Source organism: Limanda limanda, chromosome 3, assembly GCF_963576545.1.
Source record: "Limanda limanda chromosome 3, fLimLim1.1, whole genome shotgun sequence".
NCBI lineage: Eukaryota > Metazoa > Chordata > Actinopteri > Pleuronectiformes > Pleuronectidae > Limanda > Limanda limanda.
Genome location: NC_083638.1, coordinates 6341328 through 6485506, shown reverse-complemented (window position 1 = coordinate 6485506; position 144179 = coordinate 6341328). Strand labels below are relative to the sequence as shown.

Sequence of the window (144179 nt, the reverse complement as noted above, 5' to 3'; positions counted from 1 at the left end):
AATAATTTCAATGTTCGTTTGTGTCTTAACAGATTCAGTCGGACTGGTTCTGACAATCTGGTCATTCTGTAGCTTTAGAGTGTTCACGCCCCCTGACAGTGATTCACACACTGTCCTCGCTGCAGGAAGATGAAGGGGTCATTTCTGTGATTCACTGGTTTGTATCAACTCTCCAAGCAGACTGCTGGTTGAATCATCTCTCAGTTAAATCATCTCTTAACCTCCTTGTCTCTGTGATATTCTTCATTTCATTTAACACGTCCGCCCCACGCGATGTTTCACACTGATGACTGTGAGTGTATGGATCCTCTTCTCTGTTTGTCATCTCCCTCTTTCTGCTGTCAGCACATTCAGCTTTAGTTTTCTCAATATAATTAATTGGTGTCATAAGCGCTGCACAGACCAAACCTCCGCCTGTCCTCGCTCGGCCATTGTTCTCAAACAATGACTGAACCCCACCGTGCGGTTCTCTGCATATCTGAACGTTTTTATAAAATGTGGAACAGGCAATTCCCCATGTTCCCCTCAGCTGCTCCTGCTGACCCCCCCACTCGCTGCAGCACAGGACCCGGTGTAAAGCTCCTACTTGGTTCTCATTGCTTCACTTATTTTAAGAGTTTTTAGTTTCTCTGCTCAGTCAGTGAATAATCTCAGGGTGAATCAAGAGGATTTTTACTTTTATCTATATGCTCGAATGGTATTTTGCACTCGTAAATGTGTATATTTTTTTAAGCACTTTCTGGCCTTTTGCCTTTATTTTCAAAAGACGGAGTTGAGGAGAGACGGGGAAAACACAGAGGAAACAGTTCAAGCCAGCTGGGAGACAATCTGCTGACCTGCCGCCCGAAACGTATGCGCCCGTGCGGTGTGCCCCCCCCCCCTGACTGTGAACTGTTAATGTAAATGAAGTGTGAGAATATATCGATACAGCAGCAGAATGACCTTTCATAACAATATCGTGAACCTCGTGCTCCATCCTCTGACTCTCTTATATGAACAGTGCTGCCTTCATACACCCACGTGCACATGGGAGAATCTACAACACATACAGTTATAATTTGAATAAATGAAATATTCATTTACTTATTATTGGGTTTTGACACAGGGGGCCTCTCCTCATAAAGTATTTTTTCAATTCAGTGGTATTGGAAATCATGATATTGATTTGAAGTCATATGGCACAGCTCTAGTTTTTGCGTAATACTTCAGACAAACCAAGTAAAATATAAAATATTCAAGATTCAATATTCAAGATTTGTATTATCAAATGCACAACAATAACATTAAGCAGTCGCTGGCAATGAAATGCTTGAGTCACAGGCTCTCTTCTAGCAGTTCTCAATAATTACAACCAAAAAAATAAGATAGAAATAGTATAAAATAGAATATCAAACATTTTAAATAGAAAATAAAATGTATATATTTAAAAAATATCAAAAACATAAATCTTCTCTGGTAAAAACTACAGCAGACTATAAACCTGCTGTCCTGTCCGCGGCTGCAGAGGGAATTATTATGTTGAATGCATCTCTGTTCCCACACAGAGATGCAGTCTTGCATGATCTGTCTCCTCAGCTCACCCCCCCCGCCTGACACCAGGAGCTCATTCAGAAATGTAAAGATCTTGGATAATAATTTAATAAATGAAAGATTCAATGATGTAATGTGTCTGTGATCCAGATGTTTGCGTCGTCATCAGTATAGAACCAGGACCTTGACGATGTGTCATTTAATTTGACTATAGCTCTAAGTGTGTCTTCTTATTGTCTAATGGCTTCTGTCAGTTTGAAGGAAACCAGACGGATGAAGCGGTTAAATGTGCCAGATTTTTTTTTTTTTTTTTTTTTACATCCAGTTCCAGAAGTGATTCACCGGGAAAACAAACTACCTCACAATGTTGGGAAAGTGATTAGAAGAACATTCCTGGATCTGTCCCCTGATTCGGATCAACAGACAGGGGCACAAACATAACCTCATTGGTGGAGGTAATCGTTAGAACCAATCAGGTTGTTGTTCTTTCACTTACGTTTGATTGGCTTAGCTGTAGCTAGGAGACAATTTCTGCAGGTGAGTCCGAGGACGACAACATCATGTGGCACACTGAGAACTCGTTTAACAGATTATCTACAGGACTTTGTTTGAAAATACATTCAGAATCGACAGAATTCTTTGCACATTGACCTCGACTATTAATTGAAATGCACGTTTAATATGTTTGAAATATCTGAACTGTATGAATGTGTCCTTAAACTGGACTTCATTATCTTAATCAACAGTCAAGCCAGGATCTGCTGCAGGTTAAAGTTTAAACCACAACAGTAATTAGGTTTTAAGTGATCATGTGATAACACAGGCTTAAACCTGTTTGAACCTTAAACTGCAGCTGAGGTGATGACAGAGCAACAGACCCAGTGAACAGCACTTTGGTGTCACCTCAACAAACTGACCCCTGGGAAAAAAGGCTCATCGTCTTCCATCGTGTTCTCCAGTGCAGGAGGTGAAGCTGTTAGTGACTAAGTTTTACGGTTAAACAAACAGAACTAAACGAAAACTCAAAGCTACAGAATGATCCCCAAATGTCTCATGATCAAGATGTTGAAAGCCTCCAAATCTGAGAGTCTGCACAATTTCTACATGGTGATTAATTAAAATCCTTCAACGTTTAACCCGTCGTAACAGGCGTAGGAATCAAGCCATGTGGCGGCAAAACACTCGTGACAGTTTAGACACAGAAACCTCAGCGTTAACCGCTTGCAATGACTTTCTGTTTTTGCAAAAAGCTTCGACTCTTGCCAATCCTGCAGGAGGACGTGAAACCACAATCAGAGAATTTGGCTCCGGAGACTCGCTGGTAAATGTTTTCATCAGAGCTGCATCATCAAATTGAGTTGTGCGGATTGCGCTGGCTGCCGTACTTGTTTATTTTGTCCCAAATTTCCTGTGCTTTGAGCAAAGCAGTGCATTATTTATGCCTCCCGAGTCGGAATCCCACAAAGTCCCCGAAGTCATTATCTTCTGAATGAGACGCACCGAATGACGCCACCCCCGAATGCATATGCAAGACATTATGTTTTTATGATTACAGTTCTCCTGACATTACTGTGTCATCTGTGTTCTGTGAGGAAAAGTTGTTGTCTGTAACACTAATGGTATATTTTACTCCCTTCAGAGCAAATATTCATTGTAGCTTTTCATTTTAATCTATTTGTCTATTTTATATCCCAGTTATGTTTGCAGAAGAATCCCAGTTCAGGATTTCTCCAGTGACTTTTCTTCATTAGATGAACGGAGGATATTATTCTATTAAAGTTACACAATTTATCCCTTTAGTGACCGGGGGGATTCATCTCAAAGCTGCGGCCAATTTAACTTCAAAAGTTCCTTCCCCACAAGGTCCCAGTAAAGGTCCCTTCAGTCATGGCTGTGTCTCCTGTTCCAGTAATTGTGTAGTTAAACGCAGCCGTCACCACTGGACAGAGCACAAGTTACATTATGTGAGTGATTCCTCAGAGGACAAGTGACGCAGGACCGAACTTCCACTGCAGCTGAGTTTCCTAATCCCCCAATAAAACGAGGTTTGTGTGGATTTTTGCTGCTAAATGCCTGAATACTTCTTCCACTGCGAGAGTTAATTGAGCAGATTTGTCTTTCAAAATTGCTGTTGTCGGGTTGCATTTGTGTTTCAATGCGCAGAGAAGTAGCCGAGCATTCGGTTTGCATTCACTTTGCTCCCCAGTTAATTTGGGCTTGATTTCTTTTCACCGTTACTAACGCAAGATGAAAAACGACCCGGTGCCGTGAAACTGCTTCTCTGCTGAAGTGAGGATTGAGATGCAATGAAAATGCAAATGCAATTAATTTATTTTCTTATAGTTGGAAGTAATTTAAGTGGAGATAAGGTATAAAGCCTGGTAATTTGTTTTAAATTGGTTTTGTTTAATATGATAATATAATAAAAAGTACAACAAATAAATCATATCAAGCGGAAACAAGTTGATAACTTAGATAAAGACGTCGTGGTTGTTAAAGCGCAGCGTGATTTATCACCAGCTGCAGAGATCTCGTCAAACTCATGTCGGAGTAATTCCTTCTGTTTTTAGGGGAATCAAATAAATCCAAGACAACAATATGAATCTGAAACTGCCTTCAAGTGGAATAATATTAAAAATATACACACGGGGGGAATGTTTTCAGATGATGTCAGAGGAAGAGCTGCAGGTTTGGTGAACATTGGGGAGAGTGATGCAACACTTGTTCTCTGTTTGACTAGTTGCACGATTAATTTCTACTGTATTTGTCTGTTTATTACCAACATATAATGTTTATCATCTACAATATTTATTTGAGTGGAAGAAGTCAGATGCTGCAACTGAGGCCAGGGGACATGAGGCAACATGTTAGAAATACAACCAATTTAAAAGTGTTGTTTCAATAAGCATAGTAATCTGAAGCAATATTGAATTACAATAATATACTGTAGTATAGTATAGTTTAGTATTCATCAGATACCATTTACTGAGTTTTAGATTTGTACCTTGAGTCATGTGCAGATGCAACAGTTTCGATATTTCAGTGTGAGACGGGAACAATGAAACGATACACAGTGCAACAAGCTTTTATTAAACCGATTTAATTTACACAACTGCAGCTTTGACAACTGATTTAAAAGCTAATTTCACTCTACATATTATTGTAATTTGTTTTTGTGTGGCAACACTCAACCTCTTCAGCCGTTACAAAACATGGCCTCTGTCCCAAATCCATCACTAATCACTTCAAAGTGCACTTCATAGTGAGTTCGCCGATCTGTATGTTAAGTGAAGTTATACCCTACATATTGCATATTGCACTCGTTTCCCACAATTCACTGATGGTCACTAACCTTTTAGTGTATCCCATCATGCATTGCACTTGCGGTGGAGAGACTAGAGGAGCGAGGTCAGCAGGAACAGTCCGACCCGTCTCATAAATTTAAATACAGAGCAAAACAGATCATCACAAACTTCGGAAGATGATCATTCAATATGTTTTTTATCTTAAAGTATTAATAGAGAGAGAAAATGTCCAAAAGCGTTTTATTCTTTTCCCGATGACCTCACTATGTAGTCGTCTATATCCTGTGTATTTAGTGAAGTAGGGAATAGTCAGTGGATGATTTCAGACACAACCAAGCTGCCTAGACAGAGTGAAATTGACACAAGCTAACAATGTCAGTTAGAAGTCAACACGATATTAATAAAATTAATCAAGTTTTGAATAATTCATGGGAAGGTCAGGACCGAAAGACAGAAAAATGAAGCTGATAATTACTGTTGTAATTGTTGAAAGTGTTTCGCTGTCTCATCTCCAGTTTATTCCTCATGTGTGTGTGCGAGGAAGCGAATGAAACATTTGCTTCTTGTGGCGAGGTGCGGCTTCAAGTGGAGATCAACTTTGGTCAATTTCGACCTCTGATATTCGCTTCACATTTCTATATGAGCGACCGGGTCGTCTCTCTAGCATGTTTCTGATCGGAGGGAAAAGACTTCAGTCCCCTGTCTCTGCTTCACATAATTACTTTCTGGCGGAGAGATGAAAAGATCGATATCGCTGTCGTATAGATTGATCATTTCACAGAGTCGGTTAGCTTAGCTTGGCCCAAACGACTGAAAACAGCTAATCTGGCTCCGTCCAACTATAACAACCCCTGTCAACCGGCACCTCTGCTCATTAATTAACATGTCGTAAAAACAACAACTCACCAAATGGTTACTGGCAACGGCTCAGACACAAGAGAAGGTCGGTGAAACCTTGTTTTTACTCCGCATCAATTTAACTAATTAGACCAATTACTCTAACGTGATAATTAACCAGCTTTACAGGAGTTGGCAGGAAGACTATTTGTTACCTTTGGTTTGAGCCAAAAACCTGGAGGCTGCTTCCTGTTTCCAGTCTTTGTGCTAAGCTAATCTGAGATAATGAGCCACTGGCTGCTGCTTGATTACTGTACAGGCATGAGAGCAGCATCAGGATCAAAGCAAATTAATTTAGAAATAGGTTGAAAAGGGAAAAGTTATGTAGAACAATAAGATAAAAGTAGAAGAAAACACAATCATCAGGGGGCAGATCCAGGAATTTGTTCTCTTTCTTCAACAGTTTTTCAATATTTCCCCATTTCCCAGGGATGAATTCATGGATCTTGATGAGTTTGTGACATGTGTTGCTGCTCGATTCAATTTAATGGTACTGTATTAACCTTAAAGAGATTTTGAGCTTTTGAGAAACAGGCCCTGACTTTTCTACAACTGCTGTAATGAAAAGTTACACCTGTTTTAGTCTGGTCCACTTTTCTCTTTGTTGTAGCAAACTGCGGAATGGAAAGTTGAGATAGTGAAGACTGGGGGCTGGGGGTGGTTTTAATCATGGGTGTAGTTGGTTCTTTGCTCGTCTATCTGTAAAAGTTACTACCGCTGATATAAATGAAGTCCAGTCTCTGTGTGTCTGACTGCACTATTTTATGGGATGAATCATTTTTGGCATCTGAGGATTTTCCAGTGACTGTTCTGCAGCACTTGGAATCAAACATCCACCAAACAGCCACATTGATTTCCTCTGAAAACGGATGAAATCAAAATGCCTTTGGTTCCTTATTGGTCTCGACAGAAATAATGACCAGACACCCCACTGGGCTGAGTCCAGCTCTGTTCTGGCACGAAGACAAGTTCACATGAGGTTCAGCCCTGGTGGATTATTACCTGTTTCTCGAAGCTCCACCAAGCTGCACACAGACACGGAGCAAATAGAAGTCCGTGCTTTGCTATTAGTCAGAATCGTCTTTTTATATCTTACGCAGTGAGTCAAAGGATGTGAGCTAGCATGAGAAGCAAGAGTCTGACAGTGGCCCGGAGGAAGAGCACTGAGATTAAAAACAGACCAGAAGTTGGTTCAGGCAAAAAACTTCCAGCAGCACTCACACACTGTCATGTTGGTTTTGAGAGGTTGAATAAAATATCCAAATATCTGACGTCAAGAGAAACTGTCTGTTAGGGCAAAACTAAATATTATTTTCCACAGTTTCATTCATGGGATGTCTCAGAGGTTTAAGCCTTGAGGAAAGTGGTGAACGAATGTCGGTTGAAACCTCCGGTGGTTAAAACAGCAGCGATAAATTCACAACATTCAACATAATTGTCTTTCTCCAGTGTTCTTAGTCCTGAGCAAAACAGCACAGAAGGTGGTTTGTAAGTCAAATAAAGTCTTATCTGAAATTATTTCAGAAACAAACCTCCAGAAAATATCCGTGTTTTTCACTTCGTTCGAATAAATGACACTAGCGTCACGTCACTTCCTTCACAGCTGTCATCTTGACATCCAATTAGCAGCTACAAATCATGTTAATTAACGATGTTGTGTTCAAGTTACCTAACGACACAAAACGACAAACCAGGAAATGTCTTAATGTTTTAATCCTGCACGTCCCTGGGGGAAGGTGATTAATGTTTTGAAAACCAGACTTGCAGAAAGCCTTGAAATGAATGTTGCAATAAACAATCCTCCCGTGTGGAAAAGGCTTGGAGTTAAAAATCGGAGTTTAAAAGTGGATCCACATCAGCACTTTGAGACATGAGGCTCAAACGCAGTGAGAAAAGAAAAAAAACTTTAAATATATTACAATTTTCACCAAGTAAAACTGAATTACCAGCAGTTCTGAAATGTCTTTTGTAATGACACGGACATTGAGCGTGCATTAAAATAGATTTGATCTCGGGCCATTATCTCAGGCTAAAGAGAGAAATAACTTCATTAGAGGTAAAGGGGGGGGGACTGTGAGACTGAGCAGCTGCCGCAGGAGGAGACAGACAGAAGGAGAGAAAACTAAGAATGGAATAGACGAGGTGTAAGTAAAGTTAAAGCACACAGCAGCTACCGCAGCTAAATATATTAGATATTATATTATTCTGTCAAAATCTAAACTAAAAGAACATAAAAAAAAAACACAAACAAAAATATAATTTAAACTACACAGCATGAGAGATATAATACGACATTTGCTCTGTTTCAAAAAGTTCACACTGACATCATTCCAAGAATATTCCTAATGTGCGAATATAAAAATAAAGGCATTAAGAAATCTGCAAAATATACACCAATTAAAAAAGCATAAATACAGGTGCATTGTCGTCAGTATTTGTATATTCATTCTAAGTCAGAGGCGTTTGAATACAAAATTGTGTGTAAGAAAAATAGCACAACAATCTTTTTTGCAGGGAACTGTATTCTATGGTATATTGATTCAAAGCTGTGTTAGATCAGCTCGACTGTAGAATCCAGCAGCTCTGAGAGACCCTGCAATGCAGTGGTAGAGTCGTATGGTCACATGTTGATGTTCAGCAGTTTCAGGGAGGAGGAAGACAAACATTTGCCAATAGGCGTTGAACACAAAGTAGACTACAGCTATAAGGCGAATGTCATTATCTCTGCAGTCATTTGTTCCTTAATGAAGGGGCTACGTAAAAAAGCTAGAGGGGTTAGCTAATTGATTATGTTTCATCCTTAGGGGGAAATTCATTTCCAGTAATCACTACAACTAAAGTCAGGGGATCAAATAAGTTCAGGAGGACACAATGAAAGTCTGTGGAACCTTTGGACCAATCCATCTTATATATTGAGATATTACCCCACACAAGTGCCATTTTGACCTGCTGGTGGTGCTATAGGAAAAAGTGGTAATCAATAAAGTGAGTGGGTTTAAGCCTCGAGTCAAGTTGTGTAACTGCACAAACTTTTGTGACATTCCATCCAGTAGTTGTTGGGATATTTCAGTCTGACTCCTCCGAGCAGTTCAGCTTCCGAGGTTTATAAGAAGTGCAGTTTTGCTGCGGAGCACAAACTCTACAAAGACGGATTTCAAGTGAGCTGATCTCGTCCGTCCACACGCTGCTGCATGTGGACATCAGCTGCCAGTCTGAACAACTTCAGATCAAATACCACGAACCCCCCCCCCCCTCACATGGGAACTAAGATTGTGATTTTACATTTACAAAAGCCTGCTGTGCACTTTGGAGCGGGTGCAGAGATTCTGTTAGTTTTGCAAACAATAAAACAACCGGGTGGATCGAAAGTTTTGCAGCTTTAAGAAGAGACACTTCGACATCAGCAGCTTTGTCTTGTGAGATTCGAAGCAGTAAAACAACAGAAAAACAGAGACACAGTTTCATACACACACACACAAACACACAAAATGAGAGCATTGTCAACTCTACGGATACAAAGGGCTTCTGGCTTTACAGATTCTTCGTTTGAGGATCCGCTGACAAGGCGATGCATCTTCTGTATCGGCTGCACTGTCTTAATCCTCCTTGACCCAGAATCTGTCAGGAAACACAATAGATTCCCCGACTGGGAGAAACAACGGATAATGAAAAACGATAAGAGGGAATATTGGAGTTTCTCTTTGTGTTACATTCTAAAAAAGGGTCGGAGCTGCTGCACAAGCAAACTCTCGAAAGTCTGTGTGATGTATGATGTCACTGCCACTGTGCTGCGGCCGCTGGGAACGCTGGGTCATGGTCCCACTGCCAGAGGGTTGTGGGAGAGCGTTACAGAAAGTGGCGCCTTGATATAATTGGAAGTAAACTGTGACATAAGGACCCAAAGTGAGCTGAGGAGCAGCCAACAACATTTTCATGGGAGATTTTCTCTCGTGTCTAATTGTGTGAGTCTGAGTGAGTGTGGCAGAAGTTCGCTGCAGCGCTGGACACAGACTTTTCCAAATACACACCCTCCTCCGTGTCTGAGTAGAAGTCAGATGATACGACCCATTTGAGCTCAATGACACGAGAGAATACGTGTCAAACTTTATTGTTTATGTTTGAGATTTCAACACAACGTCTTGAGACCAATTGGCATCGATTGTGTAGATTAATACCAAGAATCTGAATTAGACTTGAGCTGCTTTCCCCCAGTGACTCCAGCAATTTTATGAACAGACTAGAATGGCACTCAGTAGAGCATATACAAAATTTAATTTAATCGAGCTGCACCAAATTGCTCAGACTCAAAGAAATCCCTCGTCTAAATATGCCAGATTTTTTTTAAATAAATCAAAATCCATGAATTATTCCCCGGGGAAAACGTCCTATCTCGCAAAACGTTGAAGAAAAGAATCTTGCATCCATCTCTTTGTTTGGATAAAAAACAAAAATGTAATGAGTTCTTTCTTGGCTCCTTCCACCATGTTTCAATAAAGTCAGTTCATTTTGTACCAAATCCACTCAACATGAAAACAGAAAATACAACCTCCTCGATGGAGAGGAACATATTTGTACTATTAACTTGAACAAAAACTTAATTCAGTTGTTTTTAAGTTGCTAATATGTTTGGAAACACATGTTGTTTTCTCAGTGCAGGTGCTCGATGATATGAAACCCAGTTAAGTGAGTTAATCTTATAATGTCAAAGTGTAGTTAATTCTATTTCAGGCCTCTAGCTGCGCACCTCTAGTTTAACTGTGTGGTGTAAATACGAGGAACAACTCAGAACACGGATTTCATTTCCACAGATTTGAGTCACAGAGTCACAGAGTCACCACAAGCTTAACAATTCCAAAATAAACACTTATTACCAGACCATTGAACTGCACTGCAATACACTGGCTTTGATTTCCTGCCTTTGTTTTCTTGCCTTGTTCTTTGAACTAACATGTTCTTTTCAGACCCTGTCATTTTCTGACTTCAGCGGTTCAGAGCACCCCCCCGTTACGTCATCACCACCTGCACAACTGCCTCTTATTCCCCATGGAAACACATAGTATACACTATCTATACAGTACACTCTATTATTCTATATATTCACCCTCAAAAGCTCTTGTTTGGAGGAGTTGAACCCTGGCGTGACCGACCTGCCGGCTCCCTTCTGGATACACTTCCCCCCCGACAGCCAACATCTGTTCTGAACATGGAACAAACTCTGATTCCACCTCCTCTGCCTTCGTACTCCGCTCTCACACACACAACACCTTCCAGAAATGAGGTAATAAGTGAGCCCAATATACCGTGCTCTTAAATATATGAACTAACTAACAAGGTTTCCAATAACACAACAACAGTCTCAGCTGGTTCCAGCTATTTAAGACCAAGAGAAGCTTTTCAGCAATCACAGGGAGAACTATTTGAGTCTAATCGCTGAATCATTTCCAATCAACCTCGGATCGTCTGCCGAGCCGGGCCTTAATCCAGACTTGGTCAATTTAGCTCAAAGTTGGAGGCACTTTGTTGCAAATAAGGATGTTTCATGTTGTTATGTAGTAGATTTCAAATTCCATCCAATATCTGGAGAGAGAGGATCAGATAAACGTCACCAGCTCACACAACAGAGACTTCGTAAGAGGAAGAAAATCTCTGGATTGTGTTCCGTGTTCCAGCTTCATTGCAAAATTAGGGAGGTCACAGAACCAGTTTTCTTTTATTATACGCCTCCTCCTGTGTAAGTAGGACACTTCTTCACAATGATTGAATGTTAAAGTGCCAGAAGGACTTTAAACCGCGACAGAGTGACACACCCTGCACTCAGAACATGACTTCATTTTCCATTTTCCTTTTTTTTTTTATACATCTGACACCATATTGAAATTCCTTCTGCAGAGTGGTGACACAGGGCAGCCACCATTAAGCCTCTCTCGGCTGCCACTCTATTCCCTGTCTACAGGAGTTAGCGCTGCAGGTTTCTAATAAAAGTGGAGCTGCACACATGTCAATGCATAAGATTAATGTTAGCATAAGGAACACCTTTGTGTGTAAGTGTGAAATCTCCGAGGCTTGAGTTTGAGAAGAGGACGTTTTTGTTTCCCTGCTGTTAAAGTTAGACATTATAAAAGAAAAATGCAATATAAAATACAAAGCGGGATCATTAAATTCCTCCATGGACGATAGTTAAAGCAGACTTTTCATAGAAGATATGTACTGTATGTTACATAAATGGTTTTTCCTCCTAATGGTGCCAGTAATCTCTTTGCACAAATGAGAAAACCAGGGACTTTCCTCCCTCCTGGAAAAATACAATGTGGGGTAAAGCTTCCACGTGCGTGTGTCCTTTATGTTGCCTCATCCCGAGTGTAAACTGTGGGCTCAAAGTCTGGTCAGACCATGTGTGCTTAAACCACACTACTGTACAGTTGGCACTTTTTCACGGAGTACAGTGTTGGATGCTCTGGATTATTTAAATTTCCTCCTTTTCCAAATTTTAAAACTGTTTCCACAAGCTTATTTTTCCTACAAAATAATGTTCTTTTCCGCTGACAGGAAAAAACAAGCTGTTTGGTATGGCGCACTCAAAATACCATCAACACAACATCCTTACATCTCTGTTGCTCATAAATACCAACGAGCAGCGTCTTCCTTCAGAGAACTCCTAATTAAGGGGCCACGGCCTGTGTGTAATTCACAGAAGAAAGATGCTTGTAAAGCAAACATGGAGGGGAGCTTTGTAATCGTGAAGCACGTGGCAGTACAGCACGCAAGTCCCTGTGGTTATGTGTCTACCAAATAACACAAAGTCTGTGGACTGCCTGGGTGCAGCTCCGCGGGGATCCTTGGCTTCACATGAGGAAAGATTTAATGGCTCCATTTGTAAGTTTGTGCTAGAAAACATGAGGATTTGGTTGTGTTTACCAATCTAAAAAAAAAAAGTCAAACTACAGCTTTCGGCACAACATTTTCTTGGCCTTTTATATATCTTCTTTGGTATAACTGAAGTTAGCACCCTATGTGGAATGTGTTTATGTATATATAAAGTTGGAAGATGTCTTTCCACTTCCTCCCAAAACTTACAGGGAAACTGAGCATTTGAGCATTGATCGATGTGATAAAAACATTTATTTGACGTGTATGTTGACTTCTTACTTTCGCCCATGTCACCTTTTGTTAACATGGAGAAAGAGGGATTTATAATATATACTGCAGCCAGCCATCAGGGGGCAGTCAAGACGCTTTGGTCTCACAGCTTTGGCTTCACTTTATTTACAGTCTATCGTTCTACTGGAGTCAGCAAGCTCACATTTGGAATTATAATATCTCGTCTATAAAATACTGTATATATGATGTATTGCAACTTTAATCTCAATTACATGTATTTAAAACGGTTCAGCAGCGAAACAGAAAGGCAACAATCTGAGTAAATTTCAAATCTATTTTGCAAATTTTTTTATTCATAAAGTTTCTATGAATGTTTGATATGTGCTGTGTTTAATTATTGTGTTTAACTTCATATTTCCGTCTGTTGAACTGATAATATTTCTCTCATTTGAATTCCCGTTTTTTCCTGTATGTTCAGCATATCAACAATGTACCATGCTGACAAAATGTACAAATTAATTCCAATATATCAACAAAAGTGAAAAAGTTAAATGAATTTTGCTTCAACACTGAACTTGAAACACGAACCTCTTTATTTGAGAAGACACGACACAATCTGCTCCGACTGCCGTCACACAGATTCGTGTTTAACACCGACGTGCACGAGTGCTGCCTGCAGTCTCACCCATCACACACATCTTATGTCAACAAGAATAGATACTATACGCTGCTCTATTTCATATCTTTATATAAACAATGAATACATATCAAGGTGTTCTGTAGTAAAGATATTGGCACTCACAGTATTTACTTACTTCTAATAACACACTGTACATTTGACAAGATTACACAGCCTGTGCAGCACAGGAAAGTAAAGGCCTTGCATTTTGAATCCCATCTCAACCTTTTAGCACCTTAATAGCAAAAAATACTAAAATACAGATAGGTGTCCACTTGTAAACAGTCTTTTATCACTTCTGAAACATTCACGTGGAGGATCAGCGATTAATAGTTGCTCATGTAGAGGAGCTGTTACTCAGCTTCTGTATAAGAGGAGTTTTCCAAAGATAGTTTATTAAAGGATCAGAATTAAAACATAAACACATATTATTCAGTATAGAATATAGACACTGACACATATATCGTCTCAAGTGTCCAAAACTTGACGTCGTCCTCCGGTGAATCAAATAAATCTCTGCAAACATCACCCTGTTTTTTAACTCATAATGCCGTTGTTTTTTGCACTCACACACACACAGACACACACACAGACACACAAACCTGTGACAGATGAATTCAATGCACAAAAATGTCCATTGTTATATCAGTTGAAACAAGGATGACATTTAACAAACATGACAGCTTTTTTTTGCATTCTGGGGAAATGTGAATCTCATTTGTTTCCAGTCATGTTCAGTGTGGTGATGTCACTACCACTGTGTGTGTTTATGGTTTGTAGGGTGTGTTATTATTACTGACACTGGCCACAAGTCACAATGGTCTCTATACACTGTCACATGATATATTTGTTTTTACTGTGATGTTGAAAGAAAGTGACATTTTGATGTTAAATACTGTTCAGACTCTTTTAAAGGGTCAGTTTCAATAAACTGTTTTCTGACAGAGTTTGAATTTACTAGATTCTGAGATATCCCTCTGAGATTTCTCACTCAAATCATAAAAATAATATAATAATATAATATAAAATATGAACTTGACAGATCACTTCTCGACGACACCCAAAAAACTTCAGAAATGTTTCGTTAGGGTTGAGCTGGGAGGTTTTCTCTAAATGCTGTTTAGTTTTATTTATTCAATATTTTGCAATGTTTGTTGATGGGCAGAGAGGATTCATTTTTCCATGTAATCATTTAATGCTGAGGGCACAACAAACAAAATGTGATTCACCTTCATTGTTCTGGCTCAGCACAGAAATGTTAAACTCTCAAGAGGGCCCTAGGCTAGAATTAGCTCATGCACTCAGCATGTATACACTGGGGCCCCTATGTTCCAATCAGGCTTTAAAGAAGACTATACATGGAGCTTCATTATATGACCAGAAAGCAATACTCCTCTTACGGTGGAAAAAATCTGTTGTGGGAAGTTGATTGAACCCGGCTGCCCGGTTGCTAATCCAGCTCTGGAAGCGGATCCCTCACGAAATCTGGTTAAATACATAGTTTGTTGATTTTTGAAGTAAAAAAAAGTGAAGACAGCCTCTTCTCCAAACGGACGTTAAATATCAGCCTTTCTTCAAATGCTAGATTTCATGAACTCATGTTGTGGGATATGCGTGTAAGTCAGAAGATAATCAAACTCTTTTCTTTGGCAGATATCACAGAAAAGCCTTTTTAATCAGATAAGAGTCTTTCAAGTTTTGATTAAGGAATTTTCCTTCATTGCAGATAACTTCAAATTCTGAGATAAGTTTCTGCTGTGTTGCACACACAGCAAGTTTAATATCAAGTCATTCATGATGTATTTCAGTTTCCTAAATGACTCATTTACGTTCGGAATTTGCTGACATTTACTGGAATCTATTCTTCCCGCAATGTTTCGTGTGTCAGTTGCTGCCGCACAACCCCCAAGTATAGTATTTCCATCCCTATGTTAAACATCTGGCAAAGTGTGAGTTACTAATGGTGCGTTCCATTTGAATTGGGAAGTCAATCTTTCAGAGTTCCCAGAAGGACATTTTAACTGGAATGACCCCTGAAGTCGGATTTCCAACTCGGAAAGTCCAAACAACCTAAGCCATCGACCTGCTACTCAGGTGAACTCACATTTTAAGCTTTGCTTTTAAATCCCTGATATGAATTTTCACCCTTACCTCCACCGTAGAGTCTCAGTCAACCATAAAACTTAGAAAAGAAGAAATGAAATAGAGTGAGGTTTCATTTTACAGGCGTAAATCCCAGTTTATTTCCAAATGATCTCCTAAGAACTTTCCTGGAAAGAGCCTTGCCATTTAATAAATCATTATATTACTTTTGCATGGAAATTCATCTGGAAGTCAATAATAAGCTCAGCACAATAGAACAGACGAAAATAAAGCTTCTGTAACTCTCTCATTTTCCTGGAACCGTTACAAAACTGCACAATTCTTTCCAGAAAACTTTCAATACATTTGTAAAGTATTAAAGGAAATTAGGCCACTTTAGGCAATAATACGGCACTTCTGTTCGTCTTGAAGCCTGAACAAAATGAAACTGAGCCTAAAGTGCAACCTTGTAAAACGACGAATGTGGCCAAAATCGACCAAAAACTAATGTGGGCTTTGTCTCGCTAACACCCGGTGATCTAGGCAAGATGTGTTCTGACTATAAGAAGTGAATACGGCCCAAATAGGACACAACTAATGTGGGTCAGCCTTGGTTGACGCGATGGCTCAGTTGTGGCCAAGATCTGGCAAACAGGAGCAGACCCCCCAAGCACCATCATTCCATGCGTGTGTGGGCCAGATGACAGCGTGGGCCAAATCTGGGCCAAAACAAATTTACACTACGGGAACTGATGTGTAAAATAAACTACGATAAAGTATGTTAGGAAACTTATTCATAACCTCATGATCTTGTTCTATGGGCTGCTCAGTCTCATGCTGTGGCAGAGGATGATGAGGGACAGTGTTAGCCACATCCGGGCCCAAACTATTTTACTCAAAGGGTATTAATGTGTAATATAAACTACGATAAAGTTTGTTAGGAAACTTTTTTTAGAAGTTCAAGTTGTCCTTCTCATGCTTTGGCTGCTGATGATTTGGGACAACATGGGCCAAATCCGGGCCAACACAATTTGGCTATTTGAGAAAGAACCTGGATTATAAACTACGATAAAGTTTGTTAGGGGACTTCAGAACTTTGTGTTCTCGTTCTTCAGTCGTATTGGTCTCGTGCCATGGCTGCTGATGATCGGCCACAACTGGGCCAAAACTGATGTGTAAAATAAACTCGGTAAACTATGTAAGGAAACTTTTTTCGGAACTTCATGTTCTCGTTCTATGGGCTACTTATTCCCGGGCCAAATCCGGGCCAACACAATTTAGCTATTTGAGAAAGAACCTACGCTACAGTTTGTTAGGAGACTTCAGAACTTCGTGTACTTGTTCTTCAATCGGATCGGTCTCGTGCCCTGGCTGCTGATGATCGGTGATAGCGTAGGCCAAATCTCGGCCAAAACTGATGTGTAAAATAAACTACGATAAACTACGTTAGTGATCGTTTTTCAGAACTTGATGTTCTCCTTCTATGGGCTACTTAGTCTCGTCCCATGGCTGAGGATGGTCAGGGACAGGTTAGGCCAAATCCTGGCCACAACAATTTAGCTATTCGAAAAAGAACCTTTAAAATAACCTACGATAAAGTACATTGTTGCAGACTTTTCTCAGAACTTCATGTACTCGTTCTTCAGTCTGCTCAGCCTGGTCCCGTGGCTGCGGATGATGAGGGACAGCAGCTCGTGCTTGTCCCTCAGCCCCAGGGACACGTCCATCGTGTCCTTCAGCACGTCACGCGTGTGCACCATCATGCTGAGGAAGTCGTCGTTCAGCCGGTGCTCCTCTCGCAGCTCGCTCTCCTGGCTCTGCTTGAACTTCACCTCCAGCTCCAGCAGGGACTTCTCGGAGCTGGTGAAGGCCTCTCCGATCTGCGCCGTCTCCCTGCGCAGGTACCTCCCGTAGCTGTCCTCCCCATCCAGGTCGAAGGAGATGCTCCTGCCGATGCCCTCCAGCACCCGAGCCGCGTCCTCGATCTGCCTCTTCACGATGGTGAAGTCCTCCCGGATCATCTCCTCCTGGTCCTGGTGGACCCCGCACTTGCGCTCGTCCGTCATCTTGAAGAGCATCTGGCAGTGCTCCGGGTCGTCGTTGTCCTCGTAGTCCCCGTCCGGCACGAAGTAGTGATGGAAGGTCCCGTTGGACATCTCCGGCTGCAGCGGTCCCAGGTACGAGGCTCCGGACATTGTCCCCAGCAGCCCGGCGCTCAGGAGCCAGAGGAGAGGAGACATGTCCGCGGGTTGTCCAACACACACACACCGGTGTTAAATAAATGTGAATAAAAAAATTTAAAAAAAAAGTTTCAACGTCAGACCTCGAGCCTCACACGGACTATTTCACTCCAGCCCAAAACATCTCACCCGGGTTTAAACCTCCACAAGTGCGCAGTTAGTTTCCTCCTCCAAGTGTCCTCGTCCTCCTCCCGGGTTAAAAAACAACCTCTCTCCTCTTCTTCTTCCTCTTCCTCTTCGTCTTCTTCACTCCAGGCTGCCAGCTCCCATCGCTGCCTCTCCTCCGTCTCTGTGTGTGTGGAAGTTTCGTCTCCTCCTGACTTGTCTCGGTGCCTCGAACGCAACATCTGGATGTCTCAAGTGCCTCTCTGGGCTTTTTGTCTAATAATAATACCCCAGTGCAGCTCTCAGGTTACAGCCCCTCCGCCAGTGACAGGGCTGCATTCAGTCTGCAGACTCTGCACCGGGGGCCAGCAGCTGCTAAAGTCTGCACCCACACCAGGGACAGTCACTTTGGGTCAGTGCACAAGTTCAAAAAAGTTTTATTAGACCATTTAGACACAAGTATAACCGCTTATCTACAGCCTGCAATACAATACAAAACACAAAAGTCCTGTAATTATCCTGTATTTATAGAACTTGAGGACTTGTAGAATATTGCATAAGGTTATTAGAGTACTTAAGCATAACAAGTTCAAAAAGATTTATTAGACAATTGAGGAATAAGTATAACCCCTTGTTATTTGCCTGAAATACAATCCAACTCAAAAGTCCTGTAATTATCCTACATTTATAGAAGTTGAGGACTTGTGGCAGAAACGTGGATTCAATTGGACAAAGTATCTCTTGTAGTAGTATCTTTTTAGATTACAAGTTCAAAAGGTTATATTAGACGATTAAGGAAAAAGTATAACCGCTTATCTACAGCCTGCAATACAATACAAAATACAAAAGTCCTGTAATTATCCTACATTTATAGAACTTAAGGACTTGTAGAATATTGCATAAGGTTATTAGAGTACTTCAGCATAACAAGTTCAAAAAACTCCTGTAATTATCCACATTTATAGAACTTAAGGACTTGTAGAATATTGCATAAGGTTATTAGAGTACTTAAGCATAACAAGTTCAAAAATATTTATTAGACAATTGAGGAATAAGTATAACCCCTTGTTATTTACCTGAAATACAATCCAACTCAAAAGTCCTGTAATTATCCTACATTTATAGAATATGAGGACTTGTCGAATATTGCATAAGGTTATTAGAGTACTTAAGCATAACAAGTTCAAAAAGATTTATTAGACAATTGAGGAATAAGTATAACCCCTTGTTATTTACCTGAAATACAATCCAACTCAAAAGTCCCATGATTAGTAGCCTCCATTTATTAAACTTAAATGTCCTACTGTGGTACTGTAGGTTATTAGATAATTCTTACACTATTTAATTGAAAGATACTTGCCTGAGGTGACGTTAACCTGCTACAAATTAAAATGCTGCTTAGGAATTGTTGATATAGGAGTCTAATTTATAGAGATATTATTCTTGTACCCTTCTTACCGCATTTTTGTATAAAAAGACATTCCACAAGAGAGATAGGAGATTCTGGTCCATGTTGACATAACTGCATCGTATCATTTCTGATTTGTGTGCTGCACAAAGCTTCTATTGGATTCAGCTCTATAGACACTGAAGGTAACATATATAATTTCATTCTTTTAAATCGTTTTGTTCTTGCAGTTGATCAGCATTTTACTTTAAGGGATAACAAAGTCAAACATATTATTATCCAATAATAGGCTCAACCATAATGCCTGTCTGGCCTTTGTTGCTGGTAGCGTATATAATTCCGGACGTGTAAACACATGTTCCCGGAGCTTTCAGACTGACCACCTGTTTTCAGTCACCTCCTGGCATCAAATGACAGGGCGAGTTTATTTCAGGGAGAAGGAAAGAATCCACGTGATCGTCACCCTGTTGAGTTAAAAGCAGCCGAGCAGCTTGGCTAGACCTTCAAATCATAGGTGAGGAGTTTTGAATTGAAATGTTATATTTCACAAACTAACACACACTGGGAGGGATCTAATTTACTGAACCCATAGTTCCCCTCAGAGCGAGCGTATCTTTCCAGTGGAAACAGCAGACGTGACACCAGCACCTTCCTCCGAGGAGACCTGCTCTCATTTTTCCATCTTCAGGGTTCTGACCTACATAAATAAATCTTAAGCAGAATATATATATATTTTTTTTTAAGTGGTCAACACACAGAGTTAAAAACTGATTTATCATCAGATTTATCCACCAAGAAAAATATCATATTATATTGCAAGAATGTGGAAGTGAATGTGTTACATAAGCCTTACGTAAACCGAGGTCTGCGATGTGCATCAGTCTGATTCCCGATGAATAAAAATGTCTCACTGCTCATCGAGTCTGTCTCTGGGGTTTGGACGATGTCTTCTGAGCTGGCATGTGAGGGTGTGCACAGTGAAAGCTTGTTATGGCATCGAGGAGTTGGTGGTTACTAAGCTTTCAGATACTGATAATCATTGTGTAGTGTTATTTGTACTTCCTCAGGTTAACCACTTCCAGGGGATTCTTCCTTGAGCACCTCCCAGCACCTCCCAGCAACTCCCAGTACCACCCACTGGCTTTACAATCCAGTATTCCTCAAAAGAACAAGAGAGAGTCTGGTTTAACCAGACAGCATTTTTTCTCGTTGGAGATCGCCAGACTGGGTATAGGAAGTGGTTTGTTTAATGATTTGCCGTCATCCATTGTTCTTCACCTTGTTCAATACTGGTTAGCATTGCTGTTGTGGATCTTAATTTTGCACCATTACAATAAAAGGCTACTTTGCCAGTTAATATCGCTGCTGTGTTGCTTCCCTTACTCCTACAGGCTCACTGGGTTGTTACATTGCCAGTTTAGTCAATGGATTTATGCCACTGATGCCAAATTCTGACCTGAGACCAGGCTACGTATTTCCAGTTTTTCCCAGTTTCGGTGACCACGTGTCCACTGCAGCCTCAGATTTCTGTCCTTGGACGATACGAGTGGAACATGGTGTGGTCTTCTGCTGTCGGAGCCCTGAGGGTTCAACATGTCATGCAGTCTGACATTGTCTGAAATCCTGGTTAGTAATGGAAATTCACAATTATACATTTTATTAAATTTTTTGTGATTTTGAGTAGCGTCACCTCCAGTGAAGTCGGGTCAACCGTTGCTGTACTTCAACACATAACAGTGGATTTATGATGAAAATAAACATGAACTCACCCAGAGTTGAGGCTTACTGTAGATTTGTATGTATGTCTGTATATGGACAATGAAACTTGACATACATAGATCTGAAAGTTTATTGCCTTGACACAGCCATTGTTGGGGAATAATAAAACCGAAAAAAGTATTGAGAATATTGTAACTGGAGTTACGATTACAATTTAAGTAGGCCGCAGTTAGAAAACAGTTATATCAGTTATTATCGAACAACAAATCAAAGAGGGGAGAACAGACAAACTAAAAACATGCATGATATGTAATCTAAGACAATCTTCAACAATTATTCTGTCCAACATACATACAACAAATTTGTTCCATGCACATTATTGTTAAATATATATTTTTTCACATGTTTAATGAAACTAGAAACTTTTTTTTTTTTTAAATCAAGACAAAATTTATTTATAAGATTAAATATTTTCATCACTACTGGCTTGAGTCTCCTTTAGGTAGCAGCATTGTACTAATACCACATTTATTTATAACTTTCCATGCAATAATAAAGTAAGAACCAAAGGTGTTACCGAGTACATTTCATTTTCTAGTCTGGCTACAGCTTCATGTTGATGTTGTTAATTGACACGTGTGCACTGAGGTCATGCTGCAAAGGTGACGTCTAATCACCAGTGACATTGTGAGACTCCGGTCGGTTATCTCATAGATGGTCCGGCCCTTTGTGTTCCTGGTTAATAATTTATCAAAATGAAGGTTTTTAAATAAGAACTTCCGACTGAAGACTGTTCTGCACATCCACTGGAACTTGATCAACGCTCCTGAACCCGAGAAAGACACAAGTGCTCAACTGAAAGAGGTACGAGTGAAGCTTTTACTTATGACAGGTTGGGTTAGTTCCTTCAGATCTGTAGCAACCTGTCACTTATCTGACAACATACTTCAACATCTGCATGACAGATTGGTATTTAACTTGGAAATGTTTGAGGTTAACCTTTCAACCAAACCTGGGGGATAAACTGAATATTCATATTTTGTTATTGTATAGTTATTTTGCAAATACACATTTTCTTCAAACCTATATATTTATTTTATTACAATTATTATTATTATTATCTAATTTCTTTGTTTTTGCTCATATGGGAGTTTCCCTGCAAACCTTTTGAAGATGTGTTTACCTGTTTAACCAGTGTGCACACACTGTGAACATCTTGAACCTTGGAAGCAACTCAAAACTGCTAATCCTCTTTAGCAGGTTGGTTGGATTCAAGCAAGTGCAAGTTTAACACACATGTAGAAAGAAACAATTATTCTCTGATGTCACTTAAATGATGAAATTAGATTATGTGGAGGGATGGGGCATGACCCCAAGGTCAGAGCAGGTCATCCTATAATCAGAAGGTCACAGGGTCATGGCCCTGCTCCTCAAGTCCACACGGCCGAGTGTATTTGTTCAACAAACTGAAACTTCAATTGCTTATTTTTCTTCCTCTAATGAGGTCTATTGGATTTACGCAGTGAAAACCTGGGGCAGACGTCCATGTCTAAATGTCTAAATCCAGGCAGAGTGGAATAATAATAATAATATAACTTTATTTTTATAGGGCTTTTATAGAAAGATAACACAAAAGAAAAACACCCAAAACAAGTTAAAAATCTTACATTAAAAGTAGGGCTGGGCAAGTTAACTCGTTTTAATCGAGTTAACTCAAGTGATGAGTTAACTCGATTGTTTATCCGCCAATTATTTTCTTTTTTCCTGTTCTGCAGCAGTCAGCAACAGACTTTCACAAAATAAAAGCCTGACTTTCACAATAAAACAATAAATAATCAAACCTGAGTTAATGCGAGATAAAATAATTAATCGAGTTAACTCATCACTTGAGTTAACTCGATTGAAACGAGTTAACTTGCCCAGCCCTAATTAAAAGGCTTTCCTATAAAAAAATAACTAAATTGCAAGTCTTATCTCCTCAGACTGTTTTTAAATCACCTGATCCTGTCGCTAGATGTCTGAATTGTAAAATTTAAAAAAATTGGCTGCAGGCTGTTGTTTGGTTCCGCTTGGAAAATCGAATTCTTAATCTCCTGGTTAAACAAATAATGAAATTAAATAAATGCCCCAGAGCCTCAGTTTTTACTTTTACTAGACATTGCAAAGACTGAAAATGTTTGACATTAACCCTGTTTAATACTGTTGTGTTGTCAAAGTATAAATATTCATAAAACCTCTTCCTCCTCTGTGGCTGACTCAGAATCACACTGATCCGATCTGAGCCGAGCCGAGCCGAGCTGAACTGTGTGAGAAGTGGGACATCGTTCACTTCCTGCTCGACCTCTCACCTACTTTCTCTGCCCTCATAAGAACCGTGACAGGCGGCGGCGGTGTGGATAGACTCTCGGTGTGTGTGTCTGTGTGTGTGTAGGACCCGCAGCGTGTGAACCACACAGGTAACAACACAACACAAACTTTAACTCTCTCTCTAATAACAAACCTGTGTGTAGTCGAGCTAGTTAGCCCACAAACGAGTTAGCTGCTTCCTCCGAGCTAAAGGCTAACAAGCGCAATGTTTTTAGCATCCGAGCTATTTTTAAAGTCACAAACACTTCTTGTAAATCAGTGTTCAGATCCTGTACTTCGGTAAAAGTACTTAAATACTCAATACAAGTCCTGTATTTAAACCTCAAGTATTATCATCAAGTGGATAGAAGATGAGATGGAAAGTAAAATGATTTAATATTCTATCTAGATTATTATACAGCTGCATTCATGAATATATATGTTGCATTTTACCAGTTGGTGTTTTTGCTGTTATATAACCACACCATTATTATTATTATACAGTTATGCACTGTTTGGTATTTTAATCTGTAAAGTTAGAGCTGTCAGACAAGTGTAGTGCAGTAAATGTACTTAAATACTCATTACAAGTACAAAGTCCTGCATTTAAACCTCAAGTATTATCAGTGGATAGAGGATGAGAAGGAAAGTAAAATGGTTTCATATTCTATCCATTAAATTCTATCTAGATTATTATATACAGCTGCATTCATGTATGTATATATATGTGTGTGGTTTGTATTATTATATACAGTTATGCACTGTTTGGTATTTTAATCTGAAAAGTTAAAGCTGTCAGACAAATGTAGTGCAGTAAAAAGTACAATGTTTCTTCCTGGGATGTCGTGGAGTACATTTAAATGTAAAGTACATGGTGTAGTAGTGTGTACTTAACTTTATATTAAGATTGCGTACACGTGTATGTTGCATTTTACTGCGGAAGATGTTAAAGGTTGAGCTCATTGGAACTAGTTCATAGACAGTCGGGAAGTTTAATCTGCAGCAATTCATATTCTGTAAGTTTATCATGTGCATGTGCATAAATACCTGGAGTAATATAAAGTACAAGTACCTAAGATGTGTACTTTAGTGAAAGTAAATGTCCCCCACTGCGTTTAGCTTGTCAACAAACATCAGGTTGTATTCAGAGTCTTCTAATCCAACTCCACATCCTCCCACTGATAGTGATATCTGCTCAATTAGTGTTGACCTTGAGTGTTGGCATCTCTTTGCAGGTTTGTTATCAGTATAAGCAAATACACAGTTTGCACCTATTTCATGTTTGAACTTTCACTGGCTACTGTTCAAGTGAATCCAGCAGATAGACCAGTTCACTGTGGGAGAGGTGACTGGGAACCCAAAGGTCAGTCTGACTTATCGTCACTGGAGCAGTGCTCCGAGGAAAGACCCATGAAATCTCCTAAGATACTCAGATTGTGAATCTGGACAACATGGCTACAGAATTATATCAAGATAACACTTTTCATTTCATTTTTTTATTGATAATTATCACAATAAATATCACATTATCCCTTTTTTTAAAAGTTTAAAACAGATTTATGCTCCTAAGTCAAGGTCATGGTTTGAATCTCTTCTTTATGAGTAGAGGAAGAAAAACATTTGATAAACAACAAATACTCTCTACTATTATATTGTTTTTTTTACAGCTTTGCTCGGATCGTACCAAACACACAGTCAGCAGACCAAGCTTGGAAAATACCTCTGGTTGGCACGGTTACCAGGCAATTCCTGATGACTGGAGACTTTTCAAAGCCCATTGTAAAGCTGCCTGAACTGTGTCCAATGAGCTTGGCATCGATCTAAAACAAGCACAACACAGTGCTTTGCTTCTGAAAAGAGTCATTAAGTTGTTATAAAAAAAATTGGTTCTTGTTATTTGAACTTCATCCCATTAGCTCATTATATCCTCAGTTTAATTATATGGCATTTAGACATTGTATTTGTTGAAATTTCGTTTTTTAAGCTCAATAGGAGAGTCATAATATTGTTGTATTACTCACTCCTGGTTTGGAAACACATCATCCAAAAGGTAAAAGTTCAGGTTTCTCTATTCAACCATTTTCTTTCTCATATTCCTGCCTCCTGTTCTCATTATCTACAGATTCTGTGGCACGTTCTGCTCTTGAGACACAGGTACCTGGTGGGAACCCTTCAGAAATGTGGATGAGTACTTTTGCCCGTTTGGCCCGGCCGGCCTTGCGGAGCCGCTCCCCCGCCGCGGCCTGCCAGGCTCTCCGGGCTCGTGGTGGACCGGGTCCGGCTGCAGGTCCTCCGGCCTCTCTTCTGACTTCAGTGCAGCTTCGTGGGCAGCAGACCATGGCCTCGGCCTCGGTCCCGGTGGCGAGCCAGTCCGTGAGGCACGCCCGGGCGCTGGACGAGCCGCGGATGGTGGAGGTGGAGTGGGACGATGGAGACACCAGTCTGTACCCGTTCACCTGGCTCAGAGACAACTGCCAGTGTCCACTGTGCACCCTGCAGTCAGCTCAGGCCAGGCAGCTGGTGATGTGCGATCTGGACATCCACACAGGGATCGACTCTGTGGAGGTCATCAATGACAACAAGGTACTGTTTCATATAAACTGTACAATTGTTCTGTGTTAAGAGAGAAGCATTAATGTTTAAATTCTTATCCAAGCTAGCTGTGTATATGTCCAAAGACCTCTGGCATACAAGTAAGGTTTTTTACATTCATAGTGCATCAAGTTTATGGTGCATTAAATACAAAATTAAACATGTCAAACAAAAGGCTGCATCCTGAGATCCAAGCTCTTAACCAGGTGAATAAAATTGTCATTTTAAATAATTTGAAATATCTAAATAAGGTTTTACTTTTGGAAAAGAATAGAACAATTATTTAGGAGCTGCATGAGGAGCCTCCTGTATCTAAGCATGTAGATGAGGTACTTCATATCCACATAGAAACTGAAGCAAAGTAGCGCACAGAATATATCTCAACTAGGGCTGCAACTAACGACCATTCTGATAGTCGATTAGTCACCGATTATTGAAACGATTAATCGACTAATCGGATTATGAATGACACAAATTCTCAATTGCTCTTATTTAGCAAACAGCTTTTAAATTTAGCTTGAGGTTGTTCGAGGCATGTGATGACTGAAAATAAAGACAATAAAGATTGATACTTCATTAAAAAAAATGTCTTTTAATAAACTTTGTTGCATTTAAGGGTACAGTTGACACAAAACCAAAGACAAATCAAGTTTTTGTCCATTTAAAACCAAGGACTGGCAAAGTGCTAATAAAAAAAAATAATTTAAATTTAAGTTTCCCTTTTTACAGTGAACCAAGAACAGGCCAAGTGCTGGTACTAAAAATAAATTAAAAATCAAGTATCCATTTTTCGTGTTAACAAAAAAGGACAGGGAAAATAACATTAATAAAAACATCAACAAACGAAACTACAGTCTTCTTCAGACTAAATCATTTTGACTAAAACAAGACGTTTGTCAGGCAATAGGATAATATTTCGCTTTTAAACTCCTTAATAAAAAGTTAAACCGTATTGTTGTAATGGATTCTAGAATCCTGCGCACAGGTATAAACGTGTTTATATAACATCTGACAGAGGCGAGTCCGCATCGTCTCCGTTACGAAGTCACACTTGACTCCTCCTCACATGCGCGTGTCCTGCTTCCATGGAGAGCAGGTCCGCTGTACAGATATTGCAGGTAGTTTTTTTCGGGCTGTTACGGGTGAAGTTCTCCCGAACTTTTTACTTCCTGGTGCGCGACTGCGCGCAGCAGCGGACGCCGACATCGGTCCATGTTTTATCGCTATTGCACATGCGCGACTTTCAGAGATAGGAAGGGAGCGAGATGGCTCACTCCTCAGCTGCTTTCATCAGCACCTCCGGTAAAACGACGTTTAGTACCGGTGCGCGGCACGAGAAACACGTGCTATGACGTCACCAACGAATCATCGACGAGTAAATTCGTCGGCGACTATTTTGGTCATCGATTTTTGTCGACGACGTCGACTAATCGCTGCACCCCTTATCTCAACTAATCTATATCTATCTGCTCTACATGTTTGTAGTGTTCAGTTGTAGTAGTACAGTTTGTAAGAGTTTCTAGTTGTGGATAAAGAGACAAAGACGTTAAGATACTATTTATAAAACAGTTTGTATAATGTTTTTACATCAGATCTCTGGGAAAGACTCAATTTCACATTGTGTTCCACTTCACTGGAAGTTTTTACAAGATATGAATTATGTGAATCCTCCATTCAGCACTGAAGCACCCACGTGTTGTTGATGTTGGATATTACACTAAACTTTAAAACCTTTTTTGGCGGATTGTGTGACCAATCTGCGTTTTGTGTCTCAGGTGTCGGTTGTGTGGCCGGACCATCACACCAGTGTGTTTGACTCCGAGTGGCTGAGGAGACGCTGCTTCTCCACCGCTGCCAGACAGTCACTGCAGGAAGAGCTTTTCCTCAATGGTGAGTCCAGTTTTTTTTAATTTTTTAATTTCGAAGTTAATGTACTTTAACTCTGGATTTTAGAATTTCATGTGGTGAATTGGTGCTGTGAACTTTCACCTCTATTCTCTGGGCCCAGCTCCGTCTGCTTCAGCCTCGCTGTACAGATAAGAGAAGAGAGGACTTTACTTTCTGTTAACTAGGAATTCTCTCACCACTGCCACGTCTACAACTTGGACACGTTGACATTACAACATAAACACATAAACTAAAGGCACGCTGCTGGCAGAGAGATACGAGGGTAGTTGCACAATCCATGTGTAAGTCTGTTGTTATGAAAGGATTTAAAGTAGAGTTTACTGGGGACAGTCAATAAATAATTGATTTGTTTAGTTTTGGTTTCACATTGTAATTTAAAAAGCACACTTAAGAGATTTTGGATTATAGATGAACGTCTGGTCATCATCCCCCACATGGGCTTTGTCTAACTATACATGTTATTGATTGGTGTATGTGTGCGTCTGACACTTTGGCATATTGTCAATTTGACTATTGGTTTTTCCGTTTGAATGGAGAAAATAATGAACTGGTTGACTTCGTTGTTGTAATATAATGAACATCATTATATTGTCATTGGTCCGGCATCTTTCAAACCCGTTATTTTGGTTTGGACTAAACTTAAAAAGTCCAGAGTTTACGGACCAAACAACCTCAGAGTCTGGTGAAGGAACTTCTTTGTACTTGTATCTGAAGCCCAAAGCAAACTTGTGTAAATCAGATGCATAAACACACAATATTTATCGGAGCAAGCGTTCGATCCTGCAGCTCAGCAGCATCATCGTGTGACACTGTGATGTCAGAAACCAAGCGGTGATAACATGAGCTGTCACTCCAGCCTCTGGGTTCAGCCTCACTGACCTGCGGTGCTGTGGTTTTGCTCGGTAGCGAGTTCGACCACATCCAACCTCCTCCATTCACCGGCTCCTCCCCTCAGCTCAGCTGGGACTTAAGGGACTGAACTGGTTTTTCTGAGCCAGAGATCAGAGAAAAATCTGTGTTTTTACAAATCTTCAGCTTCATTAGCTTCTGTCTGGCTCTCTGTTGGTTGGTAGATTGTTTTCACTCCAGTGTTCCTGTTTGCACTTTCACATATCAGACCTAATTCACTGGGAATTGATAGTTTTAAGCTGTAGACCTGTGTTCAGTTAATTCTAATGCGAATCGTACCTGCTGTTTCACATGGGAAACTCTCCAGTGGCAAAGCAGCAGGAGGCTTTTATTGTAAAGAAGTTTTGGGAAATGCAATGTGTTTGTCACCAACTTAGTTGTACATCATTAGCGGGGCTATTCTTCAATCAAAAACAGTTATATGGATAAATTCTGTGCTATTTGTCAGCTCAGATCAGTTTAAATTTGCAGAAAGGAAGAGTAGAAGAAGCACAGGAAGTCACAGTGAGTTGAAAAGAGTTGTAGGTGTACTTTGCAAAAGCCACATGATTATTGAGTAGATTGTAAAAGAGGGTTAATGGTGTTTGGGTCACGCTCAAACGTCTCTACGACAGAAGTGTCTCCTCGTTGTAATGTGGACTCTCGGTTTTGTCTTGGTTGGTCTGAGTCCTGCTGTGTCATGTTCTCTCCCCTTGTGTGGCCGTCATGCTCATGTCCTGGCCTGCGTCTCTATTGTGTTGGAAGAACACACAGAACTGTCCAAAAGACAAAGAAGTTCCACAAAGGGGTAATTTGCAATAGATGTTTTTCATTTGTCACACAAAATGTTGTAATATCCCAAAGCCCTAAGAAAGGATAGACTACTTCTGTAATTGATTGATCTGACGTTGACGTCCTGGTCCTTTGCTGCTTGTTAATGAAAGAGTTTGTCAAAGTTACTCAGCTAAAATTTATTTCACCCAGACATTACTGCAAAAATTAACAAAACATCCAGTGTGTGATTTTTCATTCTGGATTGTGTTTCTTCTTTTTATGCTTTCAAGAAGTTATTGGCTTCATCTCCATCTTCACTTCTCTTTACGTTTGAAGCTTTTACAAAAGTATTGATCAAATACATTTTGCTGGCAACAGTTGTCCTTTCTTTTGATGCACAACATCAAAATAATATAAATTGGGTATGTTTACAACAAGAACAACAATTAGATTTAAAATTTAAATTCAAGAGGTAAACATGCGGTAACAGCAGGAACAAGATGCTTGTTCACATCCATTATGTGATCAAGCATCAGTTCTCTCGTTTTTTGGCTGTGAAATGAAAATGTCTGTATTTTCCCTGCTGACTTTTTTCTGGGGGAAAACGATGCACCTGATTTAAACTCTTCTTTCCAAACCCTTTCTCCTCAGTAACACAACAGGGTAGTAAAGGAAGGACGTTCTTTCTAAACCTGGAGGGAGAAGTCTTTTTACAGTACATTTACAATGGGCCCAATACACTTTACAGTCCTGCCAGACAGCAGACGAGTCAAACGTGGAACAAGGTAGCGGCTCTTCAGTGGAGAGGGGGGGATGGACTGAAGTCAGTTTGTGTACACACACGTGGTCCTGAAGGACCCACAGGGCTGAGTGGCTCCTGCTCCCTTCCAGACTTATTAAGGGTGTGTGTGTGTGTGTGTGTGTGTGTGTGTGTGTGTGTGTGTGTGTCTCAGAATTCCTCCTTTCGTGTTGAAGTGTAAACAGATCTCCCTCATAGCAGATAAGTGATTCTGTCGAGTGGATTCTTCTCCGCTCAGAGTCCAGCGGCGAACCTTGAAGACGCTGCTAAACCCATTCTCCTAAAACACAATACGAGATGACGCACAGGTATTTTTATTTGGGTTAAATTATTTCCCCCCTGAAATTCCTTTACACAGAAAAACAAGACCACATTCTCCGAAAGATGTGTAATGCACAGCTTTCACCTCCGAGGATTTCCGTGCTACTCCCACCGCTGAGCTTTCGATGACGTTAACCCAGCGAAGCGTATAGTCCACACTTTGAGTTTCTGTTTCCTTTTCCATGCAGAGCACCGAGACTTTACAGGCCCGTCCCTGCCTGTTAAAGAGTTCTCAGCAGCGAAAGTGAAGTGTGCTCAGGATACCAGGAGGTCAATATGATAATTGGAGCTGTGGGGATATTATTCAGCCTGCACCGTGCTCCCCTTTTTTACGTCTGGGCTAATGCTTTTTTCTTCTGCTTTTACAGTTTATATGGAGTTGTGCAAAGTTGAACTGCAGTATTTAGTATCTGGTTGTTATACAGTCCCAAATGTAGTTGATTGACATTGAAATGTACTTATCACACATTGAAGAATAGTTTTCAATGCAGTAGTGACATGATTAGGTCGACTCTGGGATCCTGTTGATACGTTTCCATCATTACCAGACACTAAATTGTGTATTTCCAGGGTTTTTGGAAGCACATGAGATTTGTCAGCATTTCTGGTTTATTGGCTTTGGACATTTACTTTACACAAAACCAAATAGCGGTACAGTATGTCTGCACGTAAGGTGGTGTTAGTGGACCCCTCTGAAAAGCTGACATCTGTTTAAATGTGAACGTCTCATTCAGAACCCCTGTCTGCCTCCGCCAGATGGAAAACCTATTTCGACTTGAGGGTCAAGAAAAGATCTGCATGTTCTTACCAAACACAAGCTCACCAGTATTTCCTTCCCTGGGAACAAGCAATTCCCTGAGCCTGTAGGTATGTGTAACCAGGAATTTAAACCCAAACTGCCCGGTGTCTACGACTGAGGGGATCTCACAGAAATTTTCCTACTGAATCTCTAAATATCCACATATACAGTTGTCATTGACTGGATGCTAATTCTGGGTTTTGACTCACTTTCATGGTCAGGTTTTTGAATTTTACCACATTGGTTGCACGGTTGTTGGCTTTTTTGCGAGAGAACAAAGATTGTTTGCAGCTGTGCGTCATCTATGGGTCTGTCTTCAGTGGGACGTCTTGATTTGAATATATTTTTTAAAAGACAAAAGACTACAAACGGCCACCACAGTCCAGTGCTCTGGGTTTTTCTCTGAGCCAGAGCTGAGGCCTGGCTCCCCGGTTGGAAAGGCCTGTTTGTTGGTGGATCACCAGGTCCACTGCTTTAGTCTAGACTGGAATATGTCAAAAACTATTCGATGGATTACCCTGAAATGTTATACTTATATTTATGTTGCCCAGAGGATAAATCCAAGTGATGACATTCCTGGTTCCGATACCACGGATCCTAATTTCTTTGGTGTTCCCCCAACTTTCCTCTGTGGTTTTGAGTGAACTGTCTAACAGATATTGGCAGGATTGTTATGATATTTGATTCAAACCTTCATGTTCCCCATGGGAATAAAAGTTTGGAGCACCACCGGTAAATCAATATTGGTCTGGATATCAAGTGAAATACCTCAAGATCAAATTGTACAAACTCTGTAAAATGTCTTGGCCAATTGATTTTTCCTCAAGTGCAACCACAGGTTTGCATTTTTTGGTCACAACTATTACACTTTTATAGAATGTATATAAACTTTAACATATCTTGTGTATACTACTTTGGTTTATCTACTAGTTTAGTAGAGATTCACGTCCTTAATGAGCCTCTAGTTCTGCTCCAGACTCTGCACTCTCATTTAATTCAGTTCTTGGCGTCTTTAGTCAGGAAATTTAATTTGCTAACTGCTATTTATATGCATGCTCTCAGATTTATATTTGCATCCAACACTTTCATCTTTTCCTGCATCAATACAAGTATTTACACCTGATTCGTTTTCAGCTTCTGTGAAATCCACACATGCCATTTTTGTGCCGGTTTGTCCACTTCAAACCCGTCGCATCACTCGACAGAGACTAATGTCGTCTCCGAACTCCAAAAGCTTGTTTATCACTCACATGCTTATCTGTAATGACTCTCCCTTTCACCGACAATCTGTCAGTGATTTGCTGAAACGGCTGCCAAATGCTTTTAATATTTGGAGCATGTCATCGTCTCACGCCTCAAATTTGGAGCTTGTCATGTTTATTTAGTGGCTTTGTGAATCATGACTAATTTCATGTCACTGATATTTAACAGGCTGATGGGAAATAGGTTAAATGGATTTTCTCAAAAAGTAAAAATATGACAAAAATAGAGGGATCGTGGATTTCTCTCTCATATCTACAACCTCACAGTTGTATATTGTCAAATGGCGTCAGTCCTCTCTCCAAGATCCCTGTGCGACCTTTCATTCATCCAGTGAATCATTTGAAGTGCTCACCCTCGACATAATGGCCATGACATTGCTGTTATAACTCGAGTGATTTGTTTGGATTACCCAAATTTCATCCAGTACTAAAAGGAGCAAAGGGAAAAGGCTCTGAGATCATCCGAAATACTTTTGCACTGCACGTCAAGATTCAAATCCATTGGATAGACGAGAGAAAATTTAGAGAACTGATTTCTGGTTAGAAATCTAAAGTTTTAAGAGTTATTCTAAATAAAATTGGTTTTATTTGGTATTTGTAGGTTATTTATTAAGTTAATTGTAAGGACAGCATAATTGTACAGTGGTTAGCACTCACTGTGGCCCACGCCTTGACTGACTTGACTCTAAATTGACCATAGCTGTGACTCTGTATCTCACCCATATCTGATGACCTGTCCAGGGTTGTGCTCATCGCTGACCCAATGGGATTCCCTCCAGCCCCCTCACGACCCTGGAAAAGGTATGGGTCATGGTTGGGTCCCGTGTGGGTCTCTCAAGTCCATACCTGCAGGTGTTTGCTCCAGGTCTACATACTTGAGCTAATTAAGGTGGCAAATAAAGACTTAGCCATGAATTAGACAAGGAGTAAAACAATAGAAATTAAGGGAGTGGAGTTTATGAGACCCTGAGGACTTTGGGTCTTTCCAACGTCTCTTCAATGTGTCCTGACTCACCGGAGAACAATATAGGATTGATTCAGCCAGCTGTTTTCAGCACTTGGCCGTCGTCACAATCTTTCACAGAATGAGTAATACCACAAACCTACCACAGAAAGGCTGAGTCGTAACCAAGTATCCTGTGAGGACTGGACACATCTGCTGTGTCCTCATTCAGGAGCTGAATCAGTCGTTATTTCTAGACTCAATATGTCAGAATTGGCTCGTCCCATTTGAAATTTCTCTTCCAGCGAATGAAGCGTCCTCATTTTCACAATTGGAAGAAACACAATACTCAGAAATCCGTAATCCACTGTTGTCAATTGTGATTTTGAAGTGAAGCATCGTAGCTCAGAAATTGAGGGAAATCGACAATTTCCAGTTTACACCAGCTCCTGATTTTGGAAAGACGTGGAAGTCTGGAGTCGATTATCTGGAGCAGAGCGATAACTGACCACTATTAATGTTCCACACACACAGACATTTGTAAAGGTAACCTCATGAAATATAGCTATTTGAATAATACACATGTTAATTGCACATTTTGTGAAATGCATTGTTGAAAAATTCCTAAAGTTGGTTATGCCAAAGACTGGCAATGAGATTTCTGTCACTCTAACAGCTGTACCTTTTTTATGTCTTCCTCTGGCCTTCCAGAAAATAATCCCAGTTACTAGTCGCGGCCAAACTATCTGTTCTTAATCGGTCTCAGCTGAAGGAAGATCTCTGTGAAGCATGAAGTTTTGACAAAAGCCATACACGCCCCTAAATACAAGGTGGAAGATATTCTCTGGCAGTGTGCACTTAATAATTGACTTTGATACTTTACTCATGGTGCTTGGGGGAAACACGTTGATGCTAATATAGGACAACTTCTCCGCCTGCTTGACAAATCGAATGCATCTGTCTTGTTGACCCAAAAACATCACAGAGGACTTCATGTTGCTCCAGATCTCTGCTGATCATTAACTGAAGGAGAGGAAACATCACACCTTTGATAAAGCATCACTCTTGTTATCTTTAATTTACTGCCTGGTGACGTCTGTTACGAGATGGAGATTCAAGACCACAAGAAGTTTGCACATCTGCTGTTGGAGCTAATCCAACAGAGACTGGCTGTGGACCAAAAGGGAAGCTGGAAATGCTAGTGTCCTAAATGTACATTATTATTAATTATTATTCACTTTTAAACTTGATTATTAGTTACGAAAATAGTGACTTTAGCATTCAACTTCAAACTAAACTGTTTCCAGACATTGTTGAGTTTTTCCTGTTACATGTGTAGAACACAGCAGGAGACTGTCCGGGTCCTGAGATGTTTATATATTCTTCCAGTTTCATGTCTGCTCTGTGTCAGAAACATTATAAACACGCCAGTTGTATTATGACGTGGTCTCAGGTGGGACATTTTCTGGACATTTTACCAGGTTCTGAAAAGAAAAGTTCCAGAAAATGTCCAGAGCAACAGAATCAGACATTTGTCTTCTCACATTCAAATCCTCCGACAAGTTTCATGTCCGAAAGCAGCTGCAGTAATCTCTCAATACTCTACTACCTTATACAGTCAGTCAAATTCACAACAGTTATCTGCTCTTACCTGCAACAAATATCAAATTTAAAGAATAAGTTTCTTGGTTAGTCTCTCACTTCCTGTTTTGAGCTCCTACAGAACACGTCAGTCCATTTGAAAGTTATCGTAAACTTCCTGACGGATCGGTCACTTAAACGGACTCTTGAGTTTGGACGTTTCTTCATTAAGTCTGCTGACGGATTCTCTACTCCGCCAAGTAGCAGCTGATTTGTCAATTCTCTTCCTGGCTGCTGTTCCCCCCCCCCCAGCTTCTTGCCATCTGGTCTGGATTTAGTCTTGTATGTCATCACTCGTCAGTTGACAGGATGACTCCTGGAAACAAAGCTGAGGAGGTCTCCTTCGATTGGAAAAACGCTCATGTTCTTCCAGACCTGAGCATCACTCCACACGCCACGGCTCAACCAGCCTCTCTCACACACGCTCTCACACATGTGCAGACGCTGTGTTACCAACCGGAGAGGAATGTTAGGAATTTGACGTTTTAAACTTTCCACTTTGATCGTTTTCATTCGTCAAAATTAGCAGTCATGTTCGGCTGAGGGTTGGAGTGCCTCGGACGTGTCAGACCTTAAGTTGGTAGCCAAACACTTCACTCATCACGTCCAAGAAATGTCTAAATTGTCCCATTTTCAGAAAGTATTACCATTTTTCACCCTCAGTGTTCTCCCAGTATTCCTGTAATCCCTCTTCCTTTGTCATCGCTTTACATCGGACTGCATGGAAAGCTCGGTCGATTATAATGATTGGACGTTTCATTGCTTTGGCAAAGCGGAGCGCCCGCTTGGCTCGTCACACCACACTGAGAGACGTTTGAGTGCAAGTTGGCAAAAAGGACACAACTTGACAAACTACTGCAAAGGCTCGATGGATGGGATTCTGGAAAAGCTAAAGTTGCTGATGGAGAGAGTTGTGTCTGGATTAGTCTGTGGGGGGGGGGTGGGGGGGGGCTGCGGCTCTCTGGTGAGCAAACACTGCTCGGTCTGTCTGCAGAGGGGGGGGGGCGCTGAGGTCGGCCGCCCTGTCACCAGAGACTGAGGCGTAAATAAAGGTGCGTTTGTGGAATCGGTCGAGGGTGGAGCGGGTTTCCTGCTGCTCCATTGACACTCACACACAAACAAAACACAAACACACACACACTCACACACACACACACACTAATGGGTGATGACGGAGAACAGCTTCGTTCTTTTATTTTTCAAATGTCTGCACTCACGGGTCTGGTGAGAACGAGTTTCCTTTTTCAAAGCACAACACAATTTCAAGTCTTAATGAAGTTATTCAATTACAGCTGATTTATAATTGTAGTTTCTCACCAGTTTATGAAACATTGAACACACTATCACATGGAAAACATTAATAATGATTTATTACTTACTGTGAAAAATACGTCAGTTAAAGTTTGTTTGTTTAGTGGTAGAGGAAGTACTAAAACCTCAAAGTAAAGTAATGTAGAAATAGAAATATCACGTTTTTTAAAAGAACATGAGCAAAATGTTTGTTGTGACCTCAGTTGATATCAATAATCATCTTGATAAATGTCCCATTATTATTTCTTCTAAGTTTAAAGAGCACTCAGACCTGCAGTCCAGTGAGAACGAGTTTCTTTTTCAAAGCACAACACAATTTCAAGTCTTAATGAAGTTATTCAATTACAGCGGATTTTATAATTGCAGTTTCTCACCAGTTGATGAAATATTGAACACACGTTAACACATGGAAAACATTCATAATGATTTATTACGTACTGTGAAAAACATGTCAGTTAAATTGTGTTTATTTAGTGGTTGAGGAAGTGCTAAAACCTCAAAGTAAAGTAATATAGAAATAGAAATATCACGTTTTTTAAAAGAACATGAGCAAAATGTTTGTTCTGACTCAGTCGATATCAATAATCATCTTGATAAATGTTCCCATTATTATTTAAGTTTAAAGAGCACCCAGACCTGCAGTGTACACATGGCAACCTCACTTTCTACAATATGGAACATTTATTTTATAAAGTAACAAGTCACTGTGGCTGTCACATAAATGTACAGGAGTAAACACTACAACATCTCTCTCTTCATTTTAGCGAGAAGAACTTTAAAGTGTTATAAAATAGAAACACTTCAAAGATGTTCTCCAGGACAGTTTGTGATTTTGTTGGGGGAATAAATGTTCTTGGCTTCATTCCACCACATTTTTATTGCTGCTGGAAAAATTCAAGCGAGGGATATTTGGGGATTACCTCGGCACAGAACAAAAACTCGGTGATCTCATTTTATTTCCGCAGAATCTCTAAAACTGAGCTTCTTCAATAAACAACAGCTTCAGTCCGTTTTTACAAGGGCCCAGTTTCCTGTGTGTGTGTGTATGTACGTGTGTGTGTGTACGTGTGTGTGTGTGTGTTCCACAGATAATTTTAGCTCTGTGATCAAACTTTACGGAGTCCACACAACAGCTCTGTGGATCCCAGCGGCGACTCGAGGGCTGAAGGGTCTCACAGCCCACCGAGCTCCAGGAGCCGGGGCTTCGGGTTTCCTCATCTGGAAAAGCCACTGTTACAGGCCGAGGCGGGGGGGAACTTTGGGGAGGGGGGATTATGCAGATCTACTATCTCGTCAGGCTGTCAGATGTGTCCCGACATGCACGTGCCAGCAGCTGTCCTGTGAAAACCACAGTGGTTTCTACACAAACCAGCACATGACAGAAACTCTGGGCTGTGGCAGTGTGACGCTCCCTCTCTCACTCTGTGTGTTTCTCTCTCGCCCCCAAATACTTACAAACACATGCTACTTCTGGTGACAAGATTGAGTTTATTGTTCGATGGACCCACAAGGCCGGCCCTTTCCAAAAAAATGATTCGCTTTGATTCCAATTTTCTCTTCCAGTCATTCTCTCTGCAATTTTTTCCAGTTAATTTCCTTTTGTGTCTGACTTTAATGCTTCAGCACGAGCACAGACGTCTTCCAGCATTAATCACCGTCTCCGGCTTCGTCTGTGATGATTAGTCAGATTCTCTTTGTCTCGAGTACAGCCGGCTCCTCAGGAAGCAGTGAAGTTCGAAGCTGTTCTCATCTCATTTTCATATTTAACTGATTAATCTGGTGAGTGGTGCTGATTTGAAGTTTGTTGGCTGCGTCATACTAATATGATTTGGCTTTAACCCCTTATTGCCTGAATTAATTTCCAATTATATATACAAAAAATATTATTTGTGTTTTTGGCTGTCATACAGATGCTAAATTAGGGGGAGATTGTTAATTTCAATATAGCATATACAATAGATATAAATTTAGGTATGAGACAAATAAGCGTCGTTAGGCATAATGGGGCATAACCTTCATTTAACAAATTTTCCAGTCTCTGATATGTAGATTATCATATTGATGCTGCTTTTTCTTGGAATTGAATGACAACATATGTTTCTGTACAATCATTGCTGTCCCATCATCACAGTATTTGAAATTCAGCTTAATACCTCAAAATACCTTTGCTGCACAGTACAGTACCAAGGGGCTAGTATGTATTTTCCACTCCGACCACTAGATGGCGGCAGAGGGCATTAAGACCGGAATGGGGTTTGAGGTGAATTCGCAACATTCGTCTACAAGGGGTTAAAACCAGAATGATGTCCGTCTACTCAAGTGTTTTATCTCTGTATCTTCACCAAACTAACAAATCTAAAGACGACTGTCACATGACCCTTCACATACACTGAGCGTGTGTTGGTTTTAACAGGAAGCAGATTTATTTTCGTGAAAAGCAAGAATCGGGAGCTGATATGAGTTGAAACGAGTTTATTTAGCAAATAAAACGCCTCCGTCTTGTATTTGCAAAGAGTCGAAAGTTAAATATTTCCCTCTGAAGTCAAACAGAGTAGATTTACAGTAAACACGCCTCTGTACTGTCCTCGAATAAATGTTATTTTTCCACTGGAGCTCCTTTTTTCATCTGTTCTAAATCTGCCCAGATTTGTATCCGACAAGGATCTTATTTGTTTTTTTAATCTGCAGCTGACAAGAGCCGTTAAAAAAACGAGCTTCTTCATTATCCTTCACATCTAAGACTCGTTATCAGCGTCTCCAGTTTAGAACAATGAGCACCAGTGAGGAGATGGTCACAGGATAAGGAGGCAGACGCTCAGTTCTTCTGTTCGACCTCCGGGTGAACTCGCTCTGCGGCAGCAACACAAAAAAAACGTGAGTGGTTTTTCAAAACGAGAAGCGGAGCCGAGCTGCAGCCGGGGGGCCGGGGAGGGCCGGGGGGGGTCCGCTCAGCTGAGGGATGGTCACCTCGGCCGACACCGTGAAGCCGTGGAGCTGAAACACCGAGCAGCAGCTGAGCCTCACGTCCAGGTCCAGTTTCACGAGAGCAATTTGTTACATTCTGCTTTTGACCTTCGCCCCAGTTCCTCATTCTCGGCGTTTGTTTCCGTCTGACCGCTCCACAGACTTTAACAAGCAGGACGGGTGGGGGGGGTTCCTGACCCTTTGAACTGTTTGGCCAGAAACTCATTGTTTGTGACAACAGCCTGGAGGGAGGTCAGCGACTCCTGAGGAATCGCCTGGAGTCTGAGTCTGTTGCATCTGGAGCGCTCGGGGGAAAATGTTCAAAACCAAAATGTTTGATTTAAAGATTGTTGCCGCGGAAACTTCTCATTACGACTTAAACTCAGCTTGTTGCATCTTTGAATCTTTGTAGCCTTCAGCGGCAACACTCGACTTTCTTTAAAAGCTGCAGACGCCTAGGAGGACGATCAATTATGCATGACGTTTTCCAGCGAGCTTGTCGTGTGTGTGTGTGTGTGTTTGTGTTTATGTGTGTTTGTATACGTGTGTGTGTGTGTGTGTGTCCTGGCCTCAGCCTTGTCATCTATTTGCGATGCAGCCGTTTGGAGAGTAGTTGTTGTTGTGTGTCGGAGGGGACGGGAAAGAGACACAAAGAGGAGCCGTAAACATCAGACAGGTTCACAATCCCCTCAGTGAAACCCCCCCCCCCAGCACCAGCACCACCTCACCCACCCACCCACCCCCCCTCCTCCAAATGTACTTAGCAGCTGTTTTCTGTGGAAGTCACTGGAGAGAGACTCAGTGGAAAGAGCGGGCGAGCCAGCTGGGTGGAGAGAGAGAGAGAGACTCAGTGGGAGGATTCTTTCCACTTGTGTCCGTCTGATGGAGACATGCTGATGTTTCTCAGCCAGCGATTTGTCTTGAAGTGTTCAGACGCTCGCGTGCAGCGTCGAGTTTCAGCGTTTATAAACCAAATCAGCTCTTATGAGAAGGAGGCCAATAATAGACTTGGATTATATTGATTGATTCCATTTTGCAAAACAAACTAAAGTCTGTCGAACTGTTGACGGATCTGATTGCAATTTCAATTTAGACTGAAAAATCCACAAATTGATGATGTGTCTTATTCAATAGAAAGTTTTCATTCGTACTTGAGTCGATTTGTTTTGACAGTTTTAGCGGAATTTTTGTTTTGAAATATCAGTGATTTATTTTAATGTTCTAAACACAGTGAAACCAAAATTTTGTAAAAACATACACATTTGAACAAACAGAGTAAATAACAACTATCTTAAATCACACGAAAACATCTTTGAGAAGTGTTTTGACTTTTTAGTTTGAGCCATGTCTCATCGACTTACATGGAGGAAACAGGGTTTAAGACCAATTCTGTAACAAACCACCAGGTGGCGATACTACGAGATACTTTGGCTTTTAGGGACCTGTAATGTGTATATATATATAAATACATGTTTATATTTCTCCCATAGTTCACTTTCCACACATTGTTGGACTTTTCTTTATCACGCGTTCTTGAGGGTTAATGTAAATATAAGTTAGTAAATATAAGGTCCGCTTTTGTCAGTTAAACCATCAAAGTGAAGATGTTGATCCTGTTACCTCTAAAATGTTATATTCTTTATTCAGTCAAACTTAAATGAGTAGTTATCATTTATGATTCAGAAAGAAAACCCTGCCTGAGAGCTCGTGGTGGTTATGAGTCTTTGGATCGATGCTCAGTGAAGTAAATCGATTCTAACAGGAGAAGCTGAGATGGAGGAGAAACACTGAAGCTCTGATGAAGTGATGAAACAGTTCAGCTTCATGTCAGGACTCAGATGCTCTGGTGGGAGGAGCTTCAAGTCGGCTCCGTGCAGGCGCATTTTATTTCCTGGCAGACGCACAACAACCAAAAACATGTGAAACTCTTAAACTCTAAACTATTAAAAGTATTATTTCCTCCTTGTCCTTCTTCTCATTTCAGATCGTTATTATTTTGATTCCAATCTGAACATTCCCACCGGCGACTACGAGGAAGTTCTCCATGACGACAAGGCGGCGCTGGCCTGGCTCCTGGCGCTGCGGCGCGTTGGCATCGTCCGCCTGCAGGGGGCGCCGAGGGGGCGCGGCCAAGTGGCCCGACTCGCCGAGAGGATCGGTTATCTCCGGCTCACGTTCTACGGGTGAGTCTGCGTGACGTGCGTCCACTTCTGGCCTCAGCCAAGCCACTGTTTAATAATCTGACTCGCCACTAAATCTTGCTGCTGAATGTTCCAGTTTTCATATTTGAGCTGGAGCGACGCCCGGGGAAAGCTGTTGGAGAAAATCAAACACAAAAGATTTATATTTACATCCTTTATCCCGAGAATCGAACCAGACGGGAAGGTTATTTTTGATAAAAATCTCGATTTACAACGTTAGATGTTGAGGAAGATAAGATAACTTCTCTGCAGCATCGATCCACTGAGCGTCTGCTTCTCCCTTCATCCTCCAGAGTTCATCTCTGTGACTTATTGCCGAGCTGATTACTCGAGGACAGAGACGGAGAAAACAACCTAAAAGCATTCCAGCGTTTTCTCTTTTTTTTTCTTTTTCTAAGCCAGAGGAATTACCTGGTGCACTCAGTCAGAACCGGAGTTCAGAGCGTGAAGCTTCTCCTCTGCCAGCGGATGAGCTCATGCTGCTGGAAGTCAAGCGGCTGCAGAGTGAAGCCGAAGTCCTGAAACTCGTTTACGAGCCGGGCGTCCGAACGAGGCAAACAGAACAGGGACGATAACTCTACCTCATTAGCGCTCGACTCCTGCTGCATCTCAATGAAGTTATCTACTTCAGAGGCGCCGGTCCCCCCCCCCCCCCCCCCCCGGGATCCCTACAGAGTTCATCTCATCTTTTTTTTTGCTCCAAACAGCCGAATTGTCGCCGCTGATCTGCTAAAACCAAAGTTAAATAGTGAACGTGGAGTTTATTTAATGAATATTGTCTTTGTCCTCAGGCACACGTGGCAGGTGCAGGACAAGAACATGGCAAACAACTTGGCCTACACGTCCAAGCGGCTCAGTCTCCACACGGACTACCCTGCACTGCACTTCTCACCAGGAGTCAGTCAACCTTCACTTATATGGAATCACTCATGAATTCATGCTCTTGTTTTGACTGCAATTTGGCTTTTATGGCCACAAGAGTTGCTTAATGAGCATTTGTGTGTGTGTGTTGGATGTCCTAGGTGCAGTTTGTGCACTGCATCAGCCAGGCCGTGGAGGGGGGGGAGAGCGAGGTGGTGGACGGCTTCCACATGGTGGAGCTGCTGCAGAGAGAAGACCCCGAGGCCTTCAGGACCCTCACCTCCACCCAGGTGGACTTCACCGACATGGGGAGGGACTACTGCGACTTCCTGCTGCAGTCCAAGAAACACATCATCGAGTGAGTCACAGCACATGTTGTGGTTTCACTCTCACACATGTACACACACGTGTAGCATATGTGTTTGAGGCAAAGATTCAGACCCAACACAACACATTGAATCACAAGGAAAGATGTGTATCTCACCAGCGAGGGCGGTTGTGTGGTTTGAAATGCAACACTGCCATCTGCTGGTTGGGTGATGTTCTCAACATGGCCTCACACTCTCAGAGCAGCTGTGTGTTTCAGCAGCTTTGTGATTAGTCATTGAGATGTTGAATAATCACACACGTGCATCAAATAACTGTGAATAATACAAAATGTCAGTAAATACTCAATGTTTAATTTTCCTGTGACCAAGGTTATATAGTATGATCTGTTCTGCAGCCGGCCACCAGGTGGCGATCCGCTTCACCTACGTCTTCCATCTTTATATATAGTATTATAATTAGGGCTGGGCAAGTTAACTCGTTTTAATCGAGTTAACTCATCACTTATTTAACTCAGACATTTATTTTATCTCGCATTAACTCAGGTTTGATTATTTATTGTTTTATTGTGAAAGTCAGGCTTTTATTTTGTGAAAGTCTGTTGCTGACTGCTGCGGAACCGGAAAAAAGAAAATAAATGGCGGATAAACAACCATGGATAAGGGTACGGAGCTTTTACATGGCCATTTTCATTTTAAAGTTCTTCCAGACGGCGGAGTCGACAGAACCAAAGTTATTTGTAGCAACTGCCAAGGTGAATTTTCTTATCACCGGAGCACTTCCAGTCTAAAATATCACCTGAATGCAAAACACACAGTTGATATCAGCAAATCATTCAACGAAACAGCGAGTGGAGCAAGGCTTCGGCACAATACGTTAGACGCAGGGAGGAGTATACATATTTCATAATGAAGAGGATAACATTAATGCCCTGGCAGTGGCATTGAGCTTTAACTTTGTATTTGCTTTGATAACATTGTTAAGTTGAGATTTACACTGAATATTTTATTAAACTGCTACTGTATTAAATGCTGATATTATGGCACTTTCGTTCATATGGCAGAACATTGAAAATAAAATTGCGCTATACACTCCTTTTTAATTCATTATTGGATTTTGCGTATACAAATGCGATTAATCATGATTAATCAGGGAAATCATGCGATTAATCGCGATTAAAACTTTTAATCGTTGCCCAGCCCTAATTATAATGTAATATTAATGTGCGTTACTTCTGTAGTATGAATATTTTCACTTTTTCATTGTATTTTATTATACTAAACAAAATATCTGCATTTTTCTACCATAATTAACTGTATTTTTATGGCACTTTTCTTAACAAACCTTCAAAATTCTCATTAGTTTTAGAGTTTTTCTTCTGAAACTTAAAATTGACCTCTTTAGATTATATCAGATTAATCCATCATTAAAAGTAATCAGTTGTTACTAGTGTGTTTGATGTGTTTGCTCTGATCAGCAGTCAAACCGTTTTTTTTAGTTAAGCATTGAATGAATTGATCCATCGACTGTAAAACTCTCGTGTTTGAATTGATTTCTCTTGTTCTTCCTGAGCAGCGTCGATAACAAAGGCCGAGTTGAGAGGATCAACTTTAACAACGCCACCAGGGACTCGGTGCTGGACCTGCCCGTCCACCAGGTCCAACCCTTCTACCGGGCGCTGAAGGCCTTCACCGACCTCATGAACCGTCCAGAGAACGTGGTCTGCTACACCATGGAGCCAGGTCAGTGGAGGACACCTTTCAAACCGATGTGTAGAAGTGTGAGAAGGGTAGAAGGAGTGAACATGTGAGCTCATCAGAGAAAAGTCATAGAACAGGAACCGAAAAATCTCCAAATGGTCATAAAATTATAATATTTCTATTCTAGCTAGTATTTTTTGCCCTTCCTGGGATTTAATGTTCCACTTAGTTCTCATCCTGAAATCATTTGTAGGATGTTTGGAAACCAGAACAGTGGAAACAGCTGAACCAGTGAGAACAGTCACACTATTCCTCGTCCAGGCTCCACAATGCAACACAACAACAGGAGGTGTGGGTCCGTCTGTCGTTGTGTAATCACGGAAAATTAGAAAAACAAACCAACTGTCACAGAAAGATTGAAGCTCGGCTGAAGTGGAGACGTTTGTCTATTGAAACAAAAACCAGAGAAGAAACAGCTGCAGATAAAAACCTGAATTCTGTGTCGACTCTGTAACGTCAAAGTGAAAAACATGAAACAAACAGAACATTGAAATCACGTTGTAGTTTTGTCGTTTATTTTATGTTTTCATTCCTGTTGCACGTGTTTCTTCTGCAGTTTAATGACACCAGAGAATAAATTAACAACAACTGTTAAATAGGACAAATAAATTCCTAATATTTACTGAAAAGCAGTGGATGGAAACGTTCTCAACATTTGGTGAAGATTTAAAATAAATTTGGATTAAAAATTCAACTCATGTTTTTACTTATTTCCTTGTGAGGCTGATGTTTGCAGCTTTAACCTGTTTTTCAGCCTGATGTGTAAACACAAGTATTTTAATAATAATACCGATTATATTATATGATAAAACATAACAGAATATTAATATGAAGCCATCAAGTGGTTGAGATCTTTTTTTACAAGTCAGGTGGAAACATGGAGCTGATGCAAACTGAATAAGCTGAATGAAGTGGAATAAAAATGACAGAATTAAATATCTTATCTTATATTAAAACAATCTGAGAGTCGAATGAAACATTTCTTCACATCTGAACTCTGCGTGTTTGTTGTATTTCAGGCGAGGTGGTGACGTTTGATAACTGGCGTCTGCTCCACGGCCGGAGGAGCTACGTCACCCGGCCCGACAGCTCCAGACACCTGGAGGGCGCCTACCTGGACTGGGACGAGGTCATGTCCCGCCTCCGGTTGCTACGCAACATCGTCCACAAGCACACATGAGCTCTGCAACTAAACAGTGACATTACATTTTTTTAAGAGAACCTTAGCTACAGAATAGGAGCTAAACTACATATTGGTCTTAAAGTGCTTAGGTGATGGGGCAAGGTGCAACGGTTCATGTTGTTAACAGTCGAGAGCCGAAAGTCGTACACCAGGGATTTATAAAGCAAACTAACGGCAACACTACAATGCAAAGACAAAAGTTTTTTTAAGGATTCATTTCACTGCCTTGTCTTGTCCAGCAGGGGCTGCTGTAGACGAAACATTGTATAAGATAATATTTTATACGTGTATAGTTTTCTACATTGATCCGGCTTCTTCAAATTATCATTATAATGATGATTTTGAGTAAATTGTCCTGGTTCTTGTTAAAAATCAATTTAATTTGCACCTGAGTTAAGTTACAATCGGCCATTTTCTCTGATATCAAATATCGATAACGCTACATATAAATGTTCAGGTGTTGAAACTAACTGAGTCTCTTCTGAAATGATCTCTGGGTGAATTATTTTTCTCTTGCTGCTTGTTTGAGAATCTTTGTTCCGCTGGTTTTTAATCCTCTTTACATTCAAATCCCTTAAAGCTCTGAATTCTCCGTCAGTCTGAATCTGAAAATGCCTTAGTCCTGCAATCAGAGAGCAGGAAACCAGTCGTCCCAGTCGTCCCAGTCGAGGTTTCCCCTGTTGAAAGTTGAGGTTGTGGTCGTGTGGTGTGAACTCTCAGAGTCCGGATCAGGAGACAGGAAGTCGTGTAGTGTGACGCTTCTGGTTCCGAACTGTCGCTGTTCAACATTTGTAAATTAGTTTGAAGTTAAGAACTTCTCTAAATAACCTGGTGGCATCTGACCAGGTTCGGAGGTTTCAAGAATCTGAGTCCAACCACATCATACTTCATTATTATTAGTATAAGTTTCCTGTTTCTGCTTTAATGTGAGATTTCAGATTCTCAGGATGAAACTTGTTTAAAACTCTTGTGCCTTAATGTGATGGAGGTGAAGTTTCTGTTAAATATAAAAAACATGGCCAGTTTGTGATCAATTCCTTCTCTAACAGTTAAAGAGATTGAATTTTAGTTTACTTTTTAAAAAAAGCAACGTTTTGATTTTTTAAGTCTTTAATTTTTCCTCGAGTCACTGACATTGAGAATGTTGTGTCCATGGCAACAGGCATCGGTTTGGTTAGATTGACAGCTCATCGTCTGCAGCTTCTTGTTTGTTTTACAAGTTTTTGTTTCTTTTTCTCTTTTATGTTGTGTTAGGATCAAAGTGTTGTACAAACTGTTGTTAAACTAAACATCACTCGCTTGAATAAACGTCATCGAGTTGAAAGGATTTTCTCCACGTCTGATTCTTAACCTCATCACAGCGTTCATGTTCTCATCTGTCCGTCTCCAGGATGAAGGAACGGGTTTCCACCTCCAGGTCGTGTGAAGAAATTCCCTCGGTGCGATATCGTGTTCACAAGATTCAAACATTCCTTTGAACTCTGAGATGAAGAGATTTTTGTGGATCAAAGGTCACTGTGACCTCAAAACATGAGGGAGTTCTCTTACATTTGGCAAAAATAATCTTTGATTTTGGTGCCTGGAGGTCAAGGTCACTGTGACCTCATGTTCTGTGAATGTGATTTATCAGGACAGCCTGTAGGGACTTAATGGATCTTAATGTAAAACAATAATTATTTAAATTACCGATATTTACCGGTGAGATATGATTGACTGAAAGAAAACTGTTGGGTCCTGGCTGAAGTTCTACTGAGTTCTACAAAAAACCACAATGAATCCACAGAGCCTCATTTGGGACAACTTTTATTTATATTGCCAAAGCTGTATATATTCTATAAATACTTTTTCAGATACTGGAATACTTCCACCTTGCATCTCAGTAGTTGTGACTTCTCTTTACAGCAGCTGGCCAAGTACAATGACAAGAGATGAGCTGGAATAATCCAGTTTAAAACAAAAGAAAAAACTCTTTAACTTAAGCAGAAAGAGCCGAGTCTTGATCCCGAACCAGTTTCACACACAGCTTCAGATCCGGTTTGGTCGCGTTCACACCGACATGCGGTGTCACTTCACGAGAGGAACAACATTTCATCCAGTTTCCTTTTACACAGTTAAGTTACTAAAAATACCAGCATGTCAGAATCAAAATAAAAGCTCTTTCCAGTGACATGGCTGTACCGATACATGTATATTGCTGATCAGGAGAAAACTGTTCACCACAGGAATGCACACGTCCACACACAAATACACACAAACACACACAATTACACAAACACACACTCACTCTTGTTGCGATGGGACCAGATTTAACACAAAACAGAGACATTTAGAGACGGTGTGTTTTCCTCAGGGAGCCGGAGAACAAACTGTCGGCTTCAACACGTCGGCCAAGTTTGTTTCTAACTTTTTGGATGCAGTGATGTCAAAGCAGCTGGTTTCTCTCGGTTGTTCAGTCCGGTTACAGTTTGTTTTTCTTTACTAACATATTGATCATCATGTCTGATTTCTATGGAATTTTGTTGAGCGTTGGGACTTGACCCCAGAACGTTTTAGGTCACATCTGGATAAATGAGCAGATCCAGGAACTTGTTGAACTGCTTTCTTTGACATGGTGAGACAAGGTGTTTGTCCTCTGAGCTGTTTTACATCATTAGTTGAACTTTTCTGACTTAAGGATTCGCTAATGGAAAATAATCATTACTTCGGAATGTGATGACAGATTCTTGGTCCTTCTTGGATGGATGTAGAGAAAGTGGCTTGAAATAAATACCTGGATATCATTTTCTTTATTAACAAGTGAAACTAGGTCCAGTTAAGTTATTCTAAACTCTGATTTTCATTTGGATAAAATCTACATTGGTCTCTGACGAATCTAAAGATAATAAAGTTTTAACTCTGCCGCTCATTTTAAAAAACGCCTGCTGTGACATCACTGTTTGGGGGTGTGGCCTGAGTGCAAAGCGCCCTGTGGTTTGTGCAGTTTTTTCCTGTTTGTGATCCGAAGTAGATTCACTTTTAAAAAGACAAACACTAAACAGTCATGTCACATTGAATCGTCATATTCACATCAATCGAAACGTAAAAAAAAAACAGGAACAAAAGAAATCTTACATCTTACATTCTCCACCCGTGAAAAGCCAGTGAACTCCACTAGCTCTGGCAAAGGCTAACTACTAATTAAGTATTGCACATCTAGCAAATGAACAATTGGTAACATTACTCTTTTTTTCCAGGGAAATGTACAGTCAATAAATGTATATATATTAAATAAATACTATATATAGAAATATATATATAATATTTATTTGTCACGGGAACATGCAGCTGACAACAGACCACGGACGAGAAGTTTTACAGCAGAACTAGAACAGTTGACTCCGCCTGGTGGCCGAGCCGGAGAACACACGTCTGAGAACACGTCACATCACCGAAGGGTTCAAACACCTTGTAAGAAGCGTGTGCATGCGGAGCTCCGGTGTTGGTTACACAAGTTTTTTCAGCGCAGGACCCGCCCCCCCCCCTTCACCAGTCTAAACTTGGAACAGACTGGAACTTTACAGTAACCACGGGAATCACAGAACAAGTCGTACGGAGACGAGACGAGAGGGGGTCAAGAAGTCAAGGCTGTGCACGGGACCTGCATGCACTGTGTGCCTCAGGATGGGGGGGTGAGGTGGGGGGGGTGGGTCTCAGTTGAGTCTTGGCAGCAGGAACGACAGGAGACGTTTCACAGAGGAGAGTCTCTGGAGTTTAAGGAGCAGGCAAAACATTTAGGTCATCAGAACGACAGCGAGGACGAGGAGGAGCTGGAGGTATTTACATGACATCACGGACCAAACACGGCATCACAAGAAGATCTAAAAGGGGAACGGGGGTCTCGTATATACACGGGAGAGGGGGTGGGAGGGGAGAGAGGGAGGGAGGGAGGGCAGGGATCGTGTGCTTAGAGTAAAACTATGGATTGTCAGAAGTCTGTGGTTTAAGAGCCGAGATGCCGTTTCAAGTAGAGAGGCACACAGAGGACGGTACGGGGGTGGGAGGGCGCGGGGGGGCGAGGGAGGTGTGGACTAGCTGTGAAGGGGTCTCGGCGAAATGATCTTGGGTTTCCCTTCCGCCTCCTTCCCCTTCACGGCCGCCACGTAGGAGAAAAGGCAGAGGACGGAGTAACAGATCTGATGTGCCTGCAGAGGAGAAACCAGGAAGTGAGGTCACGTCTGTGGTGAAAGATCACAAGCTGCTAAGTATCTAAACTCGAGATGTAAAAAACATGTCCTGTGGAGACGCTGACCACTAAAAGACACTGGGGGGGGTTCCCTCAGTGGTGTTTGGTTGAACATCTCCAGCTCTAAAGGTTCAGTTCAGACCTGGAACCAACATCCGTCCTCAGAGATGAGATCACATGTCCACGAGTTCATCTGTTCACATCTTCAAAAATGTTTTTCCTGAACGTGTCTCATGTTGTGATCAGATCTCACTTCTCTGAATGAGGTTTAAGGGTTTAGAGCTCAGGACACGTTCAGGAGTGAGTTCAGACCTGAAGTGATCAGATCTCTCAGGACAGATGTTGATATCAAGTCTGAACTGAGGTGGAGCAAAATCAACCATCAGGCAAACCAGGATGTAGAGATTACTCAATAAATTCAAATTAGAGTCTCTCCAGTTCTCCTAATGAACATGAAATAAATTAAACACTTAAATTCAACGTCAAAGATACAGGAAAATCTCCACAGGGCATCTTTTAACATCTTTCAATATCTGTCCTTAATCTGAATTTCACATTTGCTTGAATTCAACTCAGAAAACGTTCCGATTCCCCAGTGGAATTCATGTTAACACTTTATTTACAAGTAGAGAATCAACAGTTTATTCCCAGATTATCTCCTGGGAAGTTTCCTGGAAACAAACACTAGAGGACTCACCATGGGCGTCTTGTACTTGTGGATCACCACTTCTTTAGTTTCAGGAACTACGCCGATGCAAGAGACAAAACACAGAGTTCAAAGGCAGCAGGAACCTCAGTGAGTTCATGTCTGAGACATCTGGGGTTTTTTACAGAGATGGATCAACAAGGTGGTGAAGAACTGAAGAGGAGAACGTCGGGTGTTTGACAAATGGCTGCTCTACTTTTAAAGAAGCAGTAAAATCCTGGTCGTGTTAAAAACAGATCAACAATCTGCCAAACTAAACCCTGGAGGTGAAACGTTCACGACCCACGAGATGGACGAAGGGAAAACACAGATGTGTTATAACAGTGAAGTGTCGAATAGGAAAAAGAAACCAAAAGAAACCAGAGCCCGATCAGTGGAGTTTGGTAAATCAAAGATATTCTGATAGAAAAACGCTTTTCCAGGTTATAGTAAATAAATATATATCGGAGGTAAAAAGAGAAAGAAAACGTTATTGTACCAAATTGAACTTTAAGCTAATTTATACTAAACTAATACATCTATGTACTTGTATGTGTTAGAATATCCACTGGTGTGATATTATTTTGAGATATAACAATATTTCTCTCCCTGAAATAAACTCCAGAGTTGGTCGGGCTCTAAAATGACAGACAGACAAATGAGAAGAGGAAACAGGAAGTGAACTGAAAGTCAAACAACATGAACAGAGAAGCAGCTTCGAGGCCAAAGACCCTTTGACCTTTTGACCCGGGACCATGTCCCCGTCCACAGGACTTTTCATTAGTAACTGTGAATCCAGAGCAGAGATGAGGAGGCGGAGATCTGGAGCGATGAAGGGGGGCCGGGAAAACATCCTCCCCCCTCCCCCTTATTTATATATCGATATATTTATATCTTTATATATAAATATTTAAACTCCAGTCCCATCACAGATCTCCACTTGAGGCAGAGACGTCAGAGAGAGAGAGAGGGAGAGAGAGAGAGAGAGCGTGAGGACCAACGTGAGGGAGGAGGGAATCTGGGGTTTCGCTCCGAAAGAAAACGAGAAACAAAAAGAGAAGCGGAGGGAAAGTGAGAGAAAGGATGGAAACTAAACGACGGATGAGGAAATATATTCAGCACAGAAGTGGTTTGAGTAAGAAAGGAGAAAAGGTGACGACACTTTACCTGCTGGAGAATGAAGGTTTTCATAGTGGCAAAGATGAGGGCAACATTACAAAAGCAGCACAGAGACACGACAGTAACCCAGCCTGGCTCTCACTCTATTGATCAGATATCTGTTACCCTCTTCTCTTCAAGTCTTTTAAAATACACGTTGAAACTACTGTTGGCTTCTTATTATTGTTATATTTGATTTTATATATTTCTCAGGCCTTTTAACACTGAAGTATCCTGAAAACGTTTCTTCAATGTAGATGAAACTAGTGATTTTCTTAGTTTAAGAACTAAAACCTTTTACATTTTCTTTGCTCACGATCAAATGGTGATTTTTATTAAAACTCGTTGAAATCCATTATGAACACTCTTTTAAACTTGATTGCATTTATTGATTTACTCATTTAGGTGAAAACTTTAACTTATGATGAAGGAAAATGTTCAAAAAGTTTATTATCCAATTCTCTTAAGGTGCTGATCTCCTATATTTCCATTTCTATTCAAAGTCCCACATTTTACAAGTTTTTCTGTTTTATTTAAAGAAACATTTGTGGTTTAAGAACCTAAAAACATTTGAATTATTTTGTGTTGGTCTTGGAGAAACTTTTCTGATTCCTGCCTTTTTTGGTGAAGTAAAACTAACATATTTAAATAGTTGCCAGGCTGTTGTGTCCTCCCACTTGTCTCCAGGTGGTAGAGACGTGTTTCTTTAACGCCTCCACAAACAGCCACTGGCTCTAACCCTAAAGAAAACCACATCCCGGACAGAATTCATCCATCGCTTTAACACCTGCAGACCTCGGAGCCTCAGCTTTTCCTCCAGGAGAACGAGTATCCAATTTATCGAACCCTTATTCGTCGATACGTTTGCCATGAAGCTGAGTTACTGCCGTGCCGAGTACAGGCCTAGAATCAATAGATGGTGTAATTACCAAATTCCTCCAGGACAAAGACTCCCTTCACTGTATTGCACTTTTTAATGTGACTCAGCTCTATGAAAACCTAAAAACAAACAAAAAAACAAACAAAAACAAGACAGAACATTATTAACTCAACAACACTGGATGAGAAGTAAACACTTTGTATTTAAGAAACGTTAAAACTGGTTTTTATTCAGGATGAAAGGTCAAAATAAAATAAAAAACGACTACACATGGAGGCAAGCGTTTAACGGCTAATGAAAGAAAAGAAAGTCACACTATGAGAAGTTTCCATGTTCGAACGCATACATGGGCGACGGTTAAATGAGGAGAAATGCACCAAAGCTCGGGGGTGGGGGGGCTAATGACTCGTTTCATCAATGAAGTGTGTCACAACTTTAAAGATTACACTTATATGGTTAAACTGTCTTTTAAAAACAACACACACATTTTTTTTTTACGCTCAGTGATGCAATAATGGGCCCATATGATGCAGACATGGAATTTCCATACAAAAATGTAGACAAGGACACAAACTTAGATTTTTTTTTTTTTTTGCCAAAAAACAGCTACGACAGTCAAAAGAAAAAGAAAAGAGGAAAAACAAAAAAGGAACCGAATAAAGATGTAACTGCTAATAAGCAAACACAGCAGAGGTTGTGTACCTTCCGCTCCTTGCAGGGGGAGAGAGCATGGGAGAGAAATGGTTTGGATTATTATCGGACAGAAGAGCACAGACACTCGACGACACTCCGACAGGGGGCGCTACCCGCTGGAGCCTCGTGCGGATTCAGATCCACAGAGATCTGGCTGAGAGGTTTCCAGAGCCAATGTGAGGAAAATACAAAACAAAAAGGTCACAAGACGAAATCGGCCCTGTACAGCTAGAAAATGGAAAAATAAAAAAAGAGGACTAGGGGTTTGACTAGTGGGGGGGGGGGGAGCTGGATTCACCCTCTGGACTTTAAACATCTCAGACCCCCAGAGCCCTCCATGCCTCCTCCTCCAGCAACAAGGGCTGGCACCAACACCACCCGCTCACACAGCAGCAGCGACACACTGAGGGCAGCTGATGGAGAGGAAACGCCCGCCACGTGAAGGACGTCACCACGGAAACGACCACGATCGGCGCTCATTCACTATCATGAAGAATTTAGTTTTGGGTTTTACTCCTAATGAAGATGTTCCTGCTGAGGAATCGCAAACCTGAGCTTCTTTAGGAATAAGAACAACTCGACCCGTTGAAATGTGAAGCACAAAACTGGAAACGTGAAAAGTAGAAGCAGGAATCCTACCAGTGTCTCAAGTAAAGGGTCAGTTCACCCAAATTATAAAACAACATTAATATAAATCTGTATCTGATTTTATCTGCCATTGTTGTAATATATTCCCTCTTCCTTCAGCTTTTTATCTATCAACCAAGTCCTGATTGAAATATCTGTCACCACAACTTTCACCAGCTAGTTGCTGTGTTTATCTTCCTGCTGTTCGATGTGCGACAGGTGGAGGACACCGGGTTCTTAGAGCTCGTCTCCTGGAACAAGCTACGACCGACAACAAACACCAGGAGAGAGGGAACTACAGGAGTCGAGCTGGAAAGTCTAAAGAATGAGCTGAGAGATGCTGAACTGCTTTTGTGCAAAGTGAAACTATTTCCTCTGCAGAGAAGCGTTAATTCTTAATACCGGGCAAATCCACCTTTAGAATAAACAAACCCCCAAGATGCAGTTAGTCAGGGCCCAGCTCTCTGATTGGTTAATTGCATGTTATGTCCAAAACACCCCCCTGATTGATTATGAGACTGAATACAACCCTTTGAACCACACGTCAAAACTTTCTAATAAAGACGGAGGACATGACGGCTCCTCCAAAGTGAAGCCAAATCATCTGGATTATAAACCCAGATTCCTCTATGCTAAAATGGTTTCTGACATCTCTTTTCCCACTGTTGAATATTCTTGTTCCTGTTTCTGATCAAATTGGTCTTAATCCGTGAATTGATTGATTAGCTTGATTGACAGCCGAGACCAAATCAAGATTTGTGACTGGGACTTCGAGACTGCAGCTCCACCTAAAGATCACAAAAGGATATTTCAGCTTGTCTTTTGTAAAGCGGGAGGAAGTAGACATGTCGTCCGTCTTCATATAAAGTCCATACTCCTCCTGCAGACACCTTTTTGTGCCATTGAACATGTGGATTTGTTCACAGCCTTTATGCACTTCAGACTTAGATCATTAAAATAGAAGCCAACCATCGCAAACGAGTACAAATTTAACCCAAACTGATGTGCATAGACACCACGAGCGCTGAAGAACCCAACGTTTGTCTAATCTGAGTGAACTGACCCTGGAAATTACGTTTATTGTTGAGAAATCAGTTTAAAGACGCAGGACGTGCGATGAGGAACGCTGCTGTTGAAGCTATCGGACTCTATTGTGTTATGTTAAAGATGCCGAACACTTCTGAAGTGTGTTAACAGCACGAGAGGCTGATCCTCCAGCGTGGTCGCTCCTCGAGACTATTCACCTCCCACACAATGTACAATCACAGCTTCACACACCTGAGAGAACAACGTACCGTCTATCGCTACCTGCACAGACGTGAAGACAACACACGACGAGGCTCAAGGGTCCCGACTAAAACGTGGAAGTTGCTATTAAAGAGCCAATTATTAATGAAAAGTCGTTGCTGGAGATCGTCCATCGTACCACTGACGCACAACACACACACACACATTAACACTTCATCTCCTCCCACACAGTAAATGAAGATGAGGTTTGAGCACCACAGATGTCGAAAAGAAACTCGTGTGGAAGGATGTGTTAATTCATGTTTGGGGGAAACGCATGCACACAAAGACACACACACACACAAACAAACACAATCTGAAAACTTAAAAAAGCTAAATCAATAAAAGCAAAAAAAAGCACAAACGGAACGTCTTCCTCTAAAGGAAAAAAACATCAGACGGGAGTAAAAGCCAATCAAGTATCAGTCGTCTCTGCTGTTTTGAATGAGATTGAGTGTTTTAATGACAATAGAGGAAGATCTGAGGAGATGACGGGAAATGAAACAAACACGTGAGACGAGCAGAAGGACGGGATGAGCTCTGAACCATCGGGAGTGATTTCTTTCTTTTCATGCCCGGGTGTGAGATGAAAAGCAGTTTGTCTCTGCGCTGGTTCCGCCCTCTTACCTGGCTGTGCATGAACTTAAGGTTGATTCCTTCCAGGGTGACCTGCAGCAGTCCACCTTCGCCCGTCTTCATGTCCTGGACGGGGAACTCTCCGCCCAGCTCCGGCCCTGAAGGAAACCACAGAAGAGTTCATAGATGCTGTGGATGAATGGTTCTTAAAAAGCCTCAAATAAACCCACACGCTGCTGGGATTAGAAAAAAAAAACTATGCAAATTATACAGGGAGCAAAAAAAACATCATTCAAAACTATTTTAAAGATGTTTTTCATGTTTTTAAAGACTTTTTTCTCATCTTATTCTACAGAACAATGCCACGTGCACTCTCTCATGTGTGGAGACATTTCACCCATCCAATGTATGACACAAAGATGCAGAAGCATATAGTCAAGTGCCCAAAGTTTCCTCAGGGCTCAAATCAGCCTATGACAAAACAAAATGTTTATATGTATGTCTGTATATGACAAGGTCAATACAGTTAGTATAAATTACCCACAACATTTCCAGTTAATTCCTGTATATTCCCGTTAATTCCCATGGAAAGTTTCCAACTTTGAATATTCCCGGAATTTTGCAACCCTAGCTGGGATGCAGAAATAGTTTAGCCTTTTTCTAGTTGTGGATTTTGAACATCGAGGTGATTCAAGTTGAGATGCTGATGAGAAGAACTAATTCAAAATGTAGAAAATACAAAACTTAAAAGAAACAGATTTTTAAGTACTCGAGTACACGACCAATCAGACATCTTCAGCACTACAAGCCCCACCCCCTAAAGGTAAAGTACTACTGCCGAGCAAGGACGAGTGCTTTTATTTTGATATAAAATGAAACAGAAGGTTTAAAGGAATTCACAGGACTGCAGAGAGCACAGAGCTGTCATGGAGCTTGAAGTTTCCCCAAACTGTCTGTTAAGATTTGCTCTGGTCGATATGAAACTTCTTTTTGTTGCTGCAGCTCATCCAGAGAAACATTGAGCGAGAAGAGAAGGTTGTAAGGACAGTTTTTGTAAGAGTCCAAGAGAAATAAAGAATAAGCAAAAAACAATTCAGCGCAGAGAGCTCTCCCTGTCCTTACCTGGTTTAATGCTTTGCTGTCTGGCTGCAGCTCTTTCCATACTGTCTTTAACACAGTAGTAGAGTTCACGACACTGCAAAGCAAAAAGCAAGAAGTTATTAGAATGAATCGGCAACGTTCATCCTCCAGTGGATTCAAAATACAGGTTGTAGGAATCCTGACCTTTTTGGTATAGAACTTGTTGAGCTGCGTCTCTTGGCCGTTGCGTCTCCACAGACACAGAACCTTGGTCTTGGGGCAGTACGTCATGTTGATGAGTTTCTCGTACCACCAGCGTTCGTAAACTGTGCCGATGTTGCTGCGCAGCACGATGCAGTCGTCACAGACCTGAGAACAATCACAAGTACAGAGTTAGATAAGTTCATATCCACAGAACTGATTCAACAAAGTTTTTTATTTCAACAGAAATGTTATAATGCTGTAATTTATTCCAGCTCATTTATTTTTACTGATCAATGTTAAGACAGCTTCAAAGAAACAAATAAATAATTATCTTGATGTTTATATTTTTGAGTGAAGAGTTTAATAAGTTCATTTCCACAGAACTGATTCATTAGTACCAGAGTCAATCTACCTGCTCGGCAGCTCTGAGTTTTTAATTTCAACAGAAATTATGTTTTAATGCTGCAATTTATTCCAGCTCATTCATTTTTTAATTAATCTAAAAAAAAACTATACAAATAATTATCTTGGTGGCTGGTTCTTATTTATTTTTCAAATTAAAAGCCTACTTATGAGGTTCAGCAGAAAAACATTTGATATTAAAATCCTAAAAGACAATACAAATTCATTCCTTATCCTCTCTTGACGTAAGCAAAAGATATTTTGCAGAAGTCTCTCATGTCACAAATAAAGCTCCATTCATAGTTGGTCAAACTTCCTCTACCTCCATGAAGAAGATGTCTCCTGTGGTGTCGGTGCCGGCGTGAACAACAAACGTTTGCTTCTTGATGTGACGGCTTCCACTCGGCCTGATGGACCACTCACGGCCATTCTGAAAATAAAGCACAGTCCAATTACAAACCACACAAGAGGAACATTAAAGGCTTTCTGGAACTAACCATGTAATTAGGTTTCTAATTATCAGGAAGAATAAGTTGTTATGAAGTTACGAAAGTTGATTTTATAATTAATGCCGATAATCTGTGGCGTGTCCGTGAAAGAAAAGGTCAATTTAAACCACAGTTATTATACATTTGTCTTTATTTTAATGACAGGTCTTTTATATTGAATGTTTTTTTCCCCACACCCCACACCCACAACGACTGGAAGTCAAAGCAACTCCCTCTTTTCATCTTTAATAAGAATCAGACTACACAATTCTTTTGAGAGAACTTCCCAGGAAACAATCATGAGGGTCCGCAGAAAAACATTTAATGGGAAAATCCTAAAAGACAATACAAATTAATTCCTTATCCACTCTTGACGTAGGTAAAAATTAATTTGCTGCAAGTCTCTTATGTCACAAATAAAGCTCCATTCATAGTTGGTAAACTTCCTCTACCTCCATGAAAGTCTAATTATCAGGAAGACAAAGTTGTGATAAAGTTATGAAAGTTGATTTTATAATTAATGCTGATTATCTGAGGCGTGTCCATGAAAGAAAATGTAAATTTAAACAACAGTAATTATACATTTGTCTTTAATTTAATAACAGGTCTTTCATATTGAATGTTTGTTTGGAGACAGATGTTCACCACCCTGGAAGATAAAGCAACTCCCTGTTTTCATCTTTAATAAGAACCAGATTACACAATTCTTTTTCAGAGAACTTCCCAGGAAACAATCATGGACGCACGGAGCAATAAACCGAAGCAGCAGCAGCAGCCGAATCATCTGAACAAACAAGGAACCGGTCCTCACCATGTTTGCCAGTTTGTCCAGCATCTCGTTGATCTCCTGGCTGTACGTGAGGCCGATGTGGGACTTTCCCATCAAACGTCTCACTTTCTTCCTGATGTCGTTTGTTGTCAACTACACAAATATTAAAAAAGGGGAAACAAACAGCAGTAAAAAAAACAGTCAAACAGGAAATCGAGTGGGGGAATTAACGGTTTGTGTGATATGAATAACAAACAGGGCTCCGTACTTTCATCATGAGCATGTAGGCTATCATGTTGTGCAGCAGAGTGGCCAGAAGTCTGTCCTCGTCGTCCTCCAGGCGCTTTCGGTCGTGATCCCCCAGCGACATGTATCTGTGGTGACACACAAACACACAGGAGGGAGAATTAAGAATAGGTGATGCTAAAATGATCCAAATATGAGGCAGGAAAGTAAACGTCAGCCGTGTGGAACCTTTCGATCATCTCCTGAGGCCCCTGGTCCATCCCCATGCCCTCGCGCTCCAGCATCACAGCGTCTAGGAAGGCGTCCTCCCAGAACTGCAGCTGGTCCCACAGGGTGGAGCGCTCTTTACCTGAACACACCAGGACAGAGCATGTTCAGCTCCACATCATCACAGATGATCCATTTAAATCAACCTGGACCACAAAGTGCAGCCACAAGAGAACCTTCGCAAAGATTTGTCCCGATTGAATCACGTTAATCAAATCGACTTTAAAAAGATTCAAAAGTACTGAAAACAGTTAGTATCACAAAACAGGCACATGAATATGCAACTGATATAAATATAATAATAATCTAATACATAATCGAATGAAAATATACAATTGTATAAGACTATTTCTTAATTTTTCATGTGTTTTTGCACAGTTTGTTGTGAGTTACTAAAGGTTTTACTGCAGATAATCAAGTAATGATGTTTTAAGATTTGACTGGAAAACTAAATTTGAATTTTGTCTGCTTTCAATCACGGAAAGGAAATGGATTAGACATGCAAGAAAATCACATTATAATCCATTAGACCTGTTACAGTTACACATTATAATGCTTATTAAGAGGATTTGTGGTGAAGCTCGTAACAGATCTTACAAAACATTTGCTCTAATTTACCTTCATCATTTGGCAGATTTTTATGAAAGGAGCAATGTTGTATTCATAAGAGGAATCTTATGCTGCCTTTAAGTGCTGCTCAGTCAATAATAACTGAGGAAATAATATTTTTATTTTGTTAGCAATCTTTAGAAATATTCTGTAAAATATTCAAAATTATAAAAACCTTACAACAAAGTGTACGTCTCAACTTTAAGGCTCAAACAAACTGTTTCCACAGGAGGTTAAAAAAGTGTTTAATATTTCACTTCCATCCTCACCTATACCCCCCCCCCCCACTCATATATCATCAAAAGAAACTAATTAGTATTCTTGACATTTTCCAGTCTTATCCAACAGGCACTCGAGTCTAATGACATTTCCGACAGCACTTGAAGGCAACGTGCACTCATCCGATGTGCAAAGCCACGAAGAAGCTTTTAATCCAAGTCGGTCGTTCGACTGTGAAGCTGCAGGTGAGCAGCGGTGAGAAGTGAAGTGAGAGGAAACTGCCCACGTCTCCATCTGGGGAAACTGGGACCCGATTGTGCAGCTGAGCTCATATTTCCACCTTTATCACAGACGTGCAGCTCACCGACAACACAGGAAATACCACACATCACATCAAAGGTGACACACAGAGCCCGGCAGATCAGTGGATACACACCCACCCCCCCCTCACACACACACACACACATAGGGAAAAAAGGGCAAAGGCAAAAGATTAGCCCTACTTAGAGAAAAGGTTTCCATGGCAGCATCCTCTAGTTGATCCCAGACCGAGCTCTTATCGCGTCCTGGAAATATTTCCCAGGAGGAGCAGCAGGAGGGAAGAGAAGCAGCGAGAGCAAGGGGGGGGGTGGAGGGGGGGGTTAGTCGAGGAGGTTTAACGAGAGCAGAGCGAGAGCAGAGAACCAGAAGAGGAACAACAACGAGGACAAACAAGGACAGACCACGTTTAATTACTCTTATCTTCAGACTTTGACCTCAGAATATTAAACTGGAAATATATATATATAAGCACAGTGAATTCTAAGTGTTTATCAATGAAAGAATTGTGCTTCCTTAAACATTCAATCACAGTTATTATGTTTTATTCCTTTTATAATCTGTTTTCACGCTTCACCGACGTGTTATTTAATTCATTTGGTATTTTTAAATTGATCAAACCTGTCACACTATGAAATGTATTCTCTGAAAACAACTTATCCTACTGAGTTCCTATTCCTCACTATATAAAGCTGGACAGTTACATCAGGCTCTAACCTCTCACTGTTACACAGCTCATTATCATTACACCACTTCTCTGTCCGACTCTTTTCCTCTTAAATACAATTATCAAAAGTTCAATGTGTTCAAGTTCTAAGGGAAACATTTACCTTCGTGGAAAGCATCTTTTAATATTGTTAGAAAAGGTGAAAAAAATTAGAGCCAACTACCGTGACAGAAAAAGTGAAGGAGTAAGTAAATGGAGGAATAAATATTCAATCACACATTGACTCTGAGACAAGGTCTCTGCAGCAGACGGGTGAACGTACCCAGCAGGCCTTCACACAGGTAGATCCTCATGCTCAGGTCCTCCAGGGGCTGAGGGGGGGGCCCCTTGGACACAGCTGGGACGGGATCTTTGACGGCTTTTTTCAGAGTGTGAGTCCTCCCCTGAAAAAACAATACAAAGTCATTTTAGGGAAGTAAAACGTACAAATGAATGTTTGATTTAAAGGATTCAAGCCTCTGAAACTGGAATCCTGAGCTACAAGGTGAGTTTTTAAAAGAGAAATCCAGATCTTTTAATTCACGCAGAAACGCTCCAGTGATTAATCTCCAGGCTCCTTCTGTGACTTCATATTAAGCTAACAATTCAATTAACTAACAACCAAATTAGATTTACCATCTCAACTAACAGGGGGTATAACCTGCACATTCCCATTATACCTGAGTCTTTGACTTACAAACACTGAGCTGGTGGCTGGGTTGGTTTCTATCTCGCTGTCGGAGAGCGTCCCTCTGGACTGAGTCAGATGAGCCGTCCTCCTCCCACCGAGGCCGTCGCCCGCTGTGCTGCTCAGGTCGCTGTCGGCTCCCAGCGTCTCCCCCGAGCTGTTGCTTATCTAAACGTAAAGATCCAGGTGTACGGATGAAACACAAGTGCGGAGGATTGTGTAGAAAAGGAGCTTCAGGGATTCAGATGGATACCTAATCCCTCCGTGTGGAATAAAGCATCTGAAACCTTCATGTGTGGTGTTCTGTCGATGAGCGTGAGTTTCCAGCTCTTCTTTGAAATGGATTTTTATAGAATATTGATTTAAGATTCTGTTTTCAGAGGTTGAAATATTCCACTGGGTTGTCCATCATTTTTGCTCAGTTCCTTTTGTTTGCATGAACTTTGTCTAATGACGGTTTGATGCATGAGCGATGTTAAATATAAATATATATACACAGACATATACAGGAATTTGCAGCCCTCAAACTGAGTGTTATCAATTATTTGTCCGACTAGTAAGTTTCATGCTGCTAACAATAAGCTAAACGTGGCAACATGTTTTTTATAATTATAGATTTTTCGAGAGGAAAGACACAGATGGCGACAGAGAATCTAGAGTATCATAGTTTAACAGACATGAATTAGTATTGTGACGTATGTAAGTAGAATACAAAGGGACAGGGTATCTGAGTTTTACATATATGTTTAAGTATTGTGATGTATGTAGAATACAAAGGGACAGGGTATCTGAGTTTTACAGATATATATTAGTATTGTGACATACGTCTCTAGAATATATAGGGACAGGGTATCTGAGTTTTACAGATATATATATTAGTATTGTGACAAACGTCTGTAGAATACAAAGGGACAGAGTATCTGAGTTTTATATATATATATATATATATTAGTATTGTGACGTATGTAGAATACAAAGGGACAGGGTATCTGAGTTTTATAGATATATATATATATATATATTAGTATTGTGACGTATGTAGAATACAAAGGGACAGGGTATCCGAGTTGGCCGTGCCCTACCACTGTGCTGGCCTCTGAGTCCTGGCTGGTTGTTCTCGTCAGGATCGGTGGCTCCGAGCTCGTTACCGACTCAGTGTCGCTCTTCTATAATTACAAAACATAAAGACAGAAGAAAATAATATGTTTGTTATATCTCTATTCAAGAGAGAACATGCAGCGTTTCTTTTTTCCTCCCATTTGCTAACCTGAGATCCAGACGTGACACTGAGGCCACTGTCGGCACTGATCTGAGATTTCTTCTCCTCGGCATCGGCCACCTGGGGGCGCTGCTGCTTTGCTCCTTCCGTCCCTGCAGGGCACACATGATTATCAGCAGGTCGCGGTGAACAGAACCTACACGACCTTCTTACCTCGAGGAGTCGCCTCACTCAAAGCCACCACCCACAGCACAGCAACACTACAACCATCTAAAAGTGCCAAAGCCTCCATTTCAACACGGCATCACACCGGAGACACAGCGAAGCAAACAGTAGAACACTACCTCACTCGGGGCATGAAATGATATCGGAGACTTTAACTTCCTCCAGGTAAAAAAATACAGACAGTTATACACTTTATATTTCCACATTTTCTGTATCCGAGTTGTGAGTTTGTTTTTTTCTAAAAGGACCAGACAGAGAAGTGACACAGGGGCAAGCAGAGAGTGCAGTCAAATTGGGGGAAAAGTTACAAATGAAATAAATAAAACAATAAAACTGCAAGAGCGTGACATTAATTCTCAGTCAATGCTGCAGATGTGGCCCAAGTTTCACCAAAACCAACAGACACAGGCAGTTAGGCATGCAGACGAACTGGTGGACGGTAAAGGAGACATTTTCTGTTTCAAGTGTGATTTGAACTTCGATCCTGATACTTCCTTGTTTGTCTGTGTGTTTTGTTTTTCTGTGACACTTGAATTTGGAAGATATTTAATAAAAATGTTGGCTGTAAATAGGTAATTCCCAGTAAGCCACTTGAAACTGGAAGAAAATACAGTTAAAAGAGGGGGACAGGGCGGCAAGTTTTCATTTCTGTTCATCAGGATGCAGGGAAATAAAAAAAATAAAAGAAACACACTGGAAAATAAACTTACACTTTGCTCTAGCTGAAAAAGTGACTAAAAATAGTGATTCTAAATGCTGATAAAAATATATAAAGTTCTTGTCTGACTATGATGCATATAACCATCACATATTAAAGGGACTCTTACCTTTGTTGCATTTGAGAATTACAGCACATTCAAATCATCCCGCCTTCCTCCAATGCCCCACCCCCTTGTTCCCATCCGCGGTGTTTTTTTGAAGAAACTTTATTTACAAGCAGACTTAGAACCAACTGCCTTCGCGCACGCACGTGAGTTTTTGTTTACCAAAGCAATGGATTCGGATTCAGAAGCACCAGTAAGTTATATACATTTACATTCACATATGATGACGGGCCCGAATGCGCCACAAGAAGCAGAGGGAAAACCTGCATGTCCATGCAGCAAACAGACAGGTCTGTCGGCCAATAAGGTCCTTCGGTCCGAAGAATTTTATTGGTTGAAGTTTTCACTAAATATTATGAGAGTGAAATAATTGTTTGTTTTTACTCCTGGTGGGTCTGTCTTGCATTTTAGAGTGTCATTACCTTATTAATACCAATTTAACCTTATCCAAAAAAAGTGTAAAAATGCAACAAAGGTAAGAGTCCCTTTAAAGTCATGGCTGCTGGAAAAACTTAGAAAACAAACCAAGACATTGTCATCTTAAGTCTTAATTGAACACAACATGAAACATAGTTCAAATTGTGTTCCAATTTCTCACAAAACTTCATCTGTGAGAAATTGTCCGACCCTAGTTGTCGTGTAGCCAATACTGCAAATTCAATGAAAACTAGTTAATATGATGAATTAAGTATCATGTTCACTTTGTACAAAACATCAATATATTCTTATTCTAAAATGAAATTACCCCGATCGACCTCTTCTCTCACATGAAGACTCTAAGCTGGTATATTATGGGTTATCCATTGAGTACATGATTATTAGGAGCATTATTAGATTTTACTTGTTCATCTGTTAAGACACGGGTGAGGCAGGTGAGAGAAGGGTGGGGGGGGGGGGGAAAGGTCAACAGCCGAGCACCCCATTCGTTATTCTTTATTTATTTTTCTGGTGTGTGAAAAGTGTCTTACTCTGTGGTTTTTCCAAAGCTTTTTGCTTATCCTGGTGCTTGCTCCACAATTCTACCCAAGATGCATTGCAAGCAAGGAGAGAAAGACAGAGAGAGAGTCAGAGAGCGGATTTGAAAAGGCATGTATGGTGGATGAGCATTCAAATCAAAACAAAGAACTCAACAAGCAGTTAGAATCTGTCATTGCTAAACATAGGCGTGTTGTAATGTTTGCATGTAGCTGTGGTTTTTTTAAATCTGGACGAGATGAAAGGTTTGCTCTCTCTTGGTCGTGGGGGTCCACTGTGTGCGACAGCTACCACGGTAACATTACAACACCCAGAGCTCCGGGTCCAGAGTCCTGGAGAGCCACACAGTGAAGTCCGGCCGAGCTTCGGCTCCGACCGCAGGACACGGACGCCATCGACTGCATGTGTGCGGCTCTCCAGAGCAAAGGTTAGAGAGAAAGAGAGCGACAGAGAGATAGAGATAGAGAGAGAGAGAGCTGGATGATCCGGGAAAAAAGGAGCATGGGATGGGGTTGAGAGGCCGACTAGCCAGCAGGTGAAATGGAGCAGTTGCAGAAGCCGGGATGCAAGTCTCAAAGCATTCTGTAGAATTGAAGGTGCAACTTCTAAAAAACAGGAAGAAAAGGGGGTGCAGGTAGGAGAGGTGTCAGGGTGGTGGACTGAAGAGGGTCCCCCGTATACAGACCCAGGAGAAGTCTCAGAGAATTAAGAAGTGAGCAGAGAATTAACGATTTTCTCAATCAATTGGTGCTTTGGTGACCAATAACAGAAGCTTTCTGCAGTGAAATTTGTCTCTTTACTGGGACTGTTTACTGGGGAGCGGTGCTTCCACCCTCCATGCTAATAGCAGAGGAGCTGCTGCTTGTTTCTACAGCTCGCTCGCAGAAACCTGCAGTAACAGGCACAAGACCGGCACCGACGTTTGACTTATCGATGCACGTACCTCCGGTTTCCCTTCGCCCACTACTGCAGATTTAGGGTATTGGGAGACCAAAACAAAGACATGCATTCAAGGTGCTAAGAGGCTGACAACAGAAGTCCAGAGGGGAGGCAAACAGGGGCACAGAGGTCTGAGGGGGGGGGGGAGGCAAACACACGCAGTCCAGGCTGAGGGACAGGGAAATATTCCAGACACTTTTTTCATGTGACATCACGTCTATGATGGAAATCTTGTTAAAAAAAATGTACAAGACAGAAAATACAGACTTCAGATTTTCATTTTAAAAATAGTTTTAGGTTTGAAAATCATTACTAGGCACAGAAATCACCCTCTAGTATTTTTATTGGGGGATTTTCATGTTGTGCTGCTGCTCCAGTGTTTGAGGTCAAAGTGTTTGGAATATTTTAACACCTGTAAGAATCTATCTGAAGGGATTTTTCTTTGAGACGGTTGGAAGGGGGAAGGGGTTGGGGGGGGGGGACTGGTATTCAGGTTGATGAGCTTGTAGGGGGCTGGGTAGAGGGGGGAGGGGGGGATCTCACAGTGCACATGCAACCGGGGCCGGTAGTGGTGTACACACCAATCGAGGCAATAAAGTTCTCCTCGTTCAGACTCCGGGTATCAAAATGGCGGTCCCCTTTGCCCGTGGGGTGGTGCGGCAGCTGCAGGTGGGGAACGTTCAGGAGACCCTGAGGTCTGGTGGTCTCCAAACGACCAGACGGACTCTCTTTACTCCCCGGGCTGCCAGCACTGTCTGTGGGGCTTCGCTTGCGTTTCTCTGGGTCTACACCAGGTTACCGGGATTAAGGTTCCAAAGACAGAGTTCGTCAAGTTAAGAAAGAGAAGTGGGAGAAATGTGTGGGGGGGGGGGGGTTCAAACTGGGAGAGGGTTAGCAGTTTTACACACAGAAAGAAAAACAGCGAGGAAACATTAGCTTTGTAGTTAGAGTTAATCTTAAGAGTTAAAATCTTGCATGCAGCTTAAAGCTTAATATATTAACACAATGCAAAGACATGGAAACTTGTTAGTAGAACAGCGCCACTGCTACTATGGTTCCCAGCATACTTCTAATATAATGATAAATCAAATGGAAACATTCCTGTGCTCAACACCTTTGCGTGACTTACCTTTGGTTTGATAATGTGTCCGTGCTATTTCCAACAGGCTGAAGACACTGGCCATTCCTCCCAGGCCTGCGTTTGTGTACGAGTGCTCCAGACTGGAAACTGTGCACTTCAAGATGTCCAGCATGCCTTTGTAAACCTTCCTGCTCACCTCCTGGAAGCAGGACACAGGGACACGGTTTTAAATGAGTTCAACAAGATGAGCGACAGTACAAGTAGACAATAGAAGACCTCCTCTAGAAGAGCTCCTTGCAAAAACAAGCATCTCACCACGTCACGTATGATCTCCTGTCGGGCGTCCTCCTCCGACTGGACGGCTCGGTTCATTTTACTCAGGACGAAGACGCGGAGCTGCTCGTTCTCCAGCAGACGCCGGACCTTTTTCATGTTGAGCCAGCCGACCCCCTGGCCGTCGAGAACGCTCTGCACCACCTCCTTCAAGAACTGCTGGTTCTCACTGGGAAGATAACAGGTTGTGTTTAGTTCAACGGAGGAACAGGAACTTTTCCTGCCCGCTCCAAGTAAAAATGTACAGAAAAGCTGTCAGATTGAGCCAATGTGAACAAAGTGCAGCAGGAAACATCCAGAAAATTCACAGCGAGCAAGTGGGCGTGTCTAACAAATAGAATGCAAATATCTGCAGGAAAAAGAGGAGTCATTTACGAGAGGACGAAGATGTCAACTTGGAAAGACGACGAAATTCGAGAGTTTTTGGTCATAAGGGTCGACGCCGGTGTTGATGTGCTGTAAACACAAACAAGTTATTTCCACAGGGGAATTTATACGTCCTGTCCTGACTCCTGCTGCTCTACACAAACACCACCGCTCGCCTGAATGTTCTGGACATTATTCTTTTCTTGTGAAGCTTCTGACCTGCACCCTCTCCTGCTGCGTTCTTCATGTGAGAAAAATCAAACTCTGCAAAATTGCTGAACCCAATTTTCTGGTGTTGGTGTCTGAAAGTGCCGTGGAACATTCAGAAGAATCCGTTACCTCGTGTTGTTGACTCGACCTTGAGGAGACGGGGATTCTCTCTTCACTGTGGGACTGTGCTTGATCACCGACGACTTCTGGTCAACGAGCGCCCGCGGTGCACGTGCGCCTGGAGGAAGAACCACACGCATCAGGAACCAGAAACCAGGACGAGAAACGACTTCCAAACTACGTTGTTTTTTAAGCTAACACGTCAAATAAAAAAGAGAGCAGCTGACTGTGTGAAGAGGACACACACCTGGAATCTACTGAAGGTTATTTACTGCTGATCAGACAAATTACTGGAGGTGCTAGAGTCTATTATTACAACAAGAGAGGTGAAGGGCAAATCAAACTGGGATGGTTCACACACACACACCACACACACTACACACACACACACACACACAGGAGTCCCAATGGTGCTCTTGGTGGTGACATCACACATTAGCAGCATCGAGATGTGAGGTCAGACAGAGGACAGTCTGAACAGCAACTACATCAGTGACACCATGCATGAAGGAAATAAAGAGATGAGTGGACGATAAGGAAGATGAGCCACAAGGTCACAAGCTCATTATAATACACATTGAATTGATGCTGCTCAGCATCTGGAAGTGAACCGCTTGGGTCAATCATTTTATCATTATGTTATATTTCCCTCCAACAAGAAGGTTGTGTTTTCATTGTCATGTCTTTGTCGGTCTGTCAGCATTGTTACTCAAGAACTACAAAACAGATTTCAATGAAATGTGCCGGTTGGATCAGGACCCAATGGAGAACACATTCAATTTTGGAGTAGATCAGAAAAAACAGAAAGATCCAGGATTTTTTTTACACACTTTCTATAAAGTGTTGATACTTTTAATTAGTGTTATTACACGATAATGTTAACAAGTGGTCCTCAAACTGTCCATTGCTACAGTTCCTCTTTTCAGCCTCTGTCTGAAACACTTGGTTTTAGCTCCTGTCTCTATAAGACATGAATCTCAGACTTGGACTCATCAGGACTCATCCACTGTGTAATGCTGGTGTTTCTTATCCCACCTCAGGCACTTGGCCTTGTTTCCATTTCTGTGAAGCGGTTTAGAAACGACTTCTCGTCCTCTCAGGACAACACAACCTTCTATTCTACTTCCATTCTTTATTTAGAAAATTCGGCATCAGTGAAAAAGTTCTTTCATTTTCAATTATTCAGGAAACTAAACTTGATGCATATGTATATGCAACTTGATCACAATACTTTTTTTGCTACCAGAGATCTAGAGAATCAATTAAGCAATTCTATGACCATGATTACACTTTCACTGCAATACAATAAACTCTAGACAACACTTGAAATGAAACACATGAAGTTAACGTTTTCTTTAGGACGCTGAAAAATGCAGGTGAACCAAGGTCAGTTAGTCACATCACTACTGCCCACACTGTGAAACGTGCATTTAGTGGTCGTTGTGTCACTCCTGTGTGGAGACACAAGATTTCTAACGTTTGTATTGTGGTTTCAGAATCTTTACACAACTACAACCGACAGGAAGCTCAGACAATCACAGACATGGAAAGAATCTCTGTGGTAACAGCATCGGTCACATTTAACCCCTCATCCTACCCGGTCAAGCTGAAATCATTGGAGTCAAGCTGACACACTCTTGGGTCTCTGACTCATGTTAAACAGTTATTTATAAAGATGACTCATTATTTAATATGTGGAAATGTATATATTCATCAAATTGTATGATGTCTACAGTTAAGAGATTTTTTTCTACACCATCTAATGGGATTTGAATATTCCAAGTGCATGTGTGACATTTCACCTTTTTATTCCAGTTCTCTCTGTGGATTCGTCACATAATTATTTTCTCTTCTGGATTAAGGACTAAATTATGTTGTTACTGTATATGAGCAGCTCAAAGGAGAAAACACTACTGATAATTATTTGGTTAAACTTGATTCATAGGAAAACATTAACACTGAAAGACAAATCTAATGGAAAGCTGCATGTAGAAGAGAGGAAGAAAGAGAGAGACTCAGTGGATGAACTCTTTCAGTGGAAGCTACAGGTAAAGTGTTCTATCCCTGCTGGCCTGCTGATTGATTTTATAATTGGATTGTCCCAGTTTATGCACCACACGATAATGGAATCACTGCCTGATGAGCAGTGTGCAGGTAGGGGGGCGGAGGGCTGAGGGTAAGTCGTTCTGGAGATGTTCTCATGTTTGTTTTGTGAAATGGATTTTGGATGTGCAGAGATCCAGTTTATTCTCTGCATAACTTGTAAAGTCTTGTTTTATGTGTGTTTGTTTTCCTTTGGCAATTTTAAGGGTTTTTAATCACATCGTCTGTAAAGTCATCAGGTCTGACAGCTGTTTATTTATTCATAAGTTATCCACTGTGACTAAGCAGACTCCTGAGATCTGCGTCTGTTATCTTGGAATGTGTCTGCGTGCTGTGTTACCATTGTTGCGGTATTATATACGAAAGAAGCAAATAAATAACGTACAATTATGAATGTGAATGATTGTGACACCAACAGAAGCTAAATCCAGCAACAACTCCTGCAGGATAAGTGTGGAGACGTTTCATGCTTCACAAAAGAGAAATAAAAGTGGAAAATGCAAATGTGTGATTTTCTTTCATTGAAGAAAATAATGAAATACACTTCTGAAATGTTATTAAAAATATTAGTTCTGAAATATATATTATACTGCCCATTGCTTTCATCTTGTATTACGTTTCAGGACTGCAATTATATCAAATACCACCTAATGCACCTTGAGCTTATACGGTCTGATATAATACTCCTTCCAACATTCACCCCTCTGGGACATTATAATGCAATAATAAGATTATCGAATGCATTCTGTGGAGCTCTTGAATTGTAATGCATTATATCGACAAGTGTTGTTTAGCACAGATTCACTATTTAGTAAATGGGGCTTTACTGACCGTAAAGTTCAACCAACACATCTCAGAATCCTTTATGAAGCAGCACTTATTGTAGCATGTATTTTTAGCCGGTTGTCTACAATAAATAACCAACCAAGCGTATGCACCATCATGCCTCATATAAAGAATCTGCTGTGCCATCCAAACAACTGCAATGTCCGGGAACCATCTAGACAACCATTATGTTGCCTGATGAAAGCCTGACATTCACTGATAAAAAATAAAAAACACCATTCAGGTTCAGAATTTGCATAATTACACTGCCAACACTGCTCAGGTTGATTAGGCCCAACCCCCTCTGTACTCTGTGGGAGCGTAAAGGACAAGAAAACAATGGCAAACAATGGATGTGGGTAGATTGGCTTCATCCATTCTATTCTTATCCTGTAACTCCAACATCTGCTTCCGTGTTTTCTACTTCATTTGCCTCCCTGTGGCTTTTTCAATTTTTCCAGTGATTACTGATGTTGGTTCAGGTGTATTTTTCTAATGAAATCTATTCAGAGTCACTTGTGATAGAGTTACTTCAACAAATAAAACCCAACGTACTGTGGAGTGAAATAACAACAATCACTATGAATGTTAGCGTGGTAAGACAAAAGGACTCAGTGCTCAACTGGATCATTGAAGACACACACACAGTGACTGGGATGAGGGACAGACAGAGGGGGATGCTGGGAGATGTAGTTGCCTGGCTTGGAGAAGCATGCAGCTCACTCGATTAAATAGGGCAGAACCCACCTTCTCCGCTCCCCGGGCCGGCCTCAGTAATAACCTCCATTAGAGAATTTAGCCCAAATACTGCACACAAAACCCAGAATTAGTGCCGCGAAAGAGGGGGACAGAGAGAGGGACACCGGCCGAGACACAACCAGTCTGAACATCAACCCTCAACAGAGATGCACACTCAACATGGCGCCAAAACAGAGAAAGAAAAATTAAAGTAAAGAGGGACAGGGGCAGACAGACAATAGAAAAAGATGTTTTCAGAAAATATTTCTGATGCTGTATGTTCAACATTCACAGGATCAAATAGGAACTGTGTATGAGCTCATGTTCTTAGCAATGACTGAAGTTGTGTTTTAATCACCGGGAATAAATCGTATTTTCAGCACAAATACAGAAAAGATCATCAGGACTAACAGTAGTAACAAGTGTGATCTTCAAAGATTCATCACCGTTTCTGCTAAAATAGTCTTAAGACCTTAAAATAGGGAAATAAACACACAACAATGGAAGCCACAACACACGCAAGCAAAGCAAAAGCACATGAGCATGGGAGGCAGGTGGGATTTGAGCTTCATCCACTGAAGACAGATCTTTCTGGTTACACAATCCAAATGCATATATTATGTAAATGCAGGTAACACGTATTAAACCATCCTTCTGTGGAAAGGATGTGCAGATGCCACACCAACAACAGTTTGTCGTCACACGTGAAATCCTCCGACTATAAATGCATCCAAAAGACTCCCACCAGTCACACAGAGGGGAATGTCAAAGGAACGGGAGGGGATAAACATGAACGTGACATTATAGGGGTCTTCTATCTTAGTCCTATGTTAAGGAACAGGGTGTAAGATAGGAAAAAAGGTCACTTCAAGGTTAAAGGAACAGCCTAAGTCAGGGGGCTGAAACAAACTACCACACCAGACGTAACATACCCGGGCTGTCAGGGGAATCTGAACGACAAAGACAAAACACATCATGTGCAAAAGGAACAGAACATTTTTTCATGGCAGCTATTCCACACGGAGTGGAGCTATTGAGTTAGGTCACCATGCTCCACTTCTCTTTTTCTCTCAGTTAAAGTGAAAATCCAGAAAAACAGAATTCATATTTCCGTCTGATTATTAGCCATTAAGTTTCACTCCCTGTAAATTAAGCAAATCTTAGCATGTTTATGGGGCTGTGCAGAATTAACTTGTTTCAGAACAGTTAAAGGGAGTACCCAGGTTTATTTTTCTCTTTTTTTATTAAGTAAAAAGAAGCAGATTATCATCGTCTAATGTTAATTCCATCTTTCTTTCCCCGAGTTGCGTTTTTTGAATCCTTTTAATATCACTAATCGCACTTGATGTTGTCGAGTTAGCTGTTTAATCCCATTTGATGTAAATCTGATACCTGACCTCAGGGTTCTGTTTCGATTTGCTTACTTACTGGTTCCCAAGAAAAACTGCCTGTGCACAGATTTTCTTAAATTTACATATGAACAACTCAACCTACATGATCTGAATTTATTCCACACCAGCAGCTAATGGTTTGGTAAAAAAGGTAGCTCTAGCTCATCTAAACACCAAATGTGAAGTCTGTTTTTTGAGTGGATTTTCCTCTTAAGAGAAAAACGTTGTTTCATATATCCTCAATATTCTCCTTTAAAATAGTGCCATATCCATTTGGCAATCCAGAGGGAAGGAAGTCAGGCTTTAAAAATAGCTCTACAAACCTGCTTGTTCCATTTCCTCCTCAATATCAATATTGAAATATTCTTTTATCCCAAAATAATCAAACAGAAAAAGAAATACAAACAAACAGTAAGTTAATTAAATAGAAAAATAAAGTTAAAAACACTTCACTGGGTCATTAGTTATGGTTGTTAACGCAGAAGCACTGCTCGCCTTAAACAAGCAAATGACTAGTTAGGGTTTGTAATTGTTAGAATTGTATGAATGCATGTGATGTATACTAAAAATATCCTAATAAAACTGGTAAATAACTGCAAACATGTGATGTGATGACAAAAAAAAATGACATTAATGGTAAAAAATATTAATTTATTGAAATGCATCCTTTAACTTTCCTTAATGTACCTGTATATTGTAACAACACATTTTCTAATCACCTGAATAATTTCTGAAACCACAGTGATCAACTGGAAGAAACACCAACTTCCTGAAGTTACATTGAACAGAAGTAAAATGGTCACATCAGCTGATGTCCTACCTTTCAGGCTGGGAAAGGGAGTGGACTTATCCCTCGCTGCCTTGTTGGGGAGGGCGAGATTGGACAAACTGAAACTGGTGCCATGGTTCTTGTACAGATTGCCTGTAGTGGGAGTGATAAGAACCATAGTTATGTCTTTAAGAACATATCACATTGATCTGATAAGAGCTTTTGGTGCCTTGATTCATCATCATCCACATAAATCAGACCACTTTTCATGTTTTCCTGGATTTTAGCTGAATATTAAATGCAGATATTCTTACTGGCAAAGGACATGAGGCCTCCGAACCCATCATTGCTGCTGTTGGAGATGGTGGAGTTTGGCGAGCTGTCTCCCTCCCCGTCCGACTCTCCTGGAAGCCTCAAGCTATTGGGACGTAAAGGACGCTGCGTCCTAAAGAAACGACCAAAAGACGTCAGCGTGTGTCCAGGACCAAATACCGGTAACTTACACTATGGGAAACTGTCAAGCATTCACACCGCATCACAACATCACACCACCAAAGATTCAAGACCACCATGAATGGAGAGAGTAGTATGGCATGCTGGGTTTGGAGAGAGAACATTGCATGGTGGGTCAGAGCCCATTTGAATGATGATAAAACATTCATTCAAAGCGATGAACAAGTATAACACACTTGTTGCCATTGAGGTTCTGGTTGAATCGAGGGGTGTATGACTCCACTTGCTCCTCTGCATCAGGGTCATCCTCAGCGGGGAAGCCATACTGGGGCTCAAAGTACGGGTTATCATACTCTTGCTTTTTGTTGCCTGGGTCCTGCAGGCCAGGATCAGCTGGGGGCCTGAGGAACGGCTGGCTGCCCAGTGCAGGGACAGGGTTCTGTAAAGCAGCGCTCGCAGATGCTTCAATTTCAGGCGCTTCCCCCTGCTCCTGGAAAAAACCACACACGGATTAATGGGAGCTTGTTTGCCCCAATATTTAATCTTCTGATAAATACGACATTGAAAAGCTCACGATGCTCAAGAAAGATCTACGAAATCAATAAATATAACAAAAGTGAAGAAGGTTTCTTGAGGAAAACACTTTGATTAGAAAGGTCACACACGTTGTTGACTCCCTGGATTATTGTACTGGGACTGGAGCTGGCAGTTGTGCTGGAGCTCGAGCGCAGCGGTTGTCCATCGGAGGCTTCAGCCGGTCCCTCACCAAGAGGCGGATCCTCGGGGCCAGGACCTTCCCTGAATTCATGGAAGTCCTGAAACTCCACCTCACTGGCATCTCCCAGTGCAGCGTGGGTAGGAGGGTCCAAGCCTGAGACATCAAAGGAAAACATCATGAGGAGGAAAAACAGAATGAATATGGTGAATGTGCATCTTTTAAGTCAAACCACTTACTGGGCGTATCTCCCTGGATGTCCCCCTGGATCATCTCGCTCACCAGGTCTCCGAGGGAGGAGTAAGATGAGCTGGAGTCATCGTACGCCTCACTGTCACTTCCACTGCAAGAAATAAAACTGATTGAAGAGCTGCCAATATGAAATCACTATAGACCTTATAGATAAAGATGGACTCACAAGTCAAAGTACCCTTAAAATACATTGATGCCAAATATGGTTTCGATCATTTCAGGTAGTTCCTAGGGACGGGAATCAGCAGGGACCTCCGGATACGATACTATCACGATACTTAGGTGGCGATACGATATGTATTGCGATTCTGTGGGTATGCGATTTTGTAAGTATTGCGATTTGATATTACGATTTCCTGGGATTTCTTTTGGTTATTTTTTTTTTTTTTGAGTACTGGACCATGGAAAAATGTTGAATCATACCTGCAAATACAACACAGTCAAATTCACTTAGAGCTTTACAAGTTTTATTTCAAATATTAACATTAACTTAATGACTGCTGGGCAGCCAATAGAGAAAATAAATAAAAATGTGCCCTATTATTGTATAGCCCCTGTCAACTGCACACAAACTGACAGATTAAGAAATGTAAGCCACCTAGGCTACTTTTAAACAATAAATAAAAGGTAAATTAAATAGAATGAATAAAAGTTTACTTAAAATATAAACTTTGAAATCAACAAAAAGAAGGCTATCGTTGTTAGCATGTAGTCGATACAAAGCTAGTGCTTGGGTATGTTTAGATTCTTGTGCAAAAACAAGAGCTGGTCAACATGCTCTGGGGTGATGTTGCTCCCCCATATATCCCCCCCGGTATAAACCAATAAATATGTTTTTTAAAAAAAATAAAAACTTTTTTTTTTTTTTTTTTTTTCATTTTTAAAAAATCGATTTGGGAGGCAGCATGGCGATTTAAAATTGTTATTCACAAGAATCGCGATTTGTAACTGAATCGATTTTTTCCCCCATCCCTAGTAGTTCCTATAAAAATGGTGTGAAATGTCGTGATTGACAGCTGAGACCGACTCGCCACTGATGTATTTATACACCACAGTTCATTTTTGTAGAACCAGAGGAAGTGGATGTGCTTCGTCCATTTTTACATACAGTTTAAGTTGTGATTTACTGTTGTCAATTTGCATAAAGCAAGACCTCATGGATGTAATTGGAATGTCGTGCTTAGATTACTCTTGTTTACCTGTCTGTGGGATCAGAGTCGTTGCCATCGTCCTCCAAGGGACCGGCCATGGCTTCCACCAGCTGGGAGCTCCCATCATACACCCTGTACGACACTGGCTGGAGCTGGTGGGCGTACCACTTGGGCTTATCTCCGATCAAGGACGGGTCAAACACATCTGCAACAAAAGTAGAAATGTTTGTCCAACGCATTTTCTGTAAAGAATACGAAACAACTAAAATCAACCGAAATGGGTCTCACTGTTATGTATCCTCTGAAAGGCGAGGTTGGTGGGATTCAGAGCCCACTCGCCGTAAAACTCCACCGCCTGCGTGTGGGACAGTTTATCTGCAAAGCTAGAGCGCCGAGGCCGAGACGCAAGAAAAGACTGCGACTGGAAAGCCACCACTGGTCTGGGGAAGAGGCGCAGGGTGCGAGTGTGCATCTGGAACCCCTGGAGAACGTTGGGGGAGTTGAAGAACCGTACCATGGCCACCCTGCAAGACAGAATTAATCCAGTTTAATATTCCTTGACTTCCCGAGCAGACAGACAGTCCCTGGGAAGAGACAGTGAAGACTCACCTGGTGGCGACATCTACTGAATCAACGTCATTGCCGTAAATCAGAGGGTTGAACTCTGTGGAGGACGGTGAGGCTTTGTCTCGTCCCGGTGGGAGCAGAGGCATCTCCTGCCCCTCCTGGAACTTCTCCAGGTTCAGAATGGGCTGGGTGTTCAAACTCATACTGGCCAAGGCCTACGACAAGTAGCGGTGAGACAAGTTACAAACCCCAGCAGTGGATTTATAAACAACAAAAAAACACACAGCGCTGCGATGGAGCACCCCCACGTTTGGCATCAACATTTACTTTACAATTAATGGGACAATATATCATAATTTGGGGAAGAAATTGGGACCAAAGTATCTGATTGCAAAACTGTAGGGGGTTAAATATGGAAATTATGATTCATGGGATGGTATTAGAGGATTATTCAACTTTTTAAAATTGATCTGAATGGTAATCCCAGTAATTGCAAGGTTTAAAAGGAAGAGGATAGTTATCTACATGGTCCAAACTATTAGTTTTCTCCAATTTGACTTGTTATATAAAGCGGCTGAAGGATCAGTTTTATGCATATTGATGCCTCTAGTGGGTGTGTCATTTTGGAGAGGAAGAGCACAAGGGAGGTAAGTCACTATGCATGGTTTGCTTTGAGGGAACTGCTGCAGACTCAAGTGTCAATGTTTAGCTTAGCATAATGGAACATTTAGTTGCTGGGGTCTGGATGAATGTTAACTTTGTCAGAGTGATTAGCTTCATCATATCTTGCTTTGGTTACGAGAACACTCACTGATGCCAAGATAGATGCACGCACATTCAGTCATGCGCAAGCCAGAGCTAAGCAGTGTATCGAGAGGACTGGTTCGAAACATTCTGCGACACTTTTAATGCATTTTATTCAAGTCTTGAGAGGAGGAGACAAGTAGTAGTGACAAGCAAAAACAATGTGTGAGAGAGAGAGCGAGAGAGAAGAATATCCGTGCAGGGGCATTACACATTCCACAGGAGGAGAAATAAGTAACCTTATTGTCAGAGGAGAAGATCTGCTTTTGGGTGATCACGGTCAACCTAACCAGACACTAGGAAGGGGATAAGAGAGATGCGAGGAGAATCACATGAAGGCCTGGGATGACAACTTCGTGACTGACACTGGAACAGCACATGACGGAAGAGTCACAACTGTGGCGCTTTCCCTTTCTTTTCTTTATCTCCTTTCAACAGCACTCCCTTTTCTTTTGCCGACAGCAACAAAAGCAAACGCGAATCAAATAGATATAACTGCATGAAAAAAAAAATCCATAATGGAATTTCTTTTTTTGCTGTTGCTGTTTTTACCATTTTTCCATTTTTGGCTTCAATTCACTGAAGAAAGGAGATAAGAAAAGGTAAATCTGTATTTGCTTTTGAAGAGATGATGGACAGCCAGGAGAGCAAGAAGAGAGTGTCCGACAGGAAAGAGAGAGAACTGTCTGAGAGAGTGATATAAAGAGAGAGAGAGAAATGGAGGAGAGGAGGAATGTATTGTTTTAATGTTTAACGTGACAGACAGTGAGGGACACAGACAGGTGACCAAAAAAACCAGACTTCACTACAGAGAGTCCGGCCACTACAGACACATGAAGACCATCCATGGTGACCAACTGGAACCAACCAGTGATTACAATGGAGTGGTGATGACAGAAACAAAAACAGCAGATCTTTTCAGACATAGAGAATAAAAATACTTGCACGACAAAAGTACCTGGAGCAAAAAATAAAAAGGCTTAATTGTAACTGATAATTCAGATAGAAAAATGTTGGGTGAGCGGGAAAAAATAATAATACAACCAAACCAAAAGTAAATAAATGCGTCACTTCCTGGTGCAAGTATTTTTGAAAGTGGCTCTCAAATCAGCAATGTTCTGCTTTGGCACCACAATCTGATAATCACTTCAACCATCTTCAGCGACATTTTCTCCATTCACAGATATTCAATATTGTGAGCTTGTTTCCAAATATACAACTGCTAAACTGAGGCTTTGCACACTCCTACACACCAGCCTCACAGTCACACATCCACACACAGGGGGAGAGCTGCTAATCACACACAGCTAATGAACCGGCTCTGATTCAAGGCATGTTACACAAAATTAATCACTATGTGCACTATGTTCTAACTTAAAAAACGTTTTGTTAAAGTTTTAAAAGACATGAAGTTAACTTTGAATAAAACACACAAGGAAAGGTCAAATAAAAGTTAGAGTTTACAGATCAAAACAGTTTCAGGGTGTTGACTACATTGCTTGTGAAGCTTTAGGGATGGATCTGCAAAGCAACTGAATTATGTAACTGGAAATTATGATGCTTAAATTGTGCCCCCTGCATCATTAAAATTGATGATTAAAAGTTAATTTATTATAAGGATTATAAGGATTATAAAATTAGTATTGGTTTTAGAACTGCAGTGGAAAAACAATGCCTGGGTACACGGTAATCAAACTGACGATCAACAGCCAATATGCAAACTGAATGATCACTTGTTTCCCTATCGGCAAAGAGGTGAAGGGACTTTGTATGAGAGGGAGTTGGTATCACTCACATCTTAGACGTATGAAAAGGTCTTTCCATGAATCAGAACCAGATGTTTTATTAAAGGGACCTTATTATGCTTTGTCATATAAATCCTTATTTATCCCAAACTCCCTGTTGGGCCGCCCGTCAGCTGAGCTTCTGTCTCAAACCAGCTGTATTAGCTTCCTCTGAGCAACACCTTGTAATTTAAAGTGCTTAATAACCAAAGCTAATTAACAGGAAAATAATTGATTTGAAATGGCTACTCTCTACTTGATGGATCCTGAATTCCATCTTGAGTGGGCAGCAGTAACATCCAGGGCAATAAAAGAAGACAGCAGGATTCCTCTACTCGATTCATATTACGCTGCTTACCGAAATAATGCGCAACACAACAGTGAATTCAGACTGTCAATGATAATCTGTGTGTAAAAGGATTTTCAGAAATGCACAATGTCTGCTGTCAGGAAATACCAAAAGGTAATGTTGCTAGTAAAAAGAAAAGTTGCCGAAAGACTGTAGTGAGCCTGCACCATTAGTTATTTAAATACAGGAGTACATTAAATTAAAATAAATATTAGTACTAATCATTTAGATTGTCATAGGAAAACAATCTGTGGTGGGAGATTGGGAAAAGTGTTGTAAACCTTTCAGAGCAGTTTTTGTCTCGAGGTCATTACCTGTGGATGTATCAATTTTGGTACGTGAAACTTCAGAGACTTTAAACATAAACATCTGAAATTGTTAAAATATATGCATTACATATATATATATATATATATAAATTAATTAATTCTGACAGGAAATAAAGAAAAGCATAATAGGTCCCTTTAGACAATGAGGTTACAGGGGTAAGTTAGTCACTACAAGTGTTTCTAAAGGTTTTGCTTGGGGAGCAGGGTCCTAACATCTGCTTTTACCTCCAAGAGCTAGAGCATGCAGAGAGAACAGGACGAAAAAGAACAGGACAAAAAAACAAACATTTGTTCATGTTAGTGCACGACAAAACCCTTTTCCAATGCTGCCACACTCATGTTCAATACATACAACTGTGTTGAGGAAGGAAATCCCTACTCTTCTCACTGCTGAAAGAGAAGTTTTATGCTTCTATAAGACTTCAATCACAGGTCACAGGAAGATGCAGCAGACGGTGGCTCCACATGAGTCCCTGAGTTCTATAAACGTCTCCGCAAAATGCTGGTTTGTAGCAGTTTGACTGTTTTTTGTGCCGATGGCCACCGTGTAAAAGAATCAGAGAAAGGTCACACAGAATCTAAGCGGAATCGGATTTGCAGTACCTGTTTCAGATGTTTCTTAAGCTCGCATGCTTCCGGCTCTGGAAGAGGTGGCAGCAGCTCTGCATTGGTGGGTGCAACAACCTGCCGGCAAATAAACAGTCCTCTTTAAATCAATTCTAGTAAAACGTCCCTCCAGGAGTAGGTTAATTAGACATTATCTGTCCGCTTTCCCCGGACATAATGAAAACAGACAAAACGAGATCAGAAGGAGGAGAGGAAACACGTGTTGATGTACCGACCTTGCTGCTGTCAAGGTCCACAAGCCACACATCATCCGGGATTTTGAAATCGGCTTTGTAGAGGAAGAAGCTGGCAGGTACGCCAATAATGTAGGGAGTGGGGGCAAGAAGGAGCTGGGGAGACGGGTAAACACACCAGTCAGTCACAGTTCAATGTGACAACCACTAACAGCATTTGCAATTAAACCAATAAATACAATTATAAAGCACATGAAAAAAACATCTGCATGATTCAAATATATCTTTACCTGTTCAGCTGAGGCCATACATGTTGGCAGGAGAGGGATGACAGGGAACATGTACTCCAGAGGGTAAATCATGGCCACAAAGGCCATAACACTCATTGATAGAGCATTGTAATCTCTGGATTGAAGAATGACCTGAGGGAAAAGATACAAACATGGGCGTTATTATCTTGTTTTTTTTTAAAACTACCTGGCCCTACTCCCACCATTGTGGCCACCGTTTACCGTCCACCTCGGCCCCACTCTGAGTTTTTAAATGACATTGCTGCTCTACTCGCCCATCTCTCCACTCTCTCCCCTAATGTGATTATGCTGGGCGATTTCAACATCCACCTGGACAACACCACTCTCCCCCTCACCTGTGACTTCTCATCCTGCCTTGAGAGCTCTGGTTACCGCATTTTCACTGATTTCCCTACCCACATCAAAGGTCACACACTGGACTTAATATGTTGCTCTGGTCTCACTCCCTCCAACTGCACAGCTGATCCACTCCCCATCACTGACCACTTCCTCCTTTCATTCAATGTCACACTCCACCTCTCCATGACCAAGCCACCACGTCTCATCTCATTCCGTAATATCAAGGCCATAAATCTTCACACCCAATCCTCCACCATCGCTTCTATACCGGACCCGGACTACTCCTCCTCCCCTGATGAACTGGTTCTCCACTACAATACCTCGCTCACTACCATTCTCAACTCCCTCGCTCCTGTTAAAACTCGGTCTGTCTCATTCTCCCATTCTGCCCCTTGGTTCACCCCTGAACTCCGTTCCATCAAGTCCAAAGGACGTCAACTTGAGCGTCTCCACAAAAAGACTGGTCTCACTGTCCACCATGACATGTACAAAAATCATATCTTACAGTATAAGGACTCTATCGCTTCTGCCAAAGCCACTTATTATTCCAGTCTTATTTGTTCCAACCATGGCAACTCCAAGGCACTCTTTTCACTCCTCAACAAAATCCTTCAACCCCCAGATCTCCTACCCCCCCCACCTGTACTCTTCGGACACGTGTGACTCCCTTCTTCAGTTTTTTAATCAGAAAGTTAAAAAAATTCACCAGCACTTGAGCCCCACTCCCTCACTTGCCCCCTCCTCTGAACCTCTCCCCTACAGTCTGCCATTTTCCTCTTTCTATCTCCCTGATCCCTCTGCTATCTCTGATCTCATCTGTAAATCAAAACCATCCACATGCCAGTTAGATCCCCTACCTACTGCCCTGGTCATATCCTGCCTCCCCTCACTGCTCCCTCTTATTGCTGCTATCATCCACTCCTCTCTCACTACTGGTTCATTTCCCGCACCCCTCAAAACGGCTGCTGTCTCCCCAATCCTCAAAAAACCTGGTTCAGATCCCAACAACTTTAATAACCTCCGCCCCATCTCCAACCTATCTTTCATCTCCAAAATACTTGAGAAAAACGTTGCTTCTCAACTCCATTCCCATCTATCTCAAAACAGTTTATATGAACAGTTCCAATCTGGTTTCCGTCCCCGCCATAGCACTGAAACGGCCCTTCTGAAAATCACCAACGACCTTCTTATTGCAGCTGATTCCGGTTTACTATCCATCCTCATCCTCCTTGACCTGAGTGCGGCCTTCGACACAATCTCACACACCATCCTCCTCAACAGATTATCCTCCATCGGCATCACTGGCATCCCCCTTGACTGGTTCCACTCCTATCTCTCAGACCGCACTCAGTTCATCCAACTCAAATCCTTCCGTTCCCAACCGTCCCCTGTCTCCTCTGGTGTCCCCCAGGGCTCTGTCCTGGGTCCCCTCCTTTTCATTACTTACCTCCTTCCCCTTGGCCTTATTTTCCGTAAATTCAATATTCTTTTTCACTGCTACGCGGATGACACCCAGCTCTACCTCTCCACCAAACCCAACTCCATTCTTCCTCCCTCATCCTTGACAGATTGCCTTTCTGCACTTCATACCTGGTTCACCTCAAACTTCCTCAAACTTAACAGTGATAAAACCGAAATCCTTTTAGTCGGTACTAAATCCACTCTACTCAAAGTTGACAGTTTTTCCCTCTCAATTGACAGCTCCATAGTTTCCCCCTCCCCCCAGGTAAAGAGTCTGGGAGTCATCGTCGATGGCTCACTCTCCTTCAAATCTCATATCAACATCACCACCCGCACCGCCTACTTCCATCTCCGTAACATAAATCGCCTCCGTCCCTCCCTCACCCCCCATACCACCTCTATTCTTGTACATAGCCTTGTCACCTCCCGTATCGACTAATGTAATTCTCTCCTCTTTGGTCTCCCCCAGAAATCCCTCCATAAACTCCAACTGGTCCAGAACTCAGCTGCCCGTATCATCTCCCTCACCCCCTCGTTCCACCACATCACCCCCATCCTACAGCAACTCCACTGGCTTCCAATTCACTTCCGTATCAACTTTAAAATTCTTCTTCATACCTTTAAAGCCATCCACAACCTTGCCCCTCCCTACCTGTCTGACCTCCTTCACACTGCCACCTCCACCCGCTCCCTCAGATCCTCGTCTTCCATCCATCTAACTGTCCCCTCTGCCCGGCTTACCACCATGGGGAGCCGAGCTTTCAGCCGCTCTGCTCCCAAACTCTGGAACTCACTCCCACCTGACATCCCAAACATTGACTCCTTCCCTCAGTTCAAATCCTCTCTCAAAACCCACCTTTTCAGGATTGCATTCTCACTGTAGTTGCCATGCTGTTTTTACTTGCACTGTTAATTTTTTATTGTTTTGTTATTTGGTTGCTCCTGTTTTAAATTGTAAAGCGTCCTTGAGTGATATGAAAGGCGCTGTGAAATAAAATGTATTATTATTATTATTATTATTATTATCTTTATTTTACTGTGTTTCAATTATATCTTTCTGGGTGTTCACTGCCCTGTTTCCTTTATATCTAAATGAGCAGACACACTAACACCTCTTGACGGCTTCTTCTGTTGCTCTATTATATTACGATGGTTTATCAATACCTCCTCTTTCTTGTCTAATGCTAAGATGTGAAAAACCATTTGACGTTGGACTCATAACAGGAATATTCAAAACTGAGCTTTTATGAGAAACCTTGCAGCTTGAAAGTTCAGACTGCCTGAATTTAATGATGCATTGAATTCATCGTCAGAATAAAAGAAAATGGATGAATACAAAATGGCAGAGTTTCATCCAGAGGGCCGACTGTGGGGAGGAAAGAGAGGAGAGAGAGGTGCAGAGGCTGCAAACAGCACTGAAACCAACCAGTGACTCCTCATCGGACAATTAGGCTGAAACAATGAATGACGCTCTCTGGGTTTTCAGGCTTTCCATCTTCTTTACTCAGTAAATCGTAGACTAAAAATGGAAAATGATAAAAGAGCGACAGCCCAAAATAACCATAATGACGTTGTAGGAATTGAGGGTTGCACAAATATGTTCTCATATTTGAGGAATGCTTAAGTGACAGAAAGGCAGAGAAACAAGCAGTATCTCTCAGACACTGATGTCTCTCCGCAGTGTGACTGAGGCTGTGAAGCTGAGATGTGATTGGTTGTACATGAGCCTTTGCATCAGTGTCACTGTAAAGCAAGAACAACAACACAACACTACACCACTTAAGAAAAACACAAGATTCCTATAGCTTCCCTAAGAATGCCTCCAGTGCTGGAGAGAGGACAGACAGAGATGAAGTCTTTCCGTTCAGTAACTCTGTGTACTCAGTCTTCTATTTACCCATAATCCTTTGTCCAATCTGCTATCAAATTGCTTCGGCGAGCCTGCATCTAACAGAAAATGTCTGATGAAGGACACTCAGGACATTTCTAAGGAGGTCGGTATGAATAAATATAGCTCTGCTTATCCTTTCCCCTTGAAGCATCCAGTCTGGTCTTTAATGAAATGCCACAGGGGATTTGGTTGCTGTTTGAAGCCACTCACACATCTCCTCGGTGCAGAAAGCAAAGATTGGACCTGAGTGACAATTGATTAGCGGCTGTTAGCATCCTGAAGTCCCCGCTGTGCATGTCCTTACCTTGTGCTCTAGCAGTATGCAGCTGAGGACCTGAAGACAGGCGTCCACCCCCAGCAGCTCCAGGGGCAGGTGCAGGGGGAAGTCCACCATCGAGAAGCGGGAGTTGTCAGGCAGGGCGAAGTTGAACGGCCGTTTGAGTTCATGGGGCAACACTTCCACGTCCACACGTCTCTGACCGGCCACGGGAACTGGTGACCGCAGCAACCGGTACATCCAGGATTCAATCTCCCGCAAGTCGGCCAGCAGCTGGCTGCCTTTCTCGTCCACCGTCAGCGCCCCAGTGAACACTCGCCACATGGTGTCCCTGCAAGTGGAAGGGAAATGGGAAAAAATAGATCAGAAAAATAAATAAATCCGGCCTCAGTGCATATGTTAGGGTTGTTTTTACATTTGTTCGGATTAAGTTCAAGGAGAAATTAAATCGTTTCCAAAAGAGCAACAGGTTTGCCCCCAACTGCAATGTGATGTTTCTGCATTGCTCGTTTAGTTTTTCACATAATCCACAACCACATTTTTTACGTTTCAATAAAATTGTATTTTCTAATACATGCACTCGACAGTGATGTTAGGGTTAAAAACTGAAGCGACCACAAGGTCTGAACAAACACACGCTGAACTCACTAATGCGATGAGCAAATGAGACTGAAACACAGGAGAGGCTCTTAAGCAATCGTGAATTGCAAAGTATTGATGTGTAAACCCTCCACTCTACGCACACATGCTGTCATTAAACCCTTTCTCAAGTGTATGCTCACTGCACGCGTGGCAAAGTGGGAGATAAATCATTAGGCCGTCGGAGCCCTCCCACCAACTGCAGCTGCTACCCACAGGCAGCCACAGACCTCAATCTGTCAGAGCCGCCATAGCACAGAGCGCCTGCAGCCCTTATGCAACGGCCTGCCTCCCTCTCCATCATTGACACACCGCATTTCAGCCGACCACGTCTGGGTGAAAAGGATTCTCAGGTCGCTTCAGCCGCTGGATAGAATGGCTTTTTCCAAGGTTGTCAGATAAATGAGACATGTGGATCCACTGCAGCATTTTACAAGAGACAAACACAGTGATGGTCTGAGATGAGCTGTGCATTAGACACTCAATTACTGTAAGTGATGATGAGGAGAAAGCTGCACTGGTTCGACACCTATAAATACACGACTGAGGAGAAAAAACGGTCACCAGTGTGGGTGAAAACCAACAATCACACTGGGCCGGAGCCAGTGTTAAGTGACAGCCTAATTATCACTTTGTCACTCCGTTGTTGCAACCTATTGAGTAACCCATGGCAACAGAGGAACCCACCGAGCACTGCAAACTGTCGCATCACAAAGTCATAACCAAATGCTGTGGGTTTGTTTTGTACTGCCTCATTTCTGCTGCTTTCATAAAATATGAATCATCGGCCATTTTACTACATGAGCAATTCTTTGCCTGAAGTCTAACAAGTGAAATGCCAGTTCTCCATGTTGCGGTACACCATGAAGCTCCTAGGTTTTCTTACTCAGTGTAATAACTTATTATTACAATACATTATTTATAGACACAAGGATCAACACACCTCCACAGTCATAACATCTAACCTTTAAAAACTGTCTCCAGCTCAACCTGTGACACTGGTTAAAATAATATTTGCCCGTAACGCAAATTTCTCAAAACAATCTGATGAGACACACTGTGAACACTTTGGTTATTTATCATGGAGGAGGAGTGTAGAGCGAACTGTGAAAACATGACGAGCTGCAGATGGCCTGCAGAGCAGCACAAAGGCTCCTGTATTAATTCTGAAGCACAAACATGCAGGTGGACGCCGAGGGAAGCAGGTGTGAAGAAGGAAAGCGTCAGAGAAGCAGCAGCAGACATAACGTGGAACCAACAGATTTCATTTAGTCGTCTCCTTTTGTGAACTTTTCACGAACAAAAAAATGCTGAATTACAGCAAACAATGATTTTAAATAACGGATGCAGCCCTTTTGTTTGTAATGAATGAATGCACAGAATTAATTTAAGAGCTAACAGCTGATGGAGAGTTATTGGCTTTAGCTACCGATGATATGATATGAATATCAGTATCAGCATTTATGTTTGCCGATTTGAAATATATTATTTTAAAGGATAAACAATGTAGAAAAATATGTGCATTTATGTTTACATTTTACATTAAAAAAATACTTTTTTCTTTATTCAAGTTAAGATTTGATATAGAGATCTTAGGAATAATTGCCATATTTAGTTACATAATGTAGTGTAAACTTTTATTCCTTAATATCGGTATTGGAATCAGCGACTAAATATCAGTTGGACTCCTCCACCTTATTTTCTTGTGTTACAAGCACTCTTCATTCTTTTTACAGGTGTCTATGTACATGAAATAAAATTGTGTATTAATGGCCTAGGCTATTATTATTTCTTTATTATTTCTTTAAAGTTAGTCTTAATCCTAGTTCTGATTGTTAAACCCTATGAAGCAAATAGTGAATTTTGAATATGGGCTATAACATTTTTTATTTGATTTTAATTGATTTGATTCCAAACCCATAGTGGTTGTGTATTAAATTATAAGGAAGGAATAAAAATTGTAGAGACTAAGTAAGGGACCTCAAATTGATGGTGTGACAGTTTATATGGGTTCATGACAATCAAATGATTCATCCTTGGTGGTTTGAATGGAATCGACAAATTTAATGGCATTTAGCCTGTGAATTTATGAGGTCTTGTTATCAAAGTTAAGACTTAGACTTAAGGCACAATAAAAAAGTTAATATGTGGTCAAGAATAATAAGCATTCATCATCCAACAAGCATGAATGTGCATTTTAATAGCAATTAACTATTAGAAGTTTGGTATTTATTTAGACTGTATTTCCAGGACCTTTGATAAATGATCCATGAGCTGGAAACCTGGCTAGTGGAAGAATTTGCTAAGTGACACTTGAGTGAACGCTCACCTCTGGGTGGCGCGAGGGAGCCCAGCCCGCTGCGTGAGCCTCTGACTGCAGCAGTCCACCAGCCTCTTCAGAATATATAGGCATTCCCTGAAGGTGGAGAAGAACGGGTAGTGGCTGAGGATGCACAGCGAGGTCAGCGTGCTGTTGCGGTTCCTGGCCGCCATCTTAGCAGCGCTCCGTCTGTGCTGTGGGGATTTGCTGGCATTTAGCTCGGCCCCTGGTTTTCTGCCCTCTTCTCCGGAGGCAGGCGGAGCTCCGGACTCAGCGTTGCTAGGTGGAGCTAACACGGAGGATGAGCCCCCGACACTTCCATCAGACCCTTCACTAGCGGTGTCTGCTGCCTGTGCGGCTGTGTCTGAGTGGCTGCCCTTGTCCCCGCGGGCACGGTGATGCCCTCCTCGCTGAAAAGAGCGGTAGAAGTTGATGCAGATTCCATAGCGGGTGGTTCCTGAGTCTTTGTCGGTAAGAGTGAAAACAAACGAGGAGTCGTCGCGGAGGCTAACCCTGCGCTGGCGGATGCTAAGGCAGCCCTCCGGTTGGCAGAAGAACACCACGTCTGGTGGGAGTGGGAACTCAGGGTGGTCCTCCAGCGGGTAGCGGCGGAGGAGCTGAGGTGTCTGGGCCACACTGTCACTGCTAGGTTGCCTGGAGGGGCGACAGAAAAAGATTTGTTAGGTTTTTAAAGAAGCAATAGACACCAGATCTCAACCCAATTGAGCAACTACAGAATGGCAGATTTTGTCTGCATGGACAGTAACAACGTTGTGGACAATAGCAGGATCGACCACACAGCTATGCAATGCATCAAGTCAGAGATGGATTATGTGAAGTGTAAAATGATTTTTGTTTCATTGGGAAATTGTCCTTGGGGGAGTTATGAGCTCTTCACCTCTGTCCATTTGTGGGTTGCTTTTGTTGTCTGCACGATTACGCAAAAAACCTCGGCACAGATTTCCACGAAACTTGGTGGAATGATGGGAAATGGGCCAAGAAAGAATTATTTAAACTTCAGGAATTTTATTTCTCTTTCTTTAACTTGGATCCTCTGGGATTTTGAGAGTTGCAGTTTGGAGCAGATCCAACAATAAATCTGTATCATGACCAGTGTTGGGAAGGATACTTTCAAAACGTATTCCGTTACAGAATACAGAATACATGCCCAAAAATGTAATCTGTAACGTATTCCATTACATTAACTAATCTGAGTAACGTATTCTGAATACTTGGAATACTTCCGGTTTGTATTGCATTTTTTAAGTGTATGATTGCGGCGTTGTTATAGTCAGTGGAGCAGCAGCAGTTTAAACTCTCTCTCCGCCGATGCGGCGGGCCAGCTGGATATCCGGCTCCCATCCTCTCCCACCTCTGTGCCGGCCCCACCGGAGGCTGAAGGACCCCCCCCCCCCCCCCCCCCCCCCTGCGCCAAGGCTGCCTCGCGCCGTGCAGCGATCGTTTCGGCGTCGAGTCTATTTTTTTTTGTGCTTGACGCGAGCGTATCGCTCCAGGAAACACACTGAAAAATGATTTGAAACGATATTGATGACATTTTATATGATATAAATGATAAAGTTTGCATCCCATAGTTTGTATTCCCCTTCTGGTGTCCTGGAGTTTTAATTTTACCAATTTTACCGATCACATTATTAAATGCCCCCCTCTGCCCATCCACTACAGACACACAAGCAGTCATAAAGATAAAAAGAGAGGGGGGCGGAGAATACGTAATTTACCCTCGACACCCGACATTGAACGGAGCAAACAGCGGAGAAGTTCTTGAAGATGGATGACATTAAATTGGGACGCTGTTACAGTTAATGTTGGAGCAACAAGTGACCATATGCTTTTATACTTCTGGATCAACGGGTGATATTATTAGCGCTGCCCGGCGCTTCAGCGTCCGGTGTGAACCCGGCGTGCCTCGCTGGCCTCCTGCAGAGCCATGACAGCAGAGCTCTGGGAGCGCAGGTCGGTCTTCTCTCACCAGGTGCTGGAAGGGCAGCTTGCGGATCAGCAGCTCCGTAGATTTCTGGTAGCGACGGAAGTCTCTCAGAGCTAAGGTCCCGGCCCCGAGCCGGTAGCGGTGAGGCTTCTTCACGCCGCCGGGGGAAGGTGCGCTCTTACGGCAGCCCTGGTCTCCAGCTGCTTCCTGGGGGTTTTGCCGCCGGTGGATTTACGAGAGAGTGAATAAACTCGAGAAGTACCGTCATGTAATCCACTGATTTCAACAATGTAACTGTATTCTGAATACCATCTATTTAATTTGTAACTGTAACGGAATACAGTTACTCATAATTTGTATTCTAAATACGTAACGCCGTTACATGTATTCCGTTACTCCCCATCACTGATCATGATTTAAGTAAGTGCTCTACTGTGAGCCATTCTAGTTTACTTTATCGCTGTACCTATCATTAGCTCTAGGTGGTTGAATAACTCAGTCTGCTTTGGGCATTTCATAACTCACCTCTGATGTAATATGTTTCCCTTCATAGTTTTAAATTGAATTTGAAACGGCCATCAACTCAAGTATTTTAGAAAAGAGGAATCTAGTCTTTGATAACTTCATAGTTTAAACGCAAGGTCTAAACAAAGTCCCGACAGTTGTCTGGTGGTTACAAAAGCAAATTCTTAGCTATATTTAACTTTTGAAATCCAAGAACTGATTTGAAAAAAAACTAATAAGGGAAACTTCACAAATAACATGCATCTCACCCCATAATAAGTCTGAAATTACCCCTGAAGCACATCGCTTAAAATCCATGAATGTTACAGCAGAGATGCTCGGTGGTTATCTTTAAAAACCCTAGCACCCTGGACTGTTTGCAAATTTTACAGTGTTTATATGACTCATAATTTTCTACTCTGCTTGAAACAATGTGCTACTATGCTACATTATGCATGCTACATCAATTCCAAAGCAAAAACCTGAGAGTGTTAACACAGCGGTGGAGGAGCCTCTGGCCTGCAGGCAACAATACGGCCCCACAGATAAATACATAAAAAAGAAACTAATGAATTCTAAAATCCTCGTGACCAGGACTCGAGACTAACGGCACCACGTCGTCTCAGGAACAACAAAACATGATGAACAGAGATATTCTCCAGGATGCCTCCCGGGAGAAAAGAACCAAATAGTTTATATATTTACTGATTTATTTTTTTAATTATTGCTCAGCAAATGGCAAACTGAATCCAGTGATGACTAGTGAGCACAGCAGAGCAATATAGTGTCTGAAGCAAAACCGAAAATGAACTGACGTAACACCAGTCGACCTATCCGCTCAGTCACAGGTTGTTAATAAATATGTAGCTAAACAAAAGACTACTATACAAGAGACAGAATGACCGGGGGGGGGCCTGTATCATCACAAAAAAAATGTGCTGCTGTCTTTTGTCGTCTCCTCGGCCTTAAACGCGTAATAACAGTTTGTTTGTGGACAGCAGTGGTTGTGGTTTGTGTGATGTGGACATGTGGACATGTGATATGTTTAGTATTAATAAAGCTGATCTGATCAGCGCTGTAGCTGCAGGCGGGGGGGGGGGGGGTGGATGCTCGCCAGGAGCACAGCCGGAATCAGATTTCATATAGCGTGCAATGAGAGGAAGTAGATCAAGAGATTGTATTTCAGTTCACCTTACAAATGTCTACAATTACTCAGAGAAGCATCTCTCGTCTTTTGGGATACCTCTTTTGTTTTAAACAATATTTTGAATGAGGCTAAACAAATATAATTATTGCATCTGCCAAGGAGGTTATGTTTTCACCCCGGATTGTTTATTTGATTGTTTGTAGGCAGGATTATGCATACATCTACTTTCAGACAGTAAAGACGATGCGTCTCTACAGCCTGACAGATATTTCCTCAGCTGACATCACTTAACTTAAACCAAAACTACTACTTAAAGTCAGATTAAGTTCTTACCTTGCTCCAACTACGACTAAGTAGTCGAGCAGGCGAGGGCACATTTTCTTTTTCTCCATCTTGGATTGAACCCGTCCTGTATGTCAGGGCATCCAGGATATGTGTTGTGTCTTGAGTCAGTGTTGTCTCTCCATCACAACTGGGAAAGTTGAAGCGTAGAGTTGAACCGCTGCGACTCGCTCGTCATTGTGTTGATCCAAACAAACCGACCTGTAACGCACAGAGAAGAAGAAAACACATTAGCTCAGTTTGAGCTCACGTAAAACACAAGTCTACCGAAGTCAGAAAATCTCTATCTATCCAATGGAAAACAAACAAAGAAAAAGAAAAATCACTTTTATAAGAGAGATTCTTCAGTTGGAGAAATTGTGATGTTGTGCTGTCCATGGTTGTGGAAACAATTAAATAACCCTTCATGGCCACTGTTGTATTTTACAAACCACCAATGTTGGATCAGCAACAAGATAAAATTAAGCGGTACTAAATGATTTGGGAGAGTTCATGATTCGTGGAAAAATGTGGATCAAGGGGTCATGATGACAAGAGTTTTCATGTTATGAAACATCGCTGTTCGACTGAACTAATAAAAACAAACCTCAAACTTAATGCTCGGTTCGTTCTTATTAAACTTGCTGTGAGGGTTTTAAGATCCTGTTTTGACCGTTATTTCAGCTGCTTGTTTTTGTGAGGGGGGGGATAAGGATTTTTCATTAGCGGCTCACTGATATAATAAGCAGCTTAGGGGCCTTAGGGGTGAAACAAGCAACAACCTCTCTCTACTTGTAGTGTGGTCTTTACAGGCCTGTGACTGACGGGTGAGTGAAGCACAAGCTCCACCGGCACGGAGCCTGCTGAATTTGGTTAAAGTGTAAAAAGAAAAAAATCCCGTCTCATAATGTTGAACTAAGTAAAAACTAATTCTTGGCAATGCCCCTTTTTCCTGATCCGATGTCCTATTCTTCCACTGAGTTTGTCGGAAATCCACTCAGTAGTTTGTGCGTAATCCTGCTAATAAACAAACCAGGCAACAAACCAACCGAGACACAAAAACAAAGCCGTGTAATTCAATAATTGTATTTTGAGGCAATGTCCTCAGTCCTCCATCTCCGCTGCCAAGCATCTGCTGCGTCTCTTGCCAAAACAAGTCTGGTCATTAAAAAGCCAACGTTTTTTGCCTCAAAAACCAAAACAAATCCGGTTTCTTCTACTTTCCTTTGGTCTGTCAAGGAAATACAAAAGGGAATTTTTCCTCAATAACCCTTAGATCATAAAAGCACACACACGTTGCTCGTCAGGAATGAGAAATGTCTTTACTTCTGCGTACGTCAATTGCCGGTGGCAAAGCACCAGCTCGGATCGGAGCACACAAAGTCCTCTGTTTTATCTGCAAATTGTATTTCATGTAGGATTCAGAACAATAAGCCATAACTTCATCTGGATGTGATTTCTAAGCTTTGCAATTTGGACAAATTTGTTGTTTCAATTCATCTTCATAAAGCTTTAATATATTGTTGGTTAACCGTTGTTTATATTACGTTCTAAAATTCAGATCAACGATGGAAATTTCTCGAAAATAATTGAGCACGATCCCAGTTTAAGATCTTTTTTTGGTCCGTTTTTCCTCTGGCAAGGGAACAAGACAATTCTCTGACCTCTCCAGTTTCCCTCTCTGCGTGACAGACAAAGCTCGTCTTTCATATCAACTCCAACAGATCCCTTAACAGTAACTTTATGCACCTCGTGTTCGATTCTGGATACGATGCCTATCAGGGGAATCCGCATAACGCCACGCTCCTGCAGCATATGATGAAACTGTGACGACGGTTGAATTATGGAGAGATAAATACAAAAATATAAATAAACTAGGATCAGGTGCCGATTACATGTTATTTTTCTCTGACTCTCTTCCAGCCGCTGCTCTGCTGTTCACTTGGCGTTCTGAAGAAGAATCCCTTTTCTCAACATCAATAATCAGATTCCATTTATTCCTCCATAAACTTAGCAACACTGAAATTCACATCAATTCATCGACCTGCTCAGTTCTTGAGCCAAACATTTACATAAAGGGTGGATGATGATAAAGGGGGGGGGGGGGGGTAGGTTGCCTGGCTTCACTCAATATGAAACCAGCAAGTCCTTGAGATGATCGACTGCAAACACGAGACGGAAACAAGCATCATCAAAACCTTCGATGCCAAAACACCATCAATCTGGTGAAGAGCTTACATGAAGGAGACAATCGGTGGACGGCCTCCAGCGTGCACACACACGAGCGTCTGTCCTCGATCCACCTGGATGTGTTAGCTGCGTGTCTCATGCAAATGTGGGTCACGTGACATCACAAAAACTACACCAGCAGTACCAGCCTAACCACACACAAGCTGGTTCAGGAGCTGGAGCAGCGCTGTTTTCTGTGGGGGAGACTTTACTGTTGACTTCGGGCTTTTTAGATCTCAAGCTGAACCTTTATATACACAACGAAAACCTAAAAAACACACTAGAGGGAGAAAGTAAAATAAACCCCCCCAATTAAAGTCCTCCTGTAGTAGAAGTACTCTCGTGGAGGTGATGAGGACGCATTAACAACTCCATCCAAAAACAAACAACCCATGGGGGGGGGTTATGATTGGCTCAACTCAACTCAACAACCACTTGCAGCGACACAATCATTTTCTCATTCCCACTGACATGTCATGTTGTGCTATGAGGTGCATTAATGTGATGTTACCGATGTACACTGCCCCACAAACAGAGGTTAAGATAATAAGAAACCATCCGCTTTGTTTATGCCTGTTAGCTACCTGCTGTTAACGCCACAGTGTTTCACACCAGCAGAGACACAACCAGCACCGAGTCGCTGTCACGTCCACGACAGATTTCACTCAGCGTGACTGTTAAACGATGCTGCAAAATGGCTGCTCTACTAACAAGCTGTGGCTCTTTGGTTCTGAGGGACGAATAAAAATCCAAAACGCATGCGTATGTGTAGATTATATTGTACTGCACATATTCTGATATATCATACACATTGTTATTTCTGTCACAGGGAAGCTTGAGGTGTTAAAACATATCTGCAAGACAAGCTTCTTTCAGCAACTGGAGCAGATGTTTGGAGAAAAAGAAAAAGCGACAGTGCCAGGATCTCCTTGGTGCCACAGCGAGCTGCGTTCAACTCTGACTAACAGATTCCACACGAGGCCGAGCTTCAGAAACTCCACCCTGAAACACAAACACCGGGAGCAGCTCTCCACTGTCTCTTAAGGGCGGTTATCCCTGCACTGATAAGCTAATGGATCAGTAATTTACCCAGTAGGTGTTATGCATTCCAACTGAAAAGAACCTGGGCGGAGGCGGTGGTGGGGATCATACAGTGTTAAAACCACCACAACTCTATCACACACACAAGAGAAAAAACTGAATATTATCTATTTTGACATTTTAGATAATCAGGCAAGTCTGCTGTGGCTTCAAGCTTAATTTGATTTACTTTTAAATGTATTCAATTAAAAATATAAAAGGCCACAGCCAAGAAAGAGTTCAAGGCCTCATAATTATCCTGACATTAAAAAATAAAAAAACAAGGTGAGACAAACAACTATTAACATTTGAAATTATCCAGACACAGTGTTGGTTTTGCGGCTTTTTAGAAACGTCAACCTGATCCGGTCGTGTCGGCTGCTCCATCACTGTGTCACGTTTCCAAAAAAACGTATCAATGTCACATGGGTGCATCTTAAAGCAGCCCGACTATCTCACACAAACAGAAATCCCTCAAAGGCAACAAGGGAAATGACAGTAGTGTTTGTATTTAGGTGGCGAGAGGCAAACTTCAGTCACACGTCCTGACACAAGCTGCCTCTAACCCCCCCGACAGCCACAGCATGTGATGCAGCCGCGGCCAGTGCGGGTGACTTCACCACAGAAGGCTCCAGATGCATTATGGGTATAATTATGTCTAATAGCTCTACTTTTGAGTGAAGAGCCGTTTCGCAAATTGACACGGACTAAATGCAGCCAGACTCATTTTGAAAGGAAGAAGAAAACAAAAAGCTGGTCCATACTTGATAGGGTGGAGATGTATTTTTGGCACTAGAGCCTTAATTGATAGGACACAATCTCAAGGCGCCATTATGCTTCTCCGTGTGCGTGGCGCGCGGAGAGACGGACGGATCCCACGGACTCTTTTTGATTTTTGCTTTTCCGTCGACTTTACGTCTGAAAACAATTCACCCCAAAGTTAGTTCAGCGGTTCCCCGGTCTTGTTTCCGAACTGCGTTGCTAATCCTACAGCTTGAAGCTACACGGAGCTAGCTAGCTTCCCCCCCAGCTAGCTTCAACCCCAGCTTCCACACACAGTCAGCAGGGACTCCCGACACTAACTACTACCCAGTGTTTGCTTCTAACCTGACGGTGTTTGAGAAACAGTGTCATGATAGAAGTGGAATTAGAGTTGTGACAGCGGGTTTTTGCGCTGTTACCACCGCAGTTAGCATGGTGGCTAGCACGCTAGCGCCGTTATGAAAATTTGTTATAACCGTATGTGACCGTACACACATGCCGCTAGTGCTCTCACCAGCCACCGTCAGCCGGACAACTCTGCTGGCTTAACACACTTGTCTCATTAATCGTAGTTGTGTTTGGGTTTATTGTGATACAGGGAATGAAACCGGAAGTTTGAGGTCCGGAAATGATGTCGTTCCGAAATGCAGTCGTTAGCGGACCAATCACAGCCAAGGGCTGTCCCTAGGCTCTCCGAAATAACCACGGATAGTTAGAAAAATCAGAGGTGCACGAAAAGCTCTCCGAGGCGCTCGGAGAGGGCGTTTCTCTATCCGTTTCTGTCCATGTTAGTAAAAAAAGAGAAGCATATATCGGCCTTAAGTGAGGCTCTCAAGGATCCACCCCAAAATGTTCTTTCTCAGGTCATGACCCATCCCTCCACAACGTTTCATGGAAATTGGTTCAGCAGTATTTGAATAATCCTGCCGGCAGACAGCGAGACATACGGCAGTGAAAACGCAACCTCCCTTGCGGAGGATGATAAGAGCAAACAGGCCGACGGTATTTGAAGATGTGGCTCACGCTGCACCACACAGTGAAACACTGAAACAAGTCGTTCTGAAGGAGCTTAATGTCATCGCTCATCACACTTGGTAAAATTATTCAAGTGCTCCCCGAGCCTGACAGTCTCCTGCTGCTCTTTGCATGTTAATGAACAAGAAGGCCACAGTAAACTGTCACTTAACATTAACAAGGATATCTGCACTAAGCAGCTAGTCAGAGCACATAACCCCCGTGTGGGAAGATTCTATTCTACAGTATTTCTGCATATTACTGAGCACGTTGAAGGGTTGGAGGAGGTAAACAGTTCATCCTTACTCACAGAAATGGGTTAATTACAGGAAGTAATCACGACATATCGCGGAGTACACATTCGAAACCTTTTTATCTCAGGTCTGGAAACGTAACTGCATCCTGGTGCGATTGCAAAATGGCCTTTTTCTGAAGCAGGACCACATCATTACTTTTAGATGAGGATGGAAGGACTTCACCAGTTCACCGGCTGTATTGAGCGAGCGAGCTTTGTTTCTCTCTCTCGCTCTCTCTCTTAAAACAGAAAACACAAGATAAAAGAACCACAACAACAGTGTGTTATCTTGAATCGGGGGAGATAATGATGCAGGTTAACACGACAGATGAATCTGGTCGGAGTTGTTCGCAGGCTGCGCTCCTGCTGGTTATGTAAGCACTGCGGGGGGGAAGATGGATATGAATCACAGTGTTTCCTGCCAGTCACAGCGACCGACAGCACCGAGCGATGGAGACCGTTGGATTCGTTAGAGCCGAGTGACGAAGCACAAACGAGAGAGATGAAGTGTGGATTAATAATAAAGTATTGATCGCTGGGCACTCACTTTGAGATTTAGATTACCGACCCGGGTTTGTTTATTACACGCCTGAGCAAATTTAAGAACTGATTTATTACCCTGTCAATAAAACTGGTTAGCACAAAATAAGAGCCTAGACCTCTTTAGGCCTGTGACCCCATCTTGGTTGCATTATTCACTTGTAGTGTTAGGTTGTGTGTTTGTCTCATAGACTGTACATTAAGATGCACGACACGGCAGCTCTTTTTTAAAGTGAAGCCGAAAGTGTCTAAATCGCCCCCTGGTGGCTGGCTGCAGAACATGTCATAAACCTCCTCACTGTTAGTGGGTGGGACGTGAGCTAAACTTAAAAACAAATCTAAATACAAGTCACAAAGATGGTTTCTCTCATGTCAGCAGATCTCATCACACTCGCACAGACGCTTTTGGTGCAAGATGCCAACATGCGTATTATTTATTGTTTATATACGAGTCTGTATGAAGATGAATGCATGAGTTTGAATCTGCGCTACATTCCTCTTTGCACACGTCTCACTCGTGTCACAACAGCAGAATGTGGTGACAGGTTGCATTCTGGGCCGGGTGCGATGACTCAAGCTGTCCATCTGTGTTTAATAATCAATCAGGCCAATATTGAAGCAGTTGTCAAAAGCTCAGTTGTTATTAACAATTTACAGATGATAAGCCGAAACATCACTTGGCTTTTATGGGGGTCACCTTCACAAATGTGATATTTATTCCAGACATGTACATAACCTGTCATGTGACATTATCCCGGTGTCATAACACAATACTATGATACAATATGAAGGCCTTTGTTTTGAAGTTATCAAACACAAATAAAAGCTGGTGCATGAAAACTAATGATTGATGACTATTTTTGATTCTGGGGCTATTTGGTGTTTTTGTGGTCATGCATAAATCAGTCATAATAAAAAAAAATAAAAAAACACATTAAGTATTCCGTTACCATGACAACGGCCCAGGCTTCAAAGCATTTAGTCTTTGGGGAATAATTTGGCGGTGGAGCAGTTATACAAAAAGAAACCACATGATAATTACAATCAGATAAACAGCTCTATTATATGGATGCCAACAATTTAGAGACACCTGGAGGAGTCAGGAGACAAAATGGCTTTGACGCACTGTATTTTCTACGATTATTATACGTGAAGTCTGCACCTTTCATATCTCCAAATATAAATATTATACTTAAAATAATGTATTTTCAATATCTCCATTAGCACATACTTCTTTACAGTGACAGCTTTGTAGTACTAGACTTTCATCTCGCTGCAGTGAACTTATTCTGGACCCATTTTGACCTTTTATAATTCTTATGCACTTGTGTTTGATACTGGATGCCTGGATTTCTCTCTGGAGCAATAAAGTAAAAATAAATCTATCTATGTATCCATCCATCTATCTATCCATCCATCCATATTACATAAGTATTCCTTTGGTTATTTACAGTTACTTAATCGCTTCAGTGTTTTCTATCCAATCTCTAGTGGAAATTGTTATTTTGGACCAGAATAAACTGAACGAGTAACTGGGATCTTCTAGATAAATACACTGGCTCTTCTGACACGTACCAGCTGTGAAAGCCAGAGGCTGGTTGAAGCAGAAATACTCTCACAGTAACCGAGTACATGTACTTAGTTACTTCGCACTACTGCAGGTTTGACATTGAGTAAAACAACCCAACATGGATCAGGCCTCAATGACAAACACGTTTCTACCAGTGTGGGAGAATTAAACCCAATAACACCCCCACAGACCACCAGGTTAGTGGAGGTTAACAGGGAATTCCACCTACAACCTATGGAGATTACAGACGATGAGCTGGAGGTAACTGGGCTAATAACTGGGATGATAACTGGGATGATAACTGGGATGAGGCGATGCTAACATCTCCCGGTGAATCCCACAGATCTGTCCCCTGGAGCTGGAGGTCGTGTCCCCCGGGTCTCCAGCTCCGTGTCCCCGTGTCCACGTCCCTTCCCTCCCCGGACATCCATCCCCTCAGCCCCGCTCCGCTAGCTCGACGCTGTCACTACGCCACGGGTGGATTAGCTAGCTAGCCGCATAGCTAGCTGCTAGCGGTAGCCTTCTCCTCCCCCCGTGGATAAACGTCAAAAATGGATAAAACATGGTGGATTGTTAGGAGGAGGTTTAGTGATGCTGATGATGAAATGAAACCCAGCGGGGACGAAGGGCTCAGGTGTCGGTGTGAAGGAGCGTCCTCACCTGGGGCAGGGTTAGCCGGTTAGCCGCTAACGCTAGCTGCGGAGCCAGCTGCTGATGACGGCCCGGGCGGAGGGAGTCCTGCTCGCTCACACGGAGCGAGAGAGGCCGCGACGGGCGTCCTGGATCCGGGTGTTTCTCTCGGGAAAACCTCGGTGTAGCATCCGGTTGTGGAGGTCGGGTTGGGGGGGCGAGCTGCTGCCGTGTGTCCGGCGGGCAGAGGTGTGACTGATGGGAGGTGTGTGTGTCTGTGTGTGTGTGTGTGTGTGTGTGTGTGTGTGTGTGTGTGTGTGTGTGTGTGTGTGTGGGTCCGCCTCTCCGGTCAGTTCCGACCTGCCTCCTTCACAACACCCCCTCCGACAGCACCGTCAGCCCGCAGGGAGTTCCCTGTACTCCCGGTCCCGGAGGAAGGGAAGCGAGGAGCGGGAACACTGGCAGCGGGGGCGGGCATCCGAGTCGCTGGACCCGGGGACAGAAGCGAAGATGTGTCGGTCAGGTTTTCACTGTTTTATCATCTGACAGGGCCGGTCCCAGCCTTTGTGGGGCCCTGGGTGTATGACGGCCCCCCCCCACCCCCCTCCATTCTACCTTTGACCATGGCTTCAGAGTTTGTCTTTTTGACACATACACAACACAACGAGAGGTTTTCTGCACAATAATATCAAATCCCTTCATATTATTAATGAGACGAGAGGTGAAGCAGGCGACAGAGACAGGAAGTGATGTAATAACGTAGCGCCCAGACCGTGGTCAGATCTTATCACCTCAAACTCTTGAGCGATTAGTTTTCTGTTTGTTTGTTTTTTCAGTTTAGAGTCTGTCTCATGTTAGAAGCTTCATTAAGATTATGAATTATTACTCTTACATCACAGAGAACGAGTCTGGAACTTTTATAATAACTTTTCCTTTTTCAACAAACATTTGTGTAGAGAAGTGATTCTCAACTGGTTGGTCTCGACCCAAAAGTGGGTCTTTTTCCTGTGCTTTTATTTTGAAGGAAATTTTTTATGCAGCAGATTGCTGTCTATTCACACTCCTCTCTTAAGTTACCTAAGTACTTGCTTAAGTTACTGAATTGTTATGTATGTTGTATTACCTTGTGTCCTTAAGATGCACTTTTGGGGTTTTAATAAAAATGCAGCTAATTGAGTGTAAAAGGGAATATTTCCCTCTCTAGCATCGCCACCTGCTGGTCGTTTTGGTTTATCATTAAACTTGGCATACTGTGATATTCTGTACTATCTCAGGTTCAAACTGTACCAATCTTTTCATTAAATAAATTCGAAAAGTTGAAAATTTTTCCTCGATTTGGGTCGCAGCTTGTCATTAATGGGTGATGGTGGGTCCCGAAGCCAGACCAGTTGAGAGCCACCGGTGTAGAGAACTATATAGTGAATTAAAAAAAAATCTGTTTACCAGTAACTAATAACACTTTTTTCCTGTTACTTTCTACAATAGAGTTGGTGTATGACAGCTCCCTAAAAACGACACCTGGTGGCCGGCTTAAGTATCGATCATAAATCAAGCCTCAACTGTTTTAGTGGATGTGACACATGGACCAAATTTAAAGTCAAAGTACACGTTAAATACATTTTTCATCAAGATCATTGTAGCTAGTTGTCCTACTAGCTGTATATTCAAGTGTTCATTTGTCTAGTAAGTTAGGTTTTTAGGCCAGTTCTAACAAAGTAACCTGATATATAATAAAATTGTATCTTGAGCTGTGACAAATATCTGTGTTCATATAGTTTGAGGTGCCCAAACCCTTTTGGTATAAATGTGCAATGTAAAGGTCTTTACCTTTAAACACAATCTGGATGTTTTTATAATTAATCTATCATGATTATATTGCTGTGCGCTACATCATCTTCTCAGATCAATCAGGAAATCTTTGAGGGACATAAAGATAAATAAAAACATGGTGTGATAAAGACTAATTAATAAGTCTGACCCTTTAAATCAAGTCCCTGAGCATCAACACGTCTAAAGTCTGACGGGCAAACAAGTGATTCCAGTTCCAAACACATAAGCACTACAGCATAGCTTTAATTTATACTGTACATACAAAACAGAAGGTCTTCAGGAGTTACAAGTATTAAAATAGGTTTGCATTTCTATATATCAATATTGTTTAGTGTCACCCTTTGAGGACAGGAATTAAATGAGATCAGATGTCACTTACAGTATATACAGCAAAATTAACTGATACCTACATCATTAACATAACATGTACACCGAGAAACAAAGATTTCAGAGCTAACAGCTTTCTGCTCGTTTGATTCGAGTACAACACAAGAGCATTTGTGTCCGTTGACCTGTGGGTCATTAGAACAAGGTGGAAAACTTGCAAAGGCTCCTTTTAAATTCAGTGGTTTGAAGTATTTGGCCTCAAACAGCAAACCCAGAAACCAAAAAGGCAAACTTTACATTTCACTGAAACCCAAAGTTAAGTTTTGCAGAACTGAAACAAATCACTTATAATCTGCTTTGTTTAATTATCGATCCATCTGTCAAAACAAATCCAAGAACATTAATACTAATGTTAGAGAGGGGGGTGTCAGAAAATCAATTACAAACAAATGTGTTCCCATTTTTTGGCTATTAATAAAAAACAAAACCAGGTTTTTGAGGGGGAAGGCAGAAGGCTTCATACAATACATGGTCATATTTTGCCAGGTCACCGTGTGTTAGAGTGAAATTAAGTTTAGGGACAAAGTTTGTGATGTCAGATGAACAGAGCAGCACATGGGCATGGAGCTCTAGATGTCTGGAGTCCACCTCTATGAACTAAAGCTGATTTAACTGTGACGACTCTGCAGCTTGAAAATCATCCCACTGTTAAAACAATGCACGTTTGAATTCAATCAAACCAACAAGGAAGGTTGTTTCCCCCCATTCACATGCTGCTCCATTGGCAATTTTGTTATTTAATCAATCAAATGAAAATAATCGACTGTATATATATCACAGATGGATTGAATGGCAGTTTACACAGAGGTCTATGTTATTTTCCAGGATACGAATGGATCAGTGAATCCTGTGGTTATCCATTGATCTCTTCAGACTGGGTTTCAAAGACACACAAACACACACACACTCCTCTCCTGTGCAACGGGGAGGGACATGAAACAGTAGAATCCTTTTCAGACAAGACATTTATAACAAGTCACAGTAGAAAGTTGATGATGTCATTGTTAATGCAAGAAGCAACACAAGTGTTTCTACTACTGCAAGCGTGCCCAAACATCTGCTGTGAGAAAAGAAGGATTTAAAGAATGATTTGACCATTTAGGAGGTTTTTAACTGAAACAAACACGATGAAAACAGACATGTTGTTACTTTACATACGAATAGAAAGAAAAAAAAAAAGACCCAAGTCTGCAATTCAATTCATCTGTTACTCAAGTGCTTTACGAGACCAATTCAGATCAAATTAAACCTCATCCTGCCTGATGCGCCTGTAACCACACGGCTTTCACCTACTTTATAATGACAGTTTGGTTTTATCTGCTAATGTGAAGAATCATCTTTCCATTTTAGCTGTTAAAAGTGAATTTATTCAACGAAAGCCAAAAGAAACATGATTAAAAAAAGCTCAACACTGATGTAAAGGCTATGATTTTGACCGGCAGCTCATATTAATGGTTGAAAATGTTTTAACTCCTGCGGTTGTGAAGGTCTAACGTTGATACTTAGCTCCACACAGACACAAAAAACACGCTGCAGTAGCACCGTCTCGTCCAGTCTCTTTTTTTAAAGCCAGAATAAACAATACAGCTACGTATTTACATTAAAATTCCTCTATCGGCTGTTAACGCAGCATTTCAAGTTTGCACTGCACAGGAGAAATGCATGAAAATCACAGAATGGATATAAACATCTAGATCTTTGCAGTTAGGACATTTAAAAATGTTTCTATTCATTTCCTGATGTCCTCTGCTCCACGTCGATTTTTCTTTTAAAGAAGGCTTTGAAAAAGTCTGACCAGTTAAAGCTGTTTGTGTCGAGTAGCAGTTCCAGGACGATACTCTTGTTTTTCTAATGTGTATTCAGTCACAGAGGGTTTTCTCAGTATTATTCGTATATTACCAAAATCAAAAGGCAGCTAATTTCTATGTATCCTGTTCGAAACTGTGTCGCTCAGGATGATTAGCCCAGATCGAAATCTGAAAATGATTGTACGGTTTAATTATGAAATGAATAAAAGAAACTTCTAACATAAACATCATGATGAATAAGTTGTTAATAGAGGTTCTTTCTATATTGATTCATGAACATAAACTTTGTGGGAGCAGGGGTTTTAAACTTGTCGGAGATTCACTTTCTTTTTTTAAACCAACTCTTCATCTTTACACGGAATTTGGAGACACTCGTCTATTTCCAGGTACCAGTGCGCTGTGTTGAAAATAAAGAAAATGTGTCACTTCACCATTTCCTGTCGACGAGGGCACGGCCTCTCTGTCACCTGCAGTTTGACTTTCTTGTGCGTTGGTTTGTGATTGTACAATCTCGTGGAAACTTCCCCTGTGTGCACTCAACTACAACACTTTTGTCCTGTGAAAATAAATATACAATTTACATGAACGTTTGATGGACATCTAGAAATGACCAAAAGGGTCCCTTATGCACTTGGAAGAAAGATCAAGTCCTCTATTAGAAATTACAGAAGCCCCCGCCCCCTCCCCCGATTCCCAGAGGTGTACTTCACATTACTTTACCTGAGCGACTACAACAAACGCCTGATTTCTGAACTGACATCAAAGAGAACAAACTATTTGCTGCAATATCACGATGCACAATACCGTCCAGATGACTCACTGCTTCACCCCAACATCAATAACGTGAATATCAGACATGAATCTGCCGGAGCTCAACTCTGTATCCGTTTCCACCTGTTGCACGACTGCAAATCCCTGTTTTTTTAGACCAAATCTTCAGCTGTAAAACGGAAATCAGCTCAAACCTGATCCAAACCTTCTGATGATTGTTAGAGGATGAGTACAGAACTGCACTAGAGAGACTTTCAACAAATATTAAATCAGATAAACGGCTTCGGAGCCTGGTGCTGGTGTTCAATATTGCCACAATCATGTCAGCATCTACACAAGAGGAAGAACAACAAAAGGCTCAAAGTAAAACTAAGTGTCCAGGTTTCTTCTCATGAACACAAATCCGTTCAGCAGTCAATGATGCTCTCCTGCCACGAGACAAATGAAATCTCCACGCCTTAAACCGGTCCGTGCGGGAAGAGGTCCGGGTCCCGGCTGGATGCCGTGTCAGTCTCGGACTTTTAAAGCCACAGGAGTGCGACACCAGGTTCGCAGTCACTCGTTGACGTCCCAGATTTCCGAGAGCAGCGGAGGAAGCTTCTTGTCCTGGAGGCGAAGGGCAAAGACCTGCTCCGAGTGGACGCTGCTCAGCGTGCGGAGGCTCACCAGCTTCATCAGCATGCGGGGGAACATCAAGTGATCCTGAGGAAACGTTTAAAAAAAGTTATTAAAAAAAGGAAGAGAGGAGACTTTTTCCCCTTCGATCAATTCTAAAATCTGTGTCACAATGAGTCTTGTTGCTTTTAGTTCAAATAAGAAAAACACAAAGTTACAAAGGCTCTAGTTGCAGCTGCAGTAAAAGTTTAAACAGTTCCTCTATACGTCCTTTTCTCATCTCACACACAGCCGAGCTGCTGGAACCGCCCCCCCCGAGTCTGAACCAAAGGATTTAACCTCAGCCCTGACCCAATGTGCTTGTTGTGATGACAGCAACCGGGCTATGCTGACATACTGCCGGTCACAAGAGAAGTGCTTATGTAAACCACTCAGCACTTACATGCGGTCTCTTGATCATGATGTAAGAGCGCAGTGCGTCCACGTAGGGCTGCTGCAGCCGCTCCACCAAATCATGATCCTGCACATTTGGTCGATCTAAACAAGGTTCAACATGCAAAACAAAGATTAGCAAACTCTTAATTCTCTAATTGCAACAGATTATCAGATTGTTTTGGTCCTTAAAACCGTGGATATGGAGGATTCACTGCAGATTGTGTATGTTCTGAATTCTGACCTGCAGAGAAGATGTTGATAGCGATGAGCAGGGCGTACTCGGCCTCGTCCAGGTGCAGGTCATTCATTCCTTTTGAAAACTCAAAGATGGGGTTAATGAACTCCAGCTGAAGCCCTGAGGAGGAGAAGGTTGAGAGAGAGAGACACAGGGAAACAAGAGAGGTTATTTTTAAAAGAAGAGAGAGTGGTGCAATTGTCTTCAGCAGAGTGAAAGTAATTCTTTGAAACATAACCGATTTGAAGTATAGCTACAGGCCAAGGAGATACAAATGTTCTATCTGACATCCCAGGTCCAGACCATCAGGTAACAAGATGCAGCACCTCTGAGTTACAGGCGGATTTAAAACGTGACTGTGGAGCTCTAATTGGTTTAAAAATCAAAACATTCCACAATGACTACGGCTGCTCAACCTTTCTTTGAAGCATTTAAATACAAAAGGGACAATCAGTTTGAGGGATATCAAGCACATCCTCCATGAACACGAATGAGTAAATTCACCTGCTTTTGCGAAATCATCCTTATTATAACTGAAGTCCTTCAGAAACGTGATGCTGTCGATAGTAGGGTTGTACCGGCGTGACGTCTCCAGCAGCATGATCTGAGGGAGACAAACACAGTCAGGTGTTTGTTATAGTTTGTCTTAGAGCAACATTTACATCCATTCTAATGTTGCCTCATTAAAGAGAACGATTCCAGTCTCTTCCACACAGTGAAGCCTACAAATTACAAATCAAACACTGGCATGACATCGGGGTAAGATCTAAAAGCCCAGGTGTCAGTATCCAAATTGAGAAATCAATTGGTGCACGTGCATCCCTATAAATCAGGACAAACCTCGATGGTGGACGTCTTCAGCAGAGCGATCTGATCCTCCCTCGTGAGCTCCAGGAAACCAGGGAGCTGCTTCGCAAAGTCCACGATCTCCTGCACTGACATGATGGCGAGCTCGGTGAAGTGGGCGAACCGCTGCTGACGCACTTCTCGGTTCTGCAAGTCCTGACTCTGAGGCCACGGCTGTTTGACGCACACACAAAAAATATATACACATCAACAAACACAAGCGTAGTTATGGATTGGTTAACATGGAGTAAACATTTCTCTGATATGTTTTGAAAGCAGAAGCCACAGAATATTCCGGGGTAAACCAGTATTTCAAATCATCGTGGCTTTTACAAGAAGATCCTGCTCACATGAATATGATTTAAGATTAGGATTAAGATACATTTATTTGTCCCAAACACATGCACAGACATGCACAAGCACACTCATGCAAGGAGGGAAATTTAACCTCTGCTTTTAACCCATCTGGTGCAGGACACACAGAGCAGTGAGCAGCCATGTACGGCGCCCGGGGAGCAGATGTTGGGGGAGTAAGGTGCCTTGCTCAGGGGCACTAGACAGGGTAGGGAGAATCCTCTTGGATTTTTGGACAGATCAATGCAGGTTCGTCTTTTTGTTGTTTCTCCGTGGAGTCGAACCAGAGACGAACCAGAGACCTTTTCTGCCCATAGTCCAAATTTCTGCCACTAGTCCACCGCCTGTGTTGTCTATATAGCAGCTGTACCTTCTCCTTCACCTTCCAGGCTATAGCAGATCAACAGCCACCCAAACTAAACACCTACACAAATGCTGCATCTTGTTCCTCGAGACGTTCGCTTACCGTGACTTTTGGTCGTTCGAGGAAAGACCTCTTGTTGCATTGCTTCTGCATGGTCACCAGCTTCTCGATCATCTCCAGCTGCTGAGGATCCAGCGTGACCACTTCCTGCGGAGGCGTGGGCGTGACCACGGTGGACGGGCGGGCGGCGTCCTCGTCGTGCTGCTTCTTCATCTTCTTTAGTCTGATTTGCTCCTCAGAGAGGACACCTAAAAGGTCAGAGGGGACGCACGTTCTTCACCGAAGCTCAATCTCTCAGTGCAGAGGATCAATTTCATTCTCATGTTATTCACTCTTCATTTCAGAGTGGAATTTACATCTTCTACATCTTTGACACTTTTGGTAAAAGGACCACTCACACTGCTCCAGCATGCCGGCCTCCCGACACTTGCGCAGGCGACACTGCTGGCACTTGCGGCGCATGTACATGTCCATCTCGCAGCGGCCGTTGTTCTTGCAGGAGTACTGGGCGCTCTTGATGACGCTGCGTCGGAAGAAGCCCTTGCAGCCTTCACAGCTCAACACGTTGTAATGGAAACCCGAGGCCTTGTCACCGCAGACGCTGCACACCTCATTGCCCAACATCTTCGGAGCCGGCCCCTTCTTCCTCTTCACCGGCTGACCATCTACACACGTGGAGGGAGGGGATAAATCATTTTAAGAACTTTGAAGCATTTCAGTCAGAGACATTCTTTTAGGCAGTAATGTGACTAAACAGGGTTCCTGCAGGTTTCAACAGGATTAATTATATACCTTTTAGAGAATAGAGAAGAGAACAACACTTGATGCGCTACATTCTCTCTCAATCTACAGAAAGACACGCTGGCTGTACTGAGATCAGTTCTGACGATCAGTTCAATGTTGGTCTTGTAGTTTTATTGCAGCTTGCTAGTAATTGTATTGTTGAGCCAGAAGTACAACACATGGAGACATTACAAACTATGGAGACCACCAAAATATTTCTCTTAAAAATAAAAACAACAGTTATAAGGTGCAAAGGAAGCAGCATTAAATGGACATTAATATAATGAAGATTTACCTAAATAATTGTAATATTTTGACATATTTAAAAGCACTGCTTCCTGTGCCCTTGTACAACCTAATAAAATTACTAATAATAATAATAATAAAAAGTGTGACTATTAAAATCCAAACTTTTATTATGAAACAATCCAGCCTGAGCTCATGGTGTTGTTACAAAAAGATCATGTCTGTGACAAACAGGTCCGTACAGTGTGGAAGATCACACCAGTTACACACAGAAAGACACTTGATGACACATTACACACACACACACACAAACAACCCGACAACACTGTTGTATCAGGTGCTGACTGAATCTGCCAGAAAACACAAAGCATCTTGACTCAATTTAGATCAAACTGAATCATGTTTTCATTTGAGTCGTTGAGTCGTTCCTGGTCTGACTTGATCATTTTCAGAAACACAAAGGGCAGTGACATTAACAGAAACTGCCGTCCAGATTCATACGGTGAAACTTCATTTTCTTAAAGAAAACTATTTAAAGACTTCAACAGTACAAGGATTCGGATGTAACATGGGCTCAAGTTGTGTATTGAAGCCCTTCCCCCCCTCTCACCTATGCTGCTGCCGGACGTGTCCCCGGCAGCCGGGTCCAGCTTGATGTTGCCCGTCTCCACCGCCAGGGGGCTGCTCATCTTGGTCAGTGAAGGGCCGTTGTGAGGGGGGGCATGGAAGTCATCGGGCTGGGAGAGGTCAGCGAGCGACAGCAGGCCGCCGCGCTTCACTGTGGCGCCTCCGCTGCTCTCCTCAACCATGCAGTCCAGCTGCAGCTCAGAGGCCCCTTCAAACACCGTACTCTCATCTGGCAGAGGAGACACACACACACACACACACTCACATTCAGAACCATCTGCAAACACATCGTGACGTTACACTGACACGTTTCCAGCACAAGTTTCCACTTGTCCTTATCAGTTTTGGCCAGTGTCCAAAATAAACGTTAAGCGTACATTAGCCAAGAGGTGGTACACAACAGACACACAAAACTCATGGAATAAATACGATTAATGTGAAGGTTAGTATTTGAACTTCTGCCATTCTTTTGATCGAGACTGTAGGAATCAAAACAAGTCGTAAGTGTGTGTATATATAACCTGGCAAAGATTCCTCAATTTAAGATTTTTTTTAAAAACATAAATGCACACGTTTGCTGCATTGTTAATTCTGTCAAATCAAAGCTTTCATACTGGCACATATCAGCAAACTGACCCTGATATGACAGTGAAGGGCTCATATCAGCGGACGCCATCAGCCAACTGATAAAAGAGCCGGGCTCTGCTGATAACATGTAAGAGAAGCGTCTCTCACCATGACCAACATCTGGGATATCAGTCACAGACAGCGTGGACATCTTCTGCACAACAGCTTGTCATTACGAAACCAACGTGCACCTGTGAAGCACAGACAAGAAGCAGATTTGATTAACGTCTCAATATACCTGAGAAAGACAGAAACACTATGTTGACAACCACCTGTTACTTATCTAATGGTGCACAACTTGGATTCATGTCAAGTTGCACCAAACACTTCTGTATTTAACTTAGATTTAAATTCATTTCACAGAGTTCTTTCTGTTGACAACAGGAGAGGATTTCTATGGGGAGAATGTTTAACTGTATATCGGCTTTGTACAGATTTAAAACAGAGACGACAAAAGCAAAGCAAAATATCATTCAAGTTCTTGGAAAGATCTAAAATATGAAAAGTCTTGTAATCAACCGAGTCCCTGCCGACAAATATGAGCACACTGGAAAGTCGACAGGCTGTGAAAGCAGAAATGAAAGTCTGTCATGTGCCACATAAGGATGCATTTCAGGAAACTGACTCAGCAGATACACTCGTGCCTGATTTTCAGTTATTTTTAAAACAACCTGCAAGAAGGAAAAGCCGGTTATAAAATATCCATCCATCTGCAGTTTATCTCACGCGTTACCCCCTTGTGGTTTTGTCATATTATATCATAGCACTGCACGTGTGTTTAATCGGTTTTATGAGTTGGCTTTTGTAGGATGAATGAAATGGGTAAAATCCTCTATAACTGTTTATACAATATAAAATTGTTATAAGCATTTTCTGGAAGATCAATTCAAATTCAATGTTGCCTTAAAAAACGGTTTCGGAACATTGCTAAAAATTGTCGTATGCTACCAGATATTTAAGAAACAAATACTTCAGTTCAATTTAATTATATTTTTAATCGCACCATATTAATCTCAAGGCTCTTTACTCAGAAAGGGTGAGACACTGGAGAGAAATGCAAATTCAGAATCCTCTTGCACAACCAGTAACAGGTCTAACGGACACCTGCCTCTACAGGTTGAACTGGTACTTTAGTTTTAACAATATAAAATAAATCTATTACGTCATGTTGCTTAACTTGAATTTTGAATTTGAATTTTAGAAGCCTGAGAAATGTTTGATTCCTTTGTGAACAATCCAAACTAGAACTGAACTGTTTCAAGCAAAGAATTCCGTGTTTATTTTATGTATTTCTTCCAGATTTAGTTTCAGTGAACACATGAGAAACACAGCTTAGCAAGAATAGAGAGAAGAGACATAATCACATCTTCATCACCAAGAAAAATCTAAGTGAGCTTCAAATCTCGACACTATGTTTACAAGCTTGTTTATAAGCTCGTTTACGATCCAGTGAATAACAACACAGCCACAACTCTTGTAACATAAGATAAGGCCACTTGCCCAATGTAAAACTGATGATCGAACATATTCATTTCCTTGATTTACCATTTTTGACAATAGGCCACCTGCTAGTTGCTCCATTTGCTTAATGTTATTGTGTAAATGCAACATAGTGACAGAGAGAGATAAACAAATGTTGTGGTTTTGAATATATGACCACAAGCAATTTCCCTTTCCAGGACTACAACACAGGGTCAATTCGTAACTTACCACAAAATCTGATCACAGGTCCAAATTAAAGAAGTCAAAATCCCCAAAGGTAGCATTTACTGCACAACTGGATTTCTTTTCTTTTCAGGAAGAAACAACAAATGTCTGTTTCAAATTCCATAAACTCTGGTCAGACTACGTGGACGACGAATTAAAAAGAAAACTTCAATTGAACATTGATTGAAAACACTAAAGTGGTGACGGCATTAACTTTCCAAGCCCAACAGATAATCATGTAAACATGGTTTTCATGTGGTAGAGTAGAAGAGCACTTATTCGAGAAAGCATATTCCTCCACCAACAATCCCATACATGTCTGCCTAGATCTTACTAAATAAGAAATGATAATCTGCTATTCTACAAACTTGTGGATGTAAACACCATAAAAACATCTGGTCTTTTGCATCACAATTCAAAAATGATTTGTCATGAAACTTTTGAACTTGCACTGTTCGATGATAAGTGAAATTCCTCAATGTGCCTTTTAAGCCAGACCTGCAAAACATGGTTTCATGGTCCAGTAGTTTTTCAGTGTTGCAGCTGAGAAGCAAACAAACAAACTCCTTGGCAGAGATTAAGAGGCTATTGTTGCAGCTTTAAGATAAAAGCTTCCACACAGGATGTAGTTGAGTTTCCTTGGTGGTTTCTGGCTATTTTAGAATAAAAACCATTGCAATAGGTTATTCGAATAATAAGGAAAAGTATGATTATGACTAATACTATATTTTTCTAGTATAATTGTCAGAATTGAGCAGTCATGTTGCTATTTTACTGACAGAAAGAATCAAAGTCTAACAGGATTTTCTATAAAAGTCTATATTTTACCATTTCAATGAGGAAGCACTCTCACTCTAGATAACATCAGTCAATAGATAAACAAAACCAGAAGAACCACATTTTTACACTAAGCCCCACTCAGCTCCAAGTGAACCTGCTCCACCGACTCTGTGACAGCAGGCATCGATTCCCACTGATCTTACCTCTGAAGTCGATGTCTTGTTTACCGCCAATGCCTCTTTCCCACGCGAGTCCCCAGCCTCAGTCTGTCAATGTCCACCCCCCCCCACCGCCGACTTGCTGGAGCCCGGACGCCGAAAAACCACCGTGAGTCACTGGGCTGGAGTTTAATGACTTGATATCTTGAAGAGTGCGAGGAGAAAAAGAGAAGACAACTCTCTTTCCACTATGCCCTATGGGAGACAGGAGGGAAAACAGACAGAGAGGAGGGGAGGAGAGAAAGAGGAAACCCAAGAGGTTACTACTGGTCATGTATGGCTCCTAACTCCCCACAGAGCTGTGGTGTTCCAGTCTTTTTCACCGAGAGTATTTAGGCAACAGATTTTACTAAGAACAGCCTCATACACACACACACACACCTCAGAATAACCCCAAGCTTTCTACAGTCCTTTCAAAGTAAAACCACTAATGTGGTCCAGTGAATAAGACAAAATACTATCAGCAACAGAAAGCCTCTCTCAAGGAAATGTCACACAGCATAAGAGGAGTGAGAGATAAGGGGATCACAAAAGCAATACTACATCTAGATTGAATACATCAATCAGTTCACAGGACAAGACTAATGTGAAGTTCATATATTGGGAAACCACAAATCAATATGTCTGACGTCATGTGAGTGTTAAAGATCACGATAAATCGTTTTTCTGAGATTTTGATCTTTTCTGAAGCAGGTGAACAGAACCAGGTTGTTTCACAGGCTGCTCGTTGTCTGCTAACCCAACAGGTATCGAGTTTTATTGGGTTAGTTCACATTTTGTGGCGGTAAAACATGTCTACTCTCCCTGTGACCTTATGTCATCCCCACCCTGATCCCTCCGCTCCGGTCCAATGTCCCCTGCATCTTATCAGCCAGTCACCTTTGGATGGTGCGTGTTTTCACAGACAACTGGAAACGAAAAGCACCAAACGAAAATCTATCACACACGGGATCGAACCAAAAGACACTGATTGTATTTTACACTTGACGGCCTTGTCTCGATACTCACACAGTCGTCAATGACATGTTGTGTTTAGTAAACATCTATTGGGATGCTGTTAAAAAGTTATAATGAACCAGTTCCCTTGATTTTAAACTTCTACAGGTGAATATAAGTTGCTAGTCAGAGCAAAAACTTCATCATCGAAGTATGAAAACCAAACTGGAAGAGTTCTGGTTGCATATGAGTTAACTAATCCAATATTAATTTGCCACGATAACCAATTTTTTGCTCAAATCCGATTATCGGGTGTAAATATAACAAATATAATGTAATGACTAGGGACATGAATCGGCAGGGACCTCCCGATATGATACTATCGCGATACTTAGGTGGCGATACGTTATGTATTGCGATTTCTGTGGGTATTGCGATTCTGTAAGTATTGCGATTCGATATTACGATTTCCTGGGATTTATTTATTTTTTTTTAAATACTGGACCATGGAAAAATGTTGAATCATTCCTTCAAATACAACACAGTAAAATTCACTTAGAGCTTTACCAGTTTTATTTCAAATATTAACATTAACTTAATGACTGCCGGGAGGCCAATAGAGAAAATAAATAAAAATGTGCCCTATTATTGTATAGCCCCTGTCAACTGCACACAAACTGACAGATTGAGAAATGTAAGCCACTTAGGCTACTTTTAAACAATAAATAAAAGCTAAATTAAATAGAATGAATAAAAGTTTACTTAAAATATAAAGTTTGAAATAAACAAAAAGTAGGCTATGTTGTTTGCATGTAGCCGATGCAAAGCTAGTGCTTGGGTATGTTTAGATTCTTGTGCAAAAACACGAGCTGGTCAACATGCTCTGGGGTGATGTTGCTCCCCCTATATATCCCCCCCGGTATAAACCAATAAATATGTTTAAAAAAAAAAAAAAAATCGTCATTCACAAGAATCGCGATTTGTAACTGAATCGTTTTTTCCCCCCATCCTTAGTAATGACTCACGTTTCCTTAGCAACAGGAGCCGAAACAATCACTCAACTGCTCAGTTCATTGTTAACAAATGAATCACCAGCGAAATATTCTCTACATTTCTGGATAGACAGAAGATCTGGTATCAGAGAGTCTACATCTCTATGAACTGTCCCGACACCGCGTCCTTTAAGTCTATGAATATATGTTTTTACAGCAGTGAATAAGTAATTACTGGATGTTGTACCGTTAGACAGAGCTAGCTAAAATGTCTTCAATTTCACAATATTTCACGCTGGAGAGTTCCACGTGTAAAATGACGATAAGTACCCAAGACTCCAGCAATCTCATAAAGCCCCTTCCATACAGGGTTAGTAATACACAACTGTTAGAAAGAGTTCCTCAAGTTGTTATATGTCTTTAATGCACTGGAATCAGATCGGTACAAAGTGCAGGTATCTTGATTGGTATCGGGAAGAGGAAATGTTTGATTGGAACATCTCAAGTGGAGACGTATCGTCCATCTTTGCAAACAGGCTTTGATTTCCCTGCAGATTTTGCCCCTGGCTCGCTGCCAGCCCCTCCCTACAGGAGATAAAACCAAACACTGAATCTGTTAATCAAAAACAGGTTTTCCTATTGTTGCAAAGGGAAATAACAAACGGCTCAAAACATTACATCAATTTGTAACATTTTCCGTCGCTGTCGGAAAGAACACGTGGAGGGTTGACACAGCGTTTGTGGAAGTTATTACTAGTTCCCTCTCACTACACCTGATCGTACAAAGTAAAGTCAGCACAAGCGAGTGGGAAACGTACTTTTCTCAGAGTCTCAGAACCTCCGGCGGATGCAACGCGCCCATGTGAAGCAAAAACGGACAAAACCCACTCAGCAGCAAATCAGAGTGAAAGCAAAGAGTCAGTGCTTTCAAGAGTCAGCGCCCGTTCCCATGAAGGAAACACGAAACCAGTGATGGAAGAAGAAGAAGTGGTGGATCCAGAGCTGGGAGGCCCCTGGAGACCCACCGAGTGGTCTCACTTCTTCTCCCTGGAACAGCTCGGGTGGAGACACAGGGTGGAGACACAAGGTGGAGACACAGGGTGGAGACACAAGGTGGACACACAGGGTGGAGACACAAGGTGGACACACCGGGTGGAGACACAAAGTGGACACACCGGGTGGAGACACACCGGGTGGAGACACAAGGTGGACACACCGGGTGGAGACACAAGGTGGACACACCGGGTGGAGACACAGGTTGGACACACCAGGGGGACACACCGGGTGGAGACACACATCCGGTCCATTATAACGACTGATAGAGATGTAAGACAGTGACTCACACTGTGGGACAGGTCTGATCACCAACATGGAGGGGAGAGAGAGAGAGAGAGAGAGAGAGAGAGAGAGAGAGAGAGAGAGAGAGAGAGAGAGAGAGAGAGGTTTGACACAACAAGGGAACTCAAGAGACATGTGGGTGGACATTAAGGACATTCAGACAGACAACAACCAGGGGGACAAAGACAGATCATTGAGAATCAGACTGTCTCAGCCCTGTGTCCTGAGTCATGAGTCTCCACAGTGGTTGTCCACAGGCTGAAGATGTCATTTCGCAACCAGGGAGAACTTTGTTGACGCTTAAAAGAGCAAAAAGAAATTAAAACGACTTAAATCCCATGTGACGAGTTTCATGATGAATCTGACACCTGCTGAGACAGGTTGAGAGGCTGTTCCGACCACTGACCTGCCACCATCACCTGCAACTTAGTTAGTTAGTTAGCTAAAAAGTCCTGCTAGTTAGCTAGGAGGTAAACTAGGTAAACACAAAGTTAGCCTGAACTTGGGCTTGTGATGAAGTGGGTTAGAACGCTAGCAGTGACTTCCGGTGGAGACATGATAACAGATTAGCTCAGATTAGCTTCGATGCTCAGTCCGAACAAGGCCGATACTGTTCACGTTAGCTCGACCCGCCCGCGTTCCGGAGAAACTCCCCCGCTAGCCCCTGGAGCTCGGCTAGCTTAGCTTAGCTCGTTAGCACGATGAGACAAGGGTGACGTCGGTGGATTTACCGGAGTTTCCAGGTGGTTGTGGATCCGCTGAGGGCGACTCGGTCTCCGGCTGTGGTTCGTGTTGACAGCGGCTCTGACCACCGAGGCTAGCGTGTTAGCTCGCTATGCTAACCAGCGTACATCCATCATGTGACCCAGCGGCCCGGTCTGAGGCTGATGCAGGAAGCAGCTGCTCTGCCCTGCGGAAGGTCTCACAGGCAGCGGGGGTTACGTGAGACCGATCTGCCCTGCTACTAGTCTTACAGGCAGCAAAAGAAAGTATTGACAGCTCTGCCCTGGGGAAGGTCTTACAGGCAGCAGGGGTACAAATATTTTGACAGTTATGCCCTGCCACTAGTCTCACAGGCAGCAAAGGCAAGTGATTAATGCTCTGCCCTGAGGAAGGTCTTACAGGCAGCAGGGGTAAATATTGACAGCTAAGCCCTGCCACTAGTCTTACAGGCAGCAGGGGTAAGTAATGACTTTTCTGCCCTGCCACTAGTCTTACAGACAGCAAAGGCAAATGACTGCTCTGCCCTCAGGAAGGTCTTAAAAGCAGCCTTTAAACTCTTGACTGCTATGCCCTGAAGTATGTCTTACAGGCAGCAGGGATGCGTGCAAGTGGTGATGTTCAGGAAGTCATAAACATAAACATTCAATGTCCAGCTTATATATTATTTTCCCTCTTCTCTTCTCTTATCTGTAAACCTATTATTTACGTAATGTTGTTTTCTACGTGATCCTTAAACAAAACAGTCATTTTCTCAGACATATAACTTTTTAAGAAAGTTCTACTTTAATCCCGTTTTTTATAAACTGGATATTGACAGAAATATCTGATTGTTTTCCATTTGGCCAACTTACATAATGTTTTATTCACTGTTCATTTGTCTTATTCAGTTTTATCTCTGCCTTGCAAGGTGTGAAAGACGCCTATAAATAAAATGTATTATTTATTATTATAAATATTATTATAACTTTACCTTTAAGAGCCAGAGAAAATAATGTATCTTCAGTCGCATTAAAAGATTTCCCCTCCTCTCTCTCTCTGAATAACTACCGAGCCGCCGCTAGGGGGCAGACGCTTCCCAGGCAACACTGGAAGTCAAAGCGGAAGTGAACATTGTATTTCCGCCGAGGAAGAAGAAACCCGAGGAAAACAATCACACACCATTGATGTGTGTTTACTTCTTCTTCTTGCGCGTTTACAAAGTTTTCGACACAATCTTGTAGTTCTGTACCGGAAGTGACACGATGCCGGTGATCTGTGCAGCGTCCGGCTGCAACAACAAGTTCGTTAAAGGATCAGAAATACGATTCTACAGGTGAGTTCACACCGGAGGAGCAGGAGCTTCACATGGGCTTCAATGATAATTCGATTAAACACGATTGACTTTAAATCACTTAAATATAAACCACGTCCTCTTTAGCAGTGCAGCGTTTTTAGTCTCATTTTTAATAACCGATTAAATAATAATAAAACCTGGGGCAACTTAACAGAGTTGATGTTAGCAGACGTTATCGTATCTTTAATACATCTATATTTCCACCCATTATCAAAACAATAAGACATCATCAGTGTTGGGAAGGATACTTTGAAAACGTATTCCGTTACAGAATACAGAATACATGCACAAAAATGTAATCTGTAACGTATTCCATTACATTAACTTATCTGAGTAACGTATTCTGAATACTTGGAATACTTCCGGTTTGTATTGCATTTTTTAAGTGTATGATTGCGGCGTTTTTATAGTCAGGGGAGCAGCAGCAGTTTAAACTCTCTCTCCACCGATGCTGCGGGCCGCTGGATGTCCGGCTCCCATCCACTCCCACCTTTGTGCCGGTCCCACCAGAGGCTGAAGGACCCCCCCCTGTGCCAAGGCTGCCTCGCGCCGTGCTACGATCGTTTCGGCGTCGAGTCTATTTTAGTTTGAGCTTGACGCGAGCGTATCGCTCCAGGAAACACACTGAAAAATGATTTTAAACGATATTGATGACATATTTTATATGATTTATAAGCATGCATCCCATAGTTTGTATTCCCCTTCTGTTGTCCTGGAGTTTTAAATTTACCAATTTGACCGATCACATTATTAAATGCCCCCCTCTGCCCCTCCATACAGACACACAAGCAGTCATAAAGATAAAAAGAGAGGGGGGGGGCGTAGAATACGTAATTTACCCTCCACACCCGACATTGAATGGAGCAAACAGCGGAGAAGTTCTTGAAGATGGATGACATTAAATTGGGACGCTGTTGCAGTTAATGTTGGAGCAACAAGTGACCATATGCTTTTATACTACTGGGTCAACGGGTGATATTATTTTAGCGTCGCTTCAGCGTCCGGTGTGAACCCGGCGTGCCTCGCTGGTCTCCTGCAGAGCCATGACAGCAGAGCTCTGGGAGCGCAGGTCGGTCTTCTCTCATCAGGCGCAGGAAGGGCAGCTTGCGGATCAGCAGCTCCGTAGATTTCTGGTAGCGACGGAACTCTCTCAGAGCCTCGGTCCCGAGCCGGTCGCGGTGAGGCTTCTTCACGCCGCCGGGGTCCCGGGCGCTCATACGGCAGCCCTGGTCTCCAGCTGCTTCCTGGGGGCTTTGCCTCCGGTGGATTTACGAGACAGTGATTAAACTCGTGAAACAGAGAAGTACCGTCATGTAATCCACTGATTTCAACAATGTAACTGTATTCTGAATACCATCTATTTAATTTGTAACTGTAACGGAATACAGTTACTCATAATTTGTATTCTAAATACGTAACGCCGTTACATGTATTCCGTTACTCCCCAACACTGGACATCATACAGTGACTTGTATGTTTCCTGGTTTAAGTGTTGGTCTCCCTCGCTTGAGTTGAGATGTGTGTGTAACAGGAAACAAAGTTATAATGAATAATGGATTCAACAAAAATCTGCCAATTCTGGACACAAATATTCTTTAGTCAGTTAAGACAAATGATCCAAATCTGTCACTTGCAAGAACAGAAGAATAATCAATTTATCATTCAATAAGGAAAATACTTGGTTAAATGCAACAAGTGTTTGCAAGCTATGATAACTGCTGGCGTAGGAGGGTGCCCATGTTTTTGGGATGTACTTCAGTTATTGTTTAACGTTTTCCTACTTTTTATATTAAAAAAAGGTATTTTAATTTTATTTCAAGTTGATCAGAAATCTAGTTTGCTCAAACAACTGTATCAGCTTAAAGCTTAACTTATAAATTAACAAATTGAATATATTTAGAAAAACACAAAGTGGAAGGCAATAATGCATCTTAAAGATTAGCATTGCTTATCACTGACCCCTTTGGAAAAATAAATTGCTGGTTTATCATGATGTAATGAATTTAAAACAGCATTAAATCACATGGGATTATCTTGATTTCGGCAGATGATGTACATACAGAAAACCTGACATTCAGCCAGTTGAACTTTATGTCCACTGATGTTTGACAGAAAACGTCAGCACACGTCAAACTTTACAATCAGCTTCATGTTGTTCCTTCGATAAAAAAGAGCTTTCACGGTCTACATATAAATTCTCTGACTTGAGGCAGTGAATGAAAGACCAAAATAGAATAATAGTATTTAAAATAACATAGATCTTTGACCGATTTGGAAAAAGGTGTTCTTCTGCTGTTGAAAAGGTTCAAACTGGTCTAAATCCGTTTCCTCCCTCTCCTGTGTCTCAGGTTCCCGCTCAGCAAACCCCAACTGGCCAGCAAATGGGTCCACAGCCTGGGGATGAAGAACTTCCTCCCGACCATCAACACCTGCCTCTGCTCAGAGCACTTCAGGGCCGACTGCTTCAGGGACTACAACGGCAAACAGTTCCTGCGAGAGGACGCCGTGCCCACCGTCTTCATCGGTCAGGATTCCTCAAAGGTGCAGACTCAAGACTTTATATCGAATATCCCTCAGTGGAGTTTGTGTTTTCTAACTTATTTTGAAAGCGTGGTGTTTTCATTTTGAGGATATTATTTGTTCATTTCACGCTCAGATTTCGTAATGTTTCCCGTCAGAATCCTGCCGTCGCTTTTGCTCGAAACAGTTTGTTTGCACTCAGATTTTCTGCTACTGCTGCACAAATATTCCGTCCTTCAGTTCCAGCGTTTCAGCAAAACTAAAAGTGGAACAAAGAAATAATGCTCTGAAAATGAAAGAACACGCTCTTGAATCAAGATAGGGAAGAAAGTCCATATTCCATCCTAACAGCAGGTGGTGATGACAACCAGTCGCTCTGCTTGATAACTGTGAAAAATCCCACAGATTGAACTTCGTAAACGAGGAGTCGTGCCGAAGGAGACGCCCGCCGCTCCTCAGATTGGAACGCCAGCGGACAGAGACAAAGCGAGAGAAGCCGCCAATCTACGCAGAGAAAGGAGAGGAGGAATGAGGGTGAGATTTCTGCTGCTGCTGTCTGTACTGTGGGTAGATAACGTGAAGTATAGTATTTACATAACCTAACATGTACTTATACTTGTTGTCACAGGGGGGGCGAGGGGGCCGTGGAGGAAAACTGCTGTCCGACAGGTGAGACACTTTTATTCTCACAGATCCGAGTGTTTGAATAAACCCCTTGGAGAGAAAATGCATCAAGAACAGACTCTCATTAAAGAGACGACTCGTTGATATCTGTTTTTTCCCTCTGGATTACACAGGCAGGCGCTTGCAGCCAAAAGCCGGGTGTACGACAACCAAGGTCGACTGCTCTCCAACGCCAAAGACATGTGTGACTGCCTGGACGTGGACTGCATGGGCTGCTTCTACGCCTGCCCCGAGTGCGGCTCGCGCAAGTGTGGCGTGGAGTGCCGCTGCGACAGGAAGTGGCTTTACGAGCAGGTGGAGGTGGAAGGTGGAGAGATAATCCGAAACAAGTTTGCTCTTTAGCTGACTGTGACTCTGAGGTTGTATAGATGGATCCAGAGGGATTCTGGGAAACGTTCAGCTCCAGGTCAGTCTGGTTTATGGTCAAGACTCTGAAGGATCTTCCACTTGCATCACGTTCTGCAACGCTGCCCCCTGTGGCAGTAAACGGAACAGAACAGTGTACGTGTTCTGCTGAATGTCTAATGTGTATTTTCTGGTTTTATGTAACCACTTTTCTTAATAAACTTTTAATATTTGACGTCTCCTCTGTTGATTCATCGAAACCTCTGCAGATTAACTGAAGTTTTAATGCCGGCTGCTGCCAGTGAAATTATCTCAAGCTCCACTTTGTGCCGGTGAGATGCTGAATTTAGTTTCTTTCAAAAATATTAATTTACTTTTTTATTGGATTATTGCAGACGGCGAAAACATGAAATCATATAATGTAAGAAACAGGCAACAGACACTGGAGCTCAGAGGATCTAAAGAGAAATTAAAGGATTTTACATATGCTCATTTAATAATATCTGTTGGGCAGTTGGTGTTTATACAGTTTTGTTTTCAGATAGATATTATTCTCTCGAACAGTTACACTTAAATTCATGAGGAATATATAGTGACATTTGGAGCCATTCTAACCTGTAATGTTTTGTTTGGGTATTGAATGCAAAATAAACCAAGAAGGTTGAAAATATTTGGTCTTTGCTTCAGACACGCTTCAGAACTCTTCCGTGTGAACGATCTCTGTCACTGCGTCTGCACTAAAACAGCTTGATTCCTCATGTTCTGCTCGTCACAGCCTGGAAAAACAAACAACTTCCTCCAGGCGAAGGCAAACTGAAAAACTGGGTGAGATGTCAGGACAGTATCGTGACCTGGGATAAACCGGATACAACTTTAAATCTTACGCACGACCACTTCTACTCCAGAAGCTGATGAATGAAAACATCTTTAATCAACAACAATGTCAAAAATCAGACAATGTTAAAGAGGGTGATAACAAATTCCTGGTTCCTCCCTGACCCCCACACATCTTTTCACTAAGTTCGTAAATCAACCAACTCAAACGACAAGGTGAAAACAACTTCTGGAGTTCATTATAATAATTAAATTAACGATTTAAAGTGTAATTAAAAGGTCAAAGCTAAACCTTAAATCTAAAAGTCTGTCTGTCGGAATTTAATTTTATTTATTTGTATTTGTATAATTATGTCTTTATTTACTTCCATTTATTCTTATATTTTTATATATATTTTTTATATATATTTTTTAATCTTATTTAAGTTATTTAATTTCTGCCTCTTTTTCTTTACCCTGAGTGTTTGATTTTGGGTTGGGGGTGTTCACAAAGGTTTGTATGTTTATAAATGTTTGAATGTATGTTTCTTATATGTAAAACTCAATAAATATATTGTTAAAAAAAAAAAAAAGTCCGTCTGTCCAGTGCTCAGTCTTGAGGAGAGGTCTAGAGAAGTCCTTCCTAATTTCACATATTTATAAGGATAAAAGTCATAATACCATTAGGTTTATAACAGAAAGCACCACCAGTCTAATTTTATTACATTTGACACAAAGCTTTTTAAGAAGGACAGACATTATTAAATTGTGAAAAGTCATCTCAGGAATCCTACTGCTATAAACAAACCCTTTTAAAATGTCAATACAGTTTCTCTTATTTCCATTAGGACAGGTTGTTTGATGATCCCAGACCGGAGCCGTCCCCCTGTGTACTAACAAACTGCAGCAGGTGAGCAGCATGACACAGCATGACACAGCACTTCATCACGCTGCCAAGTGACAGCTCATCTGTACACATCCCGTCGTCCTTGAGCCCGGCCGGAGGTCAGGTGTCACGGGCCGCTGTTCCATTTCCTCTGTTTGTGTCCAGGGAGCAGAGCAATCACAACACAAGGGAGATTGGTTTTTTTAAAATGTTGTGTAAATGAGAAGGAATGGGTTTTCAGTTATGCCGTCTTCATAATGTATCTTATACAGAAGCTTGTTTTTTAAAGGGGCTACGTAGTAATAAAGCTTATTAATATGAATAAAACCGTGTTAGTGTGTGCAGAGAGCGAGTCGTTCATCACAGCCGCTGACGTCTTGCTACAAACTCTAATTTAAAGGAGAGAATTGACTTTGCACAAAGAGCAGACGATGCTTTAGGATGCGAGCCTCTCGTCCTGCAGGCTTCAAGCAGGAGATCGATCACGAGTGTTTCCAGACTCCGCTCGTCACTGTCCGACTCGGTGACCTTCGGCCGTATCTTCATCACCTCGCGTCTCCACGGCGGCGACAGAGTCCTGTCCCGGGCTCCCCAGCATCAACCGGGCTCCGGTGTGAGCTGCCAGGGTTCTCACCTGAAGCTCACCCACCCCCCCAACCCCTCATCCATCTTCACTGCAGTCCAGTCATCATTTACAAAATCCCCGTCCCCGCCTATAAATCCCTCGGTGCCCAGTTCCCCTTGTACCTGTCTGACCTCCTCCACCCCTCCACTCCATCCTGGAAACTTTTGTCATCGGACACGGATTCGCTCTGCAGCCGCTGCGACATCCGGAGAACCCTTCAGTGACAGGGCATCAGACCCCCCCCCCCCTCTGGGGCCCTCTCCCATCGGAAATCTGCACTGCCCCATATCTGGACACTTTTAAAAACTCGACTCACAACACAAAACGCCATCGACCTGAGTGGAAGGATGTGGTAGAGTTTGGGAAAGAACCCAATCAAATAATGGTGTGGATCCAGATCAGGCGACAGATCCTGGCATTTGTTCTCACTTTCTTAAATATTGTCCGAAATGTTTTCATTGCTTACGGGTCCTTGAGAAGAGTTGATCACTTAATACTGCAGCAACAACGACTCTGTGGGAACCCCTTTAAATCCTACGTTCAGTTATTCAGGCCCTAACTGCAACGCACCATGGTTGGAAACCCCCTGACAAGAGCCTATTCCCTTGAAACACTCCTGCTCACAATGTATGTTCATGTTTAAGACCAGAACCATTCAGGAGGGACTGAATCCTTCCAGTCACATTTTGGGTTTTTTTGGACGAACTGCCACTACATGTTTCTTCAGACGTTCATAGTCCCCAGAGGAACTGTAGTAACTCTGATCTTAGTGTCATTTTGTCTACTCAACAGCTCTGCTTATTAAACTTTTTTAAATTTTCGTTGCTCATTCAAAACCCTCGTTACTAGTAAAGTAAGTAAGTAAAGTACTTGTTAATCTGCTTCCTCTGAGCCCTGTGTGTTTAAGTAGAAGTTAATAAAAGATAGAAGTCATAATACGTGTTTGGGATCAAGCTGTAAACATAACTCCCCAAAAACATCCACTGTTTTCAGCCTGACACAAACCCATCTACCACATGACTGCATCCCGTTCCTCCCGGCAGCAGAGGACGCCGAGCGACACACTCGTCTGCAAACTTGATAAAATGTCGATGTAAGTATCGTCCGCTCGTGTCATCAGAGAGGAGAGAGCAGCCGCCTCCGGGGAGCTGCCCGACAAAAACAAGCTGCTATTAAAGGACACCAGTGACCTGAATGGACTGAAATCTGTCAGCAGATACCCAGCATGCAGTGCATCAAACTGAGACTGAAGAGCGTGTGTGTGTGTGTGTGTGTGTGTGTGTGTGTGTGTGTTTGTCTGTGTGTGTGCGTGTGAGACAAGGTCTGAAACAAAATCTATGCGAGAATGTGAAAAGGTCTCAGGTCTGTCAGGACGTCGACAGAGAAGATGAAGTAACTGAGGCGTCACGACTTTCTCTCCCTGATTACAGATGGATCATAAGGACGGACGGGAACAGTTATCACACTGACATACAGTATGTTCAAGTGTTATTTTAAAATATTTTAAATTTTTTGTTAATTGATGCTCTTACAGCTGAGCCTGACTCTTGATTGTTCAAGCCTGTGTATTGGTGGTTACCTTGTGATGTCTGTTTCAAGATGGCAGCGTTTGTATAAAGGTTATTTTTGGCTTCTTTCATGAAACGGAGAAATATCGTCCATGTTTATTTACAGATCTGTGGCTGTTATACATTTTGTAATAAGGACTCAAAACAACTGAGGGCCAAGGGATTGTCTTGATTCTTTTGTAGGAATCTGGTCTTAAATGACAACTTTGAATTTGACTATGATATGTAAAATATACAAATAAAGTAAGATTAAATACACGCAAGTTTATGTTATTTTATCCTTTTCTTTTTTTTGGCATAAATGTGCAATATCAATAAATTTGACATGACCTGATGCTACATAACAACTTAATAACAAACCATCTTGAATTTGACACAAACGTATGAATGCAAAACAGCAGCTGTTGAGATATTTCAGTCTGGATGACGACAGTGAAAAGTGAAAAACACCAAAATGATCTTCAAGTGCTGCTTTTCTCTGTATTTTATCACTTTTTATTGAATATCTGTCCAAGGTCTTGAAGTAGAGACATCACTTTAGGCTGTGAAAAGTTATGAGAGACATTTTACTGTAACACTTTTTATATGAAGAAATTATGAATACAAAATAACAGACACATGAATCAGTAAAAACTAAAATAATCATTCCTGCCCCACAATTATCTATTATATATAGTAAGTGTAAGCTTTTGCCTCTGCTACGATGAAGATGGGATTCTGGCATTGTTTTGGATTTGAGATATCAGAGATCATTGATTTCCAACCTTGGCCTCAGGGTCTCGGACTGATTCATTCAATCCACCCTGAGCTGTAGAAATGAAGTTTTCAGAGGAGTTTCTCAGCTCTGGTTCAGGTTTCCACTCCTCTTCTGCTTTTAATCTGCCAATGCTGCCAGAAAATAAAAGAATCTCTAATGAACTGCTTTGTTTCAAACCTTCTCAGATTCCTTCACGTCACATCTGTCCTCTGCCGGCTTCACACCTCTGGTTCTGTTGAAATAAGACGTGTTGGTGAAGTGATAAAGTTCAGGCAGCGTCTCACACGGCAAGTAAAAAACCTGTCTCCTCTCCTCTCCTCTCCTCTCCTCTCCTCTCCTCTCCTCTCCTCTCCTCTCCTCTCCTCTCCTCTCCTCTCCTCTCCTCTCCTCTCCTCTCCTCTCCTCTCCTCTCCTCTCCTCTCCTCTCTTTCAGCCAGAAGAAGATCTACTATTGTTATAATGCAATTTCATTGTGACGTGAATAAATGATGATAAATGATTAGTTCATCTTAATAAACTGAGGCCATCCTGTCACTAACATTAATATTGTCTCCAATATTTTCTGACCATTTTTTAGTTGACCTATTTTTGTTTTTAATCCACATACATTAATTATTATTGCCTTTGGGAGGAAGAGGGACCCCGGCGGAACCCAAGCAGACACAGGGAGAGTCCCAGAAAGTGGAACAGACAATTTCTGGAGAATCCATTTTTGAGAAAAACTATTTTGCAGACCTTAAAATACACCCAGACCGTCACAACAAGCCCTGTGATGCCACTCGCTCTTTTACGAGGGATCTTTTAAAAAGCAATAATGTTTCATTGTTTTCAGCTGCATATGTTTTCTTCCCGTCTTTATTTAGAAAAATGACTCGTCCTTCTCCCTCCCACCAGAGTCGTAATTGTACATGAAAAACTAAAATAAATCAGAACACAGTGGTTTTCTCAGTGGTAAGTTGCCAAGTCACAACACTTAGCATTGTAATAAAAGACTGGTCGTGGTAATGAGTTAGTTCTGTCTTGAGCAGAGACCCCCGCTTCGTCCGTGTCTCTGTGCAAATTAAGACGTGACACTAACAATGTGCAGACTCAGAAACCACAGATGCTATTGGCTAAGAAACACGGCTCCTCCGTCCTGTGTCGTAGGAACAATGACAGTCCCTGGTGGACTTAGAGGCGGAGAGCTGATTAATTCTCCTCATTTCTCTGCAAAGTCCATTAGTTTGTCCATTAGTTCTGCTCTGCTGGGATCTGGGATTCTGGTTTCACGAAATTATAAAGCGAAGAGATTAAAAAACAAAGCAGAGGCTGGGACTGTTTTTCTTTTACTGGTTCGTGTTTCTTTCCAGGGAAAGAATATTTCATGTTTTTTGCTGACTGCTCACACGAACGTTTCCTCAATTCAAAAAGCACAGAAGACCGTCTGTTGGTACTTTCCGTTCTTTCTGATGAGCAGTTTTCTTTTGTATTTCACTGAGACACAATAAAATGGCTGAGATTCACAGGTTATGTACAAGAACACAGAATGTAGCATACGGAGGCTTTAAGAGGAGTAGTTTTAATCTCATTGTTTATATGATACAACACATTTCAAAGCTTAGGAAACAAAACTCCAACAGTTGAGTGTGTATTTCAGCCCAGTGTGAAGACAGAGAGAGAGTGAAGGGAGGACAGACAGCTGGGGACGTCTCCGAGGAAGGGGCCGCAGTCGGTGTTGTCTGGGTTACACTTGGAGCAGTTGCAGTGTCTGGCCACCGGGTAAGTGACAGGCACCGGGCATCCGTTAATGTGCACCACCTCGTACGACCAGTCACCGTTACAGCTGCTCTGCTTCTCAGGACCTTCTTTGCTGATGTAGACTGGATCCTGTCGTCGACGACAACAACAAACACACACAAACAGCGATTTCAGAGGATAACGAAAAATGAAGGAATGACAAACCCTTCATGTAGATGCTTCTCAAATTACAGATATAAACATCTTATGAGAAATGTGACTTTTACCTGCAATCTTCACATATCAATAACTCAATCTGTGTTTGATGATGTAGTGCAGTTAGTACAGTAGATGATCAGAGCACAGATCAAATAGTAAGACCGATGAAAATGAAACACAAATGCAATAATACAATAAACGACTTAAAAGACTAATTGTACACTTAAAATCACTGAGAGGGAATAAAACATCAAACTGAAAGAAAAGGATTACCCATGATCGCCGGCTTCCTAAATCAGAAAAGCTGCTGCTTTAGTTTAAACTAAATTTATATTTTCATTGTAATTTTTTGTCCTTGAATTGATGTTTTAATCATAACCTAGCCATTTTTGTGATATTTGTATTATTTACTGACATTTTATACTGCCATATGTTCAGGTTGGGGAAGGTTCATGTATGTATGTAAATTGATGTAAATGTATAAAACCAAAAAAAAGAAAAAAAAGCTGCTGCATCAAATCAACCAAACTCAGTATAGAATGTAAATAGAATTCATATTTAAAAATGTTCCTGGTTGATAATGGAGATAAACGCTGGTTTTGAATAACTTCCAAGTCTTTTTAACCAATCCACAGTTCAGCTTAACCAACTTACTGGACCTTATTGTGACAATTGTAGCTGCAACTCTCAGTCACTTCCACATTTCTCCCAGGAGATCACTCACCAAAGCAACATAGAGTAAGAACAGACATTCAGGATGAGGAGTGAGAATGAAAGAGGAAACATTCTCCACATTTACAGTTCACACGTCTCACTATGAACAAGCTAGAGTCAGAGCTGGAATCTCACCTTGTTGTGGCACTGCCCTGCACACACAGTGGTGTCTATGTACTCGGTGCTGCCACAGCTCTCCACGGGGATCCTAACGATGGTCGGACGGCAGTCGAAGCTGCAGCCCCGCCCCGCCCCTGCCACTGCCGCCAGCACTGTTGCCATGACGACCAGCTGCATCCTCTGCTGGGTGCAGCGCAGACGTCTGCCGGGAGAGGGGGAGCAGGTCTTGCATCACATATTTGAAACCGTGTCAGAGGATCCGAGGGAGTTAATGTGGATTTAAGTGGGACAGTGATGCTTTTTTCTAATAGATCAAATAAACTTAATGTCAATTCAATCACTTTTTTCTGGACGTTTCGATCACATCTCAGATTTAAGGTTGAGGCACAACATTTGCCAAACTCCTGTCAAACATATTTGTTTTCAAGGTCAAACTTGACCTGTGAATTACATCTCTGCGTATTTTTGACACTATGAATAACACAAATGGGGAAAAACCCTCAAAGATTCATCTCTCCTATAAACCAGAGAATGAAATTAAGAGACAGGAGATAAGTGAGAACATTTTCATTTTTAGTGTAGTGATTGTTGTTAAAACTTTCTTCAAGCTGCATCTTTAAAAAAAAAAAAAAACAGTCTGTACAAAACAAGCGATCAGGGAATAAAGATGAATAAATCAAAAGAAGATAAGAACAATTTTACATTAACTTTTTAGAGTTAAACCCACCTAAGGTTTCATCCTCAGTGCCAAGAAAATGATTAAATTATAGTTATCAGAATATACAGTAACTTAAATAACCTCTACATACACAGAATAAATATTATATATTTTAGTAATGCAATCAATTTACGATCGACTTATTATAAATCATGTTTAGTAGTGCTAATGTAATCTCATGAGTCCTGAACAGGAGACGTACCTGAAGAGTTCTGTTGTCACTTTGAATCTCTGTCCTGAGTCCTGTTCCTTCTCTGACTCAGTAAACATCTGGACCAGCGTTCATCCTGTGTCTCTTCCCTCTGCTTCTTAAATAGTGCTGCACATAAATCCATTTAATCTGTTTGGCCTTGGTCGGGGGCTAATTTTTCCTTTCCCTGTGAGACTTAAAAAGGCGAATCCTGGTCTCTTTTCCTTCAACAGGTCATGGAGAGGCTCGGGGCTCAAGGCCTTTCCTCCTACACACCAGGAGAAGCGAGTCGGTATCTTCAGAAATCTTGTTTGGATTATGGAGTGAATGGTTTCGATGGATCACAGAAACATAAACACCCATCTTCCCACGTAGCGAGACGGAAAACACTGACAGTAATTAATACGCCATCCTTCTCTGTATCGCTTTGTGTTAGTTTTTCCAGTGTGTCAAAGGCAATAAATTGTCTATGTGTATGCACTTTAGTGATAATGTATTATTAAATATACGTAGCTTACTGAAAAAACGTTTTTATTGCTTTCCATAAAATTTAAAATCAATTCATGACCAACTTAATTACAAAGCTTTTTCAGAGAATACACCAAAAATTTGACATTTAAAGTGTTTGTTGCATTTTTCCAAATAGTTCAGAAGGAAGTTTTTCTGTTTGTTGAAAAGTGAAAGCATCCAAGTGAAACAGTACAATGTGTCGACTTCAGCCCATTCATCTTCGGAGTCAGATTCAAGACCCTGCAATATTGAGAAAAACACGAATTACGTGATGCTAAAGTAAAACAAAAAAGTTTCCCGAAGTGGATTTAAGTACTTTTCTGTTCACGAAAAACAGATCTGTATGAATAATCAGACCCTGGAACATCTTTTATTACTAAGGTGCCATTTATTTTTCACCGGGATCTAATGGTTGAGGGATTAATTAAATCCTCAGGTTACAGGCTGGGAAATGTACTTTAAATACCAAAATAAGTAAGTTATTTACAAGTGGTTATTTTTCTTCACTCAATATGTTTTTTTACAGCTGAAGATGTGTCCAAACCTAATATCTGTTACATTAAGTAACCAGAACAGCACTCAGGAGAGAAAACACCTCCATCAAGGCCTCTTGAATTCAATCAAGCTGCATTCATTTCCACACACTCATAGATATCAGTTCCCTTAATAGACCTGCTCTTTGTCAAAACCTCCCTCGCCCACAATATCCGAGAAAGTGATAAAAGATACTTGGACGTGCCTCTTCTGTCCAGATTTACCCCAAAATGTGAATGGTTTCTTTCTCTGCTTATTAATTATCCTTCAACCAAGTTTTGTGGAAATAATTCACACGTTTTTTTTGCGTAATCCACTGTTTTTCCCCCTTGAGGTCGATTTTCCTTTCTCTTGTTGAGGGTTAAGAACAGAGGATGTCAGACCTTGTTAAGCCCTATAAGGCAATTTGTGATTCCTGAGTATGAGCTATACAATAGAGGAAAAAGAAACAATTCCAAAGTGAATTTATCATCTAAGTCCTGCGTGTTTCAAATATCACAGTGAGTTACAAGTTGAAAACAAGTGACTCCAAACTGAGCTTTCATATTTTCTATACTCCTGCTTGTCTCCCTCTTGTCAGTATGTGTTGTGTTCAGTGAGCACTGCACCAGGAGCTGCACTCTCTGCAGTGACAGTGGAATCTGGAGGCAGCAGCCACAGTTCATCCAGCGGCTCCTCTGTCTGCCCTTGTGGCCTCCAGGGACCCCCGGCCCCCCAGCGACCTGCTGAACTACTGTACCTGCAGAACAAGGACTGCCAGGACTTTACCAGAGCGTCTGCCTCGTCCTCTGAGGAGCTGCTTCCTTTAGGAAATCTCAGCTGAAATGCATCACTGTTGCTAATGCGGTTTGTCCTTAATGAACACCAGTCATAGCTGATTAATCTCGTATTCGGAGAAGGACACGTCATTAGTCATTTCCTGAGTAGCTGGTAATTCTTCTATAAAATGAGTGCATCCGAAAATTGATGTATTAAGTGAGCAGCTGAAACCATTAGGTCCGTGCCGGCGCTGCATTGATATGCTAATCTCATAAAGTGGAACCTGGAAAGGGCAGGTAAGACTTTCAAGTACATGTCAATACTATGGTTCTAAAAATAGTTAATTTGTGCTGCAGCGAGCTAAAAGAGAACAATAGTCTGGAGCATTAAAATGAGATCTCACTTCTCTCTGCCGCAGCCATAAGAGGAGAAGGCCTGCACTGTAATGTCACATTAAAGTCTACTGGGAATCAATTTGGAGATGATGGATGAGGTGATGGTTTCAGTGCCCAGAACGATTTTCTGCTTCGTAACTCTTAAAACTGCTATAAATTAAAAAAACACATCACCTTTGGGGCGCGAGAGCTCAAGCCAGTTTTTATATGAAGCCAAATATAAAACAGCTCCGAGCCGATGCTGACATCACGGATCTGAGTCGTGGGTCATTGGGTTTTAAACTGGGGAACAGAATCTTCTTGCTTTTTTTATCAACAGGCCGTAAACCCAGTGATAACAGGACTAACAACATCCACACTCAGTCACACGCCTCTCCCCTCCTCCTCATCCCCTTGCTCCTCTGCTGCTCCATCTGCTACAGTGCGAGCTCGTGATCACCGCTACCGACAGACACACACTCCTGGAAGACAATTGTGTCGCATGCACAAAAGAAAGACCCACTGGCCGAGGCCTTGAACGCACTGCATCACGTCCCTCCTCCTTCCAGACGCCTCCACAGCACCGCCAAGGACAGGACTTTTGTTTGGTGACTGTGCTGCATGTGTGTGTGTGTGTGTGTTTGTGTAGGAGTAGGTGGTAGGTGTGTGTTTGTGTGTATCGACTGCTGAGAGATTCTCCACTGCCTCCTGTTCTCTCTGTTCACTCAACTGTTTTTAAATCTAGTGGATTTTAAATCCCACAGAGATCATTGGTCCAAATTGACCTGAAACAAGCCTCCACACACCTGTGACACCTTCACTGGTCACTCAGAGAATCTGAACATTTCTTTTGAATTAATTTAACTAGAAAAGCTTTATTTTATGTCCTCATATTTATAAATACTATATAGCTATTTCATACTCAGCATAATGCAGGTGATGGCAGATATACTGGATTATAGAGTGTTTACTAGTGACTCATCCTCTCAGCCAGAAGTGGACAGTAAAACTTTAACTCCTTCTAGGTGAAGTTATAATATCTGTGTCTCTACCAAAGCACATCACACTAAAATCTATTAGATATTTGATTTTACTTGGTTTAAATGATTAAAAAAAGCAATTTGATTCTTTCACCTGAGTGTTAAGCAACTTATTACCTGGTTATTAAATGTTTATCTTCCTATAAAATTACCTCACAGAGATGGATGTGTTCACTGTGTGTGTGTGTGTGTGTGTGTGTGTGTGTGTGTGTGTGTGTGCGTGTGTGTGTGTGTGTGTGTGTGTGTGTGTGTGTGTGTGTGTGTGTGTGTGTGTGTGTGTGTGCGTGTGTGCGTGTGTGTGTGTGTGCGTGTGTGTGTGTGTGTGTGTGTGTGTGTGTGTGAGAGAGTGAGTGTGTGTGTGTGTGTGGTGGGTGGAAAATTGCCTCCATGTTGTGAAGGGCGAGAAGAGCTCCTCTGATATCTATAGATAGAGAGAGAGAGAGAGAGAGAGAGAGAGAGAGAGAGAGAGAGAGAGAGAGAGAGAGAGAGAGAGAGAGAGAGAGAGAGAGAGAGAGAGAGAGAGAGAGATGGGTGTGTGAGAACAAGCTCTTTAAAGAACAGCTGAGTGAGATGCCTGCACCGTCAGCAGCACCAATTATTTCACCAGGTAAAAACCATCTGCCTTAAATTTCCAGATTTTTCCTCTTATGAAAACAAAGCAGGGCATCTTTCAGAGATTCTGCACAAGCAACCAAAAATATCTGGTATAATGGAACCAGGGTTTTTTTAAAAAACACCTCAGGGAATGATAAGGATTCCTCAGAGGAATCGTATCTGTTCTCTGTTCTGGAATAACACGCTGTTCTTGTCCTAATTAGAGTTTTTGAGTGGAATGGATGGACTGAATCAGATGGACAGGACTTCAGGGGCTGCACTGATCACTTCAGATCCCACTTCCCGGCCGGCAGACAGAAAAATACAGTTCTCTGCACAATCAAATTAAATCTGGGAGGTTCTAACGGTGTAAATTAGACCTGTAGTGTCCCATAGTGCACAAAGGAGGAGATCAAAATAAATCTGTGGTGGCAATCGAGTGGTTGATCAATAACTGTGACTCGGCAGTTAGCTCGCCGAGGGGCTGAGATGTCTTTTGTTTTTTAAAGTCAGCACACCTGCTCTCACTATGGGCACCATACTGACAAATACCACCCGCCCTAACGTCTGGTGTGAGACTGTTGAAAAGATGGAGCTAAAACTCACATTACAGAATAATGATTCACTATATAACCTCATCATTTTAAGGTAGAGTCCTTTTCTTCATGGTAAGACTGTGACGTCAATCTAATTTATCTAATAATTCTAGAAATCTCTTGTGTGTCTGTCTGTGTGTCTGTGACTTCGAGGAGTGTTCATCTGGTTGGCTTCACTCTTGGCGTGTTTGTTGTTAAGGGCCGAAGGAAGTGCAGAGTGGAATTTGGGGCAATTTGACAACAGTGAGCAACAAGGACTTAAGTCTCCAGTTCAGGGTTCTGCGACTGTCCATTCACATCTGTTTACCAGAGTTATGAAGTCCTTTTCCGACTTTAGCGTGTTCATCTGCTTGGAAGTTGGAATGTTGGGTGAAAAAAACCTGGACATTGTGAACACAATATGTTGTATTTGTGTGTTAGGGGAAGTTTAAAAAAAAAAAACACCTCGAAACCAGTGTCCAATATTTGCAGAGTAAACAAACGGCAAAGAAAGAGGATGTTGTGTTAGGTGTTAAGTTTGCAACTGCCAAAATATCTGCTGACTTTCCAAGTTGTTGCTCTGACATGAGAAGCCGAACATGTCAATTTTAAGGTTATTTTTCTGATTACGCTGATAGCACGTGAACTTCAGGGTTCTGCAGACTTTACTTTCTGTGTGGACGTGTTTACCGTTTCAGAAGAGAAGGCAGCCACCAGCATCACCACAGATCGAGCAAACAGCCCATTCCCAACACAACAGGTTTAGAACAGGCACTGCACTGGTTTTACTTTGAAATGCAGACATAAGCACGGACCTTTAGATGATTTATTTCATTGGCCACTAATCATTAAATTGCTTATTGTTTAAAGAAGGACGCTCAAAACAACTGTCCTGTCATCAGGTCTCATTATACTCACAAACTGTGGAGAATACCTGTGTATGAATAAGAGTTAATGTGGCCACATTAATAAAAAAATCACCAACATATTCATTAAACTTACTTGTCTGAGGGTTTTCAATACTCATCACTCAAAAGAGGTCATGCATTATGAATAGCTTGTTTCAATAGTAATGCATTCTTGGGCTAATTAATACCTGAACACATCGTCAACACGGTGATTTGTCAGTCTGCGTGTCGGTCTGCACACGCGTGACTGAACTGTGAGAGAAACCAGGTCGTCTCAGGTCACGTTGAAAGATGAAGAACACAGGGAGGAAGGAGCTCTGCTGCTCCAGGGGCGTGGAGGTGACCTTTAATTATACACTGTGTGAATGTGGTGCTGTGGTTTTAAATTGTATTACTCTAATTAGACGGTGAGGTGTGTGCTCATTACACTTCAGTCCTATTGGGGACAGACTCAGTCACTACGTTTACATTGACCCAATTCTACAAGGTTCTATATGGAGAAGCCTGCTTGCTGATATGATATTTCTCCCATATTCCTGTTTACAAGTTCATAGTCTGATTATGACTCACTCGCTTGTTTACACTGGAACCCAGGACATGTGTCGTCCAGCGGTCGGTATCGATCACATGTCGATGTCGCTTCATTTGGGGAAAACTCCAATAAGACGTTATAATGTGATTTAAACACGTCAACACAACCTGGCGACCGCAGAGCCCCCGGAGCCGAGCGCTGCTACACTTCACGGCTTGTTGTTGTTGTCAACTGTAGATTTATGAATTTTTTATTCTTTTTTTTCTCTCCCACCACTTTTGTTTTTTATTAGAAAACAAAGTTTGGCTGAGATCTGCAAACCTCTGAAACTTTCTTGAATAATAACCCAACAGAGAGAAACCTGGAACAAACAGGACTGATGTGAACACGTAGCTGTTCGTCACACAACTCTGCTTCCTGGAAATGATATTCACTGTTGCGTTAACAGTAGAATATGTAGAGGATTAGAAGAAAACAAAAACTTTCGGAGTCAAAGAGTCTTTTTGCTGTTGAAGGTTGCCTGTACTTCCTGGTTGAACCTCAGTCAAACCTCAGAGCTCCTGGTTATAACCCTTGTTATGTTGATTTGCATTATATTTCTATATTGCAAGTTCATTTAATCCTTTCCTACTGAAAAGTAATCAGTAAGTACAGTAATCAGTCACTGTTTCAATCTTCCCTCATTCAACTATGTTGCAATAATGCAAAATAGTCTTTCTTGGCCTCTATTCCCCAGAAACTTTAATCTGAATATAAATGTTACATAAGTAACTAAAGAGTTGGTATTAATTATTCATTTGCTTTTTTGTTCCAAATATATGCCACCTCCTATTGCTGCGTTTACAAATATTAATGACATAAACAAACCTTTGATTCAGTGGCTGTTAAACTTTGCATTAACAGATCTCTAAATCAGTTCAGGAGAGAGAGAGCTGCTCTGAGGTGAGTTCTGCCTCGAAGGGAGCAACAGAGGCCAAGTTGTATTTCCTCTCGGTTTAAAAGCGTTAATGTTCCTCGACAACATCATTTATTTATGTTTTCATGCCTCGAGCAAAAAGAACATTTATAAAAAAAAAAGTCCTTCACTCTCAAACCAGCTGGAATTTTCCAGGGTTGATGTTTGTACATCACAGACATTTAATTGGCTGCACATGTGGATTTGATTTGTATGCATGGTTTAATACTGTTTCCACTATGACAAGACACTGAAGTTGTGTTATATATTGTAATATAACAGATTGTACATCTGCAGCATTGGCACAAATTCACTCTTTTTTCCTCTCTGTTTATTTATTGACTGAACTTTTCTTGGATACACTTAAAGGATAATGAAGAAATACATGAATTCACTTCTGAAATAAGTGCTTTATATGCTTAATCAAATATCAAAGTATAAAACAACAACTAAATTGAGTTTAGATTTTAGATTTTCCTGCTTAGTCACAGGGGAGATTGCAAATATAATAGTTATTATTTCTAAAGGTTTGTGAAGCAAAGAGTTTGACAGTTAATTGATTTGCCTTGAGGTGACAGCTTCAGATGTTGTTTAGTCTGTAAAGATAATCAGCTAACTGTGAAATAAAACTGAGAAAATAGACACTTGAGAGACAGGAAACAGCTTTTTTAACTGAAAGAATGATCTAACCTATTATGTGATCATCTCAATATGAACCATTAATTATGATTTGACAGGCCTGGTGCAGTATTTCAGTGCAGAGTACTGGAGGGAAAGAATATTTAGGAATCAAGTGTAGATGTCTCCACTGCTGTAAATTCACAATTCTACAATTCGGTGCAGGTTCAGGTGAAATATTGTTTTGGATTTCTTGTCCTGTGGCATAAACTGGGTGAGGACAAAACACCGAAACGTTTCCCAGACTGATTCCTAAGAGTAAGATCATTTTTAAGAAACCCCAGCAGTGCCCTGTTGATATTTTGAACTCCAACTTCCCTAGCATAAGATAAGATTAGATTAGATTCAACTTTATTGTCATTGCAAAGTACAGGTACATATACAACGAAATGCAGTTTAGCATCTAACCAGAAGTGCAAAAAAGGCAGTCAAAGTGCAGAGTATTGTGCATATTAAAGTGAAAAATGTAAATAAATAAGATCTGAACAGTAGAAATATAAATGGAATATTACAGTATTAACAGGAATTGTAAGATATAAGGACGATGAATACACTATGAGCAGGATAAAAATATAAATATATATAAATATGAATACACTATAGGCGGGGTAATACAGTAGTACAAAAAAAAATTAACAGTAGTGCAAATGTACAAATGTACCAATGATCAGTGGTTGGGGGGAGGGTGTGTGGCAGTGTGTGGCAATAAGAAGTATATGAGTATTGTGCATATTAAAGTGATATTAAAGTGACGTTCTATGCTGGTCACGTTACATCACAGTGGCGAGGTAATGCACCTCCTTTTGGGGGGGGTGGTGAGGACACCGGTTGCCACCCAGCTGTGGTTGGTGAAGGGCAGAGGAGGCTCGGGTGTGAGACTGCAGCACAGCGTGCAGTGACCGGCTGCGGCCACTAGGGGAGGACCGAGCACCGCCTGCGTGCTGCGGCGCCGGAGCGACTCTCTCACCGAGGCTCTCTCTCCATCACCACCACCACACACATGATGAAGGGAGGGATACGGGAGTGCAGGTAGGGCTCCAGCTGCAGCTGCAGACAGCCAGATGTGTGATGCTCAGCCTGCACCGCGGGTTCGATCCCCCTCAACCCACTGGAGGTGAACTTTCACCCACCCTGCCTGCGCTGCACACCTGCTTCCCTCCTTTCTTTCTTTGTCTGTTTTTTTTGTATTTTTTGGGGATAGAACCGGGAGCGATGCAGCACCACCGGGGGCTGGAGTGGATGAACTGATCCTGTTGAATTGAGACCAGACGTCGAGACGCAGCCCCCCACCCCCAAAAAAAGTGTCCTCCTCCAGCTCCAGGGTGCGTCAGAGCCCAGTGGATGTTATCATGGTCGCTGCCTGGATGTATTACGATCGAGGGATTTGAGATATTGCCCACACACCTGAAATCAAGAGGGGAGATTTTGGGCAAAAACAAGCAACTGCATCCTCACCTAGCCTACCTCCTCCTCCTCTTCCTCTTCCTCTCCTCCCTCTTCCTCCTCTTCCTCCTCCAGCAGATAGAGGGCTTTGCTCTGGCCCCTTTCTTCAGATGTAAGTATATGGATGTCAGGATGAGGAGGTGCTATTTTAACGAGTAGAGAAAAATCCGTGCGCAATGTCTGCGCTAAAAATATATATCATCCCCGAAGCTCCTGCTGCCTTCACGTTAACTCACGTCAGCCTGAGAATAACAGCAATAATAACGATCATAATAATGAGCTTATTAAGTTTTTACCGCCTAAACAACCACAGACATCAAATGTGATCACCTAATTTTAAATGTTTTTATTAATTTATTTAACTGAACCAACTGCTGTTGTCTCTCCTCTCTCTCTCTCTCTCTCTCTCTCTCTCTCTCTCTCTCTCTCAGTTCCAGAGCAGCAGAAGGATAAAGTGAGAGAGAGAGATTCACCGGAACAGCACAGATCCACTCTCCTCTTCCTGATTGATACCATTTCCTCTTTCTTTTTTTTGAAATACATAATTTCATATCCACACACCAGTGACCACGGACGCATTTTTGGACGCGCACTCTGCTCTTGGAGGATTTAAACCACCTGATGGACACCGGAGGAGGAGGGGGGGGGTGGGTAGGGGTAGGGGGGGGAGAGGCACTGTTTTGGTGTGGCTTGTTGTCTTGGTGATTTTGTGATGGCGCACAGATAAAGGGCTGCTGCAAGTTTTTGGACACGGGGCGTCTGCGTATAACAGGCTGTGCCCCCCCCACTCCCCTCCCCTCATCCCCTCATCCCCTCATCCAAATATAGACAGACGTATATTTTGGGTTATGGTTATTATGATGTCATAACCCGCTGGAGGCCACCCACCAGGAGGAGGGGAATATAGTGGCCACATGGACGGCACTGCTCAGCATGGACCGGAGTGAGGTGGGTTTGTTATCGTGACGTCACTCCCAGTTCCCAGTTCCCAGGTCCAAACCAGTTCATGACTCTGTCTCCGAGCTGCCACCTCCACCCCGGAGTCTCCCAGTGAGCGAGTGGACCATTAAGATGGAGTTCGCCATGGTGGGAGCGGATGGGGGGTGCAGCAGTCACCTGCCGTACGGATATGCTCGGGCAAGGGAGAGGGAGGAGGGAGGAGGAGGAGGTGGAGAAGGAGAAGGAGAAGGAGAAGGAGGAGGAGGTGTACCGGGGTCCGCATCCTCTACCTCCTCCACCTCCACCACCTCATCCTCATCCTCCTCCAGCGCTCATCTCCATGACAACCGCCAGCATCAGTCTCGCACCGCCTCCTCCTCCTCCTCTCGCTGCTCCTCCTCCGCCTCCTCCCCTGCCTCCTCCTCCTCCTCCTCCTCCTCCTCCTTGCAGCCAGCACAGCACCAGCAGCAGGAGCCGGAGCAGAAGCACCGGGTCCTCCTCAGAGAGCGCAGGAAGCAGCGCGGCGGCCGCCGGTGGAGACGCAGCCGGACCGGACTCGGCGGAGACCTGCACCACTCGGAGCTGGACCTGCTCGGGTCCGAGGAGGACGTCATGATCCAGGAGGAGGAGGAGGAGGAGGCTGAGGAGGAAGAGGAGGAGGAGGAGAAGGAGGAGGAGAAGTTGAGCAAGAGGTCGAGCTTCCTGTGCCACATGGATGATGAGGAGGAGGAGACGGTGTCCATCACGGACCGGAGACCCCAGTCCGGCTACGGGCATGTGTACAGTGAGTTCGGCTGCTGCGAGCGGGTGGTCATCAACGTGTCCGGGCTGAAGTTTGAAACTCAGATGAAGACCCTCCTCCAGTTCCCGGACACGCTCCTGGGGGACCCCGACAAGCGGATCCGCTACTTCGACCCCCTGAGGAACGAGTACTTCTTCGACCGGAACCGCCCCAGCTTCGACGCCATCCTCTACTACTACCAGTCCGGTGGGCGCTTGAAAAGACCCGTGAACGTGCCCTTCGACATCTTCTCCGAGGAGGTGAAGTTCTACGAGCTCGGGGAGGAGGCCATCCTGAAGTTCCGGGAGGATGAGGGCTTCGTGAAGGAGGAGGAGAAGCCGCTGCCGGAGGACGAGTTCAAGAGGCAGATCTGGCTCCTGTTCGAGTACCCGGAGAGCTCCACCGCAGCCCGGGGCATCGCGGTGGTCTCCGTCCTGGTCATCGTCATCTCCATCGTCATCTTCTGCCTGGAGACCCTCCCAGAGTTCAGGGACGAGAAGGAGTACCTGCAGCCCCGGGGGAACTCCACGAAGCCGGACCACGGGTTCACCCCCTTCAACGACCCCTTCTTCATCGTGGAGACGGTCTGCATCATCTGGTTCTCCTTCGAGATCATCGTGCGGTTCTTCGCCTGCCCGAGCAAAACGGTCTTCTTCAAGAACATCATGAACTCCATAGACATCGTGTCCATCTTGCCTTACTTCATCACCCTGGGCACGGACCTGGCGCAGCACCAGGACAACGGGCAGCAGCAGGCCATGAGCTTCGCCATCCTGAGGATCATCCGCCTGGTGAGGGTCTTCCGCATCTTCAAGCTGTCCCGGCACTCCAAGGGTCTCCAGATCCTGGGTCACACCCTGAGGGCCAGCATGCGGGAGCTGGCCCTGCTCATCTTCTTCCTGGTCATCGGGGTCATCCTCTTCTCCAGCGCGGTGTTCTTCGCCGAGGCGGACCACGCAGCCTCCCAGTTCACCAGCATCCCCGACGCCTTCTGGTGGGCCGTGGTCACCATGACAACGGTGGGATACGGGGACATGAAGCCCGTCACCGTGGGGGGGAAGATAGTGGGGTCGCTGTGCGCCATCGCGGGGGTCCTGACCATCGCGCTGCCGGTGCCGGTCATCGTGTCCAACTTCAACTACTTCTACCACCGGGAGACGGACAACGAGGACCCGTCGGCGGCGGTGGTCGTGGAGACCCTGCCCCCGGTGTGTCCCTTCTTCCCGGACTTTCTACGGAAATTCAAGGGGTCGCCCTCGGGGTCGTCGCTGGGGGACAAGGCGGAGTACATGGAGATGGAGGAGGGGGTCACGGAGTCGCTGTGCGGCCTGGACAAGAGCCCGAGCAAAGGGAACGGCACCGACATCAGCAGGAAGAACAGCACGAACTCCAAGTCCATTCAGACTGACGTGTGATTACAAGCAGAGGTTCGTTTCGTGTTCTTTTTCCGGTTTCTAAAGAAGAATAATTCCCTATAAAGATGCTTCTTTGTGCACCGAGAGCAGGTGGTCCCCTCTGACACACGTTTTACGCACGACACGCACACACGCACACACAGAGACACACAAACACACACACACCAATTGGCAGTTTTCATTCTCTCCCATCTCAGAACTATCATTTATCCTAAATCCTCTCTCCACACACAAGAACCAACGATTAGGAACAAGTACAACTAATATTTGCCTAATGGGTTGATTGATTAATCCATCTAACCTGAATTAGACATAAAAATGGAAATTCGAGACAAGTCAACCTTTGCATTTGCACTTTATGGGTTTCATCTGTCAATAAGAGAATGGATTGGGGGCAAGGGATTTTTTGCTGTTATGCAATAAAGTTACAAATTTGTTTGCACTAATGTAGAATTTGCTCTGGGTTTGGCATCTTTTTATTTCAGAGACAACAACTGTAGGCCATGCACGTGGCAATAAGTTAGTCATCCTCCAACTTGGCTGCAGAATGTTTGACTGGCTTCCACAAAGAGAGCAAACTAAGGATTATAAGAACCCCTCTAATATGCTGCCAATGGAAATTGGACTCCGACTAAGGAAAAGTCGAAGAGATTTATTACTTGTCCAACAGTTAATATTAATTAAACCCTCATTGATAAGACACAGCATTTAGTAGTCATCAAATGAAATAGGGCTAGAATTATTTTTATGACATAACTTCCACAACAGGCCTCAAAGGCCTCATGTTGTGGACCCACCATGAGAGCTAAGCACATGAGTCATCCGAGTCGAAGTGGCTGGAGAAACGACTTGCCCGGCCAGGTTTTTGTATGGACAGGCTCGGAGCCTCGGCAACAACAGTTTCCCAAGTTTCATTTAAACCTCAAAATGACAATATCCCTTTACATGGACGCGGATGGAAAGCTATAGCAAAATTGACTCTATGTTGTGGAAACTCTCGCGGAGGAGAGTTTGTGAGCAACTTCCTCTCCTGTTCGCTGGACTTTGTGCACAAAATATTTTTTTTTTTTCCTCAAGAGGACTATGATTCCCTCCGAGCTCAGAGGATCTTCAGGATGTGGACGTCTTCCAAGGTATGTGGCCTGCAGCTCATGTGTGACAGTGATTTTCATTCAGTGATGATGCAAACAACTTGTGTGTGTGTAGATATGCAACACTGTTTAAAAATATCCAAACCTAACCTTCACTTTGCACCCTCGGTTGTCCTTTATCAGTGAATGACGCCTGACGATGTGTGTGTGTTATAGTTCGTGACATACTGTGAATTAAGATCGATCATGGTAAACATGACGTCATCGTGTGGTCATTTATAAAAGCAGTAATGATGTCATCCACCTTGACACGAGGTCGGCCTGCTGAGAACTCATGCCGGTGGTTTTGGGAGATTTAGCACAAAGGATTCATTAATAAAGTGTCTGGATAGTTTACAGATGCAGTTTGGGATTAGTAGGTCTTTTATATAATTCTGAAAACAATGTTTAATCACCACTGAGTTTCCTCTGCTCTGTTTTGACAGTGTTCACTG

The 144179-nt window shown here is 42.1% G+C and overlaps 7 protein-coding genes across 10 annotated transcripts; 3 read left to right on the top strand and 4 right to left on the bottom strand.

Annotated features, from left to right (window-relative positions):
- Nucleotides 1–17210: 17210 nt before the first annotated feature.
- On the bottom strand, nucleotides 17211–17831 carry fibinb (fin bud initiation factor b). The gene has a single exon (XM_061068906.1). It carries the CDS (start codon nucleotides 17829–17831, stop codon nucleotides 17211–17213), a length of 621 nt encoding a protein of 206 aa, XP_060924889.1.
- Nucleotides 17832–23441: 5610 nt separating this feature from the next.
- On the top strand, nucleotides 23442–47270 carry bbox1 (butyrobetaine (gamma), 2-oxoglutarate dioxygenase (gamma-butyrobetaine hydroxylase) 1). Its single transcript, XM_061068160.1, has 8 exons — nucleotides 23442–23519; nucleotides 25532–25992; nucleotides 27777–27891; nucleotides 41596–41794; nucleotides 42604–42709; nucleotides 42835–43031; nucleotides 44576–44742; nucleotides 45780–47270. The coding sequence occupies exons 2-8, from the start codon at nucleotides 25588–25590 to the stop codon at nucleotides 45938–45940; spliced, it is 1350 nt and encodes a 449-aa protein (XP_060924143.1). The 5' UTR covers nucleotides 23442–23519; nucleotides 25532–25587; the 3' UTR covers nucleotides 45941–47270.
- A 2574-nt stretch (nucleotides 47271–49844) lies between these two features.
- Nucleotides 49845–100917, bottom strand: madd (MAP-kinase activating death domain). 3 transcript variants are annotated; one of them, XM_061067704.1, is made up of 34 exons: nucleotides 100698–100917; nucleotides 92560–92769; nucleotides 88637–89281; nucleotides 85696–85999; nucleotides 81680–81811; nucleotides 81432–81545; nucleotides 81193–81273; nucleotides 78367–78423; nucleotides 77366–77538; nucleotides 77045–77280; nucleotides 76805–76961; nucleotides 75593–75696; nucleotides 75304–75509; nucleotides 74875–75128; nucleotides 74500–74630; nucleotides 74237–74338; nucleotides 68369–68477; nucleotides 68039–68119; nucleotides 67646–67832; nucleotides 67379–67529; nucleotides 63335–63438; nucleotides 63150–63233; nucleotides 62077–62235; nucleotides 61663–61783; nucleotides 59489–59609; nucleotides 59283–59388; nucleotides 59057–59167; nucleotides 58080–58187; nucleotides 57356–57520; nucleotides 57194–57266; nucleotides 56123–56229; nucleotides 52938–53007; nucleotides 50863–50909; nucleotides 49845–50124 (listed from the first exon to the last, which is right to left on the bottom strand). In XM_061067704.1, the coding sequence occupies exons 2-34, from the start codon at nucleotides 92616–92618 to the stop codon at nucleotides 50011–50013; spliced, it is 4773 nt and encodes a 1590-aa protein (XP_060923687.1). In that variant the 5' UTR covers nucleotides 92619–92769; nucleotides 100698–100917; the 3' UTR covers nucleotides 49845–50010. The 3 variants fall into 3 exon arrangements, with proteins under 3 accessions (XP_060923687.1, XP_060923689.1, XP_060923688.1); XM_061067706.1 differs by lacking the exons at nucleotides 68039–68119; nucleotides 78367–78423 and having other exon boundaries at nucleotides 63153–63233; XM_061067705.1 differs by lacking the exons at nucleotides 68039–68119; nucleotides 78367–78423 and having other exon boundaries at nucleotides 49846–50124.
- Nucleotides 100918–102722: 1805 nt separating this feature from the next.
- nr1h3 (nuclear receptor subfamily 1, group H, member 3) lies at nucleotides 102723–117514 on the bottom strand. Of its 2 annotated transcripts, XM_061067545.1 has the most exons (11): nucleotides 117358–117514; nucleotides 113346–113555; nucleotides 110764–110846; nucleotides 110012–110257; nucleotides 108771–109037; nucleotides 108415–108620; nucleotides 107589–107768; nucleotides 107253–107352; nucleotides 106755–106868; nucleotides 106521–106615; nucleotides 102723–106165 (listed from the first exon to the last, which is right to left on the bottom strand). In XM_061067545.1, exons 3-11 carry the CDS (start codon nucleotides 110804–110806, stop codon nucleotides 106019–106021), a joined length of 1398 nt encoding a protein of 465 aa, XP_060923528.1. In that variant the 5' UTR covers nucleotides 110807–110846; nucleotides 113346–113555; nucleotides 117358–117514; the 3' UTR covers nucleotides 102723–106018. The 2 variants fall into 2 exon arrangements, with proteins under 2 accessions (XP_060923528.1, XP_060923527.1); XM_061067544.1 differs by lacking the exons at nucleotides 110764–110846; nucleotides 113346–113555; nucleotides 117358–117514 and adding an exon at nucleotides 110665–110757.
- A 966-nt stretch (nucleotides 117515–118480) lies between these two features.
- Nucleotides 118481–122466, top strand: arl14ep (ADP-ribosylation factor-like 14 effector protein). The gene is made up of 5 exons (XM_061067546.1): nucleotides 118481–118661; nucleotides 121031–121223; nucleotides 121608–121736; nucleotides 121831–121871; nucleotides 122000–122466. The coding sequence occupies exons 1-5, from the start codon at nucleotides 118591–118593 to the stop codon at nucleotides 122226–122228; spliced, it is 663 nt and encodes a 220-aa protein (XP_060923529.1). The 5' UTR covers nucleotides 118481–118590; the 3' UTR covers nucleotides 122229–122466.
- A 6046-nt stretch (nucleotides 122467–128512) lies between these two features.
- On the bottom strand, nucleotides 128513–130580 carry fshb (follicle stimulating hormone subunit beta). The gene is made up of 3 exons (XM_061068594.1): nucleotides 130570–130580; nucleotides 129665–129851; nucleotides 128513–128746 (listed from the first exon to the last, which is right to left on the bottom strand). The coding sequence occupies exons 2-3, from the start codon at nucleotides 129824–129826 to the stop codon at nucleotides 128513–128515; spliced, it is 396 nt and encodes a 131-aa protein (XP_060924577.1). The 5' UTR covers nucleotides 129827–129851; nucleotides 130570–130580.
- A 9950-nt stretch (nucleotides 130581–140530) lies between these two features.
- kcna4 (potassium voltage-gated channel, shaker-related subfamily, member 4) lies at nucleotides 140531–142594 on the top strand. Its single transcript, XM_061068131.1, has one exon. It carries the CDS (start codon nucleotides 140531–140533, stop codon nucleotides 142592–142594), a length of 2064 nt encoding a protein of 687 aa, XP_060924114.1.
- Nucleotides 142595–144179: the final 1585 nt, after the last annotated feature.

Excerpts from the sequence above, each read along its gene's own strand:
- arl14ep (XM_061067546.1), top strand. The coding sequence starts at position 118,591 with ATGCCGGTGATCTGTGCAGCGTCCGGCTGCAACAACAAGTTCGTTAAA. Across the intron at positions 118,662-121,030 it reads TCAGAAATACGATTCTACAG|GTTCCCGCTCAGCAAACCCC; the intron begins GTGAGTTCACAC and ends CCTGTGTCTCAG. Across the intron at positions 121,224-121,607 it reads TCGGTCAGGATTCCTCAAAG|ATTGAACTTCGTAAACGAGG; the intron begins GTGCAGACTCAA and ends AAAATCCCACAG.
- nr1h3 (XM_061067544.1), bottom strand. The coding sequence starts at position 110,743 with ATGTTATCAGCAGAGCCCGGCTCTTTTATCAGTTGGCTGATGGCGTCC. Across the intron at positions 110,258-110,664 it reads CCCTTCACTGTCATATCAGG|ATGAGAGTACGGTGTTTGAA; the intron begins GTCAGTTTGCTG and ends CTCCTCTGCCAG. Across the intron at positions 108,621-108,770 it reads GGCCGGCATGCTGGAGCAGT|GTGTCCTCTCTGAGGAGCAA; the intron begins GTGAGTGGTCCT and ends CTGACCTTTTAG.
- fshb (XM_061068594.1), bottom strand. The coding sequence starts at position 129,826 with ATGCAGCTGGTCGTCATGGCAACAGTGCTGGCGGCAGTGGCAGGGGCG. Across the intron at positions 128,747-129,664 it reads CAGGGCAGTGCCACAACAAG|GATCCAGTCTACATCAGCAA; the intron begins GTGAGATTCCAG and ends CGTCGACGACAG.
- madd (XM_061067704.1), bottom strand. The coding sequence starts at position 92,618 with ATGGAGAAAAAGAAAATGTGCCCTCGCCTGCTCGACTACTTAGTCGTA. Across the intron at positions 76,962-77,044 it reads CTTTCAGAGGATACATAACA|ATGTGTTTGACCCGTCCTTG; the intron begins GTGAGACCCATT and ends CTTTTGTTGCAG. Across the intron at positions 74,339-74,499 it reads AGGCCTCATGTCCTTTGCCA|GCAATCTGTACAAGAACCAT; the intron begins GTAAGAATATCT and ends CTCCCACTACAG.
- fibinb (XM_061068906.1), bottom strand. The coding sequence starts at position 17,831 with ATGTCTCCTCTCCTCTGGCTCCTGAGCGCCGGGCTGCTGGGGACAATG.
- kcna4 (XM_061068131.1), top strand. The coding sequence starts at position 140,531 with ATGGAGTTCGCCATGGTGGGAGCGGATGGGGGGTGCAGCAGTCACCTG.
- bbox1 (XM_061068160.1), top strand. The coding sequence starts at position 25,588 with ATGTGGATGAGTACTTTTGCCCGTTTGGCCCGGCCGGCCTTGCGGAGC. Across the intron at positions 25,993-27,776 it reads AGGTCATCAATGACAACAAG|GTGTCGGTTGTGTGGCCGGA; the intron begins GTACTGTTTCAT and ends TTTGTGTCTCAG. Across the intron at positions 44,743-45,779 it reads CTGCTACACCATGGAGCCAG|GCGAGGTGGTGACGTTTGAT; the intron begins GTCAGTGGAGGA and ends GTTGTATTTCAG.